Source organism: Motacilla alba, chromosome 7 (genome assembly GCF_015832195.1).
Source record: "Motacilla alba alba isolate MOTALB_02 chromosome 7, Motacilla_alba_V1.0_pri, whole genome shotgun sequence".
Classification (NCBI taxonomy): Eukaryota; Metazoa; Chordata; class Aves; order Passeriformes; family Motacillidae; genus Motacilla; species Motacilla alba.
The window spans coordinates 31,010,997-31,155,175 of record NC_052022.1 but is presented as its reverse complement, the minus strand read 5'-3'; the positions used below and the strand labels follow the sequence as shown (position 1 = coordinate 31,155,175).

At 38.7% G+C, this 144,179-nt stretch overlaps 1 protein-coding gene across 1 annotated transcript; it reads left to right on the top strand.

Annotated features, from left to right (window-relative positions):
• Positions 1-94,875: 94,875 nt before the first annotated feature.
• Positions 94,876-143,899, top strand: COL3A1 (collagen type III alpha 1 chain). The gene is made up of 51 exons (XM_038142845.1): positions 94,876-95,106; positions 112,641-112,846; positions 114,437-114,475; positions 115,038-115,154; positions 116,740-116,811; positions 119,997-120,062; positions 120,648-120,701; positions 120,917-120,970; positions 121,722-121,775; positions 121,932-121,985; positions 122,328-122,381; positions 122,857-122,901; positions 123,083-123,136; positions 124,075-124,119; positions 124,854-124,907; positions 125,189-125,287; positions 125,405-125,449; positions 125,571-125,669; positions 126,440-126,493; positions 126,627-126,734; positions 127,913-127,966; positions 128,087-128,185; positions 129,268-129,321; positions 129,670-129,768; positions 129,922-129,975; positions 130,079-130,132; positions 130,642-130,695; positions 130,982-131,035; positions 131,247-131,291; positions 131,380-131,478; positions 131,565-131,672; positions 132,184-132,237; positions 133,177-133,230; positions 133,331-133,384; positions 134,005-134,058; positions 134,251-134,358; positions 134,517-134,570; positions 135,026-135,079; positions 135,689-135,850; positions 135,976-136,083; positions 136,900-137,007; positions 137,343-137,396; positions 137,558-137,665; positions 138,290-138,343; positions 138,453-138,560; positions 139,708-139,761; positions 139,983-140,090; positions 140,704-140,986; positions 141,476-141,663; positions 141,839-142,081; positions 142,720-143,899. The coding sequence occupies exons 1-51, from the start codon at positions 95,028-95,030 to the stop codon at positions 142,864-142,866; spliced, it is 4,383 nt and encodes a 1,460-aa protein (XP_037998773.1). The 5' UTR covers positions 94,876-95,027; the 3' UTR covers positions 142,867-143,899.
• The last annotated feature ends 280 nt before the right edge of the window (positions 143,900-144,179 follow it).

Below are 144,179 nucleotides of genomic sequence, written 5' to 3'. Positions count from 1 at the left end.
GTAATATTCTTGACATAAAAAGAGCTCCTGTTTTATGGAAGATACTAAATATATAAATACCTCTCTGTGATACAGAAAAGGTTAATATTCATGAACTTGAGCTGCAACAGAATTAATGATAGGCTCATCAGTTTAATAATGAAGTGTTTATAGAGCGTATCATTTTGGGAGCAGCACCAGGAGAAAAATGTGACTTAAACACGACCTTTTTGCTGTTTTTCAGTTGCCGGAACAACAGAGTAATTTATTCCATCCCTCTCTTAAGTTTAGCACACTCTCCATCATAAATCTGGCCCCATCTGTTGGCTGGCACGCAGGGACTTTTTGTCAGCCTGAAAAATGCCAGCTCCTCTTGTGCAGGTATATGAAGCATGCTGTCTGTTCTCTCTACTACTGTGCCCGTAGTCACAGCCCCCAGGGGCCAGTTAAATGGACTATATTTCCTGCTGCTTTCATGTATGGAAGCATGTGACTAAGAGATAAGCAAACTTTCACAATACCTTTCTAGCAAAAATACCCTGGTGTTTTTAAGTGTTGCACTTTGGGCAACTACACTGTCATTTTTTTTCCCTAATTTAAACAAGAAATCACATTTGTAACTGTAAGATGATATTTGAGAAGAGGGAACGTCCTATGTAGCAGCCAGCTAAGCTGCTCACACCTTTATTTAAAGTGAGAGAAGAGCTATTTTCCAGCTTGTGACTGAATTTCCAGTCCTATTGCCAGTGATTCCCATTTCTGAATCATCTTTGTCAGGAAAAGACCTCATTTGCTGAATCAATTTGTGCTGCTCTATATGTATATTGAGAGCTGTTCAAGCAGGCAGCGTTACTATATACATTCCTGTGCAATTAGCTGAAACATGGAGGCTATCACATTTAAAAGGAAGAAATGAAAATAATTTCTTCTTAACAAATCAATTAATTTGTTGAACAATGAAGGAGCATCATGATGTTTCTTTGGATTTTGCCATCTACCTTTGTACCTACACCTGTTCTTTATAATAGAATAATGATGTATCAGATAGGGAAAAAAGTAATTTTAAAATCACTCACTGTATTTTAAAAGTATATTGGAATGAGTTTGCAAGGTTTCAAAATCAAGGGTTTAAATCACACATGAAGAAGTTACCTTTCCACTCTCATTTAGTTCTTTTTGCTTATGCATTTCATTATAACATCATATATTTGGATGGCTATTTCATTCTGTTTGGAGGATTGAGCTTGCCCATTAAAAAGCAATTTCCTATGGTGACCTGTACCTTTATTACTGTGGTCTTGTTAGATGCTGCCTAAAATACAGAATTATTAATTTATTTGTGAACTGCCTCCCATGAAGTCAGTAGAATGAAGAATTATTACCCAGACTCCCACAAATGAACAGAATGGTGCAACATCAGAGCAGCTCATTGTCTCAGGTAGTGCAGAGATTTTTCAAAGCACAGATTTGCACTTTCAAAGTATGAAAAGGATCTCCTGTGGCTTGCCTGCAGTTCTGCAGATTGATTTTGGACTTGGTGATCTTAAAGGTCTTTTCTAGACTAAATGATTCTCTGATACACTCATGCCCTCACTGGACACCTGGAATAAGTAGAGGATCAGCTATAGACACTGTACATTGAGTGGCAGTGAGTTTTATATTATTTTTCATGGTGGAATTGTGTTGCCATGACTGACACCATCCTTTCTGGTTTGTTTCCTTCCAGGACATAGGACATCTTATACTTCATTCACTTGATTCCATACAGCTGCTGCCAGGGGTGAGGCAAGTGCAAACAAACAAATTACATTTTTCTTATGGATTTCACAGAACACAGAATAATGCAAGAGTCCACAGGGTGGGGGGTGAGCTGTGCCATATGAATCAAAGTTTTGTATAGCAATATAAGGATGAAAACTAGGCTGCTTCCAGCCACATGAATGATGAGTTTTCTAACCTCTTGAAGTGGGATTCTGACACTATAATAAGACAGATAGCCTTTTTACTTCTCACAGTAAAAGAAAGGATTCTTGAGAAGCTGTCTGTTACAGGAATGAAATATGAAACAGGAAGCATCACCAGCATCTTTTTACATACAAACAAAGCAGGGGTCTTAGGGGTTTCTTCATGTGTTTTTGCAAAGACACAAGAGAAAATGACATCCTTGATTACATAGACCAGTTTTGACACCAGTTTTTCAACTGCTTTGTAGATTAAACTGATTTGTGCAGGCAGCAACTGAAATAACATTGACATTTGTTTGCAAGGCAGAAAGAGAGCATTTGCAGGGTAAGAAGTGTTTTCTCAAACAATGCAAATGAACTGCAGTCATCTTGCTATTTGCATTTCAAGCGTTCGTGAGATTGATACTGACTGGTCCTGTTCTCTCAAGCATTTCTGCAATGTTCCTCTTGATTGAAGGTCTCTGCCACACAGTAAGGGAAGAGTCCTTTCACAGAACTTCATGCACCTGAGGACATATTGTACAGTTGGGGAAACTCAACTGGCTTAGATTTCTAAAGGGAAAGTACTCAATTTACATGTTGAGAAGCACATGTGACAGGATTTTCTGCAATCTGCCAAATTCCTTTGGGACAGAAAAGCATCCAGCCAAGATGACCTTGAAGAATCCCTGGTCTTCAAGACAGAATTGTCATTTTATATGTCACACATCTACCCAGCCAAAACATCCAATGAGACTATAGCAAGCTTCAGTAGTTTGGCTTTATGTTCCATTTTAATATCCAGCAGATCTCCAAGATGTCTTTGGAGAATACCAACTCTACCTGTCAGATGAAAACCTGAACTCTCAGGAGCAGAACTGGTATGGAGGAAAGACTTAAGACAAAACCCAATAATGTTAGTGCTAGGCTTCTTTTGCTTTCTCAGTTTAAAGATAGATTTCCAAAAGGTATTGCACAGCTCTTAAAAATCAACTCAGACACCCACACCCTCTCTACTAGCAAAGGGTTAATCATGCATCTGCATGTTCCAGGGCTTTGCTCAGTCTGACTTTGAAAGTGGCATGTCAGGCAGCTTCATTCCACCTGCTGAAATGAGGCAGATGTTGGAGTGGGGAGGTAGGAGAAATTTCTTTGCCTTCACAGAATCCCAGGATCTGGTACAGTAGATCATATACTAGGTTGAATCAAATTGTGCTGTAATAACTTGATTGCTAAGAAAAATAATTACAGCATTACTAGCTGAAGAGACATGAAATAAATGAGTTAATTACATGCCCACTTACCTCTGTGCTAAGCATGATACATCAAATTTAATTTATCTATGCTTATTATAGGCACAATATAGCTCTATGGAATACATTATAGAGTAAATTATTTTGCAATCTATTTCATGCTGTACCTTTTTAAAATTCTGCTCTCAGTCTAAATTGTCTGGATCATAAAAATCACAAGGACAAGGAATACCAATAAATAGGACTAAACTAGAAAGTGCATGTGCAGTTAAGAGTGAATGTTCAGAAACAAAAGAAATTAATATTGTGCCTCCATTAACAACTTTATGCATTATCTGAAACTGTAATTAAACATAATCCTAACAATGAAGTGCACGAATGATATTAACTCAGAAAATCTGGTGTGCCCCAGACAAACCCACCATCAGGAGTAGGAGCACAAAATTACAGGTATTTTGTGCTATCTCCTTAAGTGGCCTACTGGTGCATGCATTTTTAAATTACCTCATTCTGAGGTGACATTGATGAAAAGACCAGTCTTTAGGTATTTCTAGGGTGTCTTGCAATCATTCCATCCCTTAGAAATCAGGCAGCATCACTGATTAGTTCTACTGGGGACTCTGCCTCCCTTTCCTGGACTTTGATAATTCCTTGAACTTGTTTTCAAAGTTGAAATGGTTTGAGAGGAGGCCTGGCTCTCAAATCCATATGAAATATCAGTTTTTGTATCCCAGTGACGTGGTTTCCCCTCATGACTGCTGCACTCTCAATGACACCACTCATTGCTCTTAACAGTGAAGAGTATGTTGCATTGGGATTTTAATTTCACAAGTTCTTTGTTATTTTAGAGAATTTTGTTATAAATAATAAAACAACCTCTCATATATGGTTTAAGTGGTTAAATTGATGGATTCCATTCCTTTTTTTTTTTTTTTACTGATTGTTACAGAAATTGCATTAGTTTAAAGTGCTTCAACTGAGGTACAAAGCAACAATTATCTCACAGTTTGGAGGAAATACCACATTATGAAAAGCAGAAATATATTGAGTTCTCCAGTTACACTGAGAAGACCTTTTTTTAAGCAAGCTTTACATTTCCACTTGTCATTTTTTCCAGTGATATGAAATAATACACTGAAATCCCTGTAAAGTCCTGCCAAAGAGAGAGAACTTCTGTATTTCTACAGCACTGTGAGCTTTCACTGCATGCTGTGTCTATCCTATGGACAGATCAGTTTGATCATGTACCACATTTTGCTTCAAACCAGCATAAAAATTAATGGAAGTGATGGTGGCCTTCAATTTTCAGGAGGCTGGTGTAGTTTTTGGAATATCCCTGGGTCACCATATGCATTTCCACACTGTGTCTAAACAAGGTTCTATTTAGTCCTCTGTTACAGCTGTTTCTCATTTTCATCTTGCAGATGCTATCTTGCTTACAAGGCAGCTTAGTTAAAAAGCTGTGTTGACTCATAAGACCAAGATGTACAACATCCAGTTTGATGGAAAAGTGCATAACCCCTTTATCATCCACAGGGCAAAAAGCTTGCAGGGGGAGAAGATTCTAGGTCCAGAAGCAGTGTCAAAGTTCCCTTTTTCTGTGAAGCATAGTCGACTATTAAAAGCCAAAAAAATGTGCTTATTCATCTTAATATTATGGAAAATCCTGGTGACTCACTGCATGGGCGAGAGAAGTGGTTTAGTTTAGGTATTACTGTTTGTAATTGAGTTCTCTGTTAAGATGGAAACAAAACAGAAATAATACAGAAGATTCCCTAAGTGTTCAGGAGTTAAGGAGCAAGAGAGTATTTACAGGCACATCCCTGAACCATCACTTCTTAACACTGAATATATGTGCCTAAGACAAAAAGAAGGGGAAAAAAAAACAGAAAAAAGAGAAAAGAGAGGAAATCTTAGTCTTTCCTGATCCTCCCTAGAGCCAGGAACTGGAACAATGGAATTTCCCTAGTGGGGAAACAAAGACATAATGTCTAATTGCTAGGACATAAAGACTCAGAGGGAGAGCACGCAGTGGCCAGGAGAGCGGAAGAGCACTGACCCAAACGGTCAGAAAGACAGAGGAGGAATCTCAGTTCAGAGTATGCACAAACAGTTCAAGAACCCAAGCACAGCCAAAAGAAGGCTCAGGAGTATTGAGGCAAAGCAAGCAGACAAGTAGTTGCTAGTCTTGTTTTTATGCATTTGTCTATCTGAATGCACACGGATATTCTCCAGCTGACTAAGGAAAGGCAAAATTTTTAAATCTAATTTCCTTTTGTCTTCAATCCATATGTATTCCTATAAATACTGAGATCTGAGGGCAGATTTGCTCAAACTTCCAGGGAACAGGGAGAACAAGCCTGGATAATGCAAATCTAGGATAGGGATTACAATTTGTTTGACTGTAAGAAACAGGGAACTCATTCCCTTCAGTGCATGCTACAGGAAAAGCAGGAGCTGAAAGCTATTATTGAGAAAGCACTTGGCTGTTGGAGTGGCTCCTATACAGAGCAGACTCACAATTCCAGCCAGTGGGAACCCTACAGGTTGTGAAAGAGGACAGAGTTTGTATCAAGAGATAAGAGTTATTCTCAGTAAAGGACTTGCTGAACTCAGTTTTTCCTGTTATTCCCAAACCTGACTTCTCCTGAAACTTGAGAGATCTCAATTCAAGTCAATAATCTTTAAATCACTTGTCAGTTCCTTCCCGGAGAAAGCAAGTCCCTCCTCAGGGAGTAGAAGTTTCTTTTCTACTTGATAAATTTCTGCTATGCACATGACTCAGTTGCAAATTCTCTTTTTATCCTCTGAACACCCCAATATTTAGACATCCGCATTTGAGGGAATGAATGTAGGTTTTCAGCTTTATTTTCAGTTTTTTAAGGTCAGCATACAATCTACATGGAAAATACCAAATACCAGATAAAGCAGAGAATTAGAAGGAATCAGAAAAGAAACTATGTAAGTCTTTCTGAAATCATAATATTTGATTTAGATGGACATCCTTGAGTCAGGAGGACGCACAAGGGTACTGGTGGTGTAGAGAGTCAAATCATACAGGCTTTTAATAAGGCAGTAATTATATGGGGGTTTTTTTCAGAGTGCTTTATAAACACTAATTATGACTTGTTCCTAAATTTTCCAGGTGAATAAACAGAACTAGGAAAGATTAGACAGCTTGCTAACCTCTGTGAATGAGTCAGCAACAAGCTTAGCAGCAGGTCTTTTGAATTTTTTATTGATTATTGCCCTGCTTAAAATCTTGCTCAGTGTGGAGGACACTAAATACCTATGAGACAAAGGAAAGTTACTTTAAAATGTTTATTGGAAAGGTACGGACCAATTTAGATAAGGGTGCAAGCCTCCTGTACCTTTAGTTTTATTTTAAATTTCCCCTTCACTCTCAAGAAATAAAAATGAAGTTGGACTGTATTTAATTGGAAAAGAGGAGACCTCTTTGATATGTTTATATGCCATTAGTCACTGCATCTGGGAGGTAAGTTGCCCTTGGCTTTCTGCATCTGTCCCCAGTGTAAGCAGATAAAGACAACTGCTTTCCCAATGCCAGGATTCCACAAGCACAAGGGCCAGCCCTCCACTTCTCTTACATTTCTCCCTTCCCTGCAATCTCTTCAAAAGATCCTGTGCGCTAGAAGAGCCAAGCTAATTATTTTAAAGGTTCCAATAGTTTATTTTTCAGAAAGATTCTCAGACATATGAATCACCAGGAATAACTGTAGTTCAGGAAAAACTTCTGGGAGTTGGATGTAACTGCTAACACTTGGTTAGAATCAATTATATGGGACCTAGAGGCAAAGGAAAGGGGAAAAGCAGAGATTTACAGTGCCCTTTGAGCACACAGGAAAGCCAAGGAGGCCTTTTAGCTCATCTTAGTGACAAAAAAACCAACCCAAACACAAACCAACCAAGGTCTAAGCCTTTGACCCTGATTTCAATATCTGTGTTAAAACAGAATTGACATGCACTTATGCTGAACCCTTCTTTGAACAAGAGCTTTGCTGAAAGGGGGAAAAGTTTGGTTATTTTTTTGCATTTTTCCTTTTCTGCTTTGGAGTGATTTTCTCAAGCTTTTATAGTGGTACAAGCTAAGCTTTCATCTTTAGTCATACAAACTTTATGCCTCTAATAAAAATTCAAGCAACAAAGAGTAGTTTTAATATGGAATAAAACCAGCTAAACTAGAACACAGAATATCTGTGGCACCAAAGTATGTTTCTGCACAGAACAGAGTATTCACAGGATTTGTCGTAACACTGTATGGAATCAGTTTCTGCCTGGCAAGGAAAATAAAAGTATAACATTTCTTGTGCGAAGATTTTTCCACATTCACTCCAATAGTGTGTGTCATTAGGTACATCTGTGACAAAAACATCACTTACAGCAGGCTAGGAAAGAGAAACCTTGGCTCACTTACCCTATTACTTCATCTCTAGGGTTTGCCCTGGTGCACTTTTCCAGTAACATGATATTTGGATAGATTCTGCATTGTCTTATATAAAAAAGTTACTATAATAGCCACCTCCCTGCACTCTATGACTTATCTGTAATTGTTTCATTTGGCTTACAAAGTTATATCCAGTAATTTTATAATAATGTACAGATTAGTCCATGTAAAATCGGTCATACTTGTTTATATATTTGATTAATTAGCAATATTTCTTTGTTTAGGCTTTAAACTGTAATCCAGTGGACTAAAGATTCTGCATTAGGAGTTGTCATTTGTGGTTTTATGGTAAATTATAAATTACCTCCTACTGTGACTATATATTTTCACTTATAATTGTTTATGAAAAATCCAATTACCATTATAACGTGTTTTTAAACACTTCCACTGCTATAATGTTATTTCATATTCAGGTCAATCTTAAGGTTTTAAAAGCAAATATAAGTCAATTTTGTGAATTTCAAAAATTACAGAACAGATTTGACCTTAAAACACCCCACCCATTTTAATGTTTTCTCCCAAAGACTCAGCAGCAGCCAGTACCATACTTTGTTGAAATACATTATATTCTTATGAGTCATTTGCTTTGTATTTAATTCAGTAAGGAGGAAAAGCAGAATTATATTTGAGAGAGGGACTAGTTCTCCAAGCATTTTGTACAGAATACCTGTTAGATCTCACCCTTTATGGGACTCATCTGTGATTCTTTAGTGAGAGAAGGAACTTGTGACAAGAGTAGGATTTAAATCATTTATACTTCCTGTGGTTGATTTTAAGTAACTCCATGGACATGATGCTGATGTGAGTCCTGTTCTTTCAGGCCTTAGTTAATCTTGATTTGTATTTCAGAATTCTTTAACACTTACTGTGCAGTGGAGGAGCAAATACCAAGGTGTGCAGGACTCTCTGCTGCAGGGAGGTCAGGCTTTTGCAGCAGTCACTAGTCAAGTTTGGGTGGGGAAGAGTTGAACTGCCTGTAAACAGCGGACTTCTGTACTGGTAAGGTGTGAAGGTCATTTTAGATAACTTCACATGTAGTAAACTAGCTGTCTTTCTTTCCACCTATTGTTTCTACTTGTTTATACTCTGCAGTGATCGCTTTTTTAAGATGTGATAGAACTCTGAGAATTCATACTATAGGAAATAAGTTTCTTGTCATGCAGATTTCCTTATGTTCGAATGAAACCTCCGGACATCACTTTTCAGCTGACACCAAGGCTTACTACAGTAAGCTAACAAGAAGTTCATAACAATATAATGTTGTAAGAGCTTGCTCCAATAAATCAGACTCTGAACTTGGTTGCCCCTCGTGTATGTGGGCCAAGATTGCAGACAATGTATATGCAATTCCTATATGAAAAAAATGGTATCTTGCTGGCCTTGGATAAGGGTGAAATGAGACCTTTAGATTCCATATGCCTGTATAACTTGCTACCAGAATGAAAGAGGAAAAACACATTTTTAGTCCAATTTCTATAATAGTAGATAACAACATCAGGATATTCTAAGGAAAAAGCCAGTACTGAAAGCCAGTAGAAACCCAAGAGAATTAAATGAATTGTTTCATAGTAGGCCATTGAATTTCTAAGCTTGTCCTACTGCAAAGTAACTGCCCATAACTACATTTTGTTATATTAAAGAGCAGAATTGATCTACCCAATCTTCCTTCTTCATAAGTGCAAATACTGACGCATCATCTATTGAAGGAACATTAGAACTATGATACTAAGTACCTGATCTTTGACATGTCACAGTCAAAATTTATCATTTGTAAAATCTTGCTGTTTCCTGATAACTATGATTCACACTGAAATATTCACCCCTCTGGAGCTGCCCCCAGAAAGAAACACTTAGAATAAATGGGAGTGCCTGTAGTGCTGTATTGTCTCTGGTCCTACTGAGAGTTCTGCTGGTATTATTGAAGATCTCCTGTGCAAGTGCCGACTGGTGATACCAGTGTTTATGGAATTCACTGTTTCTTATGCCAGAAATGATGACAAAATTCAAGGTGAATTCAATTTCCACAAACTGCATATTTTCACCCAATCCCATGGGTACTTCTAAGCTGGCCTCTAGTCCTTTCAAATACCCCATGATATTCCAAGATCTCTCAAAGTAACTGAAGAAAACTTGAAAACATGTTGTAGCTTTTGTGCACAGGCATGTATGATAAATTCATTGTCCTGAACAGTCCATTTCAGAGCTCGCAAGAGGATACAAGTGCAATACCAGTCTCATAACAGACTATGGGAAATATTTGTTACTGCTGAGCTCTGCATATGTTGTATGCATTTCAAGTCTTACCAAGGATCTGGTTCCCATGACTTGAATTCTGGATTTAAGAGGCAATGTGACATATGGTTTTTAATATCTCCCCAACAGTGTGTGATTTCCATGAGTTCAGTTATACTTGTCACTTTTAATCCAGGTTTTAAGAAGAAAATTAAATTTCATGGTAAAAAAATAAATGATGGAATGCTTAAATCTTTTAACTTGGAAAGGAATTTGCAAAAATAGTTTCCATTCTTCCAAATTTTAGAGGAAAAAAGTATCATGGAGGAAAAATTTGAGAGATGAAAAGCCAGCATGTACTTCTGCATGGATTGTCCAGCCCCAAGCACCTACTCGGTGATTTATGTAATAGTGAGGCTTGTGGAAATCATTCTTCTTGGGCAGCAGCAGGACCAGAGTTGCCAAAAGCTGGTGTAATTAATACCACATTTGTGCCCAAATTGCTGTTTTTCAACTCTTTCAACCCCTGCCACTGTAGTCAGTAGCAGAATACAGCATATAGTCCTGCAGTTAAAAGGAAATATGATCTAGACTTATCCTTCCCTAAAGATGATCCACTGGTGTCTGCCAGTCAGCTGGAGGGTAACTTGCACTGTGTTCTGCCTCTCCACATGCCACTGAGCAACTCTTAATTCCAGAGCCTAAGTTAGTTTGCGTGTGTAATTTGTTCTTGGTTTTCTGCCTGTTTATGTTGCTATGAATCTCAAACTACCCATTAAGCCATGATAACAGAAACAAGAAAATCCTCCTCCTGCCTCTTGCCTCTCTCTGTGTCTCTCCCACAAGTGCCAGAGGAAGGACACTGAAATAAATAGAGGGCAATAGACAAGCCATCTCTGCTATTAATAATAACACTGAGGACTGGGGAAAATAGCTGCTCCAGAAACTTCTGGCTGCTGGATTAAGCCAATGTGTGCTCCTTCTACCCACATTTATGTAAATTGCTGCTTCTCAGAGATGTTGTCATCTCAGAGCTTGGAGGGGTTCAATTACATAAAAATGTTCTAAAAGTTTTCCTGTATTCTTTTGCTATGATGTTTATTTATCCCCTGTTTATTGAAAGGATACCTGGGGCCAGGTTTATCACATGTGTGAGTATCAAGCATCCCCAGCTGCATCATTAGTGCTGGAGTACTGGGGAGGAGGGAGTTAAGAGGCAAGATCAAAGCAGCTGGGATCTATCAAGCAATCAGGGCCCTCTGCCAAGGGAAGAGAAGGAACGGGGGCTTTGATCCCAGGAAGAGAGGGCTGGGGGTCAGGAAGCATGAAGTAAGGCTGAATATGTTGCTTTTGGCCCTGGTCTTCAGTAGGCTCCTCACCCTTAGAGGTAACTTTTCTCTTGTAATTAATTTTGTATCTTGCTATGTGCTTTTGATGTGGTCTTGATTCAAATTTACCTGTGTGACAGTAGAGATGATAATTGCTAAGAGAAGCTGTGATGCTTCAGTGTCTGCACTGCACAGGATGAGGTGACGTGATGTGCAGGCTTGTGCTAGGCTGAGTGCTGCTCTACGGCAGTGAGAGGCTGGCCAGTCTGAACTGAAATTTGGGGCTAAAGGATGTCTGGAGTGCAAGATGTTTGAAACATCACCTGTTTCCCCTTGGTGAAGATAAGCACCTAAATGCTAATGCTTTACTTTGGATTCTGCAGCTTCACTCTTCTGCCATTAAGCTCCTAAAAAGTGGTGATTTTCTGCCCTTGCAGGCAAGCCAGCAACTTAGCTTGGCTAGCAGAGGTTCTTGGTTTGGTTTGTGTTTTGTTATCTTTCTTTTTCAGTCTGATTCAGGGTAGCCTTGCTGGGATTTGTTATGACAAGTGACAAAATGGGTGAGACACCAGCATCAGCCATCTCCAGTGGTGTAAATTTGGGTTCAGTGTGCAGCACTTGATGGATTTTAGGAAGGCAAATCTCCATAAAGCAGCATACAGGATCTTCTGCACTTGGGTAGAGTTCTGGCTCCTTGGTGTTATGGTCCTTTCACAGCTGCAAGAAGCTGAAGGTGCTGAATAAGGTCTAACTAATAGCTCTAATGAACAGTTGAAATTAAGAGTTTTCTTTATTTGCTTTATGAAACTCATCAGTGCTCGAGGTATAGAAACTCGCTCCCAAAAATTAAGAAGTTGTGCTATAGAGCAAAATATCCAGCTCTGCTATGATTTTAGTGAAGGCATCTACCTTGACAGCATGATAACCTCAAGTGATAAGTGCTGTATTTCTTAAATTGTTGTGTTTTACCTTGTCAAGAGGCAAGTTTACTTTGAAGAAACATCTCCAAACATCTTGTAATTTTAATATTCCTTTTATCTTTGCTTAAACATATTAAATAGTTGCTTGTACAAGTCTACTCTTTAACAAAGATAACTGAATGAAAATCAATAAATTTCTTGTTATCTAATTTACTCCCCTCTCAAGTAATTCAAAGCCACCTATTTTAATTTTTTTTTTTTACTTTATCTCCAGAATCTGTATTATTCCTATTTTTTTATTGAAAAATTTTGTTTTGGATAACTTGAGGGGGAAAAAAATGAAGTAATTTTATTCACAGAAATAGAGGTACAATTATCTTGACACTTGTATAAATATTTGTACCAATGCAACTGCAATGAGTTTTGTTCTATCAGGATAATTATAAGATGGAATTTATAGTCTTCTTGGAAGTGTCAGGTTCTTGTAACAGAATATTCAATTTTTCATAATTTTCCTTCATTTTTAATATATTCACATGAAAAAAAGATCTATTTGTGCATGCATGGCAGTGTAATTGCTGTTCATGTAGTCTAGATTAAGAGGTTTTACCTTGGAGAGCAGGGTATGTTCAGGTGAGGTAAAATGAGACCTTCTCTTCACCTTTGCCATGCACTGACATCATTCTTCATAACAGCTTTCATTGAAATTAAAAGGTGCAAACCATTTCTTCCTCTAGCACTTCTCCCTTTAGGCTTCTGTTGCACTCCTGCTTGATAGAGGTGCAGTTCAGAGTCCTTCGTAAAACTTTTTTAATGTACAAATTATATGCACAGATCCTTAGCATGATGTTTCTGACATAGCCTGGACTCTGTAACTTTCTCAGTCTTCCACCAAAAACTGCATTAGGAAGTTTTCCCTATGAGCAAACCTTTGCACAAGATTACAGAAGAAGCATAACTGTAGCTGTTAATGAAATCAACAAGCTGTTAACTAAATCAATGGTTTATTTATTCTTCCTACTTATGGCCATACAGCAATCCTGTAAAACCTCTGTGGTCTCTATAGGTTTTTGTTTTGTGTTGATGCTCAGAAGGATGTGGTTTGAACCAGAGCAGTGCATGTGAGATGGAGACATTCTGGGAGTGTGTGTGCATGAGAGCAATCTCAGTGGAATATTTTGGCACAGGGATGGCTATTCATCTGTTGAGCATAACACTGGGACAGTCATAAGTGAGAATCAGTGTAGAGGGAATGAAGTCAAAAGCAAACTGATGAACTTTGCACTTAGGGCCGTGAGCTCTGGAAAGTAACAAGCTTTCTGTTTCTTCAGAAGAATACACTGCCATCAATCATGTATGGCTCTTCCCCTTGGGTTATTAATTTTCTAATAGTTTTCTGAATTATCTTACTATAGCAGCTTTGTGGGCTTATTCTTTTTTTTTTCCTTGATACTGTCAGATAAGTCCTTAAGCCAGCACCAGTGAACACAATGCTTATTGTATTGCTTGTTAACAGCTTTGATCCTTTCATGCAATGAGAAAAAAAATGAATAGGACCCTTGCATAGAAAATTTAAAAGGGCTTTAAAAATTATTGGATTTCTCAGTCAATTAAAAGCTAATTACTTCATATGTCAATGAAAGAAATATTTTCTGGTTTTATCTCGGCATATTCTCTGTACACTCAGTAGTGTCTGATTGACAGACTCACCCAAATTGACAATTTTCACTGGAAATAGAGGGCTGAGTCCACACTGCAAACCCAAGTTGTTTCAAGATATGATGGGGATGGGTGGCAGCAAGGAAATTTGCTTCATTAATCAGTAAGGAAGATGATAATGCCTTGTATAGAGGCAGACTTATTTATCAGAAATATTTGAGAATATGTGAAATTTGTAGATGAGTTCAAGTTGACTTTGTAGCAACTATCAAGTGCAAGAATACAAAATCTTCAAATTGTGCAACTGGCACCAACTCATCCTGGTGTGAATTCAGATTTACTCAGAGTCAACTGTGAATTGACGTTTGGTTATCAGACACCAAAATATGAGGGCAGAACTAATCAAATCTGGAATGTATCTTGTTACATATCTGGGACATTCCTAAATGGAGTCAGACTTTCTACCTAAGGGGGTTTCCCCAAAGGGGAAAATCACACTTCATTTGTGCAGTCATATGATTAAAAGAAAATATCCCTTAATTTGAACCCAGACAGGAATTCTTTACTAGATTCCAATGGGGATAGAGATAGAGATGAAGTAGTCTACATAACAATTCACCAGTAGAAAAATAAATGTGAGGGAGAGGGGGAAGCTTTATTTGTGTCATGGCATGTCAACTGCAAGAGTAATGTAGCATTTTCTTTCACTCTCACAGTTGTGATGTGGCAATCTGCTAAATTATCTGTTAGATAAATTATTTGTTCTGAAACTTTTGACAACAAAAATTTGAATGTTTCTTAGTTTATTCCTGCAGCCAAAGCACACAAAGTGGAGTTAGAAGTGCATATAAAATCAACTATTTTGCTCTTCCAGAATAATGAAAGAATAGCATTGCATAATGCTGACAATAAAATAACCTGAGATGTTTTGTTTTTCTGTGATGTCAGGTTAAGGATTTTATTCTCCCCTTAATTTGGACCAGTTGCAGCACTGGGAGGTTAACATTACAGGCTGAAGACTTTCTGCTACCAGGAGATAAAATACCAGAATGCAATTTGAGTCATCAGAGGTTTAAATTAGTTGTAGTCTTGGGGTATTGACTTTCCTTACCTCTCTCCCATATGATTGCACCTGCACTGGGATGTTTGTGCAATCTGTGTTGCAAAAATCTAGCGGGTCTTTCTCAACATTGTCATCAGGGTAAAAATGATTGATTGGCTGTAATAGAAGGAAGGGAAATACAGATAAATAGTTTTGTCAGACATAGGCTTTCATGAAAGATTTCTACACATTTTGTGCTGTTTATGTTTTAAAAATACACATTTTTAGGTCAAAATGCTTTTCACTTTTCCAATTGTGTGTGGGGTGAAATTTTTTGCTACTTTCTTCTGGAACTGAGCAAAGAGCACCTCTGTTCAAGAAAAAAGGAGCAGCTCAGTGTCTGATACGCATATGATGTTGTAACAAGGAGGTTTGATCTCTTCTCCCAGGTAACAAGCAAGAGGACAAGTGGGAATGGCCCCAGGTTGCACCAGAGGACATTTAAATTGGATATTAGGAAAAATTCCTTCAATGAAAGAGTAGTCAGGCCTTGGAACAGCCAGCACAGGGAAGTAGCGGAGCCACCAGGCCTGGAGGTGTCAAAAAAACATGTAGATGTGGCCTTTGGGGACACAGTTTAGTGATGAACATGGCAGTTTTAGTTAACAATTGCACTTGATGACTTTGGAGGTCCTTTCCAAGTGTAGCAATTCTATGACCTGTACCTCCAAACTGAGATCAGACCTGCTGGCTATTGGACACAGGCTTTTGCAATCTTATCTCCTTATCATTGGCATTTATAATAAAATTACATCTTGCCATATTTATAATAGAGCTGAGCTTGATAAATATTAGTGAGCCTAAAAATAGACCAAAAAAACCTTCATCTGGTATCAAAGAAAAAGGCTAAGTAGTCTCCATAGCTGGTTTAGAAGCAATAATGTAATGATTTTCAAAAGGCCTAACAACTTCAAAATTTAAAATTCTGCCTGATTTTTATTCTAGATTTCTTTCTTAAAAACACCTGGAATTACTTGTAGCCTTTGTTATTCTAAGAGAAGCATTTTTGCTGCACGGTACTTAAAAAATGCCTGTTTTGCTGGGGTGCTATGAGACTTCTCTGCTCTTTTGGATCCACTTAAACTCCTTTGGTGAAAGGTAATTCTCTTTCTCAGTGCAGCCAAATCTCACCACTCATTTCATTTTTGCCATTCAATGTTGTCAGTGTGGTATTTTTAGCTTTCAGTACAATTTAGGAAAACTGGCTGGAAGAGCCAAGAGTAGGAAGAAGGTTCTCTGGTCCTCACTAAACCAGATTTTTTTCCAATGCTTTTCTCCAGAACAGGGCTAGTTCCAAACAGAGTTGAAGAGACTACAGGAAATATTTAGCTCTTGATTCCCTTCAGGACTGATCCCTTTATGGTTGGAAGACTCTAGCTCTAAGTAGTTAGAGTAGAAATCTATCTGTATGTTGAGTAAATGCAATTTATTGTACCTTTTTGACTGTTATGCTTACAGAATCTTCTTAGTTTGTTAGCACTTAATATATATTTTAACACATCTAAAGGGGAAAAATAAAACCTTTGCAGGTTTGTTGGATTTAGTACACTGAAGTTTGGTCATTGTTGGGATATTTTGGTTGGCTCTGTCTTATTAGCTAAAGAAATCCAACAGGAAAATTTAAATTTAATTCTGAAGTACTTATTTTTACTTACAACTTTACTTTCCCATCCAGCTTAACAAATTTATAAAGTGTAATGAGGTAGTTCCTAAGACACCTATCTCAGAGTCCCAGGAAAAAAAAATGAAAGGCCCCTAAGTTAGCTGAGCCAAAGCACATCTATGTAATACTGGACAGAACTGTGTTGTCATATATGCATATATTTAACAGGAATTTTACACTACCATCTCTTTCTTACAAGAGTTTTGTAACTTTTCGGTGTTTTCTGGTGAGCAGCTCCTCCCAGCACACCCTTCCTCTCTCACCAGGTAACCGACTGACTCCAGTTCCCTTCCTGCTTGGGGGTATGTTCTCTTAACAAGCCAACCCACTCTTTTATAGCTCCTTTTGTTCTTATTAGTTATAGTTGTGGCCTGTTGAAGTTAGGCCCTCCCCTCATTTTTGATAATTGGCCCAGCTGCAGCTCTTTAGGGGTAGGATTATTTTCTATTCCATCTCTATTCTATCCCCCCACAGAACTGGGTTTTGGTTTTGTTCTCCTTAGTCTCTCTGAGATTTCTGCTGTTGAACACTGCACCATCTTTCAAGGCCATCTTTCATGACTTTATTTTTAGGAACTATTGTCTAGTCCACATTTTCCCCCCTCACTTTTTCCCACTTCAGGCCTGCCATTTCTTGCTCTAGCCATAGAGAATCGAGAATATATTCTACTAATCTTCATGTATTTAAAGACCATTTCTATATGTTCTTCCCTTTAAATCAGTATCTCCTGTAAACCTCTCAATTTCCTTCAGTTTAATTTTCTAAATAAGGAGTAAAGTGTGAAATTAAATTCCTGTCCTGTTCTCTTAAGTCATTGATTAAAAAATAATTTCATTTCATATAATTTATGCTGTCTCCCTTTTGATTTTTTCCAAAGGATCCACAAATTTCTTGACATACAGTTCTGAGAATTCAAATGCTCTTAGGCTTAGGTGAAATAATTCTTTCACTGTGATTTATAACCTAGCCTTTTGTTTCTCTGCAAGTTTAATGCTTGTCTTTTCTTAGCAGTATGACACCAGTGACTCATATTCTGATTGGGATGCAAAATAACACCCAAATAGCCCTCTTCAAAAAGCAGAGCTCACATGTGACTGTCTGCAACTAGTGTGACTTCCCAGATGCAGTACATGCTCTTCTTCCTGTCTAATGGGATTCTGCTTTCCCAGTCCCTATCTCCAATTTTTCTAGGTGCTTTTTAATTCTTATCTTGCCCTACAAGAGAGCTCCTGAAAATCTGGTCTCAGTTCCTTCATCTAGGTCATTAACTGGAATACAGAGCAGGCCTGGCTCCAGAGCAGACAGAAAAACCTGGTGTCCTATACCCAGCCCTGCTTTCATTGTGATGGATGGTCAATAATAAAAACTCAGAGTTTTCCACGTAGCTTTTAATAGTTTTGTCAAGGACTTTTCCCCCCAGTTTTCAGACTGCCGTGTGAAATAAAGACAGGCCTTATTAAAATCAGGATTTCTCCACTATCCACAATGTTTACAATACTGTCCCCCCAAAATATTGCAGAGGTTATACCCCACTTGTTCTCAGCCAATACAAGCTAGATATTACCCAAATCCTTTTGTTCTTATAGCTTAAAAGGCTCCCCTGTTTTTCCTGGCACTGAGTTCTCACATGTATTGTGTCAAATGTTTAGCACTGCATTTGCCATTTTCCACTCTTCTCTAATTTCTACCTGTTCTCAAAGATAATTTTTAGTGGCTTTGAGAAAACAAGTACCAATTTTATACATATGTGAGAGCTCCATTTTAAAAATACCTGTTGCAACTAAGTACCGTTTAAACTGTTAATTCCCTGCTTAGCTCAAAATAGGACCTTCATACCATCAGGACTCGTTTTTAGCTACCTGGATGCTCTTCCTTTTATGGAAGGTTGAGTTGAAACATTGGGCTAGGCTTATATGGTCTGCCTGTAACTGACTCCTGATGTGTTTTATCAGTTTCTTTGCCTTCTCGTTTTCTCAAATTCATCTTTTCTTATCTGCCTAGCCAGCAATTAATGCCAATTTTTTTTCTGTGTTAGCATTTGCTCTGTCTGAGTGCTCACACATCAGTTCTCTGGCCCTACAGAAGCTGGCCTATTAGAGTGTATAATTTTTTTTTGCTTTTCTCTTCCCTTTTTGAACTTTGCAACTCATGACTATTATCTCCCACAATGCCATCCATTAACGTTCTCACCAAAATGTTCTAAGAACGCATAGAAGAGTTGCTCCTCAAATTTCAGGTCTGATTCTCTTTAATTTCTGGATGTTTGGACAAGTATACTTGGTCTTGTAGTACATTGAAAGACTGCCTTTTCACTCATGCTCTCTTCTCTGAATAAGCTCTGTACTTGAAATTAAGAATCAGAGACACGAATATCCTACAAAGCAGCATTACATCAGGCTCTGTAGTGAGCTTCCCTCCTTTGGAGAAGCAAAGCATGCAAACAGAGAATGTTGTTCTTAAACACCTCCTGGAAATAATTACATAGGATGCAAAATGTGACTGTCAGAAATTTTTGCTCATATGAAATCCCTCTGCTGCAACTTAAGACCTCAAAAGCTTTACTGGCCTTGGCTTTCCAGCAGGGACATGTCCAAAACACCCCTGTGACATCCTCTTCTGTCCCAGACTTGAAATTGGAGGCATCAATTTGCAGAGAAAGAACAGACTCAAACTTTTGAGGCCTTTTTGACTTTTGTATTAGTTTGAGAAGCAAAAAATGTTTTAATCCTGCTTAATTCTGCTTTAGGCCTTGCAGTCAGAACACCAACAAAATTCTATCTAAAGCAATTTTTCCAAATGGAGCAAAGCATTAAGAATTAAAGAGAATTTTTTGTTTACAATCATGCTAGATATAATTTGTAAAAATTTTCAGAAATGTCTTACCAAAAAGCTAAAATTCAAAATGTTATCTTAATAATCCATCCCAGTTAGCATTTTATTGTGGTTTTAGTTATAGCAAAAGGAGAGCTATCAATGCCTCTAGAACCCCTTTTTTTTTCTTCTGCTCACATATCAGTTTTGAAAGGCAGTTGATTCAAATCACCTCTGTTCTGGTAGGAGAAAAAAATGCCAAATATGGTTCTTGACAGAAACAGATTTGGCATACTTTTATTTTTGAGAAACAAATGTCTTGCTAGGTTGTTCAGGGTAATCTGTTAAATCAAGAGTCTGTTCTGAATTAGAGCTAAGCAGATATCCCAAGAGACTGATTTTTTTTTTTTTAACAAGTACTTCTTTTTGCCTTTCTTTACTTCTAAACCTGTGGGACCATGACCAAAAGTACATGCTGACTCAAATTTGCTCTAACTCATGATCCTTCAGCTAACAGAGACTAGATGCTGCATAACTTCACAACTGCCTCCACAGTGGAGCTGCATAAATTTAAGCTACACTTGTTTAACTTTGAGCACTTATCAGTTCACCTGAAATCTCTAAGTGCTCCTATTTAGACAAGAGTTGATTGTATGAGGCCAGGCACTGGTGATTTGGAATACCCAGAGCATGCTGTTTGTGGTACAGAGTGCCCACCCTTTCAAATGCTTTTATGGAGTTTGTGAACCAATGTGGACTTTTAGATGGAATATGTGCTTAAAGGTGCAGTCTATGGATTCCTTGAATTTAGCAATGAGGCTACCACTAAATTGAAGTGAAAAAAAAAAGATTTCACACATATACTTTACTGCTGCTAAACTGCTGGGACAATATGTATAGACCTCAGTGCCACCATTTAGCGCTTGGTTTTTACCCACTCAAACCCCTGGATCTCTTTCCACGGGACTGTGCTCCAGCATCTTGTTCTCAGTGTGTAGGTGTAACCAGCATTACCTGCCCCAGGTGGAGAACCTGGCACTTGCTCTTGTTAAATTTTCCATGGTCACTGGCTGCCCAGCTCTCTAGCCTATGCAGATCCCTCTGTAAGGCCTCTCTACCTCTAAGAACACTCACAGCTCCTCCTAGTTTGGTAGCATCAGCAAAGGTACTTAATGCACATTTGATATCTGCATCCAGATCACTTACAAAAGCATTAAAAATCACTGTCTGTGGGATGGAGCCCCACTAGTGACCAGCCTGATGTAACCCCATTAATTGTGTGACCCCTTTCTACCTGCCGTGCCAGCCAGCTGCTCTGCAAATACACCATGGACATCTCTAGCTGTGAGCTGGAGGGGTTAACCAGAGGGTGCTGTGGGACAGTAACAAAAGCTGCGCTAAAATCCCAAACCCACCACATCTGCTGGTTTCCCTCAGCCAACTAAATGGGTGAACTTGTCATAAAAGGAAATTAAGTTGGTTAAACAGGACTTATCCCTCATGAACTTGTGCTATGATCAATGATGTTCAAGTGTTTTTCAATAACTCCCAAAATAATCTTCTCCATAATTTTACCAGGCACTGAAGAGAGACTGGCAGGCCTGTAGTTACAGGGTCATCCTTCTTATCCTTATTGAAAACCAGGATAACATTAGCCAGCTTCCAGTTGGCCAGGACTTCTTCAGATCCCCAAGACTTTTGAAAATGACGTACAAGAGTCCACAATGATGCTGGCCAGGTCTTTCTTTAGCCTGGGATGACTTCCCATGGATTTATGTGCATGGGTTGATCATTCCCTTGTCACAGTCTGCCTGACACACCCAACCCAGGGAAGGCAGGTGCACTTCTAATAACCTGTCTCTCCTTTCCTGGTGACCTTCAGCCCGGAAGTGGAGGCATCCCTCTCCCTGGGCACACCCCGCAGTCGTGCTGGGGTCCCGAGGTCCCGTCGCAGCTCCTGCCTCAGGAGCCGCGTTTTTCACACAATTATTTCGGTCGGAAAAGTCTTCCGACATCTCCATCTCCGCGCCGGGGAGGCGGCTGCCCGCGCCGCCGGGCTCCCCTCAGGCGCTGCCTGGGCCCCGCGCCCCCCGGGACTGCCCCGGCTCGGGCCGTGCGCGGCTCCCCTCGGGGAAGCAGAGGGCAGTGGTTGTCCCGGATGAGCGTGGGGAGCTAAGGGAAGCCGGGGAAAAGCAAGGAATGAAGGGGGACGCTGCACTTCCCCCCGGCAGCGGCAGGATCCCTCGTCAGGCACGGCTCCCGCAGCCCCGCCGTGAGGGAAGCGGTGACCGCTGGGGCTCGGCAGAGCAGCGCAAGGGGTGCTGCACGAAGTACGTTTGAAAATGGCCTAGAACCCTGGTGCCCCAATACTGTTTAAAAACATTAAAGATAAAACAAAGATGCAGCTAATGCAGGGAAGTGTGGCAGGATGTTCAGCGGGGAAGGGAGAGGCTAGAAATCCGTGGTTTGTTTCAGCTGCTAAGCTGAAGATGGAGAGCACAACAAGTTCTTCCCCGTGAGGGTTACACACAGGTTGACCTGGGAAGCTGTGGATGCTCCATCTCTGTGAGTGTTCAAGGACTGGGCAGGGCTCTGAGCCACCTCTTTCAGTATAAGGTGTCTGTGCCCATGGCAGGGATTTAGGTCTTTAAGCTCCCTTCCAACCCAAAGCATTCTGTGAAAAGGTCTCTGCAGTTGCCAGCTGTTTGATGGAGGACAGTTTTCCCTTGGGGAAGATGGCACAAGGACCTGTGGAAAGCAGGGTGTGGGCAGCTGAGTATTGGTCTCTCCTCCCATGTAACAAGTGACAGGCCCAGAGTAAATGGCCTCAGGTTTTGCCAGGATGGGTTTAGACTGGATATTACGTGAAACTCCTTTACCAAAAGGGTTGTCAAACATTGTAACAGGCTGCACAGGGTGGTGATGGAGTCACCATCCCTGGAGGTATTTAAAAGACAAGTAGCTGTGTTAAGGGGCGTGTTTTAGTGGTGGATTTGGCAGTGCTGGGTTATCAGTTGGAGTCGATGATTCTGGAGGTCTTTTCTAACCTAAATGATTCTCTGATAGTATGATCAAAGTTGTTTTAGTCTGGAAAATAAAAGAAAGCTTTAAAAGTTTTTGAAGTATCCTTCTAGTAAGAATATTAGAAGTCTAATCATAAAACATGGTAATTCTTACACTAAAAAAAAGCCCTGCATTTTATAGGTGCCTCCTGTTAAAAAAGCAGGGTTGAGAATATAGACAGTCTTGTCCTTTAAATATTCAGCATACTGAGTCTGGGGAATTCCTTTGTGGCACTGAGCATTATTTGTCTGAATCCTCTGCTGTATACACACAAACAATGTTTTTGCATAATTTATATAACTGACATTTAATTTCAACAATTCTGAGAAAAAGCTCAGCAAATGAATTATATGTGTAAACTGTTGACCATAAATTTATCTAAAAGAAACCTTGGCATTGCTTTTGTTTAAGAATGCACCTGACCTTTTCTGTTCCTTTGTACAATGCAAGTACGACTGTCAGTAGGAGTTTAACAAGACCCAGACAGCAGGAAGATTGCCAAAATCTCTTTACAGTGTATGTATTTACTCCAGCCTTAGATTCCTTTTTTTTTTTCATGGGACACTATCTGTTGAAAAATATCTGCTTTCCAGATAAATTTGGAAGGCTTATGTGGGGAGGGGAGGGAGGGAATTTGGAGGTTCAGGAACATGAAGTGGTTCACACCTACTTTTAATCTGTGAGCCTAAACTGGAAGAGCTTTGCTAGAACTGTGTTTTCATGGGAATACTGTCTGTGTCATCTTTATTTGTGTTAGCACTTATGCCTCAAGACTTTGCAAATATTTCTTTAAGCTTTTCTGTATTTCTCCAGAGCTTACCTGCTTCTGGTCTGTTCACACTGACTTAAAAATTAAGGCAACTGATCTGTATGCTTTGAAGCACAGATTCAGACAAATGCATTATTTACTTTGGAAACCCCTAGAGAAAATAAACTGGCATAGCAGAGGGTTAGAAAAGAATTATCCCGTAAATCAGAGAAGATACAGATGGGATGTTCCTAGAAATTCCTATCTAGTGGATTTCTCTTTCTTCACGTCAGCCATTGGGGTCATGTGGTGTGCTGGAAATGATCCCATTTGCATCTTTGATGAGAGTTGTTTTCAGAAGTCATTTGGGCATATGTTCTTTGGAGGAGTAGAGTGCTATGGTCTGCTGTATTTGCAAAGAGGAATTCAATTTATTTTTCATCTGTCAACCATAAATGATTTAGTTCTGGCCTATCTGAGTCACCACTTTCTTTGTTACACAGTTTGCTCTTTGCGCAGGGCCCTCTGCTCTCTGATTCCAAGGAAGATCTCCTGTATAAAACCAGATGACTGCCAGCAGGCCTTTCATGGGAGTGTCCACCAAGGTCCCTGTCAGAGGAATATGCTCCCCACTCGGATCTGCTGTAGTGCTGACTTTATCACACTCTGGACATGCTGCAGATTGCATGCACTTACAGAAGCCTTTGAATGCAGGGGTTTGTTTGTGTCCTCATTGCAGCAGTGTTTGGCCACACAGTGGTATTTATTGCTCTCTTAGCTGCAAACAGCTTTGCTGCAGCAGCTCCCTCCCAAACACATGGCATAAGTTTTATTTGTTTGGGTTTTAAATATAATGCATACCAGAGAAAAGCAACCTAATATGAAAAAGAGAGGCCTATGGAAGCATCTTTTCAAAGATGCTCTTCTGGAATTGTATTTGGAGTTCAAAAGACAAATAGAGTTTCACAGCCAAATCCTCTGGCCTGACATTTCTGTAGCAAGCTTTCTGCAAATCAGCCGAGTCACACAATTGTATTGCAGTTTGGAGGATCTTTACGTGGTAATTAGTTCCTAGGAAATTCCACTTTTCCCACTGCATCACAGAGCCAACTAGGCCGGATAAGACCTTTGAGATCATTGACTTCAACCTCTTATCAGTCATAACCTTGTCAAGGTGACCAGGGCACTCAGTGCCACATCCAAGCTTTCCTTAAACACCTCCAGGGACAGTGACTCCACCACCTCCCTGGGCAACCCATTCCAGTGTCTAATCGCTCCTTCTGTGAAAAAATCCTTCCCCATGTCCAACCCACTTCACTGAGTGACATAAACCTGCAGGAAATACGACTGTTACCTGTAACTAAAACAGTTGATTGAGCCAGGGTGCAAGTGGTGCTGCTGTGTTTGTCAGTTTAGGTGCCTTGTACTTGTTTTGCAGCACAGTTATGAACCAGCGTGAGGCTGGCTCCCAACCCTGTTAGAGTATGTTAAATAAAATTAACGTCCAATATTTTAAGCAACAGTATTTTGAAGGGAAAATTTTAGTGTACTCTTAAGGCAGTGTTCAGGTGATCCTCTTCAGTCTCTGAAGATCTTCAGTTCTGAAGATCATTGCTGTGGGCAGATTTGTATTTCAGGGTTTTTTCCTTTATTTAAGACTTTGTTGGTAAATACACTTTTTCAATGGAGTCTAAACCTAATGTCAGTCTTTTACATAACTTTGCAGCGAGCCGGGTCAAAAACCCTGCCTGTCCTCGACCTCCAGTATGCTGTGCATCTCCAAGAAGTGAGGTAATTCAATTTCTAGGCCAAATGAGATAAGAATAATATATGAACTGGTCCAGCTGCATGAATTATCTTGCATTAAATATTCTAGGAGTTTGAGATACTTGTTTTTGACTTATTTTCCTGCAATGTTCTTTTAGCAAAATACCGAATTAATAAGACTTAATTTTTCTGTGAATTGTTTGACAGCATTAGTGTAATGTCTATTTTTAATTAAAATCTCTCTCTTCTTTATTGCTTACAATAAGCAGTGATATATAAATACACATCTTTTTCTTCTGTATCACGCCAAGTCTGTTTTACATAATTCCTTATGTCATATTTCATGGCAACGCCTAGATGCACTGTCATTTGCTGTTCACCTTTTGGTGAAACCCTTCTATCACTTGAAAAACAGGCACTACAACACTATTAATTAAAAGCATTTGCTATGCATTTCCATTCCTTCCCTGCAACATTAAAACAAATTTAAAGCATGGGAGTGGGACACAATGTGGTTTGGAGTTTTTTAAGGTAAAAAAAAATTTCTTTTAGCTAAAGAAATTGCTCTGTGTAGCAATACCCTGCCTGTGTTTCTTCAGCAGGAGAATAACTCACTTTAGGGTATAGGTTACATCCAGCTCATGGTAAAAACTCTTGCAAAAACTGGTTTTGTCTGTTGATGTTTAGGCGTGAGTTAAACATCACACTGAGAACTGTCTTGCTGGCATAGTAAATTTAATGAGTGTTACTCTGTTCTGCTTTACAAAGAAAGATTTCCGGTCTCCGCACAGCAGAAATACAGCAATGGAAAATGCAGAGGAGTGAAAAGTTGACTTATTTTCCATTTAAATCAACTGTAAATTCACATCTTTCAGGAGCTGCATTTTTTCTGTCTGTTGGTTGCAACACTAAAAGAATAATAATCTTGTCCACTGCAATAAAGAAAAAAATATAAGACTGTTACCATCATCACTAAGAAATTGCAAAATCTGAATTTATTCTTATGGATCAGATGTCTAAAGTAAGTGCCATGAGCACAGATGTCTTTGCAAGGTATTTCCTAACAAGGAAAATAGCCAAGGGACAGAAGGTTATATGTCGGCAATCCAAGTAGTGAAGTATTCTTAGGTATAGTGAGAATAATGCAGCCAAAAAAACCCAAAAAACAACTTGTACAAAAAAAAAAAAAAAAGGCAGTTTCTTTAGCTGGGAGAAATTAAATTTAAATACTATGTTCACGTAATGTTCTGGCTGAGTTAATTGCATGAAAATGAAAATGCCAAAACTAAGTCATAGATTGCATATATCTTTGGAAAAACTAGACTAAAAAAATGCCAATTTTGTTTTAATATCCCTAAAGTGATTTATAAGCTTAAGCTAATCTGTGGCAAAATAGTGGTCTGCAGTTTCGATATCATTGAAAGGTAAGATTCCAAAATTACTTGTATATGGTCATCCCTTTAGTTCAGTTGCTAAAAGGGTGACATTTACAGTAGAAAAGTTTGATTTTTTTTTTTTTTTGCTTGCTGATAAAGCTGGAAGGCATATTAAAAATGCATTTTTTTCTTTATACTCTGAGTTTCTGTGTTGTTTTAGACTGAGAAATTATTTAGAGCTAATCATGCATGCATGATAACAATGAACAGGAATGCCATATCTTTTTTCAGGAGGAAGTAGTAAGAGAGTAAGAGTTACATAATATGTAAAAAAAGTTAAATTATATCCAAATAGGAGTCAGAATTGTTCTATAAGCTAAAGAAGGTGCTGTAGGGCTGTCCTATTCCTGAAATATCAGGTCATCAGAATATAAGGAAAATAGTTTGTGTATCTGGTGTGGGAAGAGATTGGTAAAAGATTGAAGAAAAACAAACAGGACACTACTGAACTCTTAAGAGTAAATCTCCAGGATTTGCCATGTGTTGTGTAGAGTATATATTTTACCACTTTGGGATCTTTGTAAAATGTAATAACTGGGACAAAATACAACTTTAATACACATTGCTTTTTTGTCATTGTTTGGGGGATGGGGAGTTGGTTGCTTGGGGGTTTATTTTGAATCACCTTTTTAAACTGGAAAAAGTAAAGCGTATCTCCACTGCAGTGCAGTCATCCCCACATAACTTTCCCTGCTCTTGGTTCAGCTGACAGACTGCTAGCATATGGCACTTAGATTTTAAGATGAAAATGTTCTGTACTCCACATGAATGTGGTTTGATGTGGTGGAAACAGGGAGTAATTTGTCTGAACCATTCTGAAGAATAAAATTACAGTTAACAGATGAGAAGGTAGAATGTGAAGAGAGACTGACCATTTTAAAAATCAATCAAATAATTAAATGCTAAGATTCCAATTGAATCAGACATGAATATAAATATCTAGTAGGTATCTCTTGAATCTCCATGACTTTTAAGAATATTTCCTTAAAGCCAGCCTCCCCTGCCCTCTTATATTTCATCTCTTTAGTCATCTCCATGCCAAATCCACAGCCTGGTGCTGGGATGATTAAGGAAGCAATGGAATAAAAGGTCCTTACTTAATTCTTTTGCTGTGCTGCTTTTAGTGCTGGTACCTAGTTTTCCCTTATAAAACTCTGTTGTCAATGCATGGCTTAGCTGTGGAAGAGAGCTGGGCAGACAGACTTGTCAGGAACTCTCTTTTTATGTGTACAGTCATTCAAATGCAAACATCATCTGGGTCTGGCCCCAGCCTGTAGCCTAGATAATGGAATAAGTGATTTTTGCTGCTAAGAATGAGACACACTAGTTTTCGAGTCGCAAACCTTTTTTTACAGTCAAAAGATCTATTGACCAAGTAAAAAGTCACTGAAAACTGTGACATTTTATAAAAGGCCTATAGATAATGGCCTATGCTATTTGGAAGTGTTCATTTTAATCACAGCCAAGCTATTTTACTGCAGAAATGTTGCATCTTCAGGTTGTCATTAAAATGTGGGGTTAGTCTGAGATTTTTACAGCATTAAATACTGCACTGACCTAACCTATCTCTCAAATACATAACTGGGTGTGCTATGGGTAATTTCCTATACATGACATTTCTAAAGTTGCTCTTTCCATCACCAAGGCACGGTTACACAAATGTAATTTTTTGTCCTTACTGTAGCATTAGGCAGTGTAAGGTGAAGCTGTGCAAGGTCCCTAAGTGAAAAAATTCCAGTATATAACCTTTTCTTTATAAGTGCTCTTTATTGTCAGTGTTGCAGGGTTTTTTTTGTTTTCATGCTCCAGGTTTCATTCAATTATGTATTCAAGTGAAGTTGCTCCTCATCCTACAGAGCTGAAAAAGCAGTTGAAAAAGAGGTACTAGGGCTGAGATCTTGGCAGCAGGAAATACCTGGTTATTCCAGAGAAAATTGGAGAGGAAACTTTAAGGAGTCACTGCCAGTTCCTAGAGCTGGGCCTAGCTGAGCTCTGCTTTTACTTCCACATACATTGATACAACTTTGGGTTGGCTCTAGCATGTACAATAGGGAACATTCTCCAAAAACCATCTGGTCATTTCAGACAGTCTGAACATACTATACTAAGCCTTTCTTTGCCCCTGGGGTTGTGGCATAGCACTGGTATATTGCAGGAATTTTCCAGAGGCAGCTTCAGGAAAATCTTGTTAGAGCAGGCGGTCATGATGCCCCAAAGTGGCACGAAACTGAGGGAGACAAAGTGCTTCTTATGTTTTCACAGCATAGACTGCTCTTTACATTGTGGACACAGCACACAGTCTGTGTCAAGTTTGCAATGCTGTTTCTTCAGTGCAGGGTTTCAAGCTTGCAAAACATTTCTGGATGCTGTCAGCTGAAATTTGGATTCTGTAATGCCTTTGGCCAGGGCTTGTATACACAGGGAAGATGTTTTTGGAGCTCAAAACACATGCGTGGAGCTCCACCAAGATGAATCAGCAGCTCAGGAAACTTAGTACATCTTTCTGAAGCCAATTTTTTTCTTTTTTTAATCTTATTTCTTTTTGACAAGTACTGGCTTAGTACTGGACTTTTTTTCCGAAAACCAAATTCTTGCCCTGACAAAGCTTTGACCATTTCTGAACAAATTTATGGGATGGTCAGAAGAGCAGGGTTGCTGTGGGTATGTTCTGACCAAAATGCAACACTGAACCTATAGTACAAAATATACAGAACATATAGGAAGGGGTGTTAATGCTCTCTACAGTATATAAGAGAGAGAAGGAACATTATAGGAGAAGCCTGTAATCATTGTACTCTTAGCAAGCTCATAGAAATCAATTTTTATCTGGCTTACTAATAGGTATTGAACTGTACATAATCTTATTAGGTATATTTGGGTATTAGGATAAGCACGGTGTGGATGTGCTTCATTGCACCACCAGAAGTTAATTTTCTGTGTATTTCAGCTAAACTGTCTCACGTTTTCACTAAAGGCAATGATGGGGGAAGGAGGTCTATGTGCATTAATTTCCCACTTAACCAGTACTTGATTATTTCACTACTTCACTGAGTTTATTATCCCCTGGAGACAGAAATCTTTCTGACTGATGCTGCGGTATGTTCCACAGTTATGCTTCCTCCTTCATACAAATCCAGAAATCCATTTCATATCCTCTTTAATATTGAATATTTGCAGGATATGAAATATTGTATTGCTCTTCTGATGCTATTTCACAGCAGGAAAAATATCCATGTGCATTTAGGTATGGAAAAAGTACAGTTTTCACACTTTGGTCTGCTTTGCTGGATAAGAAGATGGCATTTCTCCAGGCGGGGTAAAACCAACACCAAATATTTTTTGGAGCTTCATGCTTCAGCAGATTCTGCTATTCAGGGCCAATGAATAAATGGAAATAAGTTAATGGGAATGAATGAATGAACAGGTAGCAAAAGATCTGTATTTCTGTGGCTGCACTGCCCTTACTTTGCAACACAGTTACAGGTGTTCTATGAATCCTTTCATAAGCAGTTAGGTCTTATTTCAATTTTTCTAATTGCAGTAGTAGTAATTCCCAGGTGCCAGAGTATTCTCCATTGGTTTCTGTTTCTAATGCTGTCTGTGTCACCTCAGTTGCTGCAGTAATGGGGTAGAGTAAGGTAACTGTAGTCTAGAACAAACAAGGTGTGTGATCAGTGGAACACTGCTCCCTTCCCCATCCCCTTGTCCCAAAGTTTGGAGGTTTAATCTCTGGTCATCCCACACAATTTCAAACTGAATGTCTCCCAACACCTGGATGGTCATTTCTTTGTCCCTATGACAACACAGAATCCTTTAGGTGTGAAAAGCTGTGTTATCAACCCAAATACTGATTTTTGCCCTGCATCCACCCCTCAAAAATAAAAAAGTTCTCCCATCTTAGCAAACTATATGTGAGAGAGAACAATTGAATAAAATAAAAGTTTCAGAGGGAAGGAGGAGTTGTGTTATTCTCTCATCTCCTATTTTTCTTATGGAACTTTCTTGTTTACAGAATCCAATCAGTGAGAAAAAAAAACAATCCCAAAGTAAGCAAAGATGATAGGGTAGGACAAAAAATATTATTTCTAGATAGCAAATGCCTCAGTGCCATTTTTCTTGCTTTCATTAAATATTTCCTGCCCAAGAAAGGAGAAATTCAAATCTGTCAAAATCAGCAGTTTTACTAAAAATGAATTGTTTTCCCCTCCTGTCCCATGTTGCCTGCTTTCACTGCCAAATGACACATGCCAGTACATTCTAAATGATCTGGAAATAAAGAGACATCACTGTTTTTCTGCAGGAAGTTCTTTATAACTTTCAAATTACACATTTTAAATGTGGAAATTAATAATCCCTACAATGCCAGCAGAAAGCATTCTTGCAAGACAAGCAACCCATCAGAGTGGGTGAATATTCAACTAAACCCTTGCTCAAAACTTAATGACCTTTAGAGTGAGTTGAGCCACGTGTCCTTTTAGAATCAGCAGACAAGTGAGCAGTGAGTGGTGTGACCTGAGCTGGCACCTGCCTTTATTTTCATTCACAGAAGTGAGAAACCACTGAAAAGATAATTTACTCAAAAAATATATGCAAGTGAACAAACTCCTCTACCAACCTCTGACTGTGAATAGCCCAGTGTGCTGAATTCAAAGGGGAACTTCTGCATCTTCTGCCAAAATTGAAGTAAAAAACCACTAAATTTTATGCTTTTAGCAAGACTTCCTAGATTACTATAGAATACCCATAAACCCTGGGCAAACACTCAGCTGAGCAGCTGAGGTTCTTACCAAGTGCTTTCCATGTTATTGCCTGTCATTTACCATTCTCTCCTTACCCCATCCTCTGAAAGGGAATTCTCTGAGGATAAAGCAGCTTAAATAATGAATATCAACAAAGTAAAGGCCAATTGACATGTGCTCAAGTTTTCAGATGATCTATAGTGATTTAATTATGGGTGGCAATTTCCAGGAAAAGGTAGCATGTAATTTCAGGATAAAAATAGTGCTAAGTTCTTCCAGGAATTTTCAATCAACATACAGTTTACAGTTCCCTTTGCTATTCAAAAATCTTGGGAAGAATTACTTCATGTTACAGACACGTGATTCAGTTGGTAGAACACATCCATTTACTTCTGCTTTAAAGCTGACTAGCAGTATTTTCACACCTGTGCTTCCCTCTTTCCTGTGATATTCTTACATTCTTGGGGGTTTTTTTTCTGTGTGTTCTTGCACTTGTGTGTGTCTTAGAACCATCCAGAAAAATGACCAGTATTTTATAAGAATGCAAAATACAGCTATGCTGGAAGAGAATGATTTATTAGCTCGCAGTCCTGATTAAATCACTTAAATGGCAAAGACATTTGCCTCACCTGCATTCGTATATCTGTTGTGGGCCCTCGCTGCTGTTCTCTAGGTTTAGTTTTGACTTGTAGTGCTGCATTTGATTGAAAATTCATTGTACCATGGTCTGTGTTTCAGGCTAATTCAAGATATTGCCTCTACCTCTTCTGCATTAGAAGTTTGCAATATCCCACTGTGAAAATTCCTTGACTTGGTAATATCTTTCATAAAGCTCTTTGTAACTAAATTTTTATGTAGTCTCTGATTTTGATTTAAAAAGTGATAAAAAGATTCAAAAAACTTCCAGCTGTGCCAAAGGAAAAAATATGAATGTTCTCATAAATGTTACATGAGTTCTTGTATAGGTGAAAAGAAAAAGTACATAAAGAGGACAAAAAATATAGTTTTAATAAAGGCTCCCTGCCATTCTGTCTTCATACTTTCTCTCAAAGCTGTCAAAAAATAGTTTGCAATGCTAAAATAACTGAAAAACTCGGAGTGCATTCAGAAGCTCCTACTTTGGGCTGTAAAATTTAGCACCCTGAGTAAAAAAAAGTTGAGCTCAACAAAATGAATGTTTTTAGTGCCTAGGAACTCCCAGATTCAGCTTCCTAAAGATTACCTCCCACATCCCATTTCTTGCTTTCTGGGACACCAAATGCTCTGGTAACAGAGTAATTCAAAATATTCTTGGAAAGAACTAAGTCCTGTTTGTGTCTTCAGCTTTTTTCCTATCATATTTGCTACATATATTTGTTCACTGATTTCTCTTTAAAGTCACTCAATGTTAAGAAAATGAAAGATACTGCACAAAAAGCAGTATCATCCCTTAAGGACTGGATGTTATGCTAATCCAGGTGCTATATGTTTAGGTAACCTGACGAACAGATCTTGTGGTTTCAGTGACAAGACTTCAGGTATGAACTGAAAATATTTTCATGTGATTTGATGGACAGTTATGCAGATTGTGTTGGGGTTTTTTCCTTTAAATTATAGTGTGGAAATGTTAGGCAAAGTGAATCCTGGAATGCACTGCATAGCACTGAGTTTGTCCACACCAAATTGTAATCATAGTATAGACAGCATGGCTCTTTAACATTTTATCAGGTTTTATTAGCAGCAGACTCCGTGCAAAGTTGTTGAGGGGAAGTGCAGCTAGACTAACACAAAGTGAATCTGAGGTTGAAAAGAACCTGAGGGTGCATCTCTCCTGCTTCAGGTTATTTCAGCTCAAATGGCATAAAACTGAGTAAAGCCATGATCAGTAGTTTTTAGAACAGATATACATCTGATAAAAGGCCATGCTAAATCTCTCTAGGACCTTTTCCAAAGTCAGCTTATCTGAAACCTCTACCTTAAATCATGCCTGCAAGTCCTAATAGAATGCTTGAATAGGTTTTCTTTTTCAGGGGGACTTTTCTATGAGGGTAGCTTAGCCTCTATTGTCATAATGCTTGCCCCTTAATTTAGTAATTTGGAATAGCTAAGTAGGCCATGTGCTCGTCTGCTCAAGTTCAGAGTTTGTGTGAAACTGATTGGGATTTTCTCAGCTGTATAATTTATCTGGTAGAGTACGTATAGAAATATTATCAAAACAGGCTCATATTAGTGCCCTTAGCCAAAACTTTTCCAAAGAAAATCTTATTAGCCTGTCTCTAACAAAGGAGGGCAAGCCATGAAGTGGAATCTCTCTTTCCAAGGCATTTGCTGCCTAAGAGCAGTAAATTTGAGCTGTGGCTGCTGGTTCCTGTGCCCAGCCATGTGCAGAGGTGGACCATGTGCTGTCCACTCACAGATCCATACTGCAGCTCCCTTTTTTTTTCCCATGCTCTTTCTTGTGAAGCAGTCATGGATAGCAGTTCAAAGGAGACAAAGCATTTTATCTACATAGAGTTAGGTGTGATTTGAGTTCTGTAAGGAGTTGTGGGGGTGCTGTAAGGCTGAAGGGGATAACCAAAATGAAGGCTGTCAGAATGCCTTCCATGGGGTGTTGATATAGCAATCATAGCAGGACGGGATGCATTTAGCCAAGAAAAGTAAGGCACCATCAACATTGAAAAAGTGTTTTGTTTATGATGATAGAAGATTTCCTTTGGGTTTCCTTCGTGGCATGTAATTATATGAAAATGGAAATTACTGTGTGTTCAGGTGCCTTGCCAGTCTAGCTACATTAATTATAGGTTTATTTTTTTTCTTTACCATGTCCCTGTTGCATTTAAGTGAATAAAACTTTGCTCATGTGATGCAATTGAAGTCACAAAAGGAAATAGGTAATGAAGCAGGACACTGAACGCAGGCGTGTGTTGCTTACCCTCAACCTACTCACTGGTACAGCAAAGCTGTGTAAGATCTCTTCAGTTATCACTGAAACTTTAGTGTGCTGTCAATAACACTGGTTTGGTCACAAAAGTCAAACCCAGCACCCTACAGATTGTCCTGAAGAAAATTAACTCCCTCCCAACCCCACTCAGTACAGCAAGACAGCTAAAATGTCTGCGCTGTGAGGAAACTTGGTGGAAACTTGGTACTTAGTGCTCCAATTCTACAATAAAGATGAAAGACTGAGTAGCCAGGATAGGCTTTTTATTGTGGCTTTTAGAGAAAGAAGAGGGACTATTTTCACATAGTCTCACAATTAATCCTTCCCCCTGATTGCCAGAACTACATTGCTGCAAACCATGGTCCTTTCTATCCTGGTTTGAAGACTGTAGCAATCCATTCCACTGCAATTGCAGCTTTTCTTTATTAAGTGTTGCAGAACTGTTTCCTCACGAGTATTCCCCTGAGGCATTTGCACACACTAATAAACTTCTTTTTCTTTTTTATTAGTTTCAACAATCTTACTCATAGTATAGCCACTTTCTTACAGTCTTACAACTAAAAATATTGAAAAAAATTGAAAACAAATTGAAACTTCAAGCAAAATTGGAAATGACAAAGGCATGGTTTCCTCACACTGGGGTTTAGAGAGAAGTCAGAGACACCAATGTTCCAGTGGTCATGGTCACACCACCTTCAGCTTCTAAAAAGCTGCCTTCGTCTATTTAACACTATTCTCTACATTAAGGCCCAGCTGTAAACCAGCTGTTAAAATATCTCTTTCACTATTACAGCAGCTGAAATTCATGAAAGTGATTTCTTAGTGCAGTTGCAATAAAATTGCTTCCACATAGTGTATGGACCGGGTTAGTCTGAGGAAAATATAAAAATATTGCTGACAGTTCAGAATTATGCAACTTCTGCCTTTCCTTCTGATGCTGAAATACATTTCTTGTTGGTATAAACAAGCAACATTCTCCTTGGGCAGCTTCCATCTTGCTTGGGCATTTCTTGCTTCTTAAAATACAAGTGTGCTAAAAACTGTACCTCAAAGGGAGAATTATCTGTTTTGCAAATCACTGGGCTTGAATAATGGGAAGTTGCTTGTGTAGTGAAAAATTGTGCATCCTGGAGAGTTTCCCATTCAAAGCAGTTTGTAGGTTACCTGCACAGCAGGTCAGTGGCCAAGACAAACTACTTTCTATTCTGTGATAATTCAACAATGACCAGCTTTCTTTCTCCTGACTGCCCAAAAAAAAAAAAGAAGGAAAAATTGAACCTATGACTTCAGCAGCTCCCAGAGAGATGTTTACATGTTTGGGAAATCTTGATTTTGTTACCAAGTGCAGCACAGTCTTGTAAATCACTTCCAGGTGACGATTAACTTTTTTTCTCCCTTTTTTCTGCTACCCAACATCCATTTTCAATCACTCTCGGTGAATTTATAAATATATTGCGATGTGATTTCATCAGAGGTGCCTCTCATATGTTCCACTGTGGAGATGCTGCTACTTCCCAAAGTTTGTGGTTCACTTTTGAGGACACAAATAGAATCTCTCTTAGGATGTGGCAGAAGCCAGGCCCAGAGCTGCTGTGGATGTAGACAAAACACAGCCAGTGTCTTCTGGCAAGAGGGGAGAGCCACTAAGAGGGTACAGGCATAGATTTGCCAGGCTTCTGTGAGATCCAGCTTTCCAAGAAGAGGTGCTTTTGTCCAGTGACTTAGTCTGGGCTTGTAGCAAGTGTCTCTTTCATGTCCATGTGTTGTCACTGCAAAATGAGGTCCCCTGTTAATACACCCTTCATTAAGCTCTAAGGAAGACAGACTTTATTATTAGACTTACTTCTTTCAGCAACCCCTGAAATAAAAGTACATTATTTCTATGTTAGAATTGTTAAAATGATAAAAATTTGGCTTCTAACGTTATTTTTGTTTCCAAGTTGACTTTAAAAGAGTCAGCCAATAGTGTATCAAGATTAGTCCTATTACAGTACCAGGGACCCCTTAGTCCCTGTCCTGAGGTACTGGATTCTGTAACACTAAAGCCTGATAGGATAGCAATAAATTATTCTTTTAGAAATTTTTAGGGTTTTTAAGATTCATAGTATCATTTTCTTTAGTCACCAGAAAAGTAATTCATGACTAGGAGGCTCATAATCAAAAACAAGTTTCAACACCTGTTGTTTCCAAAAAGTAAATAAGCTGCATTGAATAAGATGAAATTTCTCTCTTGTCAAGATCAGCTTTTATAAAACAAAATCAGACGTTACAGGTGATTTAATGTGGACCTTCAACAATGTACTGTTTCATTTAGCATGTGAAAAAAATGTTTAAAATACATAAGTAGTCAGATTAAATTAATATTTTTATGTTAGTTATAACTATAACTAAAAATCTAGAAAGAAAGCAATAGGTCTGTCATAGTATATAGAAAAACACTATTGTACTTAGTTTAAAAGTGAGCATTTGTGTGCCTGCAGTAATAAAATTATCTTGATGGTTTTGTGATGAAGGTTTATCTCAGCCTATGTCTAAAATCCTTCAAAATCTTTTGCATGGAGTCTGAATAAGGATGGTTGCACTCTGTTGTTGTTTTAGGATTGTTCCAGTGCACATTTCTCAGTATCATGTCACTCCTTTCAGTACTTTTTCCTTGTTGCCTCAGTTTTCTTAGTGCCTGTCCCTCCCCTCACCGCCACCACCTCCCTTAGCAAATTCATGTTGGCTTCTGTGGGGCCGTGTATGCAACCCAGGAAATGGTGAGGGTTTGAATAAAGTTCTTCAAGTCCTTTCTTGAGGCAGTTCAAATGAAAAGGCAGCTTCATCAGGCATTTCACCATATTTACTGAGCACTGCCTCACTGGGCACCTTGATGCCCAATTAACCAGCAGTGCTGGGCTGCTTTAATGAGTGCTCAAGAGCTGGAATTGGCACCTAGCTTTGCAAAGCAGCCAGCAGTTGGGAGAATCCCTCCTAGTGAATTCCTCCTGCTTTGAAGCCTTCCACTTATGCATAATCAAAACCCTATTTAAAAATATTTATTTTTTTTTAAATTTTAACATAAGCAGGATGACTGTGCATCTTGAGTGGAGGTATAAAGTTTGATTCTTTACCTCACTTTAATGTGGTCATGCTGATGTCTTCCATGGCATTAGTATTAACTGATAGACCTGAGAAATAAGAATTTGTCCCTCAGTAAAATCAGTTCTGAGGCCCAACAACAAAATGCCATGGCCACGAGATGGCCTTCAAAACTGCCAGAGAAACTAGTAAGTCTGTTCAGAAAGCTACCAGCCATGTGTAAATATTGTTTTTCCCATTCATGTGGTTATGTTTACCTCAGAGAATTAAAGACCTTCCACAAGGTCACTTTCTATTTCTTCTTCCTCATTCTTTTTTTTTTTTTTTTTTTTTTTGTAGAAGAGTCACTCTTTTCATGATGAATAGTACTAAGTCCTGCTACAAATATTTCTTGGAAAGATTCTTTGGGCCATCGAGTGCTATTTATCCAGAATAAATCCATCTGAACTGGGCCCACAGAAATAAAAAATGAACATGTCCTGATAAAGATCTGATATGTTTCTCTTACTTTTGGAAACTGTCTATTCAGTAACTCCAAAATATAAGTAGCCATACAGTCTGGGTCATTATGCTGCTGAGTGCCAATCTGCCATCATATTCAATGCCAGCTCTGTGCCACCTTCTGCCATTGTCTTCAGCTCTGATTTGCACTGGCCCATCACTGACATGCCCTTCCCCCTTCCTCAGGTCAGATGGGGAGGGAGAGACAGTTCAAAATTCAACCTTTCTCTTCCAAGGGTTTTAATACTTGTGAGTTAATTGATATTAGCATGTTATAAATAATTCCTTAGTTCAAAGGATTTGTTTACAAAACTGACTCAAGCTTTCTTCAGAACAGTTCTTGTGAGTTTTGCTGTCTGGCTTTAACACCTCACAGCTGAAAAAATAATCTCAATAGCAAAACTGGCCTTAAAAATCATGGAGGAAACCCTCTTTTTTTTTTTTTTTTTTTTTCAGTATCTAGTTTCACAGCATAATCATACTGGGAAAAAAGAACCATCCCATAAAAAAAAGTTAACTTTTTTTTCTCGAGCAAGACTAAATTTAAGATGTGAAAAACCTTGCATTTTGGAATTCTCTGGTAGCTCAAATATGTGAAATATATTTTACCACCTCTGTGCTGATACCATTTATGTGGAATAGGTAGACTATAGACTTTAAAAATATTAAATACTAGGAATCTCAAGGTATTACAACATCAGGTTAACCTAGAAAATCACAAAAGGAACTAATTTAATTTGATGGCTTCATTCTAGGCACACAATCTACGAGCATAACCGGCATTAATCCATGTTATTCAGCATCTATCAATGTCAACATGTAAGTGATAAGAAATTCATGATCAGGTATCATGCTGGAACATGTAATGTGATGTAAGCTCCCCCTATGCATGTGTTTCTCTGAAATTACCTAGGTGAGCTACTTGTGCCAATATGAATTCTTTCACTACAGTAACTCACAGCACAGAACTTTTATGTCTTAACTGCTGAGGAAATCCAAATGCAAAGAATGGGAATAACCAATTTGTGCAAGCACAGAAGCTGACAGCAGTAGATATAAGGCAAAATATTGTATCCAGGGAGGTAACTTTGTACTGCTCGGTATTTTTATATAAAGAGAAGCGATGCTGTAAAAATACAGAAGGATACAGAAGATCTAAAGAAAACATAGTTATAAGATGTGATATTCTTGGAAAATACTGGGTTTTGTTTTGTTTTGTTTTTTTTAACTCAGCCTGCTTAAAAATAGAGATTAGAAGAAATTTTCTGTTTATTTCATGACAGCTCTTAATACTCCTGCTCTGGTAGCCAATAGAATACTTACACATAGATAATTTTTTTAAAAAATACTTATTATAAATTACATTTAATTTTCAATGGGCTGCAGGACTGACATTAATCAAAAAGCTTTCAAATAATGTCCAGAAGTAATTCTCTGTGTTGTAAGGATTCTATCCTGGTACACTGGGCTACTTTGGATCTTATTGCAGGATGAATTTGCTTTGTCTTTGACATGGTTATTGGTAAGGTGTTCTTTGTCCCTTGCAGACAATGGAGAATGCCTTTTATGGTGAAAATGGTCAATAGATCTTGAGAAGAAGTCTTGGTTTAAGAAGTATTAGCATTTCATGGTTTCATTTTAGTGCCAGATTTTTAATTTCAGATGTTAATGACACAGGCAACTTGCTTCTGAAGAAGCAACATAACTCTTGTGTCACCCTTATTAATGGCTATCCATGATCACATGAGTAGTACTACCAAAAATACAACGTGTACAAACTCTGTGAATCCTGTCTAGGCTTTAGTTTATCCATGTTAATACTCCAGTCTACCATTTTGTTCTGAATTGCATAATAGTATCCTTCTCTACCCTATTGGCAAGGTTCAAGAAATGCTTATTGGTAGACTACAGAAAGCCCCAAAATATTCTGGAACATGTACAATAGCCTAAATAATATAGGAACTTACTCTTGTAGATAAGGTGTTGTATGAAAATAAGGTTGTGGATCAGTAGCCCAAGTTTTTCTCTCAGAAAATGATGCTTGAGCTCATACATAGCTGCTCCAGGAACCCAGCAGTGTACAGCTGTCTTTTACCTAATTGTCATGAGAAGTTCTCCAGCCTTATCCCTCTCCCTGTTCTGAGGCAAACGCATTCTAATGCTCTGAACCTTCAGTCATGTATTTGTTGATGTGGCATCCCCCAACAGCTGCACGAGAGTAGTAATGCTGTCTTTTCCATTAATGGCTTAATAATGCATAAATTATATATGAATGTTGTCTTCACATGAAGTACTTTCTGAATGATTGTTTATAGAACTAACTAATTGCATATTATTAGTTTAGAGAGAGCCAATATATTAGAAATGGTGCAATCACTTTCAGTTTACTGCATTGCACCACATCAAACATTTGGTTTCTTTCAAGTCTTGTAACCCTAATTTTGGAGCAAACCATTGTCTAGACTCCAGCTGTCATAAAACCTCTATAGTTGCATCCCCTGGTGTGTTTTACACTTTAGTAGAGTTATCTTGTGTGCACCAAAACTTGGACTCTGTGGTACCATGATTCAAAGGAACCAAAACTATTAGTGTTGATGGAAGCAAGGAGACCAGGAAAGGCTGGTCTGTCTAAAGTTCCTTCTTGTGTTCTCTGCAAGAATGTCACCATAAATCAAGGCATCAATTTCTGACTCTCAGTTTTGCCCCTTCAATCGACAGTCATGACAAATGCTCATTAGTGTTTTCACTTACCAATGCAGTTCTGAGACTTTTGCACAAAATTTACATGAAGTTCCCAAATCAGGAGAGTTTTTAAGGCATGAACGGAGTGAATTAACTTTAAGAAAAGTGTGCTGGATATCTTTGTTATGTTGGGCTATCCCTGCTACTTCTTGGCTATCACTTCTTTAATCATTACTCCTCTGGCTGTTTGAACTCAGATTTAGTTCAAACAAGGCAGAGGCACCACTTCCATGAGTACTAAATGTCAGTATGCTTCTTTACCTGCTTCAGGAATTTCACTTTCTGGCAGCACTGATCCTTATCAAGTTTCTTTTGGTTAGGTTAGTCCATATTTTTAGGATTGTCAAAAGATCAGAATGTTGAGAGGGAATACTTTTAGATTAAGTGAATGCAGTCATAGCTTTCACACCTCTTGTGACAGGAAGAGTCATTGCTCTGACTGAGCAGTGCCACAGAGCACTTACCACTCTAGGAGATACCAACATCATCATTACCCTTTTCTTAGACTGTGACTGATTATTAATGTAAATATTTCCTAAAAAGTCTGAGTACTTAGTGATTCAATACAATGCAGAAATTGTTATTAATTTATTCCTTCTATAAAGTAGTGAGGCATCACAGTATTTGTTAGAAACATACTATGTATGTTTGTAGGACAGACAGTGAAGAGACATACCTGCAATTCCTACTGAAAGCTGGCCTAAAACTCTGTTGTTAATGCCAGTGTTACTGGAAAAAGTCATGGAACCAGAACAGCTAATGCTTTTTCTTTTTTTCCTTAAGACACAATCTGAGTTTCTCTGAAATATTTAAGAAACAGTAACAGGGTTAATATAATGTCAGCCACTGAGTTCTAAGCAATGAAAATTCATTTTGAAGTGTAGAATTATAGTTAAAAAGTTAGCCTTAAAGAGTAAAAGAGTATGTAAGCAAACAGAAAACTATGTTGTGTGTCAATGCCACTGGATAAACACAGAAAGACCAGACACCTGTGTGTTTTCTTTCAGGGTAAAGTTTTATAATAGAAGCACTTCCTATGGGCTGGTTGTGGTTTTGGAGATGTCATTGTTGTCCAGAGATTTCAGAAGGGGGAGAATTAAGTCAACACTGAGTGCTTGGGGAATTGCTGGCTTGTTAATGGATATGTTTAGCCATTTTGATTTCCATTTATGGCACTGCAGGATTCTGCCTCATAATGAAATTTGTGTTTGGTTTTCACTCATCATCCAAGTCACAAAATCTTCAGATTTTCCATGTAGACATAGATGAAAATAATAAAAGGCTAAAAATAAAGAGGATAGGCAATTAAGACCATGAGAAAGAAAGTGAGGCGAGATTTTTTAGTCAGGAACAGAGTAAATACAATCATTTACTCTGAAAAAGCAACTTGATGTTCTATAATTTTATTTATTAATCTTTCTTCTATTATAGTGTGATGATTAGCTCTTTGGTTAGTGAAAGTAAAGAGGAGTTTATTGACTTCGTCATAACAAGAGTTATATCTAATAACACAGAATCTGGCAACCAATATTCAGCATAATGACCTAGAATTTCTTCAGACTCCTGAAGATAAAATCAAACCCTTGCTTTTCAATATACCTTGCCCTAAGTTAATTATTTGTCATTTTGTAAACCAGCAATAATCTTTGTGTTATTCAATTAGTCATAGAGGCACAGGGTTTTTTGAGCTGAAACCAGTAAGAATGAACATTTATGGAAACTAGGAAGCTCACCTTCTTGTAACTACAAACAAAAACCAATGCAATTTTGGCATTTCACCAATGCAAATCTGGAAGGCATTCATTGTGAGAAAATTTGTAAACACTAAGATGTTTTTCAGGACTTAATCCTGACAATCATCATGAGCTCTGATATGAGTTCAGCCTTTTTATTTGGAAATTCAGCTGGTAGAGAGGTAGCCAGAATGTTTTAGCGAAGTAATCCGGAGCATGAGAGTCACAAGCCCTGAGCATCTGCCAACGCTGGAATAAGAATGGAAGGATTTTTCTTGATCAGGCAGATACATTTTCATGTTTGTATCTTCCTTTTTCCTGTACCTGGGACATCTTCCCAGTTTGAAAATTCATATCTTTGTCTTAAAATGGTGCACTCCTACATGTAGCTGTTTTCATGAAGAACAGGACTGGAGGAGGTCTCAGTCAGCAATTGCAGTCTTGATGTTTTCATTCAACTACTATGAATAAAGTGGATTAAATAATTCCTAAACAGATGAAACCTTCACCACCCTATCCCCTCAATGATTACAAATCTTCATGAATTCTTACTCTTAAGTTGTTCATGGTAATTTGCACCTATTTTCTCTTGTTATAGTTATAAACTCTGCTTTAAAAGCTGTAGTTTTACTCTTTTTTTCATGCTATTTAATACATTTGATAAACTTCTAAATGGCAATCACACCTGTTCTGGTCTTTATTTTATCAGGCTGAACATTTTGTTCCAGGTAACATTTTGGTTCTTGTTTGTAACTGGGTAAGATAGTGTTTTTCTGTAATTCTAAAAATCTTTCAATCTGTTCTTATCTTTCTTAAACAAAAACAATCCACACTCTACCTGCTCAATATTAGGGGCAGTTTCCAACACTGTCAACTAGTATTGATAGTTCATCTTCCTACTGTGATTCCTATTGCATCCAGGTTTTAATCTTTTTATGATTTTAACTAATTAGAATATACTGATTATTCGTGAGGTGAACGGGTCTACATTTTTTTATACTTGGCTTGGTCCCATTTCTGTTGTATCTGTTGTTGAGATATCAAATTTGATAGGTCACTTTCCTGCGTATTTGTTGAAAATGCTCCCTACTTTGACTCATTGAGGTCCATAGTTTGCTTGGTGTAAACATTATAAATGTCCCTGATAACTAAACATTTAGGGAGTCCTGTTTTTCCCTTCAACAGCAACCGTAGTTGCATCCCATTTCGCCAAATTTCCCTTCTCAGAACTCTATATCTGAAATCCAGGACAACAAGCAACATACTGGGTAACACAATATTGAACACTTTAGCAAAATCTAAAAAGAGATTATTTAATTTCCTTTGCTTTTGAGTACCATCTGTCTTATGAAAGATACCCACTTCATCTGATGCCATATATCATTGTGAGGTCTTTGTTTCATTCTACCACATTTTCCAGTAAGTGTTTTAAAATATTCTCTCAGATGAGTCCTGAATCTCACATACTACTGAGGTCAGTCTGTAAAACTGTAGGTGTCTGTTGAAGCAATTGCTTTTCCATTTCAATATGCAAGAGTAATAGTCTAGGTTTGGAAATTTTTTTTAGGCTTGTGTCTAGTATGAAACTCTGAAACCCTTTAGTCATGTTGTTAAAAAAAAAAAAACACCATCTTTTGTGGCATTGCCATCATGCTGGGAAAAACCATGCAGCAGCTCTGGAAAAAAAATGTGGGGTTTTTTATTACTTTTGTCATTTTTCTTGTCAAATATTCATTCTGTTGGTACCCCCCATATCATTCCATATGGAGAGACAATGCTGCCTGTTGATGTTTTAAATTTTTCTATATCTGGTCAATCAAACTGTTGCTCACAGAATGTGCATTTCTCCTGTGAGGAGGCATAAGCAGCCATTCCCAAAATCTCATTCAATTTAGAAAGGTGGACCTTGGTGGCTTATTTGTCCTTCTTTTCTCAGACTTTAGCATTTTTATATAAAGCATTGGTTTTGACACAGGTTTTGATAAAAACAATCCACACAAGGGGTATATTAAATGCAGGAATAAAAGGTACATTGGCTAACTGAGAATACAATAGAAAATACATAAGCAAACTGACAACTCAGAGTTCTTTTCATTTACTTTTTGTGGATAGTGAGTTCTTGAAGCCATCATGTTTGTTTTTTCTTTCCTGAACACAGAAGTCTATCACCTGTGAGAAGCATTTTATTCATTAGGATTGGCATTTAGTCCACATTTTGTGGAACATGCTTATATCTGTAACACAAAAAAAGTTTTTTCAGAAAATAAATGATTGAAAGTTATAGTATATTTCAGTGGAGCCTGTTGATCCCTGCTTGTTGGAATTGTTGTACTGAGAAATGCATGAAAAAGAAAATGTTCTTAAAGCCATAAAATGCAGGCCAAAAAGCTTGGTGTTTGGGTGGGTTTGGATGTGTATTTTTCTTTCATTAAACAGTTGTTTCATATAAGTAAATGTTGCTCTACCCCCTGTTTTGGAAGTTTAGCTTTGCTGGAGAATATGTGAAATGGTTCTGATGTGGATCAGGACCAGCTGTATTAGTGCAACAATAAACATGGTCTTGCCACTTTTGGATAGTGTTATGCAGACTTTTGGTGAGTCATTTTTCATGTAAAATGGGGGGAAGAGTAATTCTTTCCAGTGTAAAAAGTGAAATTCTGTGGTTTGAATAGTGCAATTCATGAGAATTTAGCTCTTGTTTTGCAGAAATCAGTAGAATCCAGAGGAGGAATACAGAGTTCTTAGTGTAGCTCCTTTGTGTGGAAATATTTAGGACAGCTATGGATGACTCAGTGATTGGTGGAGGATTAGTGGTCATGAGCTGTAGCATCTTAAATCCCTTTGCAGATGATCCTATTTGGATTTTTAATGTGCTTTAATTTGTGCTCATTAGCTTCACATTGCTAATTGAGTCTTTCCTGAACATGTCTGCATAAGCAAGTCCAGATGTTCTTTCAAAAGATCATGAGAAAATTTCTTTTAGAAGACCCTGAGAAATTCTTATATAGTCCTTGACGTGTTTGACACTATTATGCTGCAGTCATTCAATGCCCACATTAACCAGTCTTAATGACCAGGGCAAAATGAGGTTATTTCAAATAACAACTCTGCCAATAACAAACAGCTTGTGTCACTCTCTATACATTTGTGAAACCTTTGTTCTTAATATTTCATTTTATCTTTTTTTCCCAGTTGCTTTGAAATACTGATCAAGTTAGTGCATAACTGAGTATTATGAATTGTATATAAGCTTTGGCATATGTTTTTGGGGGAGAAAAAATGATTTTGGTAGTATTATTGAAAGGAAAATTGGTCCTAAACTTGCTGCCTACTGATTCTAAATGTCAGTCATACATCAGAGGTCAGACAAAGAGACGAAAAAAGTCAAAGAGAAGAAACCAGATTCAGTATAGACATACCTTGAAATCAACACTGACACTTGTTTGCAGAATACTTCAGGTCTGCTTACAGAGATGCAACCCAGCATGGGCTTAGATACCCAGTCAAATAGTATTTTGCATATTCTGAGCCTTTTTTGAAAGCTCTGCACAGAGAAATGAGACCGGAGTAGTTCACAGATTTAAAACACATCCATAAGGCTTGCTATGGCAGGCACAGGGATGGCAGCATAAGCAAATACAGACATGAACCCTGTTCCCTTGCTTGAAGTGGCTGTCAGAGCCTGGCTTTGGCAAGCAGCTTAAGCCAGAAGCTGTCTGCTGCCAAGTGGTGCTGCTGGGAGGTGGTCTTCAGTCAAATACAGCGTTCTGTTGATGCAATTACAGGGCTTTTGTATTTGAGCTTGTTGCTGACAGTGCTTACAGCAACTGAAGTAAATATGATTTTTCTTTGATATTCCCTTATCATGCTGGCTCTGGAAACGCTCTGGAAACGTGGGGATAACATGATCACAATTTAAGGAATTCTTTTGATAAGGAATTTTTCCAGCATGAGGCCAGATAATACCAAGGCTGTTATGTAAAGATCAAGGCTGTTATATAAATCAAGTTGTTACAAGACTTAGTTGTTTTTTTTTTCTAATATTTGTTAATTAATGGGAGCAGGTTCTCTGTATCTCTTTTGTCAATGACTTAGTGGCACAGTATTTTCCTTATGAGTGTAGGATGCAGGGACTTTTATAAATTCCATCACTGATGATTTGCACCAAATTTTTGCTTGAAGTGGTTTAATAAGTTGTAGTTTGGCTTGTAAGTCAGCTCCATGCTGAAAGTACTGAGTATGTGGTTCTTCCTTTTCCTGTGTTTCTTAGGAAGAGTCAGGAGTCATTTGCCTAGCTCCAATTTTGTTGAAAATATCCAATTTAATCTTCTGTAGAAGTGTTGCCTTTAACATCAAGCAAACTATGGTTTTGGCCAAGAAATAAAGCAGCTACAAACTAGTCAAGCACTGGGGAAAGAGCAACTTCACATTTTTGGTTTTTTTAATTTTTATTTTTTAATGCATCTAAATTTAAGTCACCCATTCTGGCAATAGCCATACAGCTGCCAAGATGGTAAACATTTTGAATTTGTTTGTATAAATGTGAAATGATGTTGTGCAGCCCTAAAATAAAAGCCAAGTTCAAGACTTCAAAGCCCAGGGTTTTACTGGGAAAATTGACCAACTATTCCTGTGGGCTTTCTGGAGAGCTGAAATCATAATGGGCTAAATAGAAGCAACATAAATACAAAGAAACCCCAGTATTCCCCAAGGGATTGAATGTGACAATTAAAATGAGGGAAAGAAACAAGACTTACATGTTCTCTTTTTTCCTGTATACTTCCAGTATTTATCAGACAGGTAATTTTCAGCAGTCAGAAGTAAAGACTAAGGGGTGCATAATTAAGACTTAGTAAAAGTACAGTATGCTACCTCAGTAAAGGAGGTTATGTTTAAGCATAGCTCATCAGCAATGCTGTGATAATTCCTATGAATGCACCCAGTGGGATGCTGAACTGTAGAGACGCAGTCTAAACCAAACAAAATCTCGCAGTGCCCTGTAGTAACTTTTTATAGAAGAGCTTCCAAAATAAAGACCAGATTAAGCAAAACTAATAAAGGCTTCTGAAAAAAAAAAAAAAGTGAAATAAGGTGGTTAATGTGAAATGTAAACAACCTGGAATTGTAAACTGTTAGATTAATGAAAGGATTTTTGTAAATGCTGTGATGAAAAAGTGGCATGTGCCACCTGCTCTGTAAACAAGCAGAAGGAGCCTGACTCTGAATCTAAAACACATTAGGGAGATGGATTTAGGCAAAGACAAATGTCAGCAATGTTGAGACAGAGAAACAAGTTAATAGTTGCATCTTGGACATTCTGCAAAGCCTTTCAGTGAGACAGAGAAAAATTATCTATAATCAGAGAGAAAGGCAGCTACAAATGGGCAGAGATTGACAGAGTAAAGACAGTGAGAAATGCATGAAGATTGAAGAATATGTACAGTATACAGGGAAAGAGAAAGGGAGAAGATTCCTTGATTTCACCAGACTTACAATCCTGAGAATGGGAAATGTAAGACGGGCAGTAAAAGTTATTAGAAACAGTAGTACTAAAAGGTGTTGTTAAAGATTCTAAAGAGAAAAAACAAGTGGTTACTAAATTCAGTGGTGAAGCTCTCTCTAAAACCATTAGGGCCAGGTCAGACTTTGTGGACAGCAAAGGAATGGAACAGCAGACAAATGGCAAGGATGACAATGAGAGGAATACCACGATACAACTGGGATGGTATCAAGCGTGTAAAAGGCTAAATTGCTATTAGCAGCTTATGCCTTCTGTGTCTGAAGGCAGCACATTCTATTTGCTCAAACCTTGCTGTAGAAAGATTTTTGCCCAGTCAAGGTTTCTTTTAACATCTTCTTGTGAGCTTACAGGATCTTAAATATGGATCATTTTTCCAAAAAAAATCAAGTAATGTTGATGTATTTCTGTGAAGCTGATATAGATAGATATAGATATAGGGTCCTATAAAATTTAAGATCTATGCAGAATTATACTGCTTGTTCCCATGAAAAACATGCATATTCCTAATAGAAAGCTGTTATTACCATTATCAGTTGGATATTTTAAAACCACATTATTATTTCATAGTCAGGAAAATATTTTAGTGATTAACTGTGGTTGTCTTTGCTAAGGAACACCTCATTCGTTCTGTCAGATACTCCCTTTCTGGCAGTGGAAAGGTGGAAAGGACTACAAACCCTTTCACATCCCAAATGGGCATATGGCTGGCTTGTGTGTTTCCCTGTAACTCTTTAGGGAATTCAGCTTCTTGCTTCAGACTTTCCCTTTTGATGTAATGGGTTGTCTGCAATGTGGTAACTGTATTGTATTTTTTTTTCTTTTTTTTTTTTTTTTTTTGAATGAACACAGTTTTCCAAAAGTTCTTGAAAACTTGAAAGCACCTTCTAATTATGCAGGTATTGTAGGGAATGCATTCTCCAAGAAACAAAACAAAAGGATCATAGAGAGAAAAAAATAATTTTAATATTTGGGGAGATTTGAGTTGTTCCTGTGTCTCAGATTTGTGCAGATTGGACATTGCAGTATTTTGTCCAAACTGATATTGTTCACTTACTCTGGAATGCTCGGTTGTATGAATCCATGCTGTAAGATCTTCAGGGATGGGAATGTCATTTTACCTCTTGTGTTCTGTCTGTGCCAGCAGCAACTTTTACTCATGTAGGGTGCTGCATTTAAGTATTTATTTCTGTAAAGGTCTCAGAACATGGTACAGTTTTATCCAGTCTCCTATGTCATCGCCCTCTTTTTCTTCTAAGACCTGAACTTTTACATTTTCAAGCCACAATAATGGGACCCTAACTAATCTAATGACCTGGAGTCCTAAAGATGGAAATGTTAGAGAGGAAAATGTGTATATTTATGAATTTCCCTTTTAAATGAGGATGTAATTAATTTTTATTCCTATTTTTACACATCCAGTTTTGGAACTAAGGGACAGGTTTTTCTGAATTTTGAAAATCTTGAAGGGATTAAATATAAATTTAAAGCCACTTTACCTCCAAAAAACTTTTGTTCCTCCAAGCCACGAAATCTGCATCCCTACACAAAATGCACAAATAGATTTTATGTCTGTTTCTTCACTAGGCAGGGCATTGGACCACAGGAGAAGGTATTTATATCCACCAGAATGAACCTGATGCTCCACCCTCCACAGGGAGTTACAACATGAAGAGGTCATATCTGGTGATAACTGTCTGCTGGTTATGATTTTCCTAGCCCAAAAATTGAAAGCCTGCAGAATTTCTTCACTGTGGGAATGATAAGCATAAATAATAGACAAGGAGATTTCTTACATGTGATTTCTTGTGTTTGACTACAATGTGCAGTTTTAAGCATGTGCTGATAGCCATTACAAATATGTTTAAAAACAGGAGAATTGAAATTTTTTTTCTCCAATGTTCTTGGATAATGGAGAGGTCATTGAAGACTGATGCAACTGCAGCCTTTCTGTTTTGTGCAGACACCGAATGATGGTGGCCAAGTGATGCCTGAGAACACAGGGGGAGGATGGAACAACACCTTTGCAGGACATTTCTTGGGTGGGATTTGGCACAGTGGCTGACTTGCATCTGTAAGAACAGCCTGTGCAGAGACGACACTCGCCAGTTAATCAGCTGGTTGCATTTTTAAATGTGTTCTGAATCTCAGAAGACTGTTTCGTGAACCTCTTGTTTCAAACCACTACAAATTTGCCAAAACCAGCAAATACTTGCCTGTGGCCTTAGGATTTATGCCTGTTGGGATTAAGCTTTGTAGTCAAGCAGTTCCTAAGCAATGCCACAAAATGTTACAAAGGATCTGTTGGCAAGGTGCTTGCAGCTAGTAAGACACTGTCTTCCTTTCAATGTGAGAGTACACAAAGTACAGCAATCTCATCCCGACAGTGATCTTTCCTGATTGTCCTGCCCATTCCTGATTCCCTGTATTACAGCTGTTCCTCTTGGGAGCCATTTCATGGTGAGTCAGCAGCAGCAATGAAAGCAGATGGATTTTGTGTTTCAAACACAAGAGACTTTGCAGCGTTCTCATCGGGAACATATAGAGAGAGGCACCTGAAGTATCGTTATTTATTGGGACTTAAATTATTTAGTGCTGTTTTATGGAAAAGGTTATTTTAGATTTTAAAAAAATACAGCTTCCTTTATACTGGCTGGTCAGTCAGATGGAGTGGTAGTTTTCTAATGAGTCAGTCAGTAAAAAGAAAATCTCTGAAACCCCTTAATGTAGCTCTTGCTCAAAGGCCAAAGCAAATTCTCCTTCTTTGAGGAACAATTCTGTCAAAAACATGTCGTTTGTATGTACATATAAAATATTTTACTACTATATCTGGCATGGGTAGACAAAGTGAGCTTCAACTTTCTGTTTACCTACCTCTAAAATGAATAATGTAGTTATATAAACCTCATCTGTAGAATATGATCAAAACCTGTCTGAAAAGAACATTTTCTAAAGGGAAAAAGTTGCCTCAGTGTAACACTTCATGTCAAAAAGTACTGACAAATATTCCTTACAAAGCAGCCAAAGGCAGCGAAACAAATTTTTTTTTAAAGTTTGCATATTACTCTTACAATTTTAAAAAGGCTATGTAAGTATGGGTCATTTAAAATTATACTTAAATATAGGAGTTTGTAACAATAACAAATCTAATAATGATCTTTCTATAGAACAATAGTATATATAATAATGAAAAAAAAGGCTGTCCAGAAGAATTTGGAGGGAGATGTCAGAAGTAGAAATTCTGATATAGAAATTTCCATAACTGAATTATGGAAACAGGGAGAAACTAAAACAATTCACCCATCTCTGTACATTTGGCCACCACAGTGGCTGAGCAACACTATCTATTTGTGCTTTTTCACCATGGCAGTAGCTGAAGTTTTATCTCCTGACAATGCCTAAGGTGAATTCTGTGTACCTATGGATCCTCATGCAGCCTGTCCATGCCTGCATGATATCCATGTCCCAAGATGAGGGAGGCCTCAATTTGATGCTGTGTACAAACAGAGCTGCAGGACATTGTGGTTTTGCCTGACAAATTTTGTCAGGCAAAACAAATTTCTAAACAAATTTTGTAAAAGCGCAGCACATTTTTTCATCCAAGCAAGGGAAGTAATCTGGAACCAATGTTTTACAGGCATCAGCCAAAGTGAGGACAATTTTCCTTCTCTGTGATTGCAGTGGAAGATGAAGTGTTCTCAAGCCAGCTGCAGTGTACTAGGCCTGTCTTTGGATTAAAAAAACGTGTGCTGTGACCCGGGCAGAGTCATCATGCAGCTGATACAGAATAACAAGACATTCCTTGGAGCAGCTGCTACACCAAGCAAAGGGTTCTAACCCTTCCAGTGTCAGTGAGCCCTGTTAGGTCCTAATTAATTTAGAGACCTTATTATCTCAAAAAATGCTACTCTTCTCCTGAACAGCACTTTACTGTGCAGACTGCTTTGCAGTTCCCAGAGGTTTGGTCACCAGTAAAGCACTTGTCTCCAAAACTGTGCTCTCAAACCTACTCCTGGCAGAGTGATCAGTTTAGTCCCACCAATTTGCATGTGTATATACAGTTTTATACAGTGTGTTTCACATTTCAGTGGTAGCGGTAGCATAAAGTTTGCCAAGAGGAACAGTCAGCTCTCCAAGAGTTTCCAATACATGTCCCCAATAAAAGCCAAGCCAAAGGAGGTCCTGGTGATGGCACAAAGTGATTGGCAGCAGGGACAGTCAAGCAAGCATGGCGGGTGCAGGCCAGAGCCCTTCCCAGGCACAGAAGTTGTAGTTTCACAGAATCCTTTCTCAACTGCAGATACAGCCAGTTCCTTTTATCTGCCCAGTCACATGCCTGTTATTAAATTATTGCCATCTGTTATTTGGGAACTCCCTTTGGAAGCACAAAAGAGCCAACTACAGGGATATCTGGCTTAAAAGAATTCTACTTTACCCTGCAGAGTGTGGTAACATATCAGTCTTGTATCGCAACATTAATGTTATGGTAATAGTAGTGGGAATTGTTCAGAAAGGTGTTAATTTTCAAACTTCTGGATCAAATAGCTGGCTTAATTCCAGTTTTCTCTAAAACAGCTCCAAGACTGCTGCAAAGCATCCCGGCATGTTTTTTGTTGGGTTTTTTTGGTTGTTATTTTTGTGTTGGTTGGTTGATTGGTTGGTTTGGAATTTTCGTGGTGTGTTGTGCATGTGTGAAAACACAGAAAGAAAGGAAAATTAAGTTCATGCCTTATGCAATTTGATCTTATGGAGGTTGGTAAGCAGCAGCTCCTGTGAATTGTGTCTTTTATACATGTCAGCTTCAGCAACTGAAACGATCAGGTAGTTTGGAATATCTTGGCAAGGTAGCATTGGCTTGTGTTTGCTGTCAAGCTTGACAAGAAAAATCCTGTACTATGTCCTATGGGCTTTTTAATAATTATTTTTTAAATGCAAATAATAGAAGTTTTGGATCAGCTGTTCATCTGTGTGGAATTACTCACAGTGCTTACTGAGTAGTTTGCTGCTCTATCTGTATAGTCAAACATTGCATCTATACCCATCTGTGACTCCCACTGCATACTGGGAGGGTAGCTGAGGGATTTACTTTGTGTAAACCTCTGCTGAGGATGCCACATCCTGTCTCTGCACATGAATGGCCCCATTTTCAGGACAAACCAAACTGATAGATTGTAGGAATTAATGATTTCTTTATCTCTCACTAAGAAAATTCTTAAGCGCTTCAAACTTTGCCTCCTTTGCAATGTTCTGGATAGTGGTAGTTGATATCAGTAACTGTTATTTATAATTTTAGTAACTATTTAGAGTATGTTAGAGTATGTTTCTAGCCTTTTATGTAGGTTGTATATGAGATACAGTATAAATTGCCTTAATATTTTTTTCCATCTTCTAGGTCTTCTAGGTTACTGTTTGTTTTGTTTTTTTTATTAACTATGGAAAAGCTTCTTCTTTGAGAAGTGACTGAAATGTGATCATCCATAGATGATGAGCCATTTTGACTTCCTATGTGTGAGGATGGGAAACTTTTTCCATTAATACAATATTTAGTATTTTCTACTGAGTAAATGTCTTCTAACTTTAGCTTGCTCACTTTTTATTTAATTTTTAATTCCTCTTCCCTTCGTGTGCATTTTCATCCAAAACTTTCTTCCTCTGACTTCCATCAAGTGTGACCCCATCAAGGCATTGGAATTTCATAATTTATCCATTCCTTTTTCCTAATGAATTCTTGCCCAAAAAAATTCTCAGTAAGGTGGAGTCCCTATTACTGAAGTAACTTTGCTTGACCCAATTCTCTCCTGACCTATTTATGTATTTCCTGAATTATTTCCATGGGTTTTGAAACCTGGGCAAATACAATTTGGAAAAGCTAAATGAAGGTGTTTTGATATAACTGTTATTAAAACAGTGAGGTTTGTTGCAGAAAACATACAAAGCTGGAGATGTAATTAAGCTCTTCTTCCGTCCCTCTCCCCCCACCATTCATGCAGTGCTCAATGGAAACACATTCTGGCAAAGACAAAAAGCTGTGGCTAAACAACATTAGTGGATGAGTCACTCAGAGAGAACTGGAAAGAAAGAAAGGAAAAAAAGCCCACAAGCCTCTCCTGCTTGATAAGAACAAAACTAGGTCCAGATGGTCCCTGTAAATCTTCCCATACTTTCCTGAAGAAGAGAGGACAGAACCATCAAGGGCCACACTCATGTTTTCTGTAGTTCATGCTCTCTTGGTGCAGCAGGGACTTTCAAGCACATGGGAACCCTCTTCATCGGGCTTTGCACAGATTAAGATCAATCAGGCCATGCTGGACACCTTATTGCTTGCAGAGACAGTTTAATAAGGACTATATTCCAATTATTTGGAATAGCAGTTCAATAACTAGTATGAATAACTGAAAATACAGGATTGAAAGAACTTCATTTCAGTGCCATGACTTTGCAGAGACCACAACAGCTCCGGTTGCAGAGGATCCCTATTGGATCCTTGGCCAGATTCCAGGACAGATGGAGTCTCTGGAGTAATGACTATGAAGCAAACCCTAATGAGCATGTGAAGGTTTAGTGTTTGAAATGTTTCTGTGTTCCGCAAGCTTTGGTGGGTTTTCACGAGAAAAGTGAAATATGTTAGGCCATGTCCTGCCAAATTTCCACACTTCGTTCCTTAGTTTGGTGACATGAAAGGCTTTCAAAGAATAAGCATTATTCTTCTTCTTTGCTTTGTTTTCAGAAGTGAAAGAAGTGTTTTGTCCAAGATTGTTCCTTATTATGCTTCCATACTAGTGTGAGAGAGTTTGGTTTTGGATGATTTCTACTTAAATAGCTAGAACTGTACCAACTTCCAAAAGTGGAACTGTGTGGTGACACACCTGGTGCAATTGTGTTTAAGATGATGTTGCTGGTATGGTCTGAGGTGTGTCTATGTTTTTGTGAGCCCATGTGCAGGGCAGTACCTGTACTTGTGCATCAGCATCATAAATGCATTGTGTTTTCCACTGCTACCTTGTCAAGAAAATATCCTTCATATAGGAGGATATAAGGATATAGGATATAAGGAGTTAAGAGTATTCAAGAAACTGCAGTGCAATATGGATAATTCTAATTTATGTAAATTAGAGCTTCTGAGAGTGTTGGCTGATGGTTAAAACTCTGTTAAACAAGACCCTTCAAGTTTAACTTGCAGTTCTGCACAGCCATTGGCTGCTGTGGCCAGGCATCACTTGCCACCTATTAATCAATCCATTGAAACTAAGTGCAAAGGTGATGCAGGCTGGAATATATTTTCAAAGAGCAATCATGTTAGGAAGCAGAAATTTTTGCAGAAGCCATTGTGTAAAAACAAGTGTAAATCACCTTTGAAGTAGCTTAAGCCAACAGGTTTGAGCCTGAAGTTCTTGGCTGAAACATTTCTTGCAGATTTGTATGACAAAGTGATTAGGTGTGGGCCAGTATGAAGTAAAAGTGCTGGCAGCTGGTCTTTGAGTTATCCTACTTTGACTGTAAGCTGAAAACTGATACTGTAAGTCACTCATATAGCTCATTAGGAAAAATAAAAATAAGCCCTAACTAAGGGAAGGAGGGGATGTGAGCACAGCTGCCTGACCTTTGCCAAGGAAGCTCCATAAAACCTCTTTGAATTCACATCCCATTGTGGAGATGCGAATTCAAAGATCCTCACCACTCCCTGTGGGAGCTGCCCGCTCTTCAGCTCTGCAAGGGAAGCAGGCAGAGCTGTGACCTGGGTGACACTGGATGAGGGTTTGCAGCGAGCCCCGTGCTCACTCCTGCATTTTGTCCTAGCGCAGGTGGGAAGAGTGTGGTTAGTTCCCCAGAGTAGAGATCAGCCTGCAAATGTTCTCCAGCGGTCAGCACAGCTGGCTTCAGTTTGGCAAAGGGCAGCACAGTACTGCTGTGCATTGCTGGAACAGTTGTCATAGATTTTTCTTTGGCTTTAGTCAGGCCTCTCTTCAAAATGCAAAGCAAATGCCACACAGACATAGTGTGAAACAGGAGAAATAGCTCCAGACAGCCCTTAGAAACTAAAGCATCACTGTGAGGAGCACCACAGAGGGAAATATGTTTTGAATTGGCCTTTAAACCCGACTTTAGCTGAGGATGTGGAGAGTTTTTTGTTGTTTTGTTTTGACTTGATGAAAGGCAAAATCTCAGAGTCAAAAGAAGATTTTGTTTTTAAAAAGCTTGCTTGTTCTGTGAGAAGATCTGTAGGGAAAAAGAATTTGAAAAACTGTCAAGAAAATGAAATATACATGTCTGATGTTCATTGAGTTCATTTTGCATGTTTATGGTGTTGATGTTTGTAGATTGGAGATGCTTGACAAAGCTGGTATTTATGCACAAGGAGATGTTTTTACCAAAAAAGTGACCCTCTACCATAACACAGCTGCATGGAAGAAAAAGTTCTTTAATTTAAATTAGCTTCATTTTCAGATTAGTTTGGTTTGTGCTTGTTTGGAAAAATTCTACTGTGCTTTCTTGATTGTTTCCTTGGAGTTGTCACACCATTACTATGCTTTCTTTGTCAAAAGGATGACAATAGGAGAAATGGGCTCAAAGATGAAATCAAAAACTTCTGATTTTTGTTGCACTGGTTTGGGTTCTTTTAGTGATGGTGGAATAATCAACAGGAAGGGAAGGAAGGTTTGTCGTTTGGGCTATTTAAAGAATGAAAGGGGAAAAAAGCTGGTTCAAGTACTTCTGAGAATAATCCAGCCCTGAATTTGGCTTCCTCCAGTAGTACATCAATAACAATTAATTCCCTGGTCAAGAGAGAGTGCCTTTGGTATCCACTGGCTGCTTGTAATATCTTCCAAAAAGGAAGCATAAGATGCAGAAATGCATTCTTAACATAACACATACGCTGCTAAGAAACATCACAATGTCATTAAAGTTAGTGGAGATTGCAAAATACCACAAGCAGCAAAATCTTCTCTGGCTTAAAATTCTTTCTGCAGAGTTCTGTTACAACACATTATAAATGGTAGGAACACTATTTATGGGATGCAGAACATATTAGGTTGTGAAATAAGAAATTAAAAACTATGAGTGACTTAAACAGAGTCATTTTGGTTTTATATAGAGCTAGACATGGAGCACCCGTGGAGATCTGTTCATTTTGTGGATTGATGATGCTTTACTTTAAGCTGACAGACAGCACAGGGCTGACCTCACACAGCCTCTTCACATGTAAAATGCAAGGTTTTTAAAGCTAGGTCAGCCTGACTCTTGGCTGCTGTGCTTCTACTCTCATCCTGATTTCCAAGAAATCCCTCCTCTGAGATTTCTTACAAGCTGGTTGCATGTTGAACTAAGTCAAGAAAGACTCATGCCTTGTCAGCAAGGATCCAGAGAGTTGAGAGGCAGCATGACCATGCAACCAAGACCAGGACAGCCAGTCAGATGGATACAGGTGCCTGCAGATTCATGTCTTCTCTATGTGTCTGTGTCACTCAGTTTAGCTCTTTGAACCTATATCAGAAATAATCAGCTGTGATTAAAATAAAGAGAAATGTTCAGCTTTCCCAAAGACCTGTAAATGTAGAAGACTAATGTCACTGCCTTCTCATTCAGACTTTGGCAGGCCTCACAACCTTTCTGCAAGTGTAGAATACAGACAGCGCTGAGGGGAGGCACAGAGTGAAGGGAAAGCAGATGTAAAACTAAGTAAATAACCCTAGAATGACAATCTTTAGACTAAAAGGGAACATTGGTGAATACAATCTGTAGAATTGTCTTATGCATGTTCATCAAATGACAGAGTACAAAAATGGTGGAATAGGTTAGGTTTTCAAAATTTACCACTCTCTAAGTTTGTAAAAATGGTCACAGAATTTACAGCAACATGAATTTTTTAAATGATCAGACTGGCATAGCTTTGACAAAAATAAGAATTATGATATGTTAACCTGAGGGAAAGTCTAATGGGAGTTTAGGAGAAAATAATAATTTCAAAGCAAACATACACAGGTCTTCTGAAAAAAATTAATACATGACAGCTGGGGGAGGTATTATATAAGAATGAGTCCAAATTCCCATTTATTTGGCATGCAAGAAAGGAAAAATAATGCAAAAGTAATGGATCTGTGATAACTGTGGAAAGTCCCAGACCTTAAGTGAAAAAAAGAGTTCTTGAACCGAGGAAGGGATGGAAGCAGGTAGCAACTCATTTAATCCAACTAAGAATAAAGATTGGTGCTGGTGATGATCAGTCATCTTTTCAGAACTATCTTATCAAAGCCATGCTCTGGCCATTCCTCCCTAAGCCAAAAGCAGCTGAAGTATTTTTGTGGTGAGCTCATTTCAGATAATAGACCGTCAGGAATGTTGCATTTTTCCAAAGGGCTGATCTTCCAAACACACATGCATTAGTATGGTTCATATAAGCATTATATGTAAGTGCTGTGCAGGCATGAACCGAGGGAAAATGAGATGTTTACAACCTCTATTCCCATTTTATTTGTTGTGGTACTTGTCTTTGGAATTCGGGCCTTCCTCCCCTCAGATTGTCCTCTTATTTTCTGCAGATATTTGGATATGCAGAAATCTTCTCATATTCACAATTGCAAATTGCTACCAAAAAAAAATTAAATTGCATAACTAGTAAAATAAAGTTACATTCATAACTACAGAGCATTAAATTTTTCTCCAGGACACTACAGTATAACATTTTAGAGTCCAATTGGTCTATAACAGCCTTGGATGGAAAGAAGGGGCCAAAAAAGCAATATATGTGTAAAGAATGAAATCTGAGTACTTTGGCAAAACCTGAGACCAATCTTGGTCCCTCTAATCACAAAAGCTTATGAGAATGCAGCCAGTGATGCTTAGAAATTAAGTGAAGGAAAAGAAAAATTAAATTCCAGCTGTCTACTGGGCAGCCTGAATCACATAAATCTCTGCAAATATAAGAAGCAACCGTAAGTTAACACATAAGTAGATATGATAGACATGAGTAGATATCCTGAGTGCAAAGATCTAATGGATGGTTTGTAGTTCCATCCTACCTGGTATGACATCCATGGTTCTGAGTAATCCTCTGCAAGATGCTACATTGATATACCTCTCCAGCACAGCCAGCAGGAATTTGAAAAAGAAAACCAAACTCTGCAGATGTTGGTATGCCACAGTTACATTTTTAAATACAAACTATCCAGCCTTTTTCATTATCTTTATTTTATTCTGTTGGTTGCTCTATTTTTCTCTATTATAGTAAACAAGAGGTGCTTATTTTTAAACAACATAAAAATAGATACATCCAAAAATAGGTGGAGCAAAACAAGGCTAAATGGGAATACTTGTTTAATACAGTCATGCATTCTAATTCTTATTTCCCACTAGGGGCTGTTCCACAAGAGAGTTTAGGAGGCATAATTGTTCCTATTAATACATGTTAATTGAAAAAAATCTACTTCACTTGAAAGGTTCTTCTGTAAAACATTAATTTATTATGTTTATTATCATTACTATTTTAATTATTAACATTATTATTACTATTTTAAAAATGTAAAATTAGAAATATTTTGAATTATTTTGAGGGTGTAGTTATATAGAATAGTTATGCTTAAGTCCTGTCAGTTTTGGGTGACTTAACATGATCTTAAAATGGGAAATGTACCTACAGTTTGTAGAAGACAAAGCCAAGCAGGAGGGGACATGGGAGGAGATTAAAAAAACCCAAAATGAAGCACTAATTTAGCAATATCTCAACCTGATAAGGAAATACTGCTGTACCAGACATGCAGCTCTTCTGCAATATAAACATTTATCTGTCCATAAGGACTCAGTTTTTCTTTCTTTTACATCTAGTCTACTGCTTCACTGGGGCCATAATTTATTAATAGAAACGTTTTAAAATGTTTCCAAGAAGCATTCACGTGTAAAGGAGAATATCTGCCTATTTAGGAGAGAAAGTTATTGCTTCTATCGATTTATTTTATTCTAAAATCTAATTAATCTTCTTATAAGCTAAATCATTTTTTCCTAAAAAGCCAATTTTTAGACCCTATCATACTCCCCTAAGGTCAATGGAACTGACCCATTGGCCAGTGTGGGTGATGGATTCCACCCTCATGTTTGAGTTTAACTTTCAGTCATTTTATATAACCATAGGATAAAAATTCTTTCAAAAATTCTATCAGGGACCCCAGGGTTTTTTTGGTAAACTTGGAGACTAAGAATGCTTAATGAAATGAATAATTTTTTAAAAGGCTTTTTTTTAAATCATTAAAATAATATCTTTGAATTCTTGATTTCTGTGTTACATGGCAAAGCAGAAACACTGTGCAGAATTCATCTGCTTTCCTTTTAGAGATGAAAGTTCTCATGATCTACTGTAACAGCAATCATAGCTTACAGAAAATTATGTAGATAAATAGGTATTCTTTGGATTTGGAGGACAACAAGTTCACTAAAGAAAAAATAAAGCAATCACCAAGGTATTATGAGTGTTTTTCCTTTTTACTAGTGGATCCAAACCTACTTCACTTAGAATTTTTCTGGCAGACCACCTAAGTTCTGTTCAGACTTGTGGAAAGGTGATATTTTCTTCTGAAGTACAGGGAAACAAGGACAAACCCACGACATGGAGACGAAAGCGTTGGCATAAGTTTTAAATGAGGAGTGCACAATAGTTTTCTATGGAATAAGAGTGTTTTGAGAGATTGAGAAGAGGGTGTAAATGTTAAACTTTAGAAAATAAGAGAAGGGACTTCTCAAATGTAAAACCACTAAGAATCAGTGAGGAGAAAAAGAAATGAAACTTGCTGCCCTCCAGTTTCTACTGTTGTATACTCTTGGTTATTGTGGGTACCATGATTAAAGTGGGACTCTTTGTTTCTGGTGGACTTCTTTGTATATTCCTTGCTTTTCTAAACTCCTTCCTTAAAACTTCATTTTAACCTAAGAAGCATGGAAAAAAAAAAAAAAAAAAGTTGGATTTAGCAAGAGTAAATCCAAGCATGTTGTATTGTATCCCATCTGTCTATGTTGAAAGAAAAGCCAAGTAGCACTCAAATTCCTATCTCTAGGATCTTAAGCAAGATGGTATTTGCTAACCATTATGCCATAGCAGTGAGTCACCCTCTTCACTTCATACCTATCTCTAACTACTTCAGATTCTTCAGATTTCTTTCTGAAGGAAGGAAAACCCACCAGAAATTTAATTAGTTTTTACTTTAAAATAGTAAAGGTTTGCAATACAGCTTGCAAAAATGTCAAGTTCTCAGTGTACAGTGTCTCTTTAATGTGTCTGTCTATTTGTTTTTGAAGCTTCTAGCAATTTTAGGCAGCGAGGCTCATTCAGATCAGACTCAAGATGAGTATCAGGAGCTCAAGGTGCTTTCCCTTTGGAGCCTGCAGTTCTGCAAGAGGATATTCTGCTGTGAATATTGCACCCTTTCCTTTCTCTCAAGTATCAAATTATCTACCTGCTGTGTGAGTCCTTGGCTCAAACTTTTCTCTGACAAAATTAATGGTACAATTTTTAGGTAAGGAGTCAGTTTGAAAGATGCAGGTGTGTAATTCTGATAGCTTTAATCATTTCCTTTGGATGATACTCCACAAAGCACATTAGCTGAGTCAGCATGTGCTTCACTTTTACATGGAAATGTAGATACACACTGTTGTACTCTGCAACTGTTTTTTTAATCCCTTCATTTTGTACATAAATTTCATTCTGTATTTAATGCAGGGGAATCTGAAATAATTGAATTTTCTTTCATCATATTTCATGGCATTTGGCATGCCTGTGTACCAAATTTACTTACTCTTCTCCGCAAAGTCAATGTAAAATAGTATTGCAACTGAGAAAATAAGAATTTTTACATATAACTAGGTTAAAAAATGACATCATGGAGCCCCATGTCTTTAGTGTAAGTGGCACGACAGAACCCTCTTCAGAGTGTCCACTGAAGGCAGTGGAAATATAACTGAGGTGGATAACTATAGTGGAGTTAAAACAAACATGTTTGCTCTGCTTGATGCAATAGAAGAGAAGCAGTTGAAAGAAGGATACCTGTGACTTTAGTGGGTTGTTTAATGTTACATTATTACAGAAAATTGTCTGAGATATTCGCAAAAAAAAAGAAAATTCATGTTTTTCCCCTCTCTCTTGTTAAACTGTTAATGCTCTAAGCATTCTAGAAACACATGTAAAGATTGATTATATATAAATTAATGAAAGCAGGCTCTTATTGAATTAATTGCTCTGTCAAATGTAGTAATAGGCAGTGTTCAAAATGGAAATTGAGTACCCACGTCCTCTCCGTTCAGCTATATATGCATGGCATGCAGGAAGGGCTACTAATTTTGTCGTAGACAGTTTTCAACACACTGAATTTATACTTTTTTATTTGTTTCCCAAAATATTCTTCTTAAAATTTCAGGAAAAAACATACTGAAGGATGATAAATTTTTCACAGACTTTAATTGATAGTCTTGGAAGTAAATTACAGCTATCAAAACATTTACAATACAGCACAACAAGAAACAAGGTTTGGACGGAATTATATAAAGTTGTATATAAACAAAGCTTTGGCAAAGTCAAATCAAGAGGAGAGATTAATTTGATGGTCTGTTATTCTGTAGCTGCTCTGCAAGAATTCTTTATGCTTTTCTTGGAAGCAAGTGACAGCAGCAAGTATGGGAGATGGAAGTCAGAATAGTTGAAGTTCTGATCTGATACAGAAGTTTATTGTATGATGGAAGCCTGTTTTTCCCTGGGATTTTTTTTGTATCTTGAATATAGTGTTTATCTGTGACTCCTGGCTAAATAGACAGTTTCTGCAAGAGTACAACAGGAGGGCGAGTTATCTTCATGAATGAATGAACAGGCAACCTCCCACAAAAAGGCAGATGGCTACTTAACCCAGATTAGTTCAGTAAATACAAATTCAGAAATATTAAGCTTGGTTAATTCCTATAATTAAAAATCTCCAAAGACATTCCAGGACATGCAGATTTTTGGAGTGACAGAGGATCCCCTACAGTTTATGACTCATCCATAGACTGATTAGTTGCAGAAGGAGAAGTAAACACAATCTAGGTTTGGAACTTCTGCCATCACTTTTTCATGTTTGCAGAAGCTGTGTGATGAAAGACAAACAGTCCTGAAGTAAGAAAAAATTCTTTCTACTAGGCCTTATAAGTTAGACCTCTAAAGGTAACAACATACTTAACATTTGCTTGCCAATCCTTAAGGCTTGATTATAGAATTATATTAAGAAATATCTGCCAGGGAAGACTGAAGAATAGTGTTACATCAAATATTTCCTCTGAAAATAAGCTTGAGTGTTGAGAGGTTACACCTTAGTCTGTGAAATTGTAGCTCTTAAGTTTTCTTTTCTATTTCAAAGATAGCAAATGTTATGCAAAGACTCAGGGCTGATTTAGGTAGGTCTTACCAGTTATAGACCTTCTTTGGTAACTTCTCAATTTCTGAGTATTTAAATGAATTTTAAGATACCAGTGGAGATGGGATTGATAGTCTGTTTGAGCTCCTGATGGGCAGTAGCACAAGGTTTTGCTGTGCAGGATTTGTTTTTCATACACTGAACTAGCTATATGTGACCAAATTGCTCATTACACTGTCTCCAGCTTGGACATTCACCATGTTGAGCATTTTTCAAATATAGAAATTTAATGCAAAAATCCTATGTCTTGAAGAGGTAATTTCCTTTTGCTTACTTAAGACAAAACGTGAGGACTTAAATCAGTTTTAGCACCTTATGGATGACTATCTATGCTTAGATAACCAGAACTTTTAATATTAACACTGTTAAAATAGGCAGAGAAAGTAAAAAATAGTGTCTATAAGGCAAAAGTAGTATAAGTCTCTTTAAAGATATTTTTAATAATAGTAATAAATTCACTAATTGGCCTATTTTATTGTGAACCTCAGGGAATTTTAGTTGGTTATTTTATCCATTCACTTACATTTATGAGCTGGGTTTCAGTAGGAAGTTTCCTATATTGTTCACTGGCCTACAGTTATGATGAAATATGGATTTGTAACTCAGGTGCTTCCCCACATCTGAGTTACTATCTCTCCTAAATAGTGTGGTATTACCATTTTCTTTCACACTTTCCACATCCTTCTGATAGGATGAGCCACCCAAATCTCTCCTGGGAATGGTACTGATCCTTCTTGTTTGTGGCAAATGTTATGCTTGAAATAATTCACAGCATCTACAGCCTCCAGGTGTAAAGAACACTTGGTTAAATCCTATCTTTCCCTCACCTGGAAGACCTGAAAGGAAGCATCTGGCACATTGTACACATTGCTCACATTTGTTCATAGTTGAAAGTGATAACCTTTGGCAGGTTTTCACTCTTGAGAGCAATTTTGAACAGCCACTCAAATTTTTTTAAACTTTCAGCTATTGTCTTTGGCATAAGGAGATTGAAAATCATTCCCCTTGGTTTAAATGAAGTAACTTTGATACTTAGGTGGAAATACTTGACCTCAGGGTCACAGCTACACAATAGTTACTACACAATTGTCAGCAGCTACACAATAGTTACTGAGTCTGAGAGGTGCCTGGTGTACTGGAGAACACTTGACACTGCCTGGTCCTCACCCAGAAAAAAATCCCTATTTTGTGCTTCAGACCAGTAAAATTTAGTGCTGTGGCATTTATGGAACTGTTCTGGGCCTGCATCCCCTCCTGAAATTCCATGAATCTGTATTGCATGGAATAGAATGAAAATGGCAGCTTTTCTTTAAAGATAGAGGACTTTGCCATGGTTTTGTGCCTATCTCACAGGGAACTCTGTGGGAGCCCTGATGTGCTGCAGGGTGGGAATACTCTCTGGGGGCAGCTTAGACTCAGACCTGTCACCTTCAGTAGAGGCAGGAGGTGGAGAGCAAGCAGCTGCTTTTGGGAGATGCAGCACAGCTAAAGATACCTCCAAACTCCTTGCTGGAAGTAGGAAGAGTCTTTCATACCACAAAGATTCTCAGTCTTAACCATCAGTGGTGGTTGCTGTTTTTTACAGATGGTTTGCAGTACCTTGAGCCTCGAGGCTCAGGGAGCTTTAGCTGATGTGCAAAGAAGTGGTGAGTTCTTCTGTGCCTTCTGGAACAGCTGTGCCTCACGCTGCTCCCAGCTGGGCGCATCTTAATGTTGATGCTGGGCTCTGTAGTCTGTCTTCTCAAAACTGTCTTGGAATGTCATTTTCAAACCCTACTCCTCTTATATCTTTCATTATAGGAATGCTGATTCTCATACTTGCAAGCAGAAGCACAGAAATGTTATAAAATTCACTGAAAGTGAGTTATTTTATGTTACATACTGATGTCATGTTAGGCACAAATCCTCATTAATTAATTCAGATTTTCCAACTTTGCTTAAGGTCTTTCAGCTCAAGGAGACCTTGATTAAAGGCAGATTGAATCAAACCCAAATAAGAGCAGAGGGCAGGGGTGGTGTTTACTTTGACTTTAATAGAGATGAAGTTCCAGTTTTATTCAAAGCCATGGCTGGAAATACCTTAAACCCACTATATGTTGGTTGTGCTGCAGAAGTTACAAGAGGTAATACAAACATTGCTAAACCCAGTCTTCTGCTGGATGTAAGGAATTTTACCTAACAAAACAAAAATTGATTTAGATTTTATCCTTTATAATTTCACTACTAATTCTGCTCTTGTTTTTATTTTATCCATCATTATTATAAGCCTTTGGCAAAAGAAGTAAAGCCAAAATAGTTTCCCACCCAGACTATTCAATGGTCTTGAGGCAAGGGAAAGGAAATAACCTTGTTGTTTGCATAATGATAGCAAAGCTTGTGTGGGGTAACACAATTTTATCTCCAACATTATGGTCTATATATCACAGTACTGTTAGAAATATATACAAACAGCGTTATTAGGGTCTTCAAATGAGGTGCAGTTAGGTTAGGCATGCTGCAAAAGCCATCTCTGTAACCCTTAAAAAACCTCAGTAATTTTCCATTCTTTTTCCATAAAACATTATGGGCATGGAATTCTGTTCATCTAAACGTGCAGCTTGACTCATTGAATAAAAGTAATGTAAATGAAATCTGAATTACATCTGTGTTGTGTTATAATGAATAACGTCTGCTTGCTAAGACACTGAGTCAAGGACCAAGTTCTGTGAAAGGAAAATATTTGTGTGTTGCACTGGAAAAGCTGACAGGCATACATCTGTGTGCTCTGCTTCACATGCTGAACACTAGGAATAATGCAAATTGTTGATTTGGCTAGGAGTATGAAAAACATGGTTCGAGAATCACACCACTTTCTGCGTGACTAATTTTGAGTAGAAAAGGCAAAGTCTTGAGCACTTTTTTTTTTCAAGTCTGCTTATTTTGTCTTTCATATTTTGTATTACTTGTGGTATTAGCTTCAGTCTGGAATGTCTTAAGCAAAGTTCAACAAGTAAAGCAACAGTTATTTTTATCCAAGATAGATAACTGATTAGCAAAGCAGGATATGAAATAGGATATTTAATATGGTCTGAATTTTTCATGTATATACATGCAGCTTTAAATAAACACTTTAGCTTCCTGAACAAACAATGTTTATTACAGAGTTTGAGAGGCTTGGGTGATTTATATGAGGGCTGTTCAAAGCTCTAAATCTTTCTGATTTTGAATTTCACTGTTAGTTCAGCTCTGAATATGAACAAACTTTATGCATGACAATGAACTTTAGGCTGTTCGTGTGGTCCAGTTGCATAAAGCTATTTGAGTATGCACTACTTTCAGAGTAGTATGATAATAGCACATCGAAATTTCTAAAATGTCATCTCATAAATGTAAGCTGCTCAAATGTCTCATAAATGTAAGTTGCTCTATCCCTTTTGGCTGTGAATAACATATGCCCATATATCAAATATAGAATTTAAGTATCATCTTAACTAGCTTAGCACAAAAGCTAGTGAGAAGGAAGATCTGGGTAAAGACAGCCTTCTGAGGCCAAAACTCTATTTAAAACAAACAAACAAACAAACAAATAAACAAAAAAGACAGAGTGGAAGGTGCAGCCAGTTTTCACCTAGGAATCTTCTTGCTTGATATTACAGTTCCTTATGTACCTTATGCATTGCTTCCTTGCATGTCCAGAACTGCCTTTATCTGGATAGCTCACACTCTGTTTTCTACCCAGATTTGATTTTGCTCCAAGAACTAGACAGCTGAACAACTAAACACAAGGCAGCCCCAGTGCAGTGTGTGCTCTAGGAGCACATATACCACGTTCTTAGGAAGCTGGGAACTTTAAAGTTGTAATAGTTGTGGTAGTTTAAACAAGACCAGAAGAATTGCCTGCCACTATATGGAACATGTGTGCAGGACTACACGTACGTTCTGTTGGAGAGCTTTTTGACTTTTTGCTTGTGCAGGTTTATTTTTAAAAGCTCTAGGGAAGGCTCTGGTGTGTTAGGTAGAGTGTTGTAGGTGAGCTTTCCATTTCCTTATCAGCCTGAAAGGACTCAGGCCTTCGTTTCCTCAGGGAGACACTTTCACCATTGACTGCCTTGGGCCTTTTCAGTGCTTTTCTCCATATACCAAAGGCTCTTGGTTAAATCCTGCTGGAGTCTCCACAATTTTGCCATTTGTGCAAGTAGGAAGACACCTTGGCTGAGAGAATAACATTTATTTGATTACAATTTTTTTTCTACTTGTAGTCCTCTGTGCGTAGTGGATATGAAAAAGTAATGTGTTTATCAAACATTTATAGAAAACATTAAGTTTATAGAAAACATTAAGTACAATGTTACCCTAAGTTATATAAATTATTATTTAAGATAAAAGCACTAAAATTGTTAAGATCCACCCATCTGGCATTTAAAAGAGCAATAGGCCAAATCAGTCTTCATAAAAGATAGAGCTTTGTGACAATATTTGGGTTTCTGAAAATTTGTTTGCTTTAAAATAAATATTGATGTAATCCATATATATTGGAAAACAATTCTTTTTGAAGTGATACTGCCATCCAAACTCAATTATGCTTTCTTTGCTGCAGCTGCCAAGCTCTTAGACAAATTTTGTTTTTACACTGTGCTGTTAGCCCAATATTGGCCTCATAATTTCAATGAACACTAATGAAATCCAGCAAAATCTTTTATGAGTGTTTGTAGTAAAATTTATGTTAGAACAAGATTAAAAATTTCTAGGACATGATTTTCTACTTCAAGACACAAACAATTTCACAGGGAGTTTTTCTTACCCAGAGTGAGAGAAGTAAGTTTGTTCTTTTGTAGCTTATGTTATTTACCTGAGTTCCAGCATAAATTCATTTCCCTCAAGCAGTGCATTTTCAATTTCTAGAGGGGTTTAGTGGGTTTGGGGTTTTTTTGTTGTTGGGGTTTTTTTGATTTTTTACCTGAATATTTTTTCGTTCTAATGTCTGTTAGGTAAGTCAAGTTGTGAGGAAATAAAAAAAAAACAAAAACAAACAAATTAAACACTTATTTTTATGCATTAGCATGGAAAGGAGCTCTTCAGGGGCACAAAAAAAATTCTTGTCTCTGTTTCTGGAACTTATACTGATTTAATTCTGTTTAGGTTGGTCCATTATTTATTCCTCTTGAAATGAGGTCTCTCTGTGGAAAATACATGTTTCAATGCTGCCATGTGGGACACCAAGAGTCATTCTTCTAATAAATCAGAAATATTTCTAATTTGTTTACATTTAAGTATTCCATAGCTTTCTACTTGGAACAAAAGTCAATCTTACTAGATTTCAGCATGATTCAATTTTACATAAGGGTTTATAATGTCAGATGTAAAACAGGCAAAACTACCATTTAATTTAGACCATTTCTTGGTGTTTCTGAGTTTCTAAGTATCTTGGTTTGCTTCCCTCCTCTGCACTTTTCTTCATTTATTCTCTTTCTCTTGTCTATTTACACAATATGATGTTTAGAATTAAATTCTGTCTCAGTCATTTTCTTCAAAATTTTGAATTTTTGGCATTATAGTTCATGTATTTGGACATGGAGATCGAGCTTCTCTCTTATTTACCTTCTCAATGCCATACAAGCCATTGCTTCTAGCATTTGAACAGATGCATGCATCTGTTCTGTATTAGTCTATCTTTTCTTGAGTTGAGAAAGGAATAAAAGGACTTTGTTTCACATCCTTTCAGTATTTCACTCTTCCTTGGGTGGCTAAATTTGATTGAATAACATCCTAAGTACTCTGAGATTATATCCACTCAAACCCAATTTAAAATTTTCTCGGAGAATCTATCGTGTTTGGTTGGGTTTCTTTGTAATATACACTAACAACTCTACTTTTAGTAGTCAGCCTTTCTTAGCATTACAATGACACTTTGAAATGAGGCTTCTTGATTTATCTTGGGTCTAGGCAGGCCCTATGAAATTCCTCTGAAGCAAGATGGAAGATGACAAAGACAAAGCAACTAATTTAAAAATATTTGAGTGAAAATAGGCATCTGTGGCAAAAAAAAAAAAATGTCTGGGGTTCCATCACTTAGAATATCCTAATAAATATCACATATTTCTCTTAGCATTTCATATTTTTCTGTATTTAGTCACCCCCATACCCTCCAGTGTACATCAGAAGCAAGCATGAGGCGAAACCAGGCTGAAGCTACAGCTGCTGCTTTGATGTGCTTCCTCATGACAACATAGTCATGTCAGATCTGGTGTCATGAGGCAGTTTTGTTCTTCCATGTGAGTGGGAACAGAGTGCAAGAGACAGATTTCAGCCTTCACAATGCCTTCCTGCCCAGAACCACTGTAATTTTCATTGTCGCTTTTACTGCAAAGGAGAAGAGATTGGCCCCCTGTTTTCACCTTCACACGGACTTCTGTGTTGTGAACTGAAAGTCTTGGTTCTCCTCTGCTTCACCATGAGCTGAGTCACAGTTAAACATTCTCAAATTTGTATGGTAAAGAACTGAAATATAACACAAGTGTGAATCCTGGGGCTTGTGTCTACTTCTACATGTGATTTCCCAGTCACTGCAACTTTTACTGCCTTTTTTGCCATTAAAAGTGACCATTGCAGAAGTACAGGAAAGCTCTTACATCAGCAAGGATAACCATCACTTCTATTCTCTGTTTTATTTAACCTTTCACGGTTATTGTGACTGGGGAATGACAGAAACATTGGGCCAAGCAACCTAAATGTAAAAACCACACATTCACAGCACACAGTTGTAATCTGGCAGTCTGAGTCTCTGTAACTTGTTGGCCAGATGGGAGTGAGACAGGAAGAGCAGCACTTGCAGAATAGCAGTCACCCAGGCCTGTGCCAGAAGGAGAGAGCTACTAGGGCATGAACCTTCAAAGTTACACACCCAGAGTGCTCTGGATATGGCCCAGAGCCAGAAGAAATGTAAGTACTGTTTGCTCAATCAACAAGAGGCAAGCTTCATGTCTTGCACAGTAGCCCTGCCTGCTTCCAAGTGGTCTGTACAGCACAATTCCTTAGGGACAGTGAAGGGTCAGTCAGAGTATCCAGAAATGCTAGAATTTTTGTAGCATTCAGGCAAGTATGTGGAATTACCAAGGTATTTTTAAAGGGATCTGTGCTATGGGGGTCACGGACAGTACAGGATTCTAATTATCTCTTGGCGTTTTTTTCCTTGTCTCCCTAAAAATGCAGCCATAATTTTTATTGCTCACTTCTTACTTACTAAAAATTATCAGACTCATAATGAGAAAACAGAGACACTCCTTGGTGATATTCCACTACAGGAGAAATGAAGTGCTCAAAGAAAATCCTTTGGAAGTCTTCTATCCTCTAAAATCATAGGCAAGATGCTCAGGAATGTGAAACTGCTCAAATCTTCAAAGGCAAATGTTTCTATTCTCCTTTCTCTCATTAGCACACTCTGTCTGTAAGTAATTAGAAGTAAGCCATCCTGAAGAGTGGCTTTTAATAGGGTTTTTTGGTTGGGGGGTTTTTAAGCAGAAATGAAAGACAAGGTTTCTTGAAGCATTATTTTGTCATTTAGGAAACTGTTTTCCAAATTTATGACAATCATAATTAATGATTTTCTTAAAATACCTTCTCTCTCTGTATGCTACTTAAAATTATTGTGTATCATGGCATGGATCTCTCTTTCTTAAATACTTAAATACAGTATATAATTTAAGCATGAGCCAAATCTCTGCAAATGCTATCAAATATCTTGGACTTCTCTAACTAGCTTTTCAAGTAACACATCCTGATTTACTGCTTTGCTGGAAACATAGGAAGGAACAATAGGACTAGAATTTCTTTCAGGGAGACCTTTCAGCAAAAGTGGTGAAGTCTAGGTATTGAATGAGTATTTGTAGAATTTATAATCTGTCTTCAATATTTTCTTTAAAATTTAAATCTGAATTTAGTTCTTTTTGTTAATGTAAACGTCTTTTTATATACATAGCAACATTTCAGCAGGCATCAGATAAGACCAAAGTCTTTTCTCACAAAGTATGACTTTGAGAAAATCTTGTTCTCTTTGACATTTTCCATCCAAAAATGCTGTTGGAGAAGAACAAGAAGGGAAAATTTCTAGGGCCTGAGCAGGGAAGTTTAATTCCAACAGTGAAAGGTCTCCCAGATGAATACAGCAAACCAGACAGACCAGTAGACACGAACTCTGGCCCATAACCTGCAGATAAATCTGGTTGCACAGACAATTACCTCCACAGCCCAGTGATGTCAGTGGAAATCCATGCAAGAGTAAGGATTTGTGGGCAGACGTTTGGCTCTGCTCAGGTTAGGGAAGCTGTTCAGGTATTCCATTTCTCTGTAAAGTGAGACAGATTCTTGCAGCCATTCCATACTTCTACAGTAGACCATGATTCAGTTCAAGCCACTAAGAACTGCTGGCTCTCAGGCTGAACTGGATGCTGCATTCATACTTCACCACTGGAAGGTAGCTCCATAACTTGGATAAGGGTGTGAGTGGAAATAAGATTTTTTTTTTATCCTATTGTTATTTCCTTTTTCTTGCCACACAACAAAGGTTATTCAGTTTTGCCCTGGGTTTGATCAGCTGTGAGGATACATTTAAAAAAAAAAGGTGAAATTGGACTTCTAACAGAGTTTCATGGGGCAGTTGACTATTTTGTAACTGAATCAAAACAATGATGCTGTAATTTTTGTACTTTCACGACAAAATTCCATTCACAACTAAATTCTTTATGCCAGTTTAAAAATGTTAAAGGCATTCTCTACGTGTGCTTCTCTATGATCCAGTCATCACTTAACAAAATACAGAAGAAATGTGTTTTATTTATTTATTCCACAGTGTTGCTATTCCATACTTGGATACCTATTTTGTAAGTATTTTTAGTTATGTTTCCTCTAATTGTCTCTACTTGCTTTCTCCTGTCCTGATGTCATATGTGCTTGGCCAAAAAGTAACAGATGTCCCATCCATTACAAACGTAAAAGACTGACTTGCTGAAGTCTTCAGTGGAAAAGAAAAGAAGCTTCTGAATGGTTCAAACTTCCTGGTCTTTTTTCTTTCCCTCTGTCTTTGCTTCTGTGTTCTTTCTTCAGACCCCTTTTTTCCTTAAAGTCGTCTTTTACTCCCAAAGTTCAGAATACTGTTCTGAAAGCTTTTTCTCTCAGAAATCTAAGATAGTTTAGACTAACTTTTGATGGACCAAATGAAACAAAAGATTGCCTTAAATTTGGCTTGTTTCATTAGTATTTTATGAGTTCCGTGGAGAATATCGTAATTAGTTTTACAGTTTTCAGTTTAGAGTTTTCTAGGAGCAAAGAACACAACTGAGAGGAAGCTGTAGCATCTATGTCTATTATTTTGCCCGACATTTTTGTTAGCACAGGTATCCCATTTAAAACCTGGTCCTTCCATTCTTCTAGTTCTAACACAGATGTTTAGAAGAATCATCAATTTATATGCTTTGAGATACTACAGTAAGAATTATCAGTGTACCTGCTTTGAGATACTACAATGAAGGCACACTGAAAGTCAGTGTAAGATCGTGATGGCACTTCCAGCCTTTCCACTTTGGCCTCTAAGAAAACATAGAAGGCTGGTGATGCTGCCAAGTTTCCAAATCATTATTAAATTATACTTTTGAGTTCATTAATTTAAGCTGTTATCTGGATTGCATAATAGTCAGAAGCACCCAACAGAAAATGAGGATAGTAGCTTTCTTGGAGCACCAGTGCTATGGCTAGAGCTGCTCATACCACAGCCTTGCCATTCTGCAAAAATGAGGCTATCAGGGGCTCTTGGCCTCTCCAGTAGGTATTTCCCTGCTTTATTCATTTTAAGAAATACTGACTCCTCTGATTTTTGGCTATTACTTTTCTCTGGCACAGCTGAACTATTTTATAAGACACAAACCTTCCCACACTTCAGCTCACGTCTCTGGCAAGTCAGCAGTCCGTGTTCCTACGAAGCCAGAACGTATGGATGGCAGCCATGCAGCTGACAGAGTTTGATTTAACAGACTGTAGTGGGGAGAGAGAGAGAAGTAATGAGTCCTGCAAAACAGGAGGCTCTCGGAAGAAACTCTTGCTGCTGCTCATGACTGACCTTTCTGTTCAGTCTTTCTGGTCTCTGCGTTTTGGCCTTCACAAAACATATTTCCCAAAAACCTTGGACTAAATGAAGAGGAATTTTTTTTTCTACTGTATACAAACTTTCCCCTCCAGATAAACTCCCTTCTGAATTTACTATTCAGAAATCCATTGGGTTTTGCTCCCTTTTTGCCACAACTTTTTTTTCTCTTTCAAACTGGAACACCAGTCTCTTTCAGACTGGAACCCCAGGAGAAACCTCAAGACTCTAAGACCATGTTATTTGTTGTGCATATTTACAAATAACAATATAGACAGTTATGAATTTATCAATTACAATATGGATAGGTTCTTGGGAGTGTCCTGTGCAGGGACAGGAGTTGGACTTTGATGATCCTTGTGGATCCCTTCCAACTCAGGATATTCCATGATTCTGTGGTAGTTCTTGCAGTCCTTTCCTTAGCCTCCTTTTTTAGTGCCATTGGCATACACACTGAAGAATAATAACAGGAAGGGACACCTTTTACTGTAATCCATTAGACTCCTATGGTATTTTTTTCCTAATTTCAGCCATAAAAAAATTCCAATCTCATTTTCCAGTTTTGAGGAAAATAAGCATTTAATGTAGGTGATCGTAATAAAAAATGGAGGAGCATTGGTTTCTGTAAACAAATCAGCCCTTCTGACAACCTTGGAAGAACAAGCAATTCTACAGTTACACACCTCTTAATGTTTAAATTGCAATTAAGGAAATTCACATGCTGACAGATATCTGAGCCTCTTTATTCATTTAGCATTTTGAAATTCTTGTTCTTTCTGTATATACTAATTTCTGATTGGCCAAATGTAGAAAAATGCAGGTAAGGTGGTGATGGCTGACCTGTTAGTGATAAATCATCTTTTAGAGCCTGGGATGATTCTCTACTCAGTTAAAATTGTCTACTATTTTTGGCATTAAGTATCATTTTGGAGTTGAAACCTCTCAGAAAACAGCCTCCTTATGCAGCTGAGCCTGAAAGGGAGAACTGAGTTGAAACAAATAAGGTTTGGAACCGAAATGTACATATCCATTTATGAACACACTTTTTTAAAGGCTGTATTACAGTTGGGGTAGTGCACAGACAGAAGGGATTTGCCATCTTTGTCCAGTATGAATGAAGCTTCCTGAAGCTTTAGCTTATGACTACACCAAAATTTAAATTTTGAGCAAGAAATGAAAAGTGAGGAAGTATTTTGAAAGAACTGAGTGAAAGAAATGGTTATATGATGTTGAAATACCCAGCCTGCAATAGCTTTGTTTCTTGTTAGGTTTTCTTCTCAGAAAATGATTGTTTGTGTTTTGGTATATTCTGCTGAATGTGGCAGCTGATTCCTTTTCAGCCCAATTATTTCCAACAACCAAAACCAAAACAGTAAATTTTGCAAAAGAAAATATTCTGGACATTCTAGTGACATTTTCCAAACTCATTCTGTTTATGCAACACATTTAAGGAGTCATGTGATCTTCAAAGTCATACAGTCTTGTATTATAACTTTTAAAGATTAATAAAAAAACAATGCTAAAAAAAGAAGTCACGAAGACCAACTGAAAAACGTTCTTTGATTCTGAAAAGAACAAGTTCAGGTATACTTTGCATGAAATATTCTGGTCCTTCTCAGCTTTTTTCTTGCCCAGCTGCCCCTGTTACTTTCAGTAAATTCTAAGTTTATCTTAAAAGTCAGAGGGTAATTCCTGTTCCTGGCACAATGATCAATCTCTGTCTACAAAACAGTGACCATACATGTGACAAGTTGAACTATTTTGTGGGAAAGATGGGAGGGTTTACATTCTGTTTCTTTCCAGGTCCATGCGTCTGAGCTCAGAGCAACTCTATGTCTGTGTCTCTCAGCTGGCAGAGGGGGTTTCGAAATCACAATTTGGTTAGAGAACAACAATTTGACCAATGCTCCCCAGCCTCAAAAGCAAATCCTGGAGAAAGACTATGAGTGGTTTATGAAATAATAAGAATGAAAGAGATAAATAAGGAATGGTTCTTTGCTGCCTTGAGCTAGAGGGCATTGAATGAAACTAGCAAATGCCAATAACAAACTACACAAAAGGATTATTTCTTCACACAATACAATGAAATTCAAACTGCCAAGGCCCTGGGCCTTGCCATGGGATGCTCTGAATGCTGTTTGTATAGGTTCAGAATTTTCCCAGAGAACTTGCAAGGAAAATAAACCAAAAAAAAAAAAAAAATCACATTTGGAAGACATTAAAACAGAAACACTGCTTGTTGCTTAGGAAATCCCTTAGCTGTAAATTGCTAGAAGCAGTTTTACTCTGGGAGAGTATCAGTTTCTGATTGTCCTGCTCTAAGACTCCTCCTGAGAATCTGCAGTTGGTCACTGGTCAAACTGGAATTTGAGTCTAGAAGGGCCTTTAGTCTGATCCAGTATAGAGAAAAAAATGTTCTTGTTCTAAATAAGTGATGCATACCACATTTTGCAGCAAACTCCCTGATGCACAGTGGTTCATCAGTAAAGGGACAGTGTTAAGTGAAGTAAATTATGTTTCTGACCGTGTTAACGCCTTCAATGAAGGAAAGAATGTGGGGTGGGGAGTAGTGACCCAGCTGCCAGACTAATCAATGCAGTGCTAAATAGCAACTGCCTGATACTTCTGTAGAACCATCTCTTAACATAATGCAGTTATGTTCCTATGAGCTGGACGTAACACACCCCAAATTTACAAAGACGTTTTGCATAGGAGAGGGACAGTTTTCTCATCTGTGACTTACATTCCTTTGCTTCTTCATGAAATAAGGCCACACAGAGAATGGTGGTCCATGTCTTAGACCTAAATATCTATAAATATTTATGAATCAGATGTTTTCCCTTATAAATATCCAGGCATCTAGTATTGATGGCTTATTTAAATTTACAAGTGTTAATAATCTCACTGGGCAACTCTAGGACTACATGAAAATACAAATAAATAATGAATAGTTATTCTAACATAAAGCAGTCAATATTCTGGATGTCTGTCTGAAGCACAGTAAAACAGTCCCTCTCATTATTGAGTTCTTACAGCTCAAATCAAAGTCTCACAACAGCAGATTATTTCAGGGAATACTGGGAGGGAAATATGGAGGGAATAAAGGAAATTATTTATATGCTGTATAGCATATGGAAGTATATAATGTGTATCTATGATTGCAGGAATAAAATATGCACTGAGTTCATAGCTTTTGTAGGGCTTTATGGTCCATCATGTTTATGGTGACAATGGCAAGGCCAGAATATTTAAAATATTGCTGGTACCTGTGGACTTCGGTAGGAATAGCATATAGTATAGTTTTTTACAATTATAGGAATTTGCAGAAATCAAAATATGTAAGAAACAGAACAAAACTGATGTGTTTTCTCTTAGAGAAAAGAGGAGAGTAATTTTTAATGATGAATTTGTCTTCAGTGCAGATATGAAGCAGTTTGCCTGCAGAGAAGCCAACAGCAGATGAAATCTGTAATGGAAACAGAGAGAGTGGGACACAGACCACATAAATAAGCACAGTATGTTATTTTTATTCATTCCAAAGTCTGTAATTCAGAAAATATTTTCATCGTGTTCTTAAAATTTACCAAATAGACCTATTTCATACCCTTTTTCTTTCTGTACAAGACTAAAGAGCTAATGATGGTTTGCCTTATTTGCTTTCTTTGTTTCTAAAAAACTCTTTGGTTAAATGGTGTGCAGTTGAGAATATGGAAAGCTGCAATTTTCACAGTCATGTGACCATGCTGCAAAAAGTATTTGAGCTGGTAGTAAGCTGCTCATAGGTCTTGTGCCCCTTGTTTTCTGAGTTAATTAAGAATCCTGATCTGTTTTTTACTAACTAACTGATTTTGTAATTAACTACATTTTGTTTTGAAACTTTTTTCTAATCTGCCTGAGGAGAAGACCCCATACTGGCTATTTTTTGTAGTTTAAATTATGTCTGCATTTTAATATCAGGTCCATTTATTTTGATCTTTAGATAAACCTTATAGCTATTTAGTACCAACTCAGGACAACAGCTGTTTTTTAAGGCAATGGGTTCTGCAAAATCTGATGTTCCCTTTGGGTTATATATTCTTTTCTCCCATTGTCAAGTTATCTTTTCAACATCACCTCTGGTTTAGTGTTGCTTAATACCCTCATGGACTGTAATCCTGCATGCAGTCCTGCATCAGAAGTGAGACAAGGTATCATCTTTCATTTTCTGTTACTTCTGATACTCTGTTTAATGCTTTACAATATCACCCATTGGATTAGTTCATGTATTTTTATCCCATCATGGAGACTTGGAAAAACAAGAGCATGTGTAATAATTTTTTAGCAATGTATATTTACTTTTCATTCCTGATTCCTGGGCTATAAAGTGTGAATATCTGTATGATTTTATAAACAACTCTTACACCCTAAGTGATCATAAATAGACTCTGAGATTTTTTTCTGGTGTAAAACATACATTTACTCAAATCTAAATTTCCAAATTTAGAATTCCTTAACAATCCTTGTGAAGAACTATTCAAAGAAATTAACACAATTCAAGGAGTTATGTAGCAACATTGAGTAGTAATTTTTTTCCCTGGCTTCTCCAACACAGAACTTTACAAAAGGTTCAGTATAAAACCTAATGCTACCCACGCTGTCAGGAAATAAGTTTTCCCTTAGGTAGCATCCCACATCCCCTAAGAAAACACGTGGTCTAGGACTTACAATCCTTTAAGACCACATCATGTTGCCCTAAATTCATCAAGAGTAGCCTTAATTTAACTGTTTGTAGGATACATGAGTTCATAATGTAAACCTATTACTTTGAAGGTCAGAATCTTGATTTCTCAATTAATATCTTTTAGAAGTCTTTCAAGTTGTTTTGTTTCTTGCCAAACTGAGCAGCAGCAGCAGCTTCCTTCATGGTCTAGAGTGTGGAAGCCCCACTTTCAGTCTGTACAGAGAGCACCTGCACACTGTGCATTGCCATCCTCTGCAGCTGCTCACAGCTGCACAGCCCCATCTGACAACACTGGCTTCACATAGGCATCTAAAAAAACAGAAAGGAAACCATTCATTGTCTCTGGTGAAGATTGCTGTCCTCGCCAGCAGCATGTAGATTTTGCTTTACAGTATTGAGGGATAAAAAGTATCACCTAGGAACTGTAAATGGTAATGCCTAGTAACGTATTCACTCTTTCAGTGAAATTGTATACAGAATGAACTCTAGCATGACCCAGTAGTTGTAGCTCTTTTCTTTGAGGGCTGATCAGACTTCTGAGTGCTGCACCTTTATATTCAGTTCATATTTCAAGTGCTACATAAGCAGTAGAAAGTGGAAGCAGATTTTAAAAATCCTATTTTAGCATATGGGGGGAAACACTTACTTGGTTTGCTAAAAGCTGTTGTCAAAACAGCCCTCTGCTCTGGCCTGCCTGTAGAGAAGCTGCCTACTGCCCTGGATGCTGTCAAATGTTGTGTCAACAGCTCACAAGCCTGCAAGGAGAATTATTCCTCTCTTTTACAAAAATTGTTCATTTTCCAAACTCATCTTCAGTTGGCTTTTTTTAATAAAAAATACTCTCTCACAAAGCTCACAAAGTCTTGGATGCTAGAAGTGGAAAGGGCTTTTTAGGTCACCCACTTTACACATCTGCCAGTGCATGATTGTGCACTGCAGTTTTTATTTCTCTTTTTAATTTTTTAGTTTAATTTTTAATTAAATTTGATTCTCTGCTTACTGCCTTTTTGTGCCATCTCCAAAGGGAAGCAGGATTTATCAGTTCAGTCAAAAATTTGGTGGAGAAAGGCTCTCATTTGCAGATTCTGCTTGTCTTGTTCATCTCAGCTTCCATAAAGACTTGGAGATTTTGTATATTCTTATTTCAGACTAAGATCACAGCCAGCAATTTTGGCTTAAAATTACATTGGAACTGAAAAAAAAGAGCAGCTTTTGAATATCATTCTTCAATTGTTTATCAGATTCATTTGCATCAGAACTTGCGTAGTTCTAGGTATGGAAACAGAGTAAAATTGACAATTTGAATTGTCCAGAAACACAAACCATGGTCTTTCTGGTTTTTTCTTTTTTTTTTTTTCCCAGAAGTCAAACACTGTTATGATGAGGCTCTGTAGGCCATCTCCCATGCTATCTCACTCCTGATTCAGCTCTTTCCCTGCACAAGGCCTGATGTTTCTCAGATTTTAACTGATTTACAGTTACTTTGTTCCTGTCAGTGGAATCTTCATGAGATGAAGTCCTCAAAACTAGGCTCCAAAGCATGTTTCATCAATGTAGCAGGGTACAAGGTAGTTAAGCATCCTCAGAAGATCTATCAGAGCTACCAGAAAAGTGAGAGTTTGCTACTTAAAATCCTTTTGGACATAAGGTTTCTGGATAACTAAAGAACAATGTCTCTTCATGGCTGGATGTACATAATAGGTCCAAAATTTCTACTGCTATGCTCACAAAATTGTAGAGGAAACATAAATGCTTTGGTATATTAACCATTTGGTATATAGACTGCCAGGGCCTGTTCCTTCTTCTTTCCTTCTTTTAAGGCACTTGCAAAGAAACTGCCACCGTTCTGTTTCAAAATGTAGAAAAGGCTGTTTGCTCTCTAAATGACTGTTCAGGCTCTCTTTGGACACTCTTCTTCTTGTTTCAAGACTGAGGATATAGGACCGTAGAAACTGCACTTCTCTAAGTTTTGCTGTTTATCCACCAAATCTATTTCCTAACACAGGGCCACGCATTGTGTCCTGATAACATTTTATCTTTTATTGCAGGTCTCTTTAACTATTGAAAAAGCCTTGAAAAATAAAAACAAAACAAAACCACAAACCAGCATAAATTAAATATTGTATAAAGCTACCGAAGTGAACATATTTTCTACACATGGTTAGAAAACACATTAAATGTCTTAAGATGTGTATGCTGAATTATACCTTGTACAAGGAATGGTTTATAACATACATAAATACAGAATTTCCACAAACGGTTACATTGTCAATTTAGTTGTTTACAACCTCTCCTAACATTTAGTTCCAGCTTGCCTTGATTGTTAGGTCTTCATGAGAGCAAGGGAAATGGATTTGACAACAGGAACCAAGAGGTATTCATTTCAAAATACTGTGTTTGCCTTGAAAGATGTACCCAGAAATCAGGAGACTCGGTTCCAATCATTCCACTGAATCAAGTAATTTTGAACTTTGTTCTGCTAATATATTGGTTATTATGAGAAAAATGTCTTCTTTTTATATTTGAGAATGGACACAAATTTAGAGCATCAAATTGAAAATTGCACCCCTTTTTTTTATTGGCTCTTTAAGAGTTTTTCTGGATATGATTGCCTTGGAAAAATACCCTATAACTGAAAAAAAAAAACAAACTCAAAACCCAACCACAAAAAAACCCCACAGTGATCCACTCAGAAGCTGAAATATACGAAGCTTACTTAATAACATGTACTTATTGGTCATTATGATATCAAAAGTTACTGACAGTTTATATGTTTTCTGGAACTAGAAGTCAACTGTTCATTTTTTCCCAGGCTTTTACACATCTCATTGCTATCTAATCTAATGTCCTCAAACCCACTGTAAACACAGACTGATGCAAAGTAAACACTGAAGCCTCAGTATCAGATAAACAGAACATTGAAGATTCAAATTTTTCTCTACATATGTCTTCCCAACTTAATTTACAGCAAACTTTCTATATGTATCAATTTTCATGGGACTTTATAAACTTTACATAGTTTTCTTTGATGAAGTCTACAGTTTTCCTGACCATACAGAGGCTCTGATCATGCTTTCTCTAGATGGCAATTTGGAAAGAAAAGGAGGTGCTGTGTACAATTACAAAATATTTATTATTTAGTACAGAGGTCATGTAGAAAATATTTTTCACTTTTCCCAGAAAAATAAAAATGCTTTAAGACCAATGTCTTAACTTCTGTGAGAGCTTTTGTATGATATTTGTAAAATTTTTGTGCTTCTCTGCCATTAAGACTTCCACAAAAGAGAGGAGCATTAGTGGGAATTTTTGTAGACATGCAGAAAAAATTGTGTCTCAACATTGCTTCTTTGCTTCATTTTACAGACACTGGGGGACAAAAAAAAAAGCCTGTAAAGTGGTTTTAATGAACTAGGTGAAGGTACTGGAAGGGCATTTGATAAATAACTTTGAAGAGGAAGACAGTGGAGTGTTTTATAAGAAAGGAGATGTTTGGCCAGTTGAGGATTATAGTATTAGTGAAGACCAAAGTGATGAAGTGTGAAACCAAAAACTGAGGAGTTAAGACTAACTTTATGCCCAGATAATACTGTGGGTTTATCAAGGGAAGAAATAAATTTTTAAGCATAGTAAACAAAATAATCATTTCCTATTTGCTAGCAGAGACAGAAACTAATTTTGCAGATGCAATCTAGGGATCTAGTCACCTCGATTTTTTAATTCACTCAGAAAGTTCAGCCAGCAATAGTCTGAAATTTTCTAATTCAAAAATACAAGGGATATTTTTATTGAAAAGGCTGCAGGAAATGGTGGATTGGTAATATTATACTTTTTTTTTAAATCTGTTGCATTTCTCCTTGAATTATCTTAATAAAAAATACAAAACAGGACTGTTGAAGATGGAAATAAAAGTGCAGAATAATGAAGAGGGCAGAGGTGTAAAACTCAGCCCAAAATGGAAAAGACAGATGTGGCCAGGACCAAGGATCTGCAATCCAAACATTCCAGAGAAATGAGTAACATCTTTTGCAAACACTCCTCAACACAATTAGTCTTTAGTTGTGTGTATTCCAATCATCAGAGGGATTTTCAAAGCTGAGGAGACAAACATATTTCCATCTAAAGCAAATTCCTAACCTGCTTACACTGTGATTTTACTGCTCAGTGACTAATTAATCAACATATTAATTTTAGGCTTTCAAAGAAACTGGGGTCCGTTTATTGTAGAACATGCCTATGCCTATGCAGCACCAAGAATACCACTTTATCCAGGGGAGTTAGAATAATCCCTGAGTTTACACACATTATTTATACTCCTGACAAATTTATTGACAAATGTTGAAAAAACTGCACACCCTAGAAAAGGAATCTCTGGGCAGCATGTAGTCAATTTATTTGCCATAAATCAAAAATAAATTAAAAAAATCAAATCAGCTTTAAATAAACATGTGTCCTTCAAGAAGATCACATGGCAGACATGGCAGAAATTTGCTTACAAGGCTGGATTGGGAAAAGGTTGGCAGACAGATCAATACCTCTCTGCTTCTGCTGCAGCAACATCTGAAGTGGCTGCTCATTTTGTGGGTGGTTCTTTTGCTTTTCAAATTCTCATAGCTGTGACTCTGTCCAGGCTCTGTCCTTCCCCAAGTACACAGAGATTGGGGAAAGGATAGCTAGCAACTATGAAAATAACTTGGACATCCAAATATGCTTTCCAATGCAGTCATCTCATGAAATAGGCCAAACCTTGGGAAAGCAAGGGCAGTTTGTAATAAAATAAATTATGTAAAAACATACTTATTTCAAGTGCATTAAGTATAAAAATACTCTTCAAGGGGAAAAGACAAGTTACACCTTAAAGAAGTTGCACTTTTTTAAAAAAGGTTGGTTTGTGCCATTAATAAAGGAGTGAGATTTTGTTCCAGATATGGAATTATAGGTTCAGGAAGATGCAGATTATTTTTTTTTTAAATTCTAGTCCACATAAAATTATATTAAAAGACTCACATGATGTGCAGGAAAGTATAACAGTTATTGCCCTGTGAATTAAGAAAATAGGATTAGTCTGAAAGTCAAATATGTCATTTTACCATTCTAAAAATCAATGTAATTAAAAACTACTCATGATTTGCAAGGTCCTTTTATTAAGACAATTTTTTAAAGCTGCTCAAAATTCCCAAATCCCAAAGCTTCTGTTTGCACTAAGTGGTAAAGGGTAAAGGTGAAGTGCATGAAGCATATTTGTTCTAGGGTTATCTCGTTCCAGAGGGCATTCTGGAGCACAGATGCATCAGTCCTTATATTAACTTATTTCAGACAGAATACATTTTATTTATCAACGTGCCAAAATGTCTTGACTCCGGTTCAGCTCCATGGGTGGAGGTTGTCATGTGTAAAGAAAATATGCTGTTCTGTTGTTGCTGGCTTTGCCTGATGAGTTTGGAGGCAGCAGACAGGAGCAGAGCTCCTCCAGCACGCTCCCACAGAGGCACTGATGGAGCAGAAAGCTCCAGGAGGGCTGGCAGGGCTGAGGTGTCAGCCTTTCTGCATTTCTGCTCTGTCCTCGTGTGATCTGATGTTCCAGTTTTCTCCATTCACAGAGTCCGTGGCTCAATGTCAACCTCTTGCCTGCAATACTGCTTGGTCTGGTTCCTCCCAAAACCCAAGTCTCTCAGAATCCCTGCATGCCTTGTACTGCTCACTCCAACAACACCCATCCCACACACCTTGAGAGTTCCCCCTTGAACAGCTGACACTGTAAGTTTTTAGTTACCTGTCTAGATTGGTGATTGTTTTGGTGGTTTAAGATTAGTTCTGTTTGAAGGGAGACCAAAAATTGCCCAGTTAACAGAGGTTAGATAGTGACCCATGGCAGACAAACATACTTTCATAGAAATAGAGCTGGCTAAAGATAAAGATCACTGGTGAAAATATCCAAAATATTTGTAATAATGTGCAAAGGAACAATTTACAACACTTATTATACAATATCACATGTGTGCAGACCATTTTACAGGACATCTGGCTTAAAAATTGAGGGGTCTGTAAAAGCACAAGTGTTTCTTACATCTGAAATTAATGCTAAAAGCATGAAACTCGAGTAGTTAATTTAAATTTGACATAATTGTCAAAGCAAAACAAAAAGAGAAATACTGTCAACCCTTTGGGGCAAAGTTCTCTGTTTATGCCTCAAACCTACTTGCAGTGAAATTGCAGCACACAAAGAAGCACCGATTTAGCTTTCCTTAAATTTTTATTGTGTTAAGTAGTTTACAACTAAATCATTAGTGTGATGACTGTGAAGCTCAGAAATGTTAAAAGAGCAAGCAGCTTCTAGCTCTTGATTCCCTGAAGATAACTGAGGGCCTGCAGGGTCAGCCAAGTAGTGGAAGCAGTGTCCTGCTTGTGTCTTGCTGGCTGGCTGTAGGGCTGCTTTATGGCTCCCTGGGGACAGGGGTGAGGGCTTTGGAGAGCAGGCTCTTCAGCTGTCACAGGTCTGAATAGCTCCTCTTCAGTCTCATTGTTGGGGTTTTCCTTTTGTCCAACTGAACTCCAGATGGTCCCAGTGCTCTTAGTTAACCAAATGATGTTAAGTGGAATGAAAACTAGATCAGCAGCTCTAAAAAAAAGAGAAAACAGCAGGTAAAAATGGCAGGTAGATACACCATCCAGGAGCCTTGAGATCTGCAGGCGCTCACAGATTCCTCTTGTAAATAAGACAATATGCATTGTCCTATTTCAACCTCATAGTAGCTGTTCTCTCCAGACAAAATGATAGTAATTTTTAAAAAATCTTATCTTTTGTGATCATCGAGGCACAGTTCAGATGCATTTGAGCCTGGATTCCCAAGGAGATCAAGCCAGCCTAGATATGGTTAGTGTAACTCTTGGGAAATCAAAAGTACTTCAATGATAAGGAGTGTGGGAAGTGTCTTTGTATTGGCATGATGAAGTTGTGATGTTCCTTCAGTGTTTAACCTATTCAAGTGTCTGACTTACGTGTTAATGACTAACATTGTTTCCCACACCCATTGCTGAAGTGGTAGAAATAACTCTACAGTGAAAGAATTTTTCATATGCAATTTTTGCCTGACACTTTCACAGAAATAGAAAATTGAGAAAAAATTCTTGCTTGTTTATGCTTTCTTTCCACTACTCAGTTTGTTAAAAAGACCTTGGTTTGTCTATAAATATGTTTCCTATCTATTTTAACACTTGCATAATGAGCATCTATGTGTTTTGGAATTCTGATTTATTTTAAACAGAATCTTCAAAGTTTCCTTTCTGTTTGAAACATATCAGAATACTATACTCCAATATCAGTTCCAGAAAGAGCCAGATGCAGAAATGTCTGGGAAGGATTAATATTTTTTTTCTCTTTAGAGGGGTCATTAGCTCTGCATGAACAGATTAAAGATTCCTTGCTCATTGTATTCCAAAATAGAAAAGCACTGGGTCCAAAGAAAAAGTAGTGCACATTGTTAGATTGATAACTGTAAGTTATTCAAGGTCAAATTCTCTGAATTCTTATGGTTTGAATTATTTTTTACTCTTTGCTTAGCAGAAATTGCAGTCCACCCTTCTTGCGTACTTTCACGGATACCATATTAAAAGCATCTTATGAATATTTATGTATAGCTGCTGACAGTTTTGTAGCTTTTCAAAGGTACTGATGAGGTGAATTTTTGTGAAGGTCATTTGTTTGAAAACAGTGTTTCAGTAAGGGTTTAAAGATGAGCTCGGAAAAGACACCTTATTGCAACTTTGAAAAGGTTTTTAAAAAAATTAATACAAAAAACCCATTCTTCCCCCCGCCCATGTTAGCGTATAGGAAATGTTTGGTTTAAATATATGTTGTTTTTTCACCTGCATGACATTTTATTCTCAAGTTAATGAAAACATAATATGACCAAAATCCATTGCTGAAATTTTGCATGCTCTATGTTCATCCATCTTTATTAGAAGTCTAAGGTAATATTCACAAATACACTAAAATGATGGTGCCATTAATTTGCCCTGAACACACACTTCTTGTACTAGTGTTTTCTTTCTATCACAATATCATCTACACTGAGGGGTCAGGAAACTCAGGCTTTCCTGACATAATTTGGGAGCCTTTATTATAAATGGAGGTCCTGACACTCAAAACCTTTTGGTGATACCATCACATGGCACCACTTTTTATTTCATACACCATAAGTGTTTCAAATTCTCAGCAAATATATTGTGCAGCTTTCATTCTCTTGATGTTTCTTGAGGATGTACACCCTTGCTCTTTGTTTTGTTAAAGAGCATGATACCTGTGGCAGCCAGGTGTGGTGGGGGGGTATCTGCTTCAACAGCAGCTGCTTACACAGAAAGCAGCTCTGACTTTGAGGATAGTGAGGATCTATCCTAATAGAAGTTCATAAACCTTTCCATGATCTTCTCTTGTCCTTAATTTTAACAGTGGCATGCCACACACAGGCTTTTCACCATTTTACAACAGGAGGTGGCTATTAAATATTACAAACTATATCATGTGACAACCTGTTGCAACATGTGGCAAATTAGGTGCTTCTTTTCCCACTAAAGTTTCAAGGTGCTGCTGTGCATTCCTGCGCTGGCACAGCAGCACTCAGCTCCCAGAGCTGGGCAGTGCTCGCCTCTGCCTGCAAAGAGTGTGCAAGAGGGAGCTGCAGGGCTATTCAAAGGAAAGGATCTTTTATTCTCTTTTGCAATGTGGAACCAAGTAAATACTCTTGTCAGTATGTTTTTCATACTTAATAACCTACAGGGCTCCTGGTTTGTATCACACCCAGGCTAACGTGCACGCACACACCTGCAGAAGGCTACTGTAAAACTTTACCCTCAGGTCGCCCCAGGCTAAAAGCATTAGAACAGACACTGATGGAAAGCATCATGCATATTTGGCTTTTTGTGTTGTTTCCCCAGAACAGTCTTTGCAAATCATGAAAACAGAAGGAATTGCACTTACTGAGAAGAACAGGCATGGGGCAGAAAGTTTTTTATCATTTGTATTGATATTTTTTGTATCAGTTAGTAAAATTGGTAGGTTTATTGATGTATTTTGTACTGCAATGCCCAATTTAACTTGGAACGTGAACCTCAACAGCAGTGCAGTTCTTTGCAGCTTGTGCACGTGCAAGATTTTAGAACTGTTAATCATTATAAGAATATTGATTAAATACATCCTCAGAAATTTGTTCTATGCTGCGCCTGTATTTAAGAAATGCCTTTTTCTTCCTTCAGAAGTTCAGCCAAAAGTATAGAAGAGCTGAATCTGGGGATCTGCACTACCTGAACAGGGGTAGAGCACTAAACAATTTGCTGTGTAATACTGCAGAATGTTGTACTGTTTCATTCCCTGGTGGTTCAATTCTCTTTACAAAAGTACCAAGAGTTTGATGGGAATGCCAGTTATATTTCTGAAGAATAATGGTGAGTGTCATCTCGCTGGTGAGGATAGAGTTTGACAATCTCCATAAACTGTAATTCACTAAATGTGGCACTGGATCAGGACCAGTGCTCATGCTCATTCTGCTCATGTATGTATTTTTAGAAAATACTCTCTCATCCTTATGTTGTAGTTTCCTGCTTGATTAACAGAAGGATGGCACTTGATAAAGTTCTCAGACCTCTATAGATGGTAAATGTGTGAAGTAGTTAGCTATTTTAAATTTCATTGCTCTTCCAAAGGAAAATCATTCCTTTCTGAGTGGTTAAAATGGTCATGGGTGATACCTTGGGAGCTGGAAAATTCATGCTATGCAGTGGTTTAGTCCAAAATGGCAAAACATGGAGACACGCAGGAAGGCAGCTTATGGGAAACATAGTACAATAACAACCCTGACCTCCTGGCCTCTAGAAATTAGGAAGTGCAATTCCTAAATCAAAACCAGCACCAGAAGTTCTGGGAATGGAAACAGGCTTAATTCTCTGTAGTGCAAAGAAACCAAGAACCCTGTAACAAAGGGTCAGACTTTCAGTCCTGTGTCCGTGTCCTCTTGTTTCGTGCATTCCCAAGAGCTGTGTGTTCTCCTGGCCTTGGGAACAAGCAGAAGCCAGTGGGGGAGATGCAGGGTGGGTGGCAGGGGACTGGCACTCTTTCCATGATAGTGGGATGCAGAGTTGCCCTGTAGAAGGGGAATTTGTGTATTCCTCTCTTTCCACCAGGGGATCTCTTTGCAATGAAGACTCAGTTTCTCTCCTGTGATGCCAACTGAACTGGCTGAATGCTGCCACTGCTGTAAACTCCAGGAAAGAGTCACCCACACCAGATCTCTAACCTTGCAATAGTTACTCATCGGGAATAGTGGCATTCACCAAGAGATTCTTTCTACTGCTCCTTCTTTTTGTTTTCTTCATGCAGGATTTCCTCACTGGTGTGGGCCCTGGAGCTTGACTGATCTCTAGCAAGAGTTTGGTGGAGTATCCCTTCGCGGACAGGGGTTCAGCTGGTCTGGGAAGGTGGGATGGAATGTGTCTTCATTTAAGGCATGCTCTCAATTCTTTGCTCTCAAAATCATGACTGCAGTATTCTTCTGTAATCACAATGCTGGCCTAATAGTGCTGTTTTTCATTGTAATCATAGCAGCCTATTCACTGTTCACAGCCATTTGAAAAAAAAATATATTTAATACCATTCAAATAAGGATTTAATTAATTGGAGGAGGCACTTTTCTAAATTTTCCATGTGTGTAGAAAATGTGCTGGGAAGAATACATTCTTATATTAGAAGTAAGAAGATTTCACACCCCAAAGCTGTTTATTGGAAAAAAATATATATATTGTTCCAATTAAAAAGCATGTTTCTCCTGTTATATTTATTTCTATTTTCCATGAGACACAATTTTTAGGAAAGGAGATAGAAAACATTCCTTGTCTTTAAGAAACAAAGATCAAGTGGCTCTTGAATGAGGCATAACAATTTTCTGATTCACAGAAAAGTTTGAATCCAATTTACAGAAGAGTTTCAAGTAAAAATTTAAAAATAATGATGTTATTACCACTCTTCATGGCACAGAGTCTGCAGGGATGAAAATGAGCAAATGTTTGGTATTTTCATTTGGTTCTCCAGATTATTCTTCTAAACTATTGAACTTGGTCACCAGAGCCTACCACAACTTGCTTGTTACTACTTTGGTGGCAGGGGTGGGTGTGAGGTTGTGGTATTTTTTTACTCAGTGTATCCAAGAAAACATTTCCCCCCCTTTCCTATCATAGCCCAGAAAGTTGTACTGACATACAGTTGATCTGTTTGAAGTAGGGTTTTGTGTTCTGTAATATTAAGATAAAACCTGCAAGCCCATATAAAGCTTAACCATAAAATCAGTTCAAATCAGTAGCATAGCTACATACCTATTTATATTTCTTTAATATCTTCTTTATATGCCTTTATACTTGATATTGTTGGTGTAGACTTTGAAACTTTCGAATAGCAGGTGGTGATGTAATCTTCTTAGGACGGGATTCATCTTGAAAGGAAAGATGTTTTAAAAGCTGCCTTTGAAAAGCAGAGCAGGTGAACCCACATATCTAAATTAGGGTCCCAAGTTGTTGCCCCATGCATGACATGAATTCATAAGTGACACCAGTTTCCAACAGCAGAGGTATAGCGGTCTCTGTGACAGGATACTGGAGTTAACAGCAGAGAAAAGAATGTGAGAAGGTCACAGATCAGAAAAAAATCCCATAAAATACACGCCGAGAGAATCCTCACAGTCAGCCCTCTGGGCTGTCCACCCACCAGTGTGAGCAGCAACAGGGCTGGCCCCAGTGTGGTACACTTCCCCTCTTTCCAGAAAAGCAGCTGGATGCTGTTGCTCCTTTCTAGGAAATCAGTGTGCACTTTGGGACATGTGGAACACTTACAGTCCAGCAGAGAACGTCATACCTGCCTCATACCATTAAAACTATTCCTGAAGACTGCTATTTCTTTTCTTTTTTTCAAATTGGGACTTAATTTTTAGTGGAAGACTCTTGTATTGCAATGGTCTCTGACCCTCTACATTTCCAGTGGCCTTCATTTAGAAAAGGTTGTGTTTTTTTCAAGATTTCCTTTTTTTTTTTTTTTTTTTTTTTTTTTTTTTGCTTCCCAGCCCATTAATATTGAACAGATCAAGAGTTAAAACACTTAATCCTGTGTTCTTCTCTTCTCTGTTTTTTCTAATGGATGAGTCATAGTACGGATGGCCTTTTGTTATTCCTTAGTAAATTCAAACAAGATTATTTATTCCCTCATTAGAAAAACAATAAATCAGCAAACAGAAAAATGTGAAACAATGATTTTTAAAAGATATTTGCCATTTCTTAAAGTTATTTATTTGGTTTTTGGTTGTGGGCTTGTTTTTGTTTTTTTTTTATTTAAAAGGGATGACCAAAAAAAGTACTCCTAAAATCTTCTGGATTGCCATTGCTGAAGCCTGAAGCCTGGAACCTTTTTGTGGTGAGGTACCATAGGAGCCAATAGCTGAAGTACAATAAACCTGGGCACTTCTGGGACCCACATGAGCTCTCTGGAGCAATGGTGATTTGAGCAGAGTCAACAAGAGGGAGTGATTGGCATGATGTACCTCCACTTTCTACACCACCCTCAAGGTCAAAAGGGTATCCTGCTTTTTATGATAATTCATTCTTGGACTGTTCTTCTGATGAATTTAACACATTTTTTGTTACTTAGAGTTATATTGAAATACTATTTCTTTTGTGATTGTATAAAATTAACCATACACACAAATTCAGAACCAAGTTTATTCTTAAATTTATAAATATTTTCTGCCATCATATATTATCTTGATGTCCAACAACCATAAGCTGCAGAGAACAAAAGCCCTTATGAGACACTCTCCTGACAGAAAGTCTTGTAGCTGTTTCATCAAATACTTCCTTAGATTCATAGGACCGTGCTATTTCTTTAAGAAGTGCAGATCTGGGGTTTTTTCCAGTTGCCAAGTGGAAATCTGGATTAGAGATGAGAAGAAAGGATTCCTTTCAAAATAATTTTGACACCTCGGTGAAAAGGAGGAGCATCCTCACAAAGGCGTGGAGCCAGAGGTCTGGATTAACGGGTTCCGTCCCTGGCGACAGGAGAAGGTGTGTGTCCAGTTTGGAGAAACCCCGCCCTGGCCATGGATGTCAAATTCCCCAGCACTCGGTACACCCAGAGGTCATTAAACTGCTTTGGCTTCTGTCCCTCCTGCTGGGAAGAGAAAATGCTGTGGGTGCTGTCTCTGCTTCACCCGTATGCAGTCACAATGTTGGCTCTGCCTTAAGAGCCTTCACAGCTGTGCTGTAACACAGTTAGTTCCCAACATGACTCAGATGAAGGATTTTATTTAATCTGCACAGGACTTCGGAAAAAAAAGAGAATTTTAGTTTGTGGAAACCTTGAGAATGTGCAAAGCTGAAAAAAGAGCACATGAGAACAAGAGGCGGGTCTCAAACTTGATTTCCCATTGTCTTAGGATAAAATTTCAGTGAAATTGGAAAGATGGGAGAAGAATGAAACCATTTCATTGCTTTGGCTGCCTTCATTCCTGTAATAGTCCATTAGGGCATCAGTCATAGTTTGCATTGCTTCTAGCTCACAAACAGAAATGGTTGAGAAGTATGTGGCTGTGTTTTGGGGTGTTCTTCGTTTAGTGGCTCTAGACTTAGTTTTTCTTGTAGGTTCTTTCCCCCACTGTGCTTTCTGTCACTATTTGCACTATTCACAGTGCTTTATTTATGTGAAACTGTACACTCCTTTTAAAATTTGGAGATTCTTTACTATCATTAAAATCCACCCCCCCCCAAAACAAACAAACAAACAAACAAAAAAAACAAAAAAAAACTTGTCTTGTTGCTGGCATAGGAGTAACTGCAATGGCAAAATTTGAAGATTCTTAGTTCAGATTAAGCTCTCAAAAACAAGGAATATTTACCGATTCTACAGAACTTTGAGAACTTTTAAAGCAACACTTAGGCAGGGTGGACAAGAGGTCACTTGATAAATATGTAAAAGCAAATCTTTTGTGTTTCTTTGGCAGAATGTCACTAACCACAATACTCAAACAGGCACAAGGAATCCCAGATTGCATGAATATTCCAGCATCTGGTGGAGAGGTAGCCAACAGTTTCGATCTACACATCTTTTATGGTATCTACCATAGAGCACAAATACATTCAATGTCTTTTACATGCAGTTGTTTCAGGTTCCTCCATCAAAGGTGCACCAATTTTGATATGAGTTCCAGATGCCTAGATATTGCATCCCTAGGAAGATGAGTATTAAAGAAGAGCTACCTACTAAATAATCAAAAATTTCCTGCAAGACTCAAGAACCTGTTTTTTAGGCGGGTTGTTTCTGTGCAGAGGATGTGTAAAGGAAGATTTTGAACACAAAATGTGCAGAGGATGTTCAAGGAATGTTGCTGTGCCACAGCCTCCTCAGGCCATGTAAGTAAAATGGTGAATGCCACTCCAAAGGAATTGACTTGTGACAGTAAGTGGCAATTGCCAGAGAGTTTTACACTAGAGTTATGAAATCAATTCTGCAGCCACTATTATGTGAAGGCAACACTGATGAGGAATTTTTATGTAGCTAAGCATGGATGTGCATTGTTCCTTGAACCACAGCAAATACACTGAGGAACCCAAGGAAGGGTTATTGTTTTTATGGGATGTAATCTTCAAGAGATATGGTTTGTGCTTCTATGCAGAAACCCCAGGATTCATTTCTGTACAAATTCAAGCAGATATGTTGTTTCTCCCATGCCTATGGCAAGTAGTAGGTGTTATGGATAAATTTGGGTTCATAATCTAGCTATAGAGTAGCATAATATTTAAGGTGGACAATCCAGAAAAGTTAGAATTTAAATTTTACTCAGACAAGTGTTGTACCAATTGTAGTGTAAAAACTGAAGTGTTGTAGTGTAAAAACTGAAGGGAGCATTAGTGAAAATAAGGGAGCCACCAAGGGTGTTCTTTTTTAAAAAGCTTAGATTTAAGAAATTTAGAGAAATGTTTATTGTTGTCAAACAGGCTAAAAAGTTTGCAGAACTCAATGTGAAAGTGTCTTTAAGTCAAAGACCTTGAATGAATTATATTTTTCCTCAAATGTGAACACTTGCCAAGTAACAGTTATTAGGCCTCATTAAAATTAAACAGTCACTGTGGCAAACACATAGATATTGTTATAGAAAATTGGCCTGCATGTGATCTTAATAACAGTTCATTCAGTTTCATTCTCTTTCCATAGCTGAGAATGGTTTTTATCCAGGGTTTGATCTGTTTTTACATTTCTATTGAAGAGAGACAAACAAACCCAGGTTCTTGGATTTATTTCTTGTTCTATCTTATGTTCTGAGCGTAACTCCAGAAGAGGAGAAAATCTTATAGGCCCTGGCATAAAAATGGGAAGGCTGTTGTATTATATTCTAGGATGGCTCAGCAGGAGTTGATTATCTGTTTGTTGATTGTGGCTACTTGAATGCTATAAACCAAATAACCTAACCTGTTAAGTGATATAATCCTGGATATGAAAACCCAAACCTGCAGGAAATAGTTCAGCCAATGCAACAGAGACATGCCAGGATGGCATGGAGCCATCAGCCAATGCACAAAGTATTGGGAGATTCAGGGGGGAAAACGTGGTGTGTAATTCCTTTGGAATGTATCAAGGCATTCATACCTTATAAACATTTAAGATGCAAAAGAAATGCTCAGGATATGTTAAAAGTGACATCAAATTATTTAAGACCTCTTCACACTTGCTTCAACCTGCTCTACCTCAGGTGACCCCAGCAGAAGAGGGTGTTTCAGTTTAGGTGCAAATTTATTTCAGACAAATAGGTTTTGCAATGAGATCCAATACCTACTAGGTTAAACTTCAGGCTGTTCTTATTTTGTGATGCACACAGGAATATGGGCCCCTTTTTTTGGATGACAGTTCACAGCACCCACGAATCATTGAGAGGAGGGATGGTTCCCTGGGTCACTGTAATCTCAGCAGCACTTGAGAACAAATGAATGAGCACTTCTGCAGGACATGACCTAGATCAGATTGATTGACTGAGAGCAGCAATTGGTTTGATCATTGTTTGAGCAGAGATGTCCACTGTGGCAGCTTTCTGCATTCACTTTGGGGTCTTTTAAGGCTACATTACCAGCAAAATTAGATTCATAACAAAACCTGCTCAAACCATCTGATTTGGAAAACAAGTTTGTGTGTGCTGATCTTATTCTCAGTGAAGTTTTGTGTGGAATAAAGAAACAACTAGGTTTAAAAGGCATTAGTAGTTTCAAGATTTTTCTTTTTTTTTTTTTTTTTTTGTCCTCTCTACCTTCTTATTTGAGGAGCAAACAGACAAAAAAAATGTTCTGCATTCCTTTAAAATGTTGTAATGATGGCATCAAACTGAATTACTTGAAAAGATATAGTTTGAGAGAATGATGCTTGTGATCTGCAATCTCGTTCTCTTCATAATGTTTTTTAATGTTTGCTTTCTCCCCAGGTAACACAAAATCACGTTGTGAGGTGGAAATGGTGAGAAAAGCCCTGGAACAGAAGTGCGATTTTCAGACCTTCCTTTCATTAACTCTGATTGCTCATTAGCAGAAATACCCAGGTTTGCTCCTCCACTTCTGGGATTCTTTCAGTCTGTGCAGCTACACCTCCACTTACCTTTTATCTTTGTTAGGGAGCACTAAGAACTAAAAATCCTCTTTGGGTTTTACCCATTGACTCATAATTAACATGAAAAAATGCTTTACCCCGTGTGCTTTGGCATGGGGCTTTTTTTTTCACGTGCATATATGTCACATAGAGTGCACACTAACTGTTCATATACAGTGTCAGCATGCATTTCGTACGCACACAAAAGTTCCAGATGTGCTGTGTATCTTGTTTAGTTGATTTTAGTCTTCTGTAAAGCCAAGAGAAATATTAATCATTCATTTACTGTTAGGGGATGGGTCTTCTTCTCATGTTTCAGTAAAGGGGGTGGAAAAGAAAAGTAAGCCAATTTTTTTCCTATTTAAGGCCAAAGCTGAGGAATGCTTGTGGCTGAGTTCTGTACATGGCCCGGTGCTGGAAGGGCAGGGAACAACCGATGTTGCTATTTTGAACAGATTTTTTTCTTCCCCCCCCATTTTTATTTTTGCACAGAGAGTCTCATGTCTAATATTTAGACATGATGAGCTCCGTGCAAAAAGTAACTTTGCTCATTCTTGCCGTGTTTCAACCCTCAGTTATTTTGGCACAACAAGTCGGTGAGTAATTCAAGCTTCTTATGATTTCATGTTTTTCTTTTATTTTTATTTTTACCAATAATTTTAATAGGTTGTCAGAAGTGTGTATGCACAAATCTCACCAGAACACTTTTCCTGCACTAATTCAGCAGTCAGATGTTTAATGGTGAAGCTGAAAGCTGCAGGGATTTGCAGTATCATCCCAAAGGTTTTTCTTTGCTTTGCTTTCTTTAAAGTTAGAAGGACTGTACAGTGCTCTCTGCCTTGGCTGCATTTGTTCTTGTTCTTACTTGTTTTCCTGCAACAGACACCGAGGAGATTCTAAGCTATTTCTTTTAACACTTGGAATAACATTATAACTGTTAGCTCCGTTCTGACTGGAAGCTCTTTTTCACAAGGAATAAGTCTTTGCTTCCAGCTATTTTATTTGGAGTTCTCCTTTGTACTTGTTTGTCTTACACTGGCAGCATGGGGGTTTCTTTCAACAATCTGCATGCAGAAAAAAAAGCCTTAAAATTCTGAATGGTTTTGTTGAAGGAGTTTTTAAGAGTGATATATGAAAATATGTCAGCTTACAGAATTTTTACTTTGGCATAGAACAGGAGGGTAAATTAATTGCCTCAGCTGCAATAGCTTGAATCAGGCATCTGCAGGCTGTTTCAGTCCTTCACGAGACTGATTAGCAGTTGATGGTATGTGTAATTCCATGTGAGTGTGTGTGTGCATGTTTACAGAGAGCAAGAGCACCAAAAACCAACTGAACATGGAATTCAGAGGGGAGAAAAGTACTTAGTATACAAGAATTCAACCTAGAGTGAAGATAAGTGTGGTATGAGTATTTAAGTTAAACAGATGACATTCCACAAGTGCAGCTGACCTTTTTTGGATGTGCTCAGTTCCTGCTTGCCAGATATTGTAAACCAGTCCTTCCTTAAGATAAAACCCTTTTCTCTCCCATAACTATGAAAGATCAGCAATTTATTTATTCCTACAGAGAGGCAAGGAATAACCTTACAATTAACTCGATAAGCAGCAGCCAAAGAAATTGTAGTGTTGTTAAGGAAAGCCAAATGCCTTTAAAATCACACCCTACACTAATTACTGGAGCCAGTTCATGGCAAGCCCATCTGTCTCACCATACCTGGACAGGGACCTCTGCCGAGCGGTGAGTGAGTCCACCAGGAGCAGTCTGTTGGCACTGGAGCACTTGGAGCTCAGGAGGATCTGTGCATGAGCAAAGCAGGCAGCAGCCTCTGCAGCACCAGCCCCCCTCACCTAGCACAGACACAGGCTAAGCCTTAGTGTCTATGAAAAAAACTCCCAACCAACGCATATATTCTGTAGAGAGTAAACGGAATTTACAGTGAACTGATCCTTTTCTGTTTCTACCTTGCCGTATAGAAACTTTCTCTCCAATAATCTTCAGTAAAGATTATAAAATGCAGTGATTATAAAATTTGAGCAAATGTGTGCTGTGAGTTTCCTCTGCTTACAGCAGCAGACAATATATATAGTTCATATTTAAAATGCAGTGTTCTTTTATATACCTGTGTCTATCATCAGAGGGATAAGCACTAAGAGACAATCCAATATAAAGAGAAGGAGCAGCAATTTTATTTCTCTCCATAAACCAACCCCTTCTGGGTGCCAGGTCTCCTTCCCTCACTCTAGTCATATCCCTGGACATTTCTGAGGTGCAACATATATTTGACTCAAGAAATGGTAAATTTTGGGTAGAAGAACAATACACAAATGAAGTGTGAATGAGTATTTTCATTTCTCTGCCACATTCCTGTTTCATGGTGTTGTAACATTTCCTTACTGGGCTAACTTCCATACTATTTACAGGGATGAGGTTACACAGAGAGACTGATAAATCACTAGTTGTCCCTTAAAAATTGAATGCTCTCCTCACTTTAGAATGTTTCTTTGTACATATTTGAATATGCTTTTCTCACAGAAAATAATAATTGAAGGAGTTGATTATTCATATCACTAATTCATGTGCAGGGCAGGGAATGGACTGGGACACCAAATTTTCCACAACTGAAAAGAGAATTTCCAGACATGCTGAAATGCTCTCTCTTGTCAAGAAAAATGTTTATATGGTTAGTATCAAATGTAAGTCAATATAAAATTTTCCTTAGGAAAGCCTGCCAGGAGACAAGGCTTGGCAAGATATTAAGGAAACTGCTCAGTATACACTGAGTTTAGGGTAGTCAGATGTACCCCTGGGCTATGTGTTTCTTTGTCTTGCTGTAATAGCTTGGAATGGAGATTTGAGTACAGCCTCAGGCTAAATCTCTCCCAGAGCTTGGGATCTGGATACTATGCAGCAAGGAGTATTCTGTGAACTCAAAAGCTGTGTCCTAGTAACCCACCAGCAGGTTTTTAGCCTGGAGGTGAAATCACCTTGACACAATCCAGGTTTTCTGATGTGTGTCAGGGCTTTCCAGCCCTGCCCATGTCCAAGATAAGATGCCCCCGATGGCTGACAGGACGTGAAGCCAGGACTTCGGGACGCAACAGATGATTCAGCATCCAGCAATGTACATTGGGTTCCACCCTTTGAAGGCACCTTTACATCCTGCATATTAAACTACTCAGAAGTGTAAGATTTTAGAATGCTTCTTTAGGAAAGAAATCCATTCTCCACCCAAGTTGTGAAAGTATTTGCTGAGCCTCGCAGCCTGCATTAATCCCATTTATCTTGAGTTTGTGGAGGCAATCGTGACAGCTACTTCCAGAAGACAGAATAAGTTTTAGCTAGCCAGACTGGAGGTATTTGGCAGTTTCCACTGCCTACAAAGGAAGCACATCCACAGTGCCCTCACATCAGTGCCAAAAGGGAAGTCAGATGGATTTGGGCCTGTCTCAGCTGCATCTGTGATGCACCTCAGGGAGCCAGAGCAGGACACTTCTTGTAGGTATGCCCCAGTCCTTGAGGAACTTCGCTGAGGTCATTAGGAAAACTCTACTGCTGTGAAAGCGGTGGGACAGCAATGCCAGAAACCCTTCAGTATTATTCCAAGTAATTTTTTGCTCTAAGGTAATTTAGTGTTTTCCTTGTAATGCAAGTATTATCTTGGATGTTTGGTCAGGAAACGCATTTCTGAGGTAATGGCTGAATGCTAAAATCTCTCTGACAAGACTTATTGACCTTTCCTACTACTTTCAGTTGCAAATTGCAGTTTTAAAATGATATATAACCATTACATGTAGGTTTCAGGAGGCAGCATGCAAATCAAATGACTTTTCCTGCTGAGCACCCATTTCTGATCCCAGAGAAAAGAATGATATTTTAGGAAAACTTGTAAACAGCTGATTTGGCCATTTTGCTTTCTTTTTTTATTAACTGGGAAGGGTTGGATAGCATGTGAAGTGGATGGGTACTGTACAGATGTAGTTTATTTGTGAGACTGCCAGACTGTCATGTTTAGCAGTTAGCTGTATGGAACACTGCACACATGTGCTCTTTGTTGATAAATTTCCAATTTAAGGGTAATGCTAACAACAGAACTATCTCTCCTCAAAGGTTTTGTTAACTCAGAAAGGTTTCCCTCCAGAATTTTGACAGTGAAACCAGATGATGCACTTCTGTGTGCCAAGAGATAATTAACCATCATAAGTAACCTGGACTATGCAAAGTAATGAAATATCTGAGGTCTACTCCTCTTCTTCCATTTTTCCTAGCTATTTTTTACCAAGAATATAGCAGACAAGGTTATGCTTAGGAAAATTGAAACATTCCTTTCTGGTCTGGAAAAATCATGCTAAATGAAAGCCTGGGGAATCCACCCCCTCCAAACATTATATATATGTTCTTGGAAATATGACAAATTTCATAAACACATTTTATATCACACACCCCTGGAACACATTAGCCTTAGGAAAATGAGACTATTATATAACCCTTTCATTATTTTCCAGATTTGTTTTTGACTTGAGACCAAATAACCAAATCTACACAGACTGATTTTTCTGAAAGAGGAGGTGGAGCTGGAAACATCCACTGCTTTATTACAGGGGGAAGAGGCAGAGGTAGAAGGGTGTTGTTTCTGGCACAAACCTCACTGTTGATGCCTCGGTCAGAGTCATTACGTTTGCTCTCCTCTTAGTGCTGCAGATTACAAGCAGATCCTATTTCCTCTTCCAGCTCCTGCCAAAGTGTTGAGGTTGGAAATAAGCAGCCAGGTGTCATTTGCAAACTCTGCTGATGCCAGCCTTACACAACAGCTGGGGGAGAGTTGTAATTTACGCTTCTCAAAAAAAAAAAAAAATTACCATCACTTTTTTTGTTCTACAGGCTGGCTGAGAAACCAGACTGACACTGTTCCCTAATTCATTATGTGCTAGTGTTGTTCATACTTTGTTTTAATCAGAAATCTGCAGAAAATGGGACATACCTGCCCTCATAATTGGGGCAGCATACTGAGGGTTGGTAATGGAGGCGATGCAGGGCAGCATTTAGCACTTGGGGTTAAAAGTAACCTCTCCAGAGTTGAAAGGTTCAGCCTGCCAGGAAGGGCAAACCATAACCAAGTGCACTTCCCCAGGCTAGCAGGCACCTGGAGCACTGTATCACTCTTGATGTTTCTGTGGTAGGTTCCTAGTCTGCTGAAGAGCACAAGCCATGGCTGCTGTAAGAGTTGCAAGATTTATTTTGTTGGTTTGGAGTAATAACTTGTCAAAGCTCACAGAATTAGATATAAGTTCAATGGTCATACCATAAATACTCCAGATTATGCTGTCCTTTAGTCATGCTTGTTTGAGAAACTGGGCAAAAGATCTCAGTTAAGAAAAGGGGAATTGTTGGCAATGGCAAAAATATGTTGTTAACAAACAGGGGGTTTTATGGTCCTAAAGTAACTGGATTAGAGTCCCACACCATTGCAGTTTGATATGATGGAGCACAGTTCAATTTATTATTTGCAGCACCCAAAAAAAATAAAACAGACTTGAGAAAGGTATAATAAAATCTGTTCCAATTCAACATTGCTACCGTTAGCCCATTCTCCATGTTGTAGCCTGGTAAATTTTAGATTACATGACTTTAACATGGTTTAGAGTTCAGTACCTACCGCCAATTGTCTATAATTTTGACACATCCTGATTTTGGATTTTGGCAGATGATAGATAACCTTCAATCCTAAATGGAACAAAAAATTTTAGTGTCATCATTTACCTGCTGCAATACTTTGCCAGCCTATCCCTACTTCTACATATCCATGGTGATACAGCTTGCACAGAAGGAGGACTGGGCACAGATGTGATTCCTGCTCCAGGAGGGGTACAAGAAGGGTTAGTTTACCTCTGTAACTTTAGGTCAGGCTGTTGAGGGCAGCATGGCTGGGTGCAGAGAATGCTGCAGCCCTGGCCCTCAGTGTGCTGCCCACCTGCATCCCAGGGGATGCTGTGGATTCCTCCTGGAGGGCTGACTCTCTGAGGCCATGCTTGTCACAGCAGTGGTGTCCCTGTGGCAGAGGTGCTGTGTGGTGGCTCACTGCTGGCGGCTTCCCACAGCCTTGGTGAGTGCTGCAGGACAGTTATTTCTCTGGGGATTTTCTTCCACTCGATCTTTTAATGCACAGGGTTCATGAAGCTTTCCGTTCTGTCCTCTCTGTGGCTTCCCTGACAAGAGACATTTTGTCACTGGAAAAATCTGCAAAGAATTCCCACAGAATTTCCTGATTTCTCTCCATTCAACACAGTCAGACTCTGTTTCAGGGAAATAAGATTTACATATTTATGGTGGCCATGCTATTAATATTTCTCACATAGCTTTGAGACTGCATTTTAAAAAAATTATTCAAATATTAACCTTTGCATTGTTTCTGACTATGGTTAATCAAGAGAGAACCTCCAAATAAAAAAATACAAATTACTGGAACCAGAAAGTCTCTTCTGTAAGTACAAGAGAGACAGAGGGAGGTCTGCTAACTCTATATTAAATGCTGGAAATGTGCAAGGAGGAATGAGATCCACCATTGGCTATAGAGTAGCTCCTGTTTCACACAGAGTTATAGTACATTGTATTTTTCATTTATATTTTCAAGCAGTCATTATTTTTTCTCATCTTCTCTTTTATAGGAAGGGTTTTTTGAATTTTGATTAGAGGAAACTTAACCTACTTCCAGCCACTGCTTCTCTTTATTTATTTTCACTTCAGAGCCAATCTTGTCTCTGAATTTGCAAAGTGGAAGCCTCTGCCTGTTTCATGTCAACATGACAATGGAAAACATGATATAACCCCCTCCAACAACAACCGTTTGTTGGCTTTAGTTTGGATAAACTTCAGCTCTGGGACTTCTGGCTTTGTTTAGTTTAGCAGAGGAGATTCCTTTCAGATTAGCTCAGAGACTACTTCTATTTTCCCCTATTTATGTCAAACCCTTCATTTAAACATGAACTATCAGAATGAGAATGCAAATGGTGCCTCCTTTAACAATGTCTGCACATTTTTGTCTTGCTTTAATTTGCACAAGTACCCCATGAAGAGATGTCTGCCAGGAAGGAGAAAGCATGCTCAGGATTTTGAACAGGATGAATGTAAGGATAATGAAAATACAGATACATATTTCAAGGCTGAATGTGGTTTTTTGTTTTGAAAGCCTAGGCATTCTCCTACAACTAAAAGGGCACCCAAATGACTATCAAGAAATGAGGGATGTGACTTGTAGATTTAAGACATTAGCAGGGTTTGGCCTTCAGCAAAATGCAAAGTTATCCACAGCCACTGGAGACACATCCCTTTCTGCTGCTGGATTTCTCTTTCAAGTCGCTGTGAATCCCACCCTGGAGGGATGAGAGCAGTCACCTCTGCTCTCCCACCAGGTGAAACCTTTTCTCCTGAGCACAAATCTTTGTTGGGCTGCTTGGGCAGCTTCAGGCACCCCTTTATTCCTAACTCCAGCACTGCAAAGGGCAGCAGAATCACAGGAACAACCCAGGCACGTTTTGCAGCAGTAGATATGAAAGGATGATCTGTGTCTGGAAAATACTTCCCACAGCAATTCAGCTCTGGCAGTTCTTGGAAAACTCCTGGACATAATCAGTTCCCACTGAAGCTCGCTGCAGTTCACGCCCAGTGACCAATCGGTGCATTGGAAGGCTGCGGCAAACATCTTTTTTTCTCTCTTCTTTCCCTTTGTGTTGCTTCTTCTCTTTTCCTTCTTTCCATTTTCTTTTAGGAAAATAAGCAAGAAAAAAAATTGCATCTTTTTTTTCAAACAGATGAGACAGAAACAATTGCTCATCCAAACAGAGTTAATGGGAAATATGGGAAGCATCGCTCATTGTTCCTTTGATGTTCACTGTAATAGCCATGCTGAGCATCAAAGGAGAATAAACTACATCCCCCCATGCTTTCCTTCAGCTATAAGCAGCAAAAATAGGATTCATATTTTTTTGGAAAACACTTTTATGTTCATGAGAGCCTCTTTAAAAAAAAAAACAACCTACAGCTTCTCTGGTTTTGTCTTTTAAACTACTGTATGGGGTTTGCTTGTTTCCCTACAGAGCAGTAGTCATTCTGTGCCAGCTGTTTAAGAGAGGAATGTCCTAGTGAAAGCAAACAATGGGCTGTGTAGTGGGAATTGCAAATCTTTGAAAAGCGTAATTGAAATCTGCTCAGACATTTTGAAGATTCTTTGCACAATATTCTAAGGCTGTTGGTGGCTTAGCTGTTGGCAGGGTGGTCCTTTTTGTAGCTCCCTCTTTTTTGTATGAACAGAATAGAATTAATATGGAGGAGTGGGGGGAAGAAAGAAGAGAGGTTTTCCAGTCCAACTGACTATTTCTAAGCAGCTGAAGAGAGAAAGATTGCTGTAAATGTCTTTCAGTGAAGAATCAAAAAAAGTGAATTGTACAGAGCCTTTTCATTTATCAGGTGTTCTCTGGCTCCGGCTCTTCCACTCCTACCTTTTAAGGGCTGCAGCAGATAAACTGTGCTGGATCGGGTTGTATCTGTTGCAGATGTTCCAGCCCTCCTGGGCTGTGTGGTGCTGTTTATTCTCATCCTGTGCCAGCTGGGGTTGTTGCTGCACAGAGCAGGGAGAGCTAAATGTGTGCCAGGCCTCAGGCAGCCACTTCAGTAGCAAGGCTGCTGACCTCTGATATTAATAAAAAGCCAGCTCTCTGCTTGCAGGCTCTTTGTTGCACCAGAAGTGTGAATTTTCACCTCACAAAGGAATTAGTTAGGAAGATCCATAGGTCTTTGTGCTTGAAAAATGGCCAGGCATAGAAATTTATATTTAAAAGTGTCTCCAAAATTAAGTTGTCTTTGGTACCCTGAGAAAACCCTCACAATACTTACTTTAGTAGCCCTAGGTTGACAATAAGAGCGTTGTATCCAGCGTACAAATAGCCATTTAATATCCTCTATGAGGCAGATTAAGAAGAATTTCAAATACTGCCATCCATATCCAACAAACTGTCCAAAATGGATGCGGGGTGAATTAGTACAAACTGAAATAAGGAGTGAATGAATACAAACTGTTTTGCAGATGAATCTAGGTTAATAATGCTCTATGCATTTAGAACCCCACCACAACCTTCTGAATTACAAATACCCTTAATTTATTGGCAGCCAAAGATATGATTCTTTTCTTTAGACAGTATGCCAGAGCTTTTTAATCCTTCACTGGAATATGAAATGCAATAACCAAATCCTTCATTTACTTCCAACTTCTGAAATTACAGGGAAACCAATAAAATTGTGCAGGGACTTAGGCCAGCGTAGATTTTGCCCCCCGCTGCTTTTACTCATCTCAGATGTAAATCCATTATGGCTGTGAAGTTATATTGGGGTGACTTTGTCCAAGGTATCTGAAAATATAAATGATATTACCACATGTATTATACTGCCATTGTAACATTTCCCATCTGCTTCAGCCTCGGGAGAGAAGCATTGAATCAGGCTGATCTCTTCCAAGGCAAACCACAGAAACAGCATTGCATAAATCTGTTCTCTCTCTCACAGAGCTGAGGGGAAAGAGAGGATCATGTCCCACTTGAAATTTTAATTACCTGCCAAAAATTGTTTTAATTACAAATTTAGGTAATGCAAAACAAAAGTCATACATTTTTCCCCACACAGTGTTTAGGTTTTATCATGCCAGAACCTTAAAGCATCATTAATTAAGGAGTTATAGTTCAGTGTTTTAAATGAGATTCTACGTGGACCAAACTTGAACAATTATCAATTTGCATTCGTTCCCTTTCTCTTATCAGATCAAAAGCTGAACCTCTCTCTCATGATGCTTTGGATCTGTCAGAGTGGCTGTAGACTCTGGGAAACCTGTACACAATGACTTTTCCAGTTTTTTCTTTATTCTTCCTAGGGCAGATCTATTCAAGAAATGTCTCAAAGAACCCTCCAATGTTATAAACTCTGCCTGGTCCTAGCTAAAATCAGGAATGCAGGAGTATGTCATTGAGCTACACCTTGGGGCTGATTTTTTTTTTTTTTTTAAGTTTGGCAAAATCTTGTGCTGTATTTTAGTAAATTTTTCCCATTAATTGATCCTAGCAATGTTGAGCTTGAACTATTACTTTTTTTTAGAAATATGTAAGGCCAGCTTCTTATGGAATACAATTGGAAGCGGTCAAGTGTTCAAAACTAAAATTACCTTGACACTTGGATTCTGACTCTAGAAGGCTTCATCAACTGCCCAAGGAATGAGCAGGATGCATGTTTAAAGAAACTAATAGATCCATTAAATCATCAGAAATCATAATGGACCTTGAATGTATGTCCATTTTTGCTTAGTTGAAGACACAAGTCTTTATGCAAGAATTTGGTATCATTCACTCTAACAATAAGTACATTAAAATCATATTTCTGCAGAGTAGTATTAGAATTTATGCCAGCACTACAACTAAATAGCCACAAATGAAGTTCTTGAAGCCTGTTCCTTATTTTTAACATGACACCACATAGCACAAAAGGTGATGTGCCAAAAAATATTGTAATGTAAGAACAGAGGGGATGGAAAGATCTCATCAGCATTTTACCAATAATTGAAGAGCAGCTGAAGTATTATGCAATGGTCCCTCTAAAAGGCACTGAGAGCACTGAATTATGATGAAATGTCTTCTTACTTTGTGTCCTGCTCTAATGCTAATGTTACCCTTAGTAAAAGATTTCATCTGTCAGGCACTGAAGAGCTTCAGTTACCACCAGAATTATTAGAAGCTAACATCTTTTAGGTCTGATTCAAAGCCCAGTAAAATCAAGGGAGTTGATGATCAGGCAGTGGTTATCCTTAATCAGGGAGGAATTATCTGAATTCTGCAGCTTATGGCAAAAAGAGGCTGATCTCTACTAAAAAGACAGAAGCATAAATATAATTTAGTCCCAGAGTCAGCCTGCTGAGAGGGGACACTGGAGAGGAAATCCCAGAGTAACATCTCAATACAGATGGTTATTCAGGAATATCTTCCTCCCATGCAAAAAGCAGTTTGACCCATGACGTTGTCAAGGAATAGATAAGAACAAAACAGGTATAACTGTCTCTTGAATGCAGCAGAAGTTTTTCCTCAAAATGACTTTTATGAGTTCAGGAACAGACAGTCAACATTTCTCTGGGCAGCCCCAAGAAAGAAGCAAGGTGATAGATATAGAGCAGTCTGCTCTATCCTGCCCCTTGTATGACTCAGCTTGAAATGACAGTTCTGCCAAAAAACAACCCTCCCCAACTAAACCAGCGAAGAAACCTCCTTGCACTTTGCTTGCTTATTACCAGTTTTGAAATAAGCCAGTTCTTTTGCCACGATTTCTCATGCCAGACACCAGCTGAACAGTGAGGCTGTTGTGTAACATTTCTGGTGGGATATTTCTGGTCACTATTTCCTTGCAGCACTGCCATGTCAGGGTGAGCTTTGGAAGTTGTATGAAGAAGATCATTCCAGTGTGTCAGCATGTGTGCCCAAGTAGAGCAATTTGTGAAACTTAAACCTCTGAAGATAAAAGAGAAAAATTATTGTTTTTAAATCACACTTTAAAAGATTAGAAAAAAGCCAATAACCTGCAGGGGAAATAGAGGCATTTTGTGTTTTACTTGGTAACAAATACGCTTAGGATATATTCTAATCCAGATAATTCTTTAAGTTTTTAAAGGCTGCAGAAATGTTGTGGCATTTGTAGCATATAAAGACAAATTAAGGGAACAAGGAATGAGTTGTTTAAAATGCAAGCACTAGTTTGTACCAGTGCAGGCCTGCTTTTTTCTTATTTATTTTGTAATCTGGCATACAGACTGGGTGGGTCTCAAAGCAAGGACAGTTTGGCTGTGTGACACAAGGATCCTTCACCTGAGGATCCAGACTCTTCTGTACATTGCCAGTGAACCAGCCCATGACTCCATCCTGCAACACCTCTGACAGACAAGTACAGTATTATGCTTAACCAGCATTCTTTTAAGCAGCTTTCTCTTTCTTACTCTGCATCTGAGAAAAAGGGCAAAACTGGGACAAGCGCAGCAGCAGAACTGTTCCAACGCCAGCTTTCTTGGCAGACAAGCATCCCTAGAAGTTAGAAAGCTCCAGTTTCATTCTGAAAGCACAGGATGTAGCTGCCCTTTTTGGTGTGAAACTTGGGAAGTCTATGAACTATTCATTCATGCTCCTTTTCCATTCCACCTGATAGCAGCTCTTCCTTCTACAGCTCACAGAGCACCAATGGATTTTTATGGTTGACCCACTCTCGGTCAACGTTTAGGTGTTTAGGTCTGCATTTAGGTGTTTAATAAATTGAGGTTTCATTACCTCCAATCACATGTGGACAAGCCTTACAAAATATTTCATCAGTACTATTAAACCTGAAAATATCCTAATAGGCATGGATACCTAAATTGGCCCTTATGTCCTCCTGCACTGTGTGGAATGGATTCAATTAATTAGCTGTTTAAGACAATTCCAGCTGAGAGAATGTTTGAAGGCCTTGCAGTTGAAAAAAAAAACCAAAAAACAAAACCCAACTGGTTAAACCATTTATTTTCTTTTTTTCCACCTCTTTTCCTGACTCCTGTGACCCAGACAGGGTTTGAGCCCTTTCGAGTACTCAGCGCTGACCGGACATGCCAACAAACCAGGCCATCCCTGCTCCTGCAGCCAATTCATTCATTATGAGTCTGCCTGTTTCCATTACTAATGATGGGATGGAACGAGTGTGTTTGGGTTTCTTATAAACATCATCCTAATACCAGACAGGGAGCCCAAACCATTTGCCTCGAGGTAGATGCTGTGGCATTCTTTTCTGCTCAAGAAATGGAAAGCAGCATTGCTGCATATGCTGGGGTGGATTCCTCCACCTACTCCAGCAGGGGAGAATGATAGTGTTTGTATTGAAAATAGACAACATATCTTCCTTCTACTTTGTGCTTTGCTTAAACAATGTATCAGACAGAGCTGGGAGATGCAATTAACAGATGTATTTACTACAGAAGAAATGTAAAATAATTTTTTAAGTACTCATCCTGTAAAGGAAATGACCAAAACTAGGTCAGGGTGAGGAAGCACAGGTTTTGTACAGTTGAAAGAGTAACACAAATGCTCTTCTTAACTTCATCAGGATTTGGATTCTGTTAAAGTTAGAGGCAAGGCCTTCTTCATCTTGGTGCTTTAACCTTTACCAGATTCACTTTAAATACAGCAGAAGTTGTTTGTTTGACTCATTGTGTTTGTGATCAGATTCTCACAGACCAAAGCTCCTCAGTTTTGCTTCCCAGGCCATCATCAGGCAGCTGCTGGAGGATCATGAGTCACCCCTGTGTGGACTATTGCCCTCTCTGAGGCAGAACCAGACAAGTTCAAGCTGTTTTTTTAAATTTCTAATTCTTTAGTCACATCTCTGTAAGTGGGATATGTGAGTCCGCTTCTAATGCAATAGCTGGACATTGCCTTTGTCCAAAGTGGAAAAGCCTGTGGTTTTTGAGGATACTATTAGGAAATTTTTTCCTGTTGCCATAAAATTGTGGTTAATTCATGATCATGGTGCTTGCACAAATGCAAAGCCAAAACTAACTACAGAGCAGGTCATATCCTCATGTGATAACAAATTCCCCTTCAGCTCACTGGGATTGGGAATATATCCCATATGACATCTGTCATCTTTCAGGCCATGTGACATTGGCCATCTGTGTTTTCCCTTGCACACATTTGGGCATTTCTATGTACCCCACTTATAGGTCCTTTGGAACTGAATTGTGATTTTCCTTTCAGCTTTCAATATTGGCCTGCTTATGGACAACTGCCAGTCTTCCTAGAATGGGAAATATTTCAAAACCTACATACAACAATTATTGTCTTGCCTTTTTTAAATTTTATTCACTATTTACGCTGGCCCAGGGAAGTGCTACACACAGCAAAACCTGTAACAACATGAGTGCTCGGTAAACAGCATAATTTCAAATTAATTCAGGCTTTCAATATTGAACTTTTATAACAGTGCACTAGAGATTGACAGGGCTTCCAACAAAGCACTGCAGTATGTGCCACAGAAGTGAAGTGCTCTATAGCATTCATATTGAGGGCTTCGGGAGGAAGAATTGTGCATTGCCATAGACAAATACTGTTGAGATCTAATGTTTCTTAAATCTCAGGCTAATGGGTACGTTTAGGAATCAATAAGAAAAGCTGGCTAAGGCAAGTATGTGGCTGTTATACCACAAGTCTAGAAGCAGACAAGTCAGCTTTTTTATAACCTCATTATTCCTATATGTTACTCACCAGTGCTTTAGCACAAATCAGCTTTCCAAAGGATTTTGGAGCTAACAGTTAATCTTTATGAGCAATGCAAAATGCATTATGTCATAACATGCTGACACACAGCTCTACATCTGAGCGCAGAGGGGGTGTCTTTAACACCCTAAGTCTTCCCAGATGTAAGTTTCCTTTGGAAATCTATTATTACTTTCATTCCGCCAAAGGCCACTGCAGTTTTCATTGCAGCTCTCTTAGCTTATTTCTTAATTCATTTAACAATGTCCAGAAAGTTAGAACCAAATATGAATACCATTATGTCCATACGTCTTCAATTTTTGCTTGTCTTCCTGTTAAATGATGCCATCTACTGTAGCATAACTGAATGACAGGCTTGTAAAAATGCAGAGAAATCTCTTTTATTTCCTTATTAATGTAAAGTTATCAGGCATTGTGATATATTTTAAATTTCTGTGGTTTTTATTGATATCTTTGAATAATATAGGGCAGGTGAGTATTTCTAGTGTGAAAAATTGGTTACTCAGGAAAGACTGCTTCTGTCTTGGAAACAGAATCTTTATTAACTAGCAGTGCAAAAACGGGAAAGATGGCCTTTTCCTGCTTCTCATTGGAGAAGTCCTCTTTGCTGTATGGCAGCAAGATCACATCTCTGAAAAAAACAAAACAACAAAACAAATCAATGAAAAAGAAATAAGAGTTGTGAAAAAAATGATGTAGGAATGTTCAAATCCTTGGATATGAGTTTCCTAGTAAATAAGGACCTTGTTTTAAACACACAGTTAAGAAATATGTGGTTTTGGAAGGCTAAGAAAGTGATATTGGGAGCTGAAAATCAGACTATTGCAATTAATCAAACACATCTTTTGGGTACAGAAAAGTGTGCATGCTATGCGTCTCTTTCCATGTGTATGTAATTCAAATAACTGTATATACAAGTGCAAATAGTGACAGAATTAGGTTCTCTTAGGTCCATACAATGGTATTTTTATTTAACAATTATGACTTGCCCTAGAAAAGAGGAACTCTCCCCTTCCTTATTATGGTTCCAAATGAAAAGAGCATTTTGAGCTGTGGAGCTGGTAGGTGCTGAAGCAGTGACAGCAGAGTAGTCCATTGCTCTGGGTGATGAGGATCTGTGCCCATCCATACTCTCCAGAGTGCATCCAACCACTCCTCCAGGATGCCTCACAAGCTCTAACCTCCCCAGCAGCTCTGCTGAGGCTCTGCCTCCCACAGCACACAGCTTTCGAGGGCTTCACGAGTGCAATGAGCTGCTCTGTGATTTGGTTTTTCTCTTGAGTCACTACAGAGGCTATAAAGATTTCATTCATAATCCTTCACTTCTGTGTTTCAGCCTTCCTGTTTGTCAGGAAACATTTGTCATTAGCTTCGTCAAGACTGGGCAGCCTGTTTTTTCCCTGAGTGCCCACAGCAAGATCCTGGTTTGTGAAAAGGAGGAAAATGTTTCTTGCAGAAACAGTCAGCACCTAACTAAGCAGAGAATCAGCTTGCTTACCTGGGATGCACAGATATGGTTCTGTGGGGTGAGAACTGGGAAGGCAAGCAACATTTTTAGAAACTAGCTCTAGCTTGGCAGATTAAGGAAGGAGGTCTAGACTCTTCTCAGAGGTAGACATTGTTAGGTCCTTTGAAGCAGCATCCTCTGATGCCATAACCCTGTGACATGTGGGTGTGGGGAAGAGGCTGCCCTGGAAATGAGCAGCTCTTCTCCATCTCTCTTGTGCAGAATATGAACTTTCTAGAGAGGCCCAAAAGGGGCAGAAAAGGAAAATCTGAGTTTCTAAGTTATAGAGAATGTCTGAGGGGAGGGAGTTTTCATATGCCATTGGAAGGTTTTCCATGATAAGATTTTTTTTGTGTTGTCAAAGGAAGGTAAAATACTGGATTCCAGCTTGATATCAGGCAAAGAAAAAATTATTGCCTTGAAAATGTCTGGAAAGGGTTTTTGAAGCTTTGTTGCTCTAATCAAAATAGTGATGAAAATCAACTCTTAAACATAAGGAGTGCCAGCCTTAACAAGTCAACATTTTCCTGCTTGCTTCTTTTATAATTAAAATGCAAAAATAACACAAGATGGTGTGCATGGACATGGACAGCTTGTAGTAGGATTGAAACTAAGAAAATAAACCCTCCTGTCCCATGGAGTGCTCTGCCCCAAGATCTACCCTCTGGCTCTCCCCTCAGGGAGCCATGATTGTTTCCCCATTGCCCTTCCAGGGCTCGCAGGAGGTAATGAATTCCATGGGTGAAATAGAGGAAAATGTCACGTCAATGTGACCAAGCAAAACCAGCTGAGCGAGAAAGTGGGAAGGGAGCAGGGGCAAACTAAGCTCAGTTGAGCACAGGGCAATAAAGAAGGGGAGCTGCTCAGGTACAAAATAAAAGGATTTGCAGAAGATGAAAAGGGGAGTTATGTGTTACGGGAAGGGTGAAATGCAGAGGAAGCATGAGAAGAGAGGAAACACATCTAAGTGTGCACATTGCCAAAGAACATTGGTGTGGAATGGGAATACTCACCCACAAATACAGAGAGGAAGAAAAAGGAAACAAAGAGACCAGGGTGCTAACGCAGTGGTGGAAAGATTAAAAACAGAGATTAAAGATGCAGGGAGGAAAAAAAAAGGGGGACTGCATAACCCACAGGAACAAACTGCAATAAATTTGGGCTCAGTCTCATACTAGATAATTGTGGCCATTACAATTTTATGATATTCAGAAATTTCTGCCTGGAGCCTGTGGCAATTTTAATGTCAGAGATTTGCATTACATCTTTTGTCATTTTGTTTTTCTTTTTGAAGGGTAGTGTATAGTAGGTAAAGTCTCCTCATATTAAAGTTTTAAGAATTATGCAGGTACAAAAATAGCTCTTTCTCCAGAATGTTTTTTTTTATAAACTGAATTATTTTTAATTATCCATGAAAAAAAATTTTTATTAAATTATTCATGACATTCAGTGATACTTATGTTTGCAATCTAAGACTTTTAATAACATCTACAAAACTTAAAATGAGCTTGTAAAACTCAAATTAGATGCTCTTTGTGTTATTTTATATTGGGTTCTTAAATGACCTGGCTTTCTGAATCATGTTTTTCTAAGAAAATACCAACCCAAAATCTAATGTATCAAGGAAGTTTTTGTCAACCTTTTCATATACATAGTCTGTAACAAGTTTGATCAGTAAAACAGCTGCTGGAAGGAATTCACAAAGCCGTGATTACAGATGAACAATCTTTTCTTCTGAAAAAAAGACACTTGTAACATTTGAGCAGGCCAGCTGATACAATAATTGCAAACCATTTGGGCAATTAATTGTGAGCGTTTTTTCAGATGTGTCACATATGCTGGCTTTCAAAAAACTCTTTGAAACCTCTTGGTGGCAGGGGTTGGTGCTGGACAGATGGCTTGTCCCACACCCATGTGCAAGTGTTCCTGTTGGCACGTGGGGCCGTGGCACTGTTGCTGAGGAGCTTAGGCACGTTTACTCTTTAGCTGCAGCAGAGAATTTGATTGTTAATTAGACAGTAATTCTGTCTGACACTAAAATTACTCAAGACAGAAGATTATCAGAGATTTAATTGGGCTTTGGCTCAGCTCCAGGAGGTTTCCTCTTATGTCTGTTTATAAACTCAGAGCAGACTCTGCAATTAATGTAACAGATCCCCCAGTGCATGAAGAGCAGCATTTAGCCTTTTACTTCACATGCATGAACCAGGAAACTAAACAAACTATCCAATAATTTTCATGTTACTCATGTGTAATTTGGAAAACACATTTGAAATAATATCCAACACAATTTTGTCTCTCTTTCCAGTCACAGGATGTACCCATCTTGGGCAGGCTTATGCTGACAGGGATGTTTGGAAACCAGAGCCATGCCAAATCTGCGTGTGCGACTCGGGATCTGTTCTCTGCGATGACATCATCTGTGATGATCAGGAGCTGGACTGCCCCAACCCAGAGATCCCTTTTGGAGAGTGCTGTCCAGTTTGTCCACAAACAACAACACCACCTCCAAGAGTAAGTTTATTCTTACTGTTGTTTCTTTGGTCTTGCTGCCTTTTTGATGCACGTCAGCCTCAATTCATTTTGGCTTAGGTGTTCTTAAATGCTTTTCTTTTCAATGCCACTTTCTGAATTTAGGCAAATACTTAGGATGGACAATGCAGCTTATAATATAAAGTCTTCCAAGTCAGTTTTATGTAGATAATGGAAAACAAAATAGTAGAAAGAAACAGAGGACAGCAACTGGCCATTACATTTTTCATTTTATGGAAAAGCATAGGAATAATGCAAACACCTTATTTTTGACTTCATACTCAATCCATATCCATGGAAATAATGCCAACACAAAGTCAAAGAAAATTAGAGAACTTTAATAGCATCTCTGAGTCTTCATTTCTTATCAACTCCATTCTACATCATCACAGAGTGAATTTCCTTTTGCAGGCTTATTGCTGACTTAATGCCCTGTAAAGGAAACGTGATTATACCGTACATAGCTAATTTATCATCATCTTTTTATAGACACCAACATTATACAAACCCGTTGCAGCAACTTAGCCTCAGGAAAATCAAGAATGTTAGTATGTGCCAAGCCCTCTGCCTAATTCTTTCAGTGAGTGAGCCAGCTGTACTGAGCTTTCAGCTTATCTGCACATTTCACCAGTGGTAAAGATCCATGAGGCTCTGTTCAAGTACCTAGTTTGCCACAGACACATTAAAAATCCTTATCTAGAAAATGAGTGAAAGAGATGTGAGGAAGAGAGAGAAGATGCATTTCTGCAGCTCTACAGCACATCTGCAATGTCACACACAGATATGTCACACACAGATATGTCACCTAGTCTTATTTCCATCTCACTAGCAGTACTCCACTGCTCCCAGGGTCCCCTGAGCTACTTCACTGAACATGTTGAGAGGTGGAAATGAGTGGTATAGGCAAGCATACTGGAGATTTAAGTACACCTCCCTCTCTTTGTTTAGAGACTCTTCAGTTCTGGAGTTCCTGATAAGGGAGAACATGTGAACTATTCCCCCAGCCTCTCTCTTTGATGTAGGAGTTTGGTCAGGCCAGTGGAAACTGTCCTGATGACCTTGGGTGCTGTATAGGGAAATGCCATCTTGAAAGATCCAAGATCATTTCAGCTGAATATTTTTTGCTACTGTAGCAGCTGAACGCAAAAATTGAAAATCCAGGTAGTAACATGCAACTGAATTATTAATTGAAAAATAAATAAATTGCAGCAGTAGATCTGAGAATTTAAAATTAGCTCATCATGCTTCACATGCTGGAGAGAGAAGGACACAAGAAAACTATCAGAGCATTCCAGAGTGGAATTCTGTCCCCATTGCACTCAATGGCAAAGCTGTACTGACTTCATCAGTGCCATGTTTTTGCCTCTAGGGGAGGTGTAATTCTATGAATGATCCAAGCAATACTAGATTGACTGACCGAAGACCCTACAGCTTTTGAACATACTGAATAAGCATTAATGGAATTCATGTGAGAAAACGATATCAAATATTAAAGCTCTTGTTTATGTGTGCAATTTTTTTGTTTTATTTTGGTTCTGTTTTTTGATTTAATTATCTTTCCTTTTTTTGTAGACCCCTGGAGTAGTCAGCCGAGGACCCAAGGGAGACCCTGTAAGTGCAGCTCTTTTTTTTTTCCCTATGGAAAGGAACAAAATCAAGACCCCAGTCCTCTAGTGCTGTATATCCCATTCAAGCTTCCAAGATATCCTGCTTTCATTGGTGTCGGAGCTTTCTGCAGCAAGACTGTACCATATAGTTATTTTGAAGTAGAACTTTAGCTTCAACAACACTCTCAAAAAACTTAACTGAAAGAACACAGAGTTTGATCCAAACTGTATCACATTTGTTATGTTTTGTTATATTTCTTTATAGAAGGAGGAAAAAAAATCTTTAAGACTCCACTAGCAGTAATAATTTCAGATTCAGGAACTGAACTGCTAAATATTTCTGATGTGTTTGATTATATATCAGTTGTAATAAGGGTCCATTAACCAAGTGATTCGAAGTGTGAATTTTGTCTGTCTTCCCTGAATGCTTGGTTTTGGCCTTGTTTAGGAGAGGCTTCCCATCACAGACACACAGACTCTTACGAATGGAAAGGTTTGGCCCTCAATGTCCTTGCAGTTGGAGGCAAGCGACAACATCTGTATCTGCTCTGTTTGTGCCTTTGCAGGGTTCTCCTGGAGTTCCAGGCAGAAATGGTCCCCCTGGCCCACCAGGACAGCCAGGGAGCCCCGGAGCTCCTGGGCCCCCTGGAATCTGCCAGTCGTGTCCCAGTATAAGTGGAGGTGTAAGTCATTGTTGTGTTCAGCTTCTACCTTGGTGCTCATAGCCATGCAAAACAATGCTGTAGGCACCTGTCCCTTGCACCTTCCCAGGTGCTTTGCTTTCAGTGACATCCATCCTTTTGTGCCTTTGGAAAACAGAGATGGGTGGTAGGTGGGGTTTTGCTGTTGTTTTGGGGGTTTGTCTGTAAAATTTCTCTGGAGTGCAATTAAATCTCTGCCGTACCTTATTTTTAAAACTTTTTGGGGCAGATCTGCTGAAGAACTTTGGTAACTCAGAAATAATCTGATCAGAAAGAGTGTGATGGAGGATTTCTCCATAAGCTTAATAGTTCAGGAAGTCTCCTACTTTCCTATATTTCATCAATTCATGTTTAATACCAGAACATTCCAACAAGCCTAGACTAAAGTACTGCTCCTCTGCTGGCAGGGAAGTGCCATGCAAGTACTATTTGTCATGGTGCCTCTTTATTTCTGGCTCACTGGATGCTGAAGTCACTTCAGAAGAGCTGGGCACACCCAGCAAGGGAGCTGATTGTAACTGAAGTTTATTAGCACTGAGCCCCAGGCAGTGCTTTGTTGCGGTGTGACATTGTCCTCCACGCAGGCCACCAAGCCCAGGTTTACAAGATGGGACTTCTTTAGCACAAAGCTGATAAAAACTGTATGTTAAAACAATTGCTACTTTTGAATACACTGATTATAACTTCCATATATGCTTCCCACTCCTAGGTAAGCCAGAAAGTGAGGAAAGATGTTTTTATTTAATTCTGAAAGGGATTGCCTCTGCAGGACTGAGCTGTGGATCAGTTTACCAGTCCCAGTGGGCACCAGTGGCACTGTTTTGGGGTTTGGAGAGGCAAACACAGGAGAGGAAAACAGGCTGAATTAGTCTCCCATTCCAACCCTGTATCAAAGATGTGCTGTTGGATCCTGACAGGAGCACAGGAGTCCTGCACCTGGTCAGTGCAGGAGCTGGATCCACAGTGCTTTGGGGGAGCAGGCAGAGCACTGCACACGTTCAACCCTTCCTGCTCAACCACCTGTGGCCAATAAAGCATCACTGCACTAATGCCACATCATTTGACTATCTGCTCATGTGAAATGAGTTATCCATTAGGCACAGGTAAAAGAAATCAGGAAAATTATAATAATAATAATAAACAGCTGTGCTCTTTAGAGCAACATAAAATATTTCATCAACTTCCTTGAGTGACAACTAAGTCCAACAGAAAAGAGAAAGAAAGAGAAACTGGGGAAAAAAAGCAAAGAAGTCAAAGCAGAGTAAAAGGAGAGAGAAAGGTAAGTTTGTGGTTCAGCTGAGCCCCAGCTGTCAAGAAGAAAAATGGATGTGTCCAGCCTAGGGAGCTAATGTCACCACGACCTTAGAAAGAAGACACTGGCTTCTCTTATGTAAATACATGGCAGCTATAGGTCAAGCTAGTACTACTCAGCAGATACAGATGAGTTATATTCATGCATTTGCCATACCATTGTAAAAAAAATACTTATTTGGTTTGTAGCAATCACATTTTTTTCTTTTTTTTTCTTTTTTTTTTCTCTTTCTTTTTTTCTCTATCTCTTTTACAGAGTTTTTCTCCACAGTATGACTCCTATGATGTGAAGGCTGGTGGAGCTGGTATCGGGTACCCACAACCCATTGTAAGATGATAAAGCTTTTTTTCTGTCCTTTCTTCTTTTTAAAGAACACATTTTCTGCTCATAGATTATACCTTGGATGTGTATGTATCCTGATTTTAATCTAACAATGTAAGTTTTCATTTAATTATTGCCTGCAAGTTGAATGTGATGTAAGGCACCAGTTTATTCAGCAACACTGCTCTAGAAAGTAGCTATAGATGATCTGGATTTTTTAGTTTTCACTTTCTTTCTTCAGTTTCTTACCTTCCTTTTCCTGATCTCTGTCTGTGATTCACCTTCTTAACACTACCTACATATTTTTCCTTTTCTGTCTCATGTACATTCTTCGTTTATCTAGTTGATATTCTTCCACTAATTTCTTCCCTTCCTTCCAACAATTTTTCCCTCTTCCACTGCCTTTAATCTTCCTTCACCCACTCAGTATCATTTGTCTTTGCTGAATATGATATTCCATATGCTCTAACTTTTTCACAATTCAAACTTGCCTGATAACAAGTGAGTAGACCCTTCTTGTAAACTTTGTTCATTCCAAAACTCAAAATATTTTCACTTTTTCTTTTTACAATTACCATTTTTTTTACCCACAGCTACTCAGACTGTGTACTAAGGATGCTGTCTCTGCCTGCTAGACTTGGTCCAAGATTTTCAGGTTTTTAAGTGAGAAAAAGCATGGACTGCCTCAAAGAGTTGTACCTGAGCTATGCTTCGTGTGTAGTATAAATCTGAATGTTGCACCTCATTATTCTCCTTTTAGGCACTGGGATTTAGTGATGTTCAACGGGAAGTGTTCTTGATTCAGGCAATCTGCTACAGAGAGGGTGTGGTGAATTGCTGCTGCTGGAAATTGGCTGTGCTTCATTAAGCATAATCACTATTTTCAGCCCAATTCTGCATAACATGGTTTGAGTATCACATGTTGTAGCGCAGTGAGGCAGTTCCAAGAAAAATGGAGGGAGGAGAGTAATTCCATTCGATCATCTTGTGAAATAAGGTTTACTAATCACAGCTCTTTTTCCTGAAATATAGTCATTATTTTCTCAATTTCATTTTAATCTATTTCTACCTCCTTCATTTGCTAATATGACCACTCATGCATTTTTCTTCAACCATCCATTTTTGTCCTTGTTTATTCATTTATTCATATTCACTCCTCACAGCTTTCACCCACAGCTGTCATACCATCTACATTCTGCTACTTGGTGTCTTAATATGGGATGTGCTGAACCAGGCAGATAACAGAGGCACCTTCAGTAAACAACTGTGGTCAACTCCTCTCTATTTTGGCTTTTTCCCTGGAAGTGATTAGTGATTTCTTGTGCTCTGACTCCTGGACTCGGGTTAAAAAACCCCACCAAACTACTTTATTGATCACCCTAGAACATCTTCAGGGTTGTCTGTATATTTTCAGGTCATAAGGGCTTTTATATTGTATCATAGCGTACAGGACCTCAAAGTAAGTACCAGCAGTTACAGGCAGATGTGGCTGAACTCACTGGAGCTAAAAACCATTTATAATTTTCATTACACAGACTAATTTCTTTATTATTTTATAAATTTATCAAATTTAATCTAAATACTCCTAATGAATAAATATCCAAACTGAAATAATTTGGAATATTAGCAAAACAATAAAATATAGTACCAACATTGGCTGTGTGTGGTTACCATGCCTGGTATTTCCTCAGTCGCACATCTCTCCATTGCTGCATTCCCATGGCTTTACACCACTTGTAGACTGATTTTGTGCTTTACATCACAGTTCCTCTTCACTTGCCCATGTAACCTCCACATATTGTCTTTGTCTCTTTCCACCAGTGCACATTCTCTTACTGGAGGATGCTCATCTGTTCAAAGTCTGGAGATTCTAGCAGCAAGCACACCCCTAACTATCAGTTTATCTCCTCAGTGTGTAACTTGAAAAAGATTACAACTCATTTGTTTATAGCCGTATGTCTAATTGATGGATTGCTGTTGATGAGTTGATGGCTTTAATTCTGGTTGGATCTATAGCTACTTTATACCAAATGAGTTCTGACAATTAACAGGGACTGCTCATTCCATTCACACATCAGAGGCAGCCCCATTCCCCAAACCCTCACAGCTCTGCCTCTTGCTGTACTTCTCCCCTAGAAAACAGCAAATATTAACATGGCACACTTTTTTAGGCAAAAGACAACTGTGAACTAATATTAGTTATTTTTGTAATATAGTAGGGTACTGTCCTACATATGCCAGTATAGTACAGCAATACTGATAATCTTGTATTATGAAAATTAGGTTCGTGAAATTGTAATACATGACCTATTCTGACAATATGACAATATCCTGTGAAACACATTCCATGCAATAGTAGCTATGGAATATTCTGCCAGTCCTGCAGCACACAGCGATCCTCACGTCATCCGTATATGTGATTCTTTTGGCTGTAGGAAGCACGTGAAGAGTTTATTTTAACAAAAGATTTCCTGCTTTCCTTTAAAGAACCCCCTATAGCTGCAGTAGACCACTGTGCTAACTTATAAATGTTTTCTGTTTTGCAGTATCAAATGTTTTTGTGATTTTTGCTACAAGAAGTAGAAATACTGAGATTTTGATTAGCTCAGACTTCATTTCTTTCTTATGGCTTAGTACTGTTAAAGTTCAGAAAATATTTCACTGGTGAAAATGTTTGCCTTACTGACTACAACAAAAGCATGGCCTTAATTCAGTGTATCTCTAGGCCATGGAGTCTCTAGTGTTGGGCTAATTAAGCTCAGTTACACGGCAGAGAAGCTGACTCTCGTTTTCTCTGTCTAACAAATTCAGTTCTACTTTCCATTCTTCCCCTTCAGGCAGCTGAAAAGCAGAGTTCTGAGCATCCCCCTGGGGTCTAGAGAAGGGCAGTAGTGACTCAAAAATGAAAAGTTGCAGCTCTGAAAATACCTTGGGAGTAGGTTAGCTGACCCTGCAAGGAGCAACCCAGTGAAGCCTTTTCTGAAGAGACAACTAGACAATTAATTTCTTCAGCACTGTGTGAATATACTGCTGCTTCCTTTTTACTGCACCAAGTGCAGGTCACCGAGGACTTTTCTCTGGACTAATTGTGTAAAAGTTTATTTCACAGTTATTCATGGCTATCACAACCATATGAAGCTTCATAGCTATATTACATTAATGTAACTACTGTTTTTTAATCTATGCTGTAGAGTGGCTTTCCAGGACCCCCTGGCCCCAGTGGCCCCCCTGGCCCACCTGGTCATGCAGGTCCCCCTGTAAGTAACATTAATCTTCTCGTAATCATCTTGTATTCTTTTATATGAGCTCCTCCTTTTCTCTGTCATAAATATTAAGCCCCTTTTCAACTGATAAATCTGGATACTATGCTCAAGAATTTTATGCATAAATGTCATCTTGGGCTGTACCATCACCAAGACTCAAGAGCTGAAGTCAATATACTGTGCTGGCTTAAACCCATGTGTATCCCTTGAGATTTCTGCAAGTCCATGGGCTGTCAGTTAACATTATTTGAAGACATTCCGCAGCCTGACATCCTGTTGACATTCCCAAATGTCTGTCCATACAAAATATTAACAGGAGGTAAAGGAAAGTGGGGTACACATTTAGTGAACATACCAAGGGTCCGAGTTTTTCAACACCCATCTCCTTTTAGAGGAGCAGATTAATTCTGTTTTCATGGAGGCATGTTCTACCTGTTTCTGGTAATTTCACCTTTGGTCATCTGTTGACTGATCTGACTAGAGTTTCCCTTACAGTTATGGGGTTATAAAATATAACTGCACCATGGAATGGTGCATGTAGCTGTTCACATCTTGACTGAGTTTTTTGCTGCATTCCAGGGCTCTGCTGGATACCAGGGCTCCCCTGGAGAACCAGGACAACCTGGACCTCCTGTATGTACCCATTCAGTATCACCATGTATGCTAAAGACATGACCTTAAAAGCATGAACCTGTGTCACCTCTGCAGTGAACTTTTGCAGTTTATCCTAGTTTTTTATTATGATGCATGTCAAATGTACAAGTATTTATGATGCCTAATGCATTTTTAGCTTGAAAAAGATTTAATATTTGTTATTATTGTAGTTAATATTAATCACTTTTCTACAGGGACCTCCAGGCCCTGTTGGAATGATAGGCCCAGTTGGTCCACCAGGAAAAGATGTAAGTTCACTATTATTCATCCCATTATTAATAAATAGGAAGAAAAATGTTCATTAAGTTGCAAGGTAATTGCATTGAGGACATTGAGAGGACATTGATATTATTGCATTTGAGAATTTTTAGTATCTCCTTATTTCTCCATTTGACAACATGTCTTCAAGAAAGTAAATTTGGCTCACATAAGGTCTAATTGTCTATTCCACAAAAGGTTCAATTTTAGCAGGCAAGTTGATTGATTAAAAAAATAATATAAGCATGAAACATGCTATTTATTTGGTGCAAAATAAATTAGCAGTTATAAAGAAGATCAAACAGTAGTGGTAGCTTTTTGCTCCCTTAAAATCTTACTATGGGACTTACAGCCATTGACACCATTGTCTGTGTCACAGCTGGGAGTCCTGAACAGATGGAGTACCAGGCAAGGTGCTAACATCTTCAGCTTGCGTTCATTTTGAGTGTTTTACTAAGAAAAATAAGTTTTCTGGGATCATCTCTTGCTAAAGGTTGTCTTGAATAGCTTAGAAATTAACTAGAATCTTGTTTAAAGCTGAGTTTATAAATTCTGGCAGTTGTTTTCCAGAAGGCAGTGACAGAGTGAACTGTCACCCTGAGAGGATTCACAAGGCCACCACTGTCTTTGGTGGAAGTTTCACCTGCTTGCTCCAACTCACCTTGTTCTACCACAACTGCTGCTTTGCCAGTAAGTCAAGCAATAAAAAAAACACTAAAAAAAATTATTTTCTTTCAACAGGGAGAACCAGGAAGACCAGGCAGGAATGGAGATCGTGGAATCCCTGGATTACCGGTATGGAAAATCTCCCAATAACAATGCTGTCTAATCATAGGTTTTGGTTTCCCATATCAATTTAGTCAGATGAACATGACACATAATGAAAATTGGCTTGTGCCCTTTATGCAATAAGTACATATTTTATTAATCTTTGTGTATTTCTGTGCTTAGGGTCACAAAGGACACCCTGGGATGCCTGGGATGCCTGGGATGAAAGGCCAACGAGTAAGTATTGAGTATATTGATTATAGCTGACTCTGTTACTCTCCTTGAATGATGGTGTTGAACAGTTGTGATCTTCCAGTCATCATTTCCAAGACTGAATCATACAATTAAAGTTAATTTCTGCACAATGTCATCTGAACTCCCATAACAAAGATTCAAGTTTTTTCTGGTTACCTCAGTTGTAGAGCTCCATCCCTAATGCTGAAAAGGGTTCCAACAGCTGCTGGCACTCATTATTGAAAATATGCCTCTTTTGAGGGCTTCATATTCTGCCAAGAGGAATCAAGTTTTCCAGAATGCAAGAGGAATACAATTCACAGATATGGTTTTACTTTCCCACAGGGTTTTGATGGAAAAGATGGTGCCAAAGGTGACAGTGGTGCTCCTGGTCCAAAGGTAAAAATCTAGAGTGTCATCTTTCTAAATAGGTAGAGTAATGACCCCATTATTTGTTGTATAGCTGTGCTTTGCATCTTAAACAATTATAAAAATACAATAAGCATTAAAGAAACCCATTTAATACCTCCATGAAAAGAATATTAATCATTCCAAAGGAGTTAGACATTCAGAACTACATCATGTCCCAATTTTCCAGCCATAATAAACATGAGATACCAAAACGAAGGGACAAGTCTTGGTCATCTGACTTTCCTGCATAGTATTTTGAACGCTGAGTCTTTCTGATTTTTATTTCCTGTTTAATTTTAGATTTGACACTTGTTTACACTTCTCAGAACTCTAGTTCATGCTGAGGACACTGAGCACCCCATAGAAAGGGAAAACAAATTGAGCTTTTTTTCTGTGTCTCTTCTCTTTGAATAAAGCAAGAATTGTTCTCACCAAAGTTCATTTTCTTTTCTCTCTCTAACAGGGTGAAACTGGTCTTCCTGGAGTAAATGGAGCACCAGGCCAACCGGTAAATATGCGTATCCTGGAGTGTTTAAATGTTAGCTGAGTTGTTCCTCATCCTTTTAACTTTAATTATCCTACCACCTGCAGTGGACAATAGTGAGTTACACAAATAAGAGCAATGTCTCTTTGCTCAGCCATCTGATTTTAGAAGCCATTTAACAGATTTATTTTTACATGTTTTCTAGGGACCAAGAGGTCCAGCTGGAGAAAGAGGAAGACCTGGGAATCCCGGTGGCCCTGTAAGTAATTGCAGACATTGTTCTTATCCAGAGGCAGCACATATTTGGACTCAATATGTTGAGCATTCCCTACTTCCTTAAAGCAGTTGTAATGCAAAGGAGTAAAAAACTATATAGCATCTGAAAAAATCTCACATGAAAACTTTTCAATCCCCTATTAAAGGTGTAATGCTTCTAACTCACAACACATTCACCATTTCCTGTTTCACTTTTTGAAATTAAGAGTTACACATTGAGGAAGAGTTCAGTGTTTCAGCATAAGCTGAGGTTTGGCCAAGAGAAGCAGGGGGGAGGAGTGGAAGCAGAGAGTGGCAGGGGACAGTAGAGAGAGGGAAAAATGCAATCTGAGAAGTAACTTATTGGAAAATGATGAAATTCCCCTTTGACAGTTAGAAGGTACATCCCTCGCTCTGAAGGAATTCTTGGCTCATGGCATTCAACACAATCAGCAAAGCAGTTTACAGCCAGCCCCTTGTTTGTGCAGACACTGCATAACCTGAGCAGAGGGTCTGGTCTAATATGGCTATAAGACAGGCAACAGGGTTTAAGACATCAATGTTCATCGGGTTTTTGGAGCAAAATTTAGTCTTTTATGTGATTTAGAAGTAACTGTTGCTTTGAAATACACATCTATTGCACTCTTACTTATTCACACAGACAATGTGAATGTAGCTGTCATTTCCTTAAGAAATTTAATAGGAATGTATTTTTACATCTTCCAGTCACAGTGCAAGTCATGTAAAGTGTTGGATATTCTTTCACAAATTATTTAGTAATTATTACTTTGGAATTTCTCATTTAAGGAATCCTTGGGTCTTAGTCAATTAAGTGGGAAAGAACAGACACAAAAACGTGGTCTCTGAGTCATGGACATGAAAGGATGTTGGTCCTGTGTCCAGGGTAGTGCTCTGTACCTGATACCTCTCTCCTTTCTGTAGGGTGCCCATGGCAAAGACGGATCTCCAGGAGCAGCAGGCCCACCTGTAAGGCAATTTTCACTTTCAGTATTTTTGTTGCTTCAGTCTAATTACTTCTAGCTGATGTTCTGCAGAGCCAGCAAACCCAAAACTGGGGTGCACTTGTTCAAGAATGAGCATTATATTTAATTGTGTTTCAGTTGTGTGTATTCCATTGTGTTGGTTAATATGCTTAAAGGACACAGTGTGATAGGAGAGCTGCAAATCAGGAAATGCAAAATCCAAACCCAGATTATTCTCAGAGAACATAGAGATGGATAGAATTGCTACACTTCATGAAGATCAAATTTTGAATGATCTTATCAAATAAATTATTCAGCTGTCTGGAGTTGGCTGGAGTTGGCAAGCATTTTTCTTTCCCATCTGCCTAGAAACCTGAGCATGTCCACTTGGGTGTGTAACAGCTGTATTGGCTTTCTTTTCTCCTTCTTTTTTTATAATTAGAACAAATTTTGAAAGTTTTTTTTATAACTTAATCTCCCTAATGATGGATTTCATGTTTTTAAATTTAAAACACAGAAATTCAGCTGAACATGTAAAAGTCAGGGTAACTAAGATGTAGGTGTGATATTTTAGGACTAGCCAAATCTCATCTTTTACAGCATGATTTATATTTGCTATTTTCCAGGTGTTTCCTTACTCAGAGAAAAATCTCATAATCAGACTCCCTTTTTTTAACTTAAGATTAATTCCATATGGCTTTTACCTTTTGCATTAATAGTATTTCTTTCACTTTTAAGGGTCCCCCAGGTCCCCCTGGAACTGCAGGATTTCCAGGCTCTCCAGGTTTTAAGGTATTCAACTAAAGTCACATAACTGCATGGGATTTGGTCCCTTCTCTAGTTACACAGCTGATGTCACTCTACATCATTATTTTATAAGCCCTCCTTTTCCTGGCTGCTATTACACTGTTTGCAAGCCTAGAACAGATGTGCTATATGCAGCAAACCCAATCCTCATCACCTTCATGAATGATCACAACAAAAGTGGTAGAAACCATTAATTTAATGCTGATTGCCCTGGAGATGACTAAAATGCCTTCATTTTCTCATTTTACTGGGTTTTTTTTACGTAGGGTGAAGCTGGTCCTCCTGGTCCTGCTGGTGCTAGTGGTAGTCCTGGAGAGAGGGGAGAACCTGGTCCTCAGGGTCATGCTGGGCCACCTGGGCCTCAGGTACATCAAAAACACTTGGGACCTGAGAGGTGCTGTGTCACCTGCTCTTCACAGAGCCCTTTGTTCTGGTCCTGGGTTAACAGCATGGATTACTCTGTTATATTTTTTTTTTCCCAGGGCCCTCCTGGAAGAGCTGGAAGCCCTGGCAACAAGGGTGAGATGGTGAGTACTTTCCACATCTCTGCCATTGCTGCACTCTGTTGGTAAGGGTCACTGTTTGGACTGGGTAGAGTCCATCAATGCCCCTCTCTCTTCACCTCTGTCTGTTGTTCTCTCTCTGCAGGGACCTTCTGGTATTCCAGGTGCTCCTGGTCTGCCAGGAGGCCGTGGTCTTCCAGGTCCTCCAGGTGCAAGTGGAAACCCTGGGGCAAAAGGCAGTCCGGTGAGTTACTAATGGTATTTACACTGGCTGTACCAACAAATATGGTACATGGAACCATTGGAACCATTAAAAAAACTCCATTGATCTTCTGCTGTTCACTTAAAATAGTCTAATAAATTATTTTATACTGAAAATAGGCAATTATTTTTATAAATATATAACATATTCTGTTTCATACCTATATCGCTATATATAAAGATTATACATAAATATGGTGATAATACCAAATTGCTTTCCTAAATTATCTACCAATTCAGATACAACAAAGATACTGCTTGTGTAAATTTGCTACATCAGAGAAAATCTGTTGTTTTACAATCTTATTTTCACCTGTTTTAATTCCCAAGGGCTGAGTTCACTGTCCACTAAACCCCATGAGCTGTATCTGGTCTTTCACTGTCACTTACCCCAGCAGGCCCTTTTCTTACAGCCTTACACCACATGTAGCTCTTTGCCAGAGAAAATATTCAGGGACTTTCAACAAAACACTTAATGATGTCTGAAATGGCTCAGGAACAGACATCAAATTTTACTCAATAACGTTTAAGATTGTATCACTTCTTTCCTGTACTGGATTTTTAAGGAGTCCTATGGCTCCCACTTACAGGTTCAGCCAGCACATGCTGATTCCTGTGCACAATGATAAATTTAAAAAATGAGTCAATAATTTGAAATATCATGTCTACTTCCTAGTATTTCAGTATATCTAGTAGCTCCAGAATGATGCCCAGATGCAACCCATAATTTTAATGGTATTTTCTACTTTTTAGGGAGACCCTGGTAAGGATGGTGCAAAAGGAGATCCAGGACCAAAAGGCGAGCGTGTAAGTGATTTCAAAATGTGTCCAGAGACTTCTTTCAAGGAAGTCTGAACCCTGAATCACTCCCCACACAAAACCTGTTTGATTTTTTGGAGACTTCTGACTCACTGATGTGCTTGGTTTCTGTTGTTGCCAGGGTGAAAACGGCACCCCAGGTGCTCCTGGGCCTCCTGGAGAGGAAGGGAAGAGAGGTGCAAATGGAGAACCCGGGCAGAACGGAGTACCTGGTACCCCTGGAGAAAGGGTGAGCTGTGGTACACGACCTTTTGAGCCAAGACAGAGACAGAAAATTCTGAAGTTCACAACACTTCCAGAAGACATTTGGCTCCATATATCTCCTCAGGAAATTCCAGATGTGAAACTGGGTTACAAAACTGGGGAGAATTCTTATCTAGTTTCTCTTCTGAATTGCAGCTCTTGGATCTATCTCAGTTGGAAAAAAATTAATTTCTTCCTGGTTTTGATAGAGAAGAAGCAGTGATCTTCTATATCTGCAAGTTTTACCAAAAGATTTTTGCTGAGAAGCAATCATAAACTATGAGAACTACAAGGGGAACAAATAATGAAAATTTCAAAAATACTTCTCATTTAACAAAGATAAACAATCAAAAGAATTCCTGCTCTGGAAACTGAAATTAATGTAAATTCTTCTACATTCATGATATGTCTTTATGTCAACATCTCTACTGTTAATACATCTTCAATATCAATAACAACAATATTGTCAGGATGTCTTCTGTGTTCTAATATTTCAACTGCAAACAAGTTTTTTGGCTAGTATATTAAATAATTTTCCAAAAATTTAATAATTTTCACAGAGGAATCCACAAATTGTTTTATTCAACAAAATAAATAGCAACATCATTACAAATTTTAGATTTCTGATCCCATCAGAAACAAAGGAAATTGTACTGATCTATTTATAAGTCTTAACTTAGTAATTGATTGCAATATTTGTGAAAGCTAGAAAGAAACCAAAGATGCATAATGAACTAATTAATCATACTGAACATATAAAGAGGGCTGCAAAATGAAATTTATAATTCAAATTTCTTTTATAATGATGGTAGCAAATATTAAAACAATACAACAGAGCTCTTCTCAGTATTGAATTAGAGGAAAATAATTGTCAATACTGAATGTGATTTTTTTGGTTTTTATAGTACTTTAGAAAACTCATAAGTAATTATGCAGGGCCAGCTAAAAATAAAGGAGGAAGGCTATAATTTCAACAGGAACACTACAATCAAAGGCAAAACAGTCTGCAGTCCTTCTTACTACAGTGAAATTCCACTTTCATCTTTTTTTTCACCATTAATTTGCATAATGATAAGTCTAATGGTAAATAGTTTAGAAGAAAACCCAGTTGCTATTACCTGTGTCATACTGCCTATGATCCATAGCTTGTTTTTTATCTGGCAGGGCTCCCCTGGCTTCCGTGGCCTACCCGGTAGCAATGGACTTCCAGGCGAAAAGGTATAAATCTTCCTCCAAAGGAGTCCTCCAAACATTTGGAGAATCCAGTGTGAATTTGGACAATTTCAGATCCAATACGATTCTGATTCCCTTGCTGTGAATCTCCACATCTCTCTCCAGGGTCCTGCGGGTGAGCGTGGCAGCCCAGGTCCCCCTGGCCCCAGCGGACCTGCAGGAGAGCGCGGACAAGACGGAGGCCCAGGCCTTCCTGGAATGAGAGTAAGACAGGACATCTCTGAGAAAATGGGATAAACTCTGTTAGAGATGACTCATCTGAGCTGATGTGGTAGAGGAGTCCAACCAGGAATCCTTTCCATGAGTTCCTTTAGGCAGTAGGAGCATCCATTCATGGTGGGACAGGTAATGGGGCAGAGTCACAGGGCATTCCCAGGACACTGCCACAATGGAGTCAGGAGGCTTTGGGAGGCTCCCAGAGCATGCCAGGGCCTGCCATGAGAAATGCCTCTATTATGAGTTGGCACTGGGTGACGTTCTGCATTAGCTCTTTACATTTCAGCACATTCTAACATTAGGTATTATGGGGTTTTATTTAAATATGTTTCTATTTCAGTTATTATGTAAATAGACTTAAACAATTAAATTAGAAATTAATTTAAGTATTTCAATATACATGAGTATTATATTTTTAGCTTATTTGTAATTAGAGCAAATAAGCTGTTGGTCAGCTTTTTACAGTACATATCAGTAAGATTTCAGGGATGGCCTGATGGCAGACAACATCTAAGTGTACATGGAACAACATTCTAGGAGATGTACTAAGAATTAACAACTCCTAACAACAAATATATTGACATTCAAAAGCCCAACTGCAGGCCTCTAGGAGCTAAACAAGATTTTATTGTCAAGGAAAATGAACTATTTAAAACAAAACAAAAATAATATTTAGAAATTTAAACAAGTTAATGAAAAAGTGTTACAGATTGTGTTGCTTTCAGGTAGAGGTGTGCAGTCAGAATTGTTTAACTTCTTTTTTTTTTTTCATCTCAATATAGTTTTCTTCCAACATAATGAAAGAAAATTTATGTGCTAGTTGATTAATGTCTGGTGTCTTGCTTATACACCAGTCTCAGAAAAAAACAACAAACCCATAATGGCATAATTTGTTTGCTTTCTCCAATTTTCCCTCTTCATGGGCTGAGGGAAAAGGGAAGAGTTTTAATTTTTATTAAAGAGGATGATAACAAGAAATATTTTTTATATATTTATAGGCATGAATTGAAACTTCATTATGCACATTTTAAACTGAAGTATAACACTCTTTTCTTTTCTTCAATTTGCAGGGCTTGCCCGGAATTCCAGGAAGCCCTGGAAGCGATGGGAAGCCGGGCCCTCCCGTACGTACATTGCGCAAATATTTTATCCCAGTCCCCCTGCTGACCCAACCCTGCCCTCATCCCACAGTATCCACATGACAGGTTGTTATCACAGCCAGATTAATTCCCTCCTCTCTGTTTGCTTTAACTACCAGAACCCTTTTTGTGCTGCATCATTGTAAGAGCAGCCTGCAAACTCTGGTATTTGGTACGGTGTAAAATACAGAGTAGATGGGCCACAGCTGCAGTACAAAACACATCATGAGTTTGAACAGTGTCTCCCCCTCACTCAGTGTTGAATGAGTCCTGGGAATTGCTTTATTTCACCTCACAGATGCCATGTCTTCCTTTCCTTTTTGCTTATCCCAGGGCAATCAGGGTGAATCTGGACGCTCTGGCCCACCTGGCCCTCCAGGCCCACGTGGCCAGCCAGGTGTGATGGGTTTCCCTGGTCCTAAGGGTAATGAGGTGAGTGGGATTTCTCCTTTTCTGTGCTGATGCTTGATGAGTCAAATGTTAAGCTAAATTGCTCCACAGTGGGGGTATCACATGCTGCTGCTTTAGACAATTGTCCACTGACCAGAAACAAGTATTTCAAATGTAATCTTTCTTTTTTGTAAGGGTGCACCAGGCAAGAATGGAGAAAGAGGCCCTGGTGGACCACCTGGACCACCTGTAAGTTTTGCTAACATTTTGTTTAATAATAACGCGATAACTTGATGAGTCTTATAAAAGTGGTATCACTCTCTAACCACAGCCTAATTTTGTCTTTTAATAGGGTCTTGCTGGGAAGAATGGTGATGTTGGCCTTCCAGGTCCTCCAGGACCTACTGTAAGTGTGGTGGGCCCATCTGATGCAATGATCGGGGGTCAGCTACAGATAGACACAGGGAATTTAGCAGAAGGAAAATATTTTAATGATATAAAGAAATCTCCTTTTATGAAGACAAATAAAAGAGCTCTTCTTTGCCAGTGTTTTAATGAACAAATATTCAAAACTTTGGTGGGAGAAACTTGAGTCAGGTATACCTGGTGTAGATTGAAATGAAAAGTCAATTTAGAGCTCTTGGTCTTTTCAAGCGGAAGTGTATTGTTGCTCCCTTTAATGTTTATGGCATTTCAGACTCCTGTCAAGTTAAAATGTCTGCTGAATCACATCTAAGAGTTGGAGTGAAAAGAGCGAATACCACAACACCAACGCACAGTGGTTTTTGAGCTTGTGCAACGTTGTCATCAGGTCACAATAAGGAGGTGTAGATTAGAGGTGGTGAGGAGATGTTTATATGTTGAAGTGTTCTCAGGCAAGTTCATGGATTTTCTTCCTCATTTGTTTGATTCTAGGGTGCTTCTGGGGAGAGAGGAGAACCAGGAGCAGCAGGCCCACCTGGCCTCCAGGTGCTGTGTGTTCATTGTTTTCTGATTCTTTTTAATAGACTAACACACACAAAATTTATATATATATATATATATATATATATATATATATATATAGGCATCTGAGCATTTATATTGGAATGCTAGATGTTATATTTTGAATCTAGTAGAATATAATGGATCAACCACTTGACAAAAGTTACAAGGAATGAGTTGGCCACACTTCTTTGTGTCAAAAGCTAAAATCTGAAGATGGACAAGGCATAACTCCTCTTTGCAATATGGATAATGCTGTTCTCTCATATAGGGATTGCCTGGTGGACCAGGACCAGCTGGAGAGAATGGAAAGCCTGGAGAACCAGTAAGTAGTAATTCCTTTTTATTTTTATTTAACAAAAAATTAATGAAAAGTTCTTCCTAAATTATATTTCCAAATTCAGACAGCTCTCAGCTCTCCTCAGAGCAGCAAAGTCTGATTTGGGGAATAACAGGGGAGAGAAACAGGTGCCAATCACAATGCAGATGCACTAAGTAAATTTCATGCCTAACTTACATTTCTTTTCTCATAACAGGGGCCAAAAGGTGATATTGGAGGACCTGGATTCCCAGGCCCTAAGGTAAATAATAAAGAACATTTTGTAATGACATAAATTAATTAACAAAATATGAGCCTGAAAACAAAGAATAACACATTTTTTATCACAGGGTGAAAATGGTATCCCAGGAGAACGTGGTGCACAAGGTCCTCCAGGACCTCCTGGAGCAAGAGGTGGACCAGGTCCTGCTGGCACAGAAGGTGCCAAGGTACCCACAGAATGTCGTCCTTTTCTGCTATTCTGCTACCATTTGGGTTAATTTCGTTTTTTCTAATTATTTTTGTTACTCCTTAGGGTCCTCCTGGCCCACCTGGTCCCCCTGGAGGCACAGGACTGCCTGGCTTACAGGGAATGCCAGGAGAAAGAGGAGCTTCTGGAAGCCCTGGACCGAAAGGGGAGAGGGTAACACACACACTTTTGATTTTATGTGGATTTAATGTTAGTGTCCCACAAGGCACTGGGTCTGTCCACGTCTCCACTCTGGCCTGGTTGCAGAGGTGCAGGCTGTGTAGCAGCACTGTTGATTTGGCAGTGGGATGTGGGTGCTAGATGTTGAAAAACATGGGGATTTACCCTCAGTTTAATACATGCTAGATACTTTGCTGCATTGGGTCTCTTGGGGGATGGGAACAGCAAAACAGTTCTAATTAATCTAATAATTAATCTAATTAATGACGAGAATAGCTCATGCCATGGGAAGAAAATTTGGCCTGGTCTTCATTTTGAATCACTTTGGGTTTTTTCCTCATCAAAGAATGTAGTATCTGGTGCTGAATACTGGGCAAAATATCATCCCCAGTTTAATGAAAATCTGGCTTTTGAGAGACCCTCAGTATGAGATCCTCCCCCCCATTTAGGCTCACCTCCTCATGCTTCCTTTTTGCTCATGATATTTATGTCTTCAACTTCCCAGGGAGAACCTGGTGGGAAAGGTGCTGATGGCCTTCCTGGTGCAAGAGGAGAGAGAGTGAGTATTTAAACATCCAACAGTTTATCCATCAGCTTTACACTGCCAGCTCTTAGAACAGGAGCAACCTCACAGTGAATAATACTACCTACAACAGCAACAGTTGTAATCTCATTGTGATTCATTCCAGCAGTGCAAAACTGGGTTTGTAAACTAAATTAGCCCTAATACTGGATTTTGTGATTACCACTCCTTGGGTAAATGTGATGGATTTTTTTGGAGAAAGATTGAAGTTGAGCAGGACAAGGTTTTAGAGGGAAAGAAATAATATGAAAGAGAAAAATCTATCTGACTGATGTTATAATGAATCACAAAAAGATATCTGTAGTAAATATTTTCATATAGAATATTCCTACAAGTTACTAAATATGATATATTTATACATCTTTATAGGAAATACACATAAACAGACTTGAAATATATACATCTATCAAATCACTATCTGCAGGCAATATATACATAGAAGTAATGAGGGATGACAAATATACAAATGCAGCTTGGTTGAGTTGGAGGAAATATAAAAAATCAATTTCTGACCATAAGGTACACATTAAATTTTCAAGAAGGAAATAAGTCAGGGAGCTAGTTAGGCGATGCTGAAGAAATGTGGATCAACTATCCAACTGAAAATTAGAGCAACAGGTCACTTTTATTGTATGCCAGTGAAAGAGACCCATTAATTTCAGGTGGGTTTGGATTGTGGGGAAAAAAAAGGAATCACTCAGTGGGAGGTCTCTCACACTGAAAAATGGTGTGATTTCAGAGCATCACTCCAAAACATGGTGTGCAAATGCACTTTGGCACTGTGCACTTGCTTCATTTAAGCATCTTTGGCAAGCTGTTTATACTGAACACAGACACTGTTGATCAAAACAGAGGAGTTAACATTGTTATATTTTGATACAAAATATATAATTTTCTCATTTTCCAATTGTTTAGGGCAATGTAGGTCCCATTGGTCCTCCTGGTCCTGCTGGCCCACCTGGAGATAAGGTAAAGCATGCTCCCAATGGGGTTTGTACTGTAGAGTCCCAGGGGTGGCTGTCTCAGGGGAAGAACACAAACACCCTGTGACCATCCTTGTTCCCTGCAGGGAGAGACTGGCCCAGCAGGTGCCCCTGGCCCGATGGGTTCCCGTGGAGGTCCTGTAAGTGACAGAACTTCTCTTTTCTTCCTGTGTAACCTCACCATGGCTCCTCTTGCCTGCTGTAGATATCAGTGCTGCACCAAACCTATCAGCAATACTTGTGGCTTGGCTTGTAAATAAACCAAGCACAATCAGCTCCTGTTGACTCTTGGGGTTTGTAAATACTATTTATAAATACTAAAAGTTTCAGAAAATCAGGGCTTTTTATATTGCAACGGGGTCAGAGGGCTGCGGTGACAGGGCAAGGTAGGAGTGTGAGCAACCGTCATGTCTATCTTGATTTAAAGTTAAGTAAACTTTCAAAAATACTCTTTCTTGTACTTATTTTTTTATATTTAACACTCTGAGATCTCAGTTGAACACCATGGATTGTTCTCAGGGTTCATACAGGTGTAGTTGAGTTAAGTTTACCACATTTTAGACAATTATCAGTTAATTCCTGAACAGCTGTGTTTAGTACTTTGGAGCAAAAGTTCTTTTGGATCAGATGTTTGGGGTTTTTCCTCCAAAGGCTGGTAAGACAAAGAAATTTCAGCAGCCTTAATAGCAGTATTCTCTAACTTTTAAAGTGAAGTTTTTCTTTCTAATATCTTCCATTGCTGACATGTGGTTTTCCACAGGGTGAACGAGGAGAACAAGGTCTTCCTGGGCCTGCTGGCTTCCCTGGAGCCCCAGTAAGTGTCTGCACTACTCAGGCAACAGGGATTTGCCCTTCCCCTCCTGCACTGCTAGGGCAGTAGAGTTCAACTGCATTCACACTTAATTTAATATTTAAATTCCCTTCAGACAAGTATCTGGAGAGCATTTCTTGTCACAGTATCATCTGGTTTTTTGAGTGGTAATATAACACTATAATTTTTCTACAGGGCCAAAATGGGGAACCTGGTGGGAAAGGAGAAAGAGGCCCCCCTGGTCTAAGAGGAGAGGCCGGACCCCCTGGAGCAGCTGGTCCACAGGGCGGCCCTGGTGCCCCAGTAAGTGTTTGCTGTTCCTTGTTGCTGTGGAGAGGTTTCTTCAGCCCTCCCTCAGCATCAGTGGGCCCAAGGGAGATGAACTGCCTGAAATTTATTGACACTTTCTATAATTTTAATCTTTATCAAATCCTTTGCTTTATCTACTTCCTTCCATGTAGGGTCCACCTGGTCCCCAAGGAATAAAAGGAGACCGTGGATCTCCTGGCGGGCCTGTGAGTATCTCCAACTTAGTCACTGCTAAATGCCTCTATTTATTACAACAAATGGGATGTAAATGAAAAATAAGAACTTCAATGACTATAGTATTGGCAGTTCAAGAATATTTAAAGTGTTCTAGAAGGAGTAATTAAAGTAGAAGTCTTTAGTGATCTGCATTACATTGATTTTAATATATGGTGCCAAAATAGCTTTTCACACAATGACCCAAAGCTCTACAATGGCTTATCTCAACAGTTATTAAATATAGTTGCCATCTTTTCCAGCTATCTCAAAACCCATTAACTCAAGTTTGAGGAGAATCTGTGACCTCCTCTTGCAAAAATAAAAAAAAAAAAAAAAATTGAATTTTTTTTCCATATCAGGACATTTAATTCAGGTTTCAAACTCAATTTGTTCCTGTTTTTCCAGTCTTCAGGAAATAATAACTAAAAGTATTGATCTCCTCTAGGGTGCTGCTGGTTTCCCTGGTGCTCGTGGTCTACCTGGTCCCCCTGGTAACAATGTAAGTTGGTTTATCCCCCTTTTCTTTTAGTCTTACTTTGTGGATACATTTAGACATATATTAATATATTATGAAAAAACATGCTGAATATGATGGTTGTACTTCAGGAAAAAAATCTGCAAAAAAGAGTTTTCCCTCCTTATGGTATGGAATAGAAAGGAGTATTTTAATTAAGGCACCAGTAAAGTCAATTCTTTCCATTCATTGGCTCAGCTTAGACTGTAATGAAAGAAATTTCATTCTGCACATGTCCAAGACACCATATTAAAGGCATATGGTAGGAGTGATTCAAGGAAGCAGAAGGGCCTGTGGCCTATTGCCAGTTTCTATGGTAGAGCCTTGAGTAAGGAATGTGTACCCTGTGTTGGATGCATTACAGGCACTGGGCATCCAAAATATGAACGTGTATGTCCAGACAGCAGGGATAAAAAGTACCAGCTGTGAAAGTGATACATGGAAGAATTCTCTTACAACACCAGATCAGATTTGGGTGCACGGGGCTGGACCCTGAATCTGCCTTCAGGCAGTGACTCGGGTCTGGCTGGCTTTGTGAGACCAATGCCAGTACATGTGTGCAGCTCACGCTTTCCTTCTTAAAACTCTTTTCAGGGTAGCCCAGGTCCCCCTGGTAATGCAGGCCCTGCAGGAAAGGATGGGCCTCCTGGACCCCCCGGTAGTTCTGGTGCTCCTGGAGGTCCAGGACCTGCTGGAATCAGAGGTGAGCCCGGCGCACCAGGAGAAAAAGGGCCCCCAGGAGCCCGAGGAGAAAGGGTAAGTGTCCCTTCAGCCAGGGACTGTTCCACCAGGAGACAGGGATTATGTCTGTCCAGAACAAGCAGCCCCCTGTGGAATGTTGAAGATGCTCCCACTGACTGCAGTGACCTTTTCTCAAACAGGGGGCACCAGGTGAGCCAGGTCCTCAAGGCATCGTTGGCGGCCGGGGGAACACGGGTCTGCCGGGCCTGCGTGGCCCCAGCGGCCCACCCGGGATGGCAGGGGCCAAGGTGAGAGCCCTTCCCTGCAGCTACAGCCTCAACCCTAACACAACCCTAACCCCCCTGCTAAAATTAGCCCAGAGAGGCAAAAGGTGCTAAAAATAGCTTAGAGATGCAAATAATGAATGTATTGGGGTGTTGGGGGTTTAATGCTTTCTAGTCCAGACATGAGAGCATTTACAGTTATTATTTGTGTTTACATGCATAAAATCAGGCTTTAAAATGTCTGGTATCCAGCTGCTGTGGGATGCAAGGTTGTATTTCAGATTATATTATATATATTACATATCTAGGAGTATATTACCCACTTCACACACTTTGGGAGGGTCATGAGGAGGAGGAAGCTGTAACCTCTCAAGGCATAGTCTCACCTACCACTAGCTGTTTACCCTTGCTTAATTCTCAGTGTTTCTTGCTTAAATATTATGACCCAAACAGAAAAGCACCCCTCACCTCCCTTCAGAAAAGATGGGGTGAGGCTTGGTTTGTATTTTATCACTAATATAGTGATAGACCAGCATTTTTTGGTTGACCACTTTGGCCACTGTTTTTGGGCACGTAAAAGGCATACCTGTTTATTATTTCTTCGTTGTCAGTTAATGAGGAACATTCAATGGCCTTGCATGAATATTGCCAGCAATGAAAAGAAACCAGTTTGGCCAAGTTTTTATCTCTTGTTTTGTGTATTCACAACCAGGAAAGCCACATTGGCCCATCACTTCATTAGGTCTCCTTTGAAATCCCTGCATAGTTAATAAGATGCAAAGTACACTGGTGTCTCCTAAGAACATTATCTGCAATGGAATCCCTTCCCTTTTTGTGCAGGGTGAAGATGGTAAACCAGGCACCAACGGCATCCCAGGAGAACGCGGTGCTCCTGGTCCCCAAGGTCCTATTGGACAAAGAGGCTTACCTGGAGAGCCTGGCAGAGATGTGAGTGGATGGGATTTCCCTGCTACCTTGTGAGTGACAAACGGGAGCTCTGTGGGCAAATATGCTTTAAGGTTCACAAGGCAGGGGCCTGGGCAGATTCTGCTCTCGTGTAAGGTGTAGCCTCCTGTCCCTGCCATCCCCTTCACTGCCTGCAGACAGCTTGGAACTGCACTGCCTATAAAATAATTACAGGTCTTTTAGGAGCCACTCCACCTCCAGGAACTCTTCCCTCTTGAAAACTCTTTCTTTGATAAGCACTGTTCAAGTTTACTGGGAAAAAAAGCTGTCTACTGGTCGTGAAGTTTGTGAACAAACCGTGCTACTCTGTTTTGCAGGGTAACCCTGGCTCAGATGGCTTGCCTGGACGTGATGGATCCCCAGGAGGCAAAGTAAGAAATCACCCGTATCCTTAAACTGCCCAATAAATAAGACATGAACTACATGGCAACATATGCAATCTATATGCTATGTAATTTGTTCCTTGAACCTCCTGTGCTCCCCTGAATATACTCCTTATTTCGACTTCTATAAAACATGATATTTATTACAGGGTGACCGTGGTGAAAGTGGCTCTCCTGGCCCTCCAGGCCCCCCTGGCCACCCTGGACCTGCAGGTAATGCTGGTGCACCTGGAAAATCTGGTGAAAGAGGATTTCAGGTAAGACCAAAGTAAAAGGGTTACTGCTTACTTACATACCCCTCCTATGCAAAGTCCATTTCATGCAGGAATAGAGAGGAAGGTTTGAAGAGTCATACATTTGTTACTGTCAGAGTTTCTTGACATTAAGGATCATTTCTATAAGAACATCCAGGGACAAGACATCTCATTCTAACATAAAATTAAGCTCAAAATTCATGTACTCTGTAGGATGCCAAAAAGCACATCATCCCACCAGGCCCTGTCCTAATTTCCATCCCATCTGGTGCTCATGCAGCACAAGCAATGTGTTGTTATTTATTTAAACTAAGGGAGTAACTTTGGAAGCCCTCAAGTTATTTCTCAGGAGTGCTGACACCAGCACAGTGAGCACTGAGCACCTCACTGAGAGAGGGAAGAAGGGCTGTAGTGCCTGTGTAGAGATCAGTGCCTATAGGCAGCTGAGAAAGGCTGACATTGGTACAAAAATGGCCTGGCCAGGATTCTTGCTGATTCTAGTGTGTTTGGAGCTTCCCCTTGTTTCCCATCACCTGCTGGCTGTGAACATACAGCTTATCTGAAAATAAAGAGGTGAGCTAGGCAGCTCCAAGTGATCCACACCTTCTCATTCTTACCATGTCACAGGGTCCCCCTGGCCCTCCTGGCTCTACTGGTCCTGCTGGTGCTCGTGGTCCTGCTGTAAGTCATATCTAAAGTATTTGTGATGTCATCCATTTGCTTTTCCTGTTACATGGGCAATGCTCTTACCTCCTTCTCTCTTCCTTTCTTTGCAAATCTACCCTTACAGGGTCCTCAAGGTCCTCGTGGTGATAAAGGTGAACCTGGTGAAAGAGGCAGCAATGGCATAAAGGGTCACAGAGGGTTTCCTGGTACCCCTGGTCTTCCTGGTCCTCCTGTGAGTATTTTGCATTGGATTGGGAATTACAGCTGATCTCAGTTTCAGTGTTTAGGCCCCAGGTATCTAATTAACCTTAGCTAATTTGATGGGAATCTATGAAAATCTGATTGTCAGATGTTTCAAAATCCAGATTCCCTGAATCAACCTGACATAAGCATAATTAAAGATCTGGAAGAAGCTGTTAGGAAGTAAAGATGGGTGTACTACAACCCTTTCCATAAAAACTTCTTATATATTCATTTATCATATAATCAGGCTACTCCTGATTTAATTAGGAAAGAGAGAAGTAGGGGTTAGAATGCCTCTGTCTGTTAGAAATCTGTCCTAGACAGACAACTAAAGCTACTTAGAGTCCAAAAACCTCTCTTCTGCCATGTATCTTTTAGAGAAAGCAATGCTGGGGCAATGGGCAGGGAATTGTAAACTACTGAATTGTACAGGAACATGCATTACCATTTGACCATAGCTAAGAGAAACTAAGGGCAAGAGTAGACAGGCATGCCATAGATATTTATGACCAGTAAAGGTTTAAGAAGGGATTTATTCTAAAAAATCTACAAATATCCCTCATGATACAAATGAGAATCAAGAAACCAAAGCTCCCTCAACATACCAAAGATGGCACCAGTACCAAGCTATCCAACAAGACAATAGAACCTGGAGTCTAACATATCACGTGAGAAAAAAAACTGATAAATTCTCATTTGATGATAGATAACTTTTAAACAAATGGCTTAGTTCTTTGCAGTGCACACACACAGAACAAATTTGTAAATGTATTTGAAATCATCAATGTTTGTCAAGTTATTTGAATAACATTACTGGTAATATTATTAAAACTGCAGCACTTTGGCTATGGCTATATATTTTTATGAATATTAGGGTTCATCCAAAGCTCATTGGTGTCAGTTGGCTTTCTTGCATTTTGGATAGCACATCTCTGTATGAAAACATGTAAGAGAACATTCAATATATTCTTCTGATTAAAGAATGGCCACCATTCTCTCATGTCTGACATAGCCTTTTTATAAGGATGTGTTTTGTAGAATCTTGAAGACATTTTCAATGTCTGTATTTAAGGTGCATCCAGGTAGTTGCAAGATATTACCAGGAGGTGTATGACAGACTTTTCCCTTTTTCATAGGGTCCCCTGGGTCCACAAGGTGCAATTGGAGGTCCAGGAGCTTCAGGTGCAAGGGTAAGAAAAACTCCTTACTCAGCCTAACTGCTAGGAAAATTCAGACTGTTCAGTTAATATATGCATAGATACAGACATAAATTTTAATTACCCATCTTAACAGACAGCAGCTGAAGAAAGGAAAAACACCTGATAAATCATACAGAAATATTAGAAACACCTCACAAAGTACTTCTGAAAAACTATTTTGACCATATTGTTTGTGTTCTTCATTGTTTTAGGGTCCCCCAGGCCCAGCTGGGCCACCTGGAAAAGATGGTACCAGTGGCTACCCAGGTCCAATTGGTCCTCCCGGCCCCCGCGGTACCAGAGGCGAAAGCGGCCCTGCCGTAAGTAAATGGTGCACACTCACTCAAGCAAATCTTTGGGAATATTCGTGAAACACAGGATGCTCAGCTTTAAACAGCTCCCTCAGAAACTCTCTATTGCATGGACAACATTTGTGGCAGGAGGTTATCGGATCTGCCAAGGCTAAATCCAAAACCATGCAGCTCGTTTGCAGTTTGGTGTAACTACTGATGCACTGGCTGCTGTGATGGTCTCAGCTGATCACATACAACAGGATCTCCTCCTCGCTGTGGAGCACAGGCTCCCTTTGGGTCTGGGAAGCCATGGAATGGGGTTCCTAGACTGCTCTAGACAGGCCAGAGCTGCAAAGGTGTCACTATCACATTCACCTGCTAAAGAAATGGTCATTCTCTGGATTTTAGTGGAAAGGGTTCCTTCTCAAAGCTCAGACATAAAAATGGTCAAACTTGACAAAATGAGGGGGAAAAAAGTACAATTTTAAGAAAATAAAGGCCTGGAAAATCTATTAAACAGATGTTTATATATCTGTTTATTAATGAATAAGTAAACTACATATTTGTGTAAGAATTCTCATTTTTTTAAGACTAGAGCTCACACAGACTTTTAGTATTTACCTGTTCACTATTTTTTTAGGGTCCACCAGGGCAGCCTGGTCTTCCTGGTCCTTCTGGCCCTCCTGGCCCATGTTGCGGTGGTGGTGCAGCTGCCCTGGGTGCTGGTGAGAAAGGTCCAGTTTCCTATGGGTATGAATATCGAGATGAGCCCAAGGAAAACGATATCAATCTGGGTGACATCATCTCTTCAATGAAATCAATTAACAACCAGATTGAAAACATCATTAGTCCTGATGGGTCCCGGAAGAATCCAGCTCGTAACTGCCGAGACCTGAAATTCTGCCATCCCGAGCTCAAGAGTGGTATGTTTAGATTCTATTTTCACCAGTGGTAGCAGGTCTTGGGGCTTGTTTTGGTTTTTTTTTTTTTTTCTAACTTGAGAATTTAAATGCGGGTATCTTCCAAAAAAAAATTTACTTTTTTCAAACAAATGTCATGAAAATGATGATAAACGTAAAAACAATTTTAAACATTAATTATGCATTTACACAGAACATATATTTGACTTCAACTCCACTTATTGTATTCTTAGAAATGAACATATGTTTAAACCATTTTAGGGGAAAAACATTACAAGTTATAAATTTATTCCAAATCTCATTCCCCTTACAGAACTCACATGAACTCAGTATCTTTTTATATCATCTTATTTTCTGTGGCATCTCTTCTGTCAAAATGAGTACATTTCCTGATCTGGCTCAGAAATCTGTCATAGAAATAAGGTTTACCATCATGCAGTAAGGTTCTTCTCCAAATATATTAAGCCCCTTAACATTTTCCCTTACCTCTAGGAGAGTACTGGGTTGATCCTAACCAAGGCTGCAAGATGGATGCTATCAAAGTCTATTGCAATATGGAAACTGGTGAGACCTGCCTCAATGCTAACCCCAGGACTGTGCCAAGGAAAAACTGGTGGACCAGTGGGAACAGTGGAAAGAAACACGTTTGGTTTGGAGAGTCTATGAATGGAGGCTTCCAGGTGAGAAATGAGCACAGTAAACAGCCCTGATTGTGCATACTAAACCATACACAACACACTAAAAATAATTCTAAAATTTAACTGAATGAGACAGTTAGTATGCGAATAAATCCTGATGTGGACTGACCCTGGACATGACTGAACAAACGCTCTTGCCTGTGTTGGTACTCTGCAGTTCAGCTATGGAGATCCTGAGCTCCCAGAGGATGTCTCTGAAGTTCAGCTGGCCTTCCTGCGCATCCTCTCCAGCCGTGCCTCCCAGAACATCACCTACCACTGCAAGAACAGCATTGCCTACATGGACCATGACAGTGGGAATGTTAAAAAAGCTCTGAAACTCATGAGCTCTACAGAAAGTGAGATCAAGGCTGAAGGAAACAGCAAATTCACATATGCTGTTCTGGAAGATGGCTGCACTGTAAGTACACAGGAATTTAGTGCTGTAGTTAAATAAATAATTCCCTCTAGAGGACTAGACCCATAATAAAGGAAGGGAGCTTTGCATGGCCTGGATAAGGAAAGGACACAGCTACAGCTCGTAGGGGGAACCTAGATTCTGTACAGCAGAAGTGCAATTGCTGTAGCAACTGTACAAAGTGAGGTGCACTTCCATTTAAATCTGTGCTTTGCAGGTATCTCCTTGCTTTAGAGTCAATGTGAGCGAAGTCACAGTCACCAAGTTCTCATCCATCCCCTGTCAATCTAAAACCAGTCATACCAAACCAAGGCTAGCTGATGAAGCCACGGGCTGTGGTCATGGGAAGTCATTTTGCAGATCCAGCATTGCTTCCCTGCAGCAAAAAGTACTGGAGGGGAGCAGGAACATCCCTGAGCTTGCTGGTCTGACAGCACCTGCAGCCTTTTCAGTAACAAATGAACACTAACGCTGTCCGCGAGTTCTCCCTCCTGGGGTTATTTCTGCAGAGACAGCAACCAGTTGAGAAGGTTTGTTATTGCAGAAATAGGAAATCTGAAATCTGATACCTGTGGGACGACTGCCACTTAGTCCAGCACTCGTGTGTCTAACAAATTTTTCTTTTCTGTTTAACTTCACAGAAACACACCGGTGAGTGGGGTAAAACAGTTTTCGAATACAGGACGCGCAAGACCATGAGGTTGCCAGTGGTTGATATTGCACCATTAGATATTGGTGGTCCTGATCAGGAATTTGGCGTGGACATTGGCCCAGTCTGCTTCTTATAAATCAAAGATCCTGCTTTTTCTGAAACCCCAGCAAACAGATTCACACTCCAACTGTGCTCCTTTGTTTCAGCCTTGTCAGCTAGTACAGGTGCCCATCTGCATCCCAGTTATTTATTAACAAAATTTCTGGGGGAAAAATCAATTTGATATCAAGGGTTTGTTGTTTTTTTTTTGCTATTACACAAAATACAGTAAAAATGCTTTTTTTTTCTCTGTTTTTTTTTACCAAATTCCATCTTCAAAACATGTCTCCGTGGTGCTATAATAAAACTTCAACACTTAATAAAACAACACTGTGTTCTATCAGTTGAATGTTAGCCAATTTACAAAGCACTGATTGCTCCCAGTACCAAAGTTTACCCTTCTTGCAAGATGCAGTCCATAAAGCTAGGACGACCTCCCTGTTTCAACTACCTCAACATGGACAGAAACTGGGATGTGTCTAATGAGTCAAACCAAAAATCAATTCAATTCAATCAAAATGCATTGGACCCAGGGGTCAATTCCAGGGATTCATTTGGTACAAAATTGTTTATTTCTGTACTGATTAGCTGTGAAAGGTACAGTTTATCTTAAGAGTTTAATACCTTAATGTCAGTAGTCACCATAACTTTATTGTTGGATTGTATTCTGTTGTCAAAGGTGCTTCTCTACTTTCCTGTCATTGCTGGTCAAGACCACTAAAATTAGGGAAGTGTAAAAGACTAATATGATGGTGCTAATGTATTTTTCACTCCTAACTCTGCAAGTCAGGGTTATTGACTTGCTCAAAAAATAAAAAGTTAAAGGATTTAAAGCAATTGTAAATGTCTCCTGTCAAAGATCATCATTGGCATGTCATAGTTGAGAATTTTCTCCCTTCACTCTGTAAAAGTCAATAAAGATGCAAAATTGTGAATTTCTTCTGTCACGTTAACACATTTATAGTGTTGAAGGTTAACCATCTTTGTAAGCTTTTATATGGTTGTTGGTCTATTCCTTACAGAGACACATAATAAAATATCTTAATAAAATTTCTTGTTGTTTCATAAAACTGACTGCTTTTTTAATTTTACCTTTTGTGTCTTTGTTCAAACAAATGAACAAGGCAGGACACAACTCTGGTACCACTATGATTTTTCAAAGATCAGTTCCTCTGTTTGAAGGAAGCCCTGGTACTCCTAAGGGATGCAGTTTATGGTGTACTAGTATGAAATTTTCTCTTTCTTGCTTTTTCTACTCCTCTGCATCCAGTGCATTTGCAAGCACAGGGAGCATTCTCTGTCAGCAGGGCTTCAGATGTGACAGCAACACCCAGAGCAGGGCCCATGCAC

What these genes read in the sequence shown, in the direction of transcription:
- COL3A1 (XM_038142845.1), top strand. Translation starts at nt 95,028, where the DNA reads ATGATGAGCTCCGTGCAAAAAGTAACTTTGCTCATTCTTGCCGTGTTT. An exon ending in CAGGCCTTCCTGGAATGAGA is followed by an intron (nt 128,186 to 129,267) that starts GTAAGACAGGAC and finishes TTCAATTTGCAG; the next exon opens with GGCTTGCCCGGAATTCCAGG. An exon ending in CTGGTCCTAAGGGTAATGAG is followed by an intron (nt 129,769 to 129,921) that starts GTGAGTGGGATT and finishes CTTTTTTGTAAG; the next exon opens with GGTGCACCAGGCAAGAATGG.